At 39.5% G+C, this 144,179-nt stretch overlaps 2 protein-coding genes across 3 annotated transcripts; one reads left to right on the top strand and one right to left on the bottom strand.

Moving 5' to 3' along the window:
- Positions 1–35,026: 35,026 nt before the first annotated feature.
- klf5l (Kruppel like factor 5 like) lies at positions 35,027–52,748 on the top strand. 2 transcript variants are annotated; one of them, XR_013817882.1, is made up of 5 exons: positions 35,051–35,356; positions 40,672–41,458; positions 41,579–41,638; positions 41,742–41,880; positions 51,497–52,748. XR_013817882.1 is itself a non-coding variant. In XM_079834684.1 (4 exons), exons 1-4 carry the CDS (start codon positions 35,186–35,188, stop codon positions 51,673–51,675), a joined length of 1,197 nt encoding a protein of 398 aa, XP_079690810.1. In that variant the 5' UTR covers positions 35,027–35,185; the 3' UTR covers positions 51,676–52,748. The 2 variants fall into 2 exon arrangements, 1 of the variants encoding a protein (XP_079690810.1); XM_079834684.1 differs by lacking the exon at positions 41,742–41,880 and having other exon boundaries at positions 35,027–35,356.
- Positions 52,749–61,603: 8,855 nt separating this feature from the next.
- klf8 (Kruppel like factor 8) lies at positions 61,604–131,134 on the bottom strand. Its single transcript, XM_079835012.1, has 6 exons — positions 129,394–131,134; positions 103,546–103,650; positions 82,197–82,659; positions 70,272–70,383; positions 65,823–65,965; positions 61,604–65,028 (listed from the first exon to the last, which is right to left on the bottom strand). Exons 1-6 carry the CDS (start codon positions 129,418–129,420, stop codon positions 64,847–64,849), a joined length of 1,032 nt encoding a protein of 343 aa, XP_079691138.1. The 5' UTR covers positions 129,421–131,134; the 3' UTR covers positions 61,604–64,846.
- Between the last annotated feature and the right edge of the window lie 13,045 nt (positions 131,135–144,179).

Genomic DNA, 144,179 nt, shown 5'->3' with positions numbered 1-144,179 from the left:
TCACTAACAAAATTAGTGTGTTTCTGTGAGAAGACCCTCATTCAAATTCAAATTTTATTTATGAAGTACAGTTAAAATCAACTTTGGTTGGCCAAAGTGCTGTACATGAAAGCAAAAACAGAAAGCACAAAAAAAACCTAAAACATTAAATAAACACAGGAAACACAACAGAATTACAAAGAGTTAAAAGCACAAGAGAAAAGATGAGTTTTAAGCATGGATTTAAATTCAGCTAATGTAGAAATAGTTCTAACATGTAGTGGTAAGTTATTCCACAACTTAGAGTCAGCCACTGCAAAAGCTCGATCACCTCTGCGTTGTAAGCAAGATCGAGGGACAGACAGGAGATGTTGATCTCTTGATCTAAGTGATCTGGATGGATTGTGCTTGACACTTAAGTCAGAGAGATATTTAGGGGCTTGATTACGACGAGCTTTGTAGACGAAAATTTTAATTTTAAAATCGATTCGATATCGAACTGGCAGCCAGTGTAGAGAGCGCAGAATTGGTCCAGCAAGGCAGCCAAGTTATATTTGAAGCAAAATCTTCCTGTATACCACATGATCAATGAGCATGAAAAAGCAAATAACAAGGGAAATGCAGTGAGAACTCTACTCAAACATAATGCTTCATAGATGTAAATGACCGTTTAAATTATTTTTGAGGACTTGCAATTGCAGAATTGTGATATGACACATGACAGCCACTAAATTCAATTGAGTATTTTGGATTTTACTGAAGTTTTGGGCCTTGATAAAAGACAAAGAGATGTTCCTGTGAGCTTTTTTGTTTCTCCAAGGTTTATTTTTGTTTTGTTTTTTGGAGTAGGTTTTGCCATTTATTTTTTTTTTTTGTCAGAATAATTAAGGTGAGGTAAATAATTGATTTACCTTAATCAAGTTTGATTTGTTCTTCCCTTACATTCTTGTTCTTTCCTCACATTATTTTAACAATTCAGATGCTTCTGTAAAATAACTCGATCATCAACATTAAACAGCATATAAATCAAAACTTTCTAATCTTATTGAATGAAATGTCGATCCAGGACTGTGACGCTTTGAGGGTGATGATGGACTCGATCTACTCCATCTATGTTTCGATCATCGTTCTGAATCCGATCCAGGCGTAGTCTTTTACAAAACTGTGATATTCTTAAAATTATGCTTTTTTTGATGAAACACATTCAATTGTTGATAAAAACGAATGCATGAAGCTATATGTTTAAAGCAGAGAGTCTGTTCTTTTTTTTTTCTTGATATATTGTATGTTCATGTATTACAGTTTTTCTCAGTCGCTTTGGTACATTTCTCGAATCATCCTCGACATTTGCAAAACAGTAAGTGCATTTCTCAAAACAATTCGTACAAATAGCAAAACACCATGGATTACCTGCAAAAGCCAGTCTCTTGCTCAAAATCCTTAGTTCATCTCTCAAAAGTAAATATCTGTGTCAATGAACATGTCAGTGCCATCAGAATGACAAGTCCTTGTATCATTGTGTACGGATAAGAATTAAGTACATGACTAAGAATCAAATTGCTTAGTCATGTTGTCAATATAACAGTGTACTCTGGAGGGATGTTCTGATGTAAACTATGGCTAAAGTTTTGATGACCAATTATTGTAAATTGTTGGTTACACCTTAGTGTATGTGGGAGTTTGAATGCAAGAGACTGGACAAGATTCACATTTACTGTTTGTACTGTAATTTGTTGACAGACCATGTCATTGCGATACAGAGAGAAAAAGACAGCACTGCATAGCACAAAGGAAAAAAATGAGAAATATGAACGTCTAACGGAAATGCATAGAAATATGCTTGACATATTACGACAACTTGTTCAACCATTTTGCATGTAAAGACTTATGCTATGAACTAATGCCTAAATGTTGTGGGGGGTAAGACTATTCAACAGAGACCCAATATAATACATTTTGATCAACATGACATAAGCAACTGATAATGTAGGAAACAGCAGAGAATTGTACATAATCATTTGCATGGATGTACACAAGCATTTGCAACTTGTTCAAAGAAATGAGAAACTGCTTTTTTGATGTGCACAAGTGACACAATGATGTGAGAATTGAACAGGTAGCTTTGAGAATTTCAATTCTGATCTGAGAAATGTACCAAAGCGACTGAGAAAAACTGTAATACAACTGGGGGAGACAAATTAATATTCTGGGGGAGATTAAACTTTTATGCAATTTTGATGAGAAAATTGCCATTATTTTCATCATATTTTTATGTTTTAATCGAAATTTTAGGGTCATTAAAAACAAATAATGCCTCCGTACATCACTTTTGGTCACTACTGTATCTTGTGTTTCGATGCTAGTTCACAGGATGAGATTATATTAATTGTATATTCGAAGTGGCTTAGCTTGACCAGAAAAAGAATGAACTTTTGGTGAGTTTTTTCCAAAATGTTTATTAGCACTCTTGACTGCTGGTTTGTGGTTAAATAAATCAGATGATAGATCGGACAGACAGACGGACGGACGGACGGACGGACGGACGGACGGACGGACGGACGGACGGACGGACGGACGGACGGACAGACAGACAGACAGACAGACAGACAGACAGACAGACAGACAGACAGAGAGATAGATAGATAGATAGATAGATAGATAGATAGATAGATAGATAGATAGATAGATAGATAGATAGATAGATAGATAGATAGATAGATAGATAGATAGATAGATAGATAGATAGATAGATAGATAGATAGATAGATAGATAGATAGATAGATAGATAGATAGATAGATAGATAGATAGATAGATAGATAGAAATTAGTATTAAACATATCCAAGATTTGGAAGGATTAGCTGACATCCCCGATCCATTCAACCCATTCATCTTGAAATCCCACCAAATCCCAAAGGTGAAAACTGACACCACAAATCAAAAGCTAATTCAGACCCTTCTCATTTTCAGTTTGCTGTTGTGTCGGATTCTGCCGTTAGAGCTTTTGTTTTACCGTGTTTTGTGTGGCACCTATGGGAAAGCTGACCCCACAGATGCAGGTGCCGAAATAATTTATCACTTCTGTCACCTTGTGGCAGCATCACAATGACCTGAGGCTTTAAGTGAGGAAACAGCATCTCGCCACTCGTGCTGTGAGACAAAAGCACAGGTGAAATTCCACACTAGTTACCGCTTAGTTTACTATGTTACCACGCATGCAGCTCCCAGAGGTCCTGCCGCTTAAGTAAACGCTGTTTGGCTGTCACACGTTGCCTGTGGCCTCGGTTTACCTCGCGTTTTGTGCGTTTCATGTTAATTCGGCTGTTCTTGGGTAGCATGATGTTACCAAGATGATGTAGCCATGTTCAAATGGAAAAGATGATTGACGTAATTGTGTTTTATTTTTATTTTATTTATTTTGTATTTTATAACCAAACAATTCATCAAATGTGCTCAGGCTTGTTTTAATAGTTCTATTGCAAAAGTATAATTATACAATTAGTTTAGGTGTGTTTTTAATAACTATTAATCATACTATTTATTTATTGTTTATTTATTTTTATTTTTGATCGGCATTTCCAGCTGAATTTGACCAGAACAAACACTTTAACAAACAGCACTCCCCTCACGTCAAATCATTTTTCCATTTGCTCAGCAAAATCGTTTGTTGACAGTGTTATTGAGCCTGTGTTTCTCACGTTGCCAGGCAACCATGAAAAAAAGACGTCCTAACATTTAAATCACACGCAAAACTAAAACCGCAAGAATGTACAACTGCTCCCGCCCACTGCTAAAAGGTCTGAATGGAGTCTCCTGACGTAAGTCTGTTCTGATGTAGAACACGAGTAGGCGGACCATCAGACCTCCAGCTGTGAGAAACTTCTGTGAAAAAAAGCTGTGATTGACACGGAAATCCTTCAGTGAAAATTAGTAATTGTATTGCAACACTGCTATGACTACCCTGTAAAATAAAATGTTAGTTAAATTGTTAAATCGATTTTATCTTACCTTTAAAATATTGGCCTACAGACATAACAGGTTTGGCCTGTTTTGTTATTGCTGATACTGCAGTCTTACTATGTGAAGGTTCAATCGTGTGCTACCGGAGTAAAACGATACTCGGTTACTTAACGTAACCTCGGTTCTCTCTAGAAGAGGGAACGAGTATTGCGTAAGTTCCTTACGCTACGGGAAAGTATTCTTTCTTCGAGATTTCTGAAAAACCCAAAATTATCCTTAATTTTGTAACATTGTCAACGCAGTGCGGCAGCCTGGAAGACCATAGCAGGCTATTCCAGCGTGCTATTGGCTGCTCTGCTGGCAACTGCAGCAGCCTATCGGTGAGCCCGCGTGACGTGGCGACCAATGAGGGCGCTTCGCGCCCACCTGGCTTCATTTGCCTACAGGTGGGGCGTGGCCACGTGTATATAAGCAGGGCTCACGGGCTGCATATTCGGTTTTCTTAGTTCTGAAGCGTAAAAGCCAGCGGGGCGCACGGCAAGGAACGCAATACTCGTTCCCTCTTCTAGAGAGAACCGAGGTTACGTTAAGTAACCGAGTATCGTTCTCTTACGAGAGGTTCTCTCGTATTGCGTAAGTTCCTTACGCTACGGGAACATATTGTCAACGCCGTGCGCGCCTCGCATACAGCATATGTATCCCAGGGAACCGGGGACCATAACACTGCTCGGGCAGGGTGGCCGGTAAAGAAAAAACGGGCCACCACATATACAGACACTTCATTCGAACTGACGGGTGGTTTACGACGGGTGGTTACAACACCCTGTCCCATGAATGAGGGAACGGCACCTGCCGGTCTCCTTCAAATTCACCACACCTTGTCTCATGAATGAGGGAGCGGCAACGCCGGTCGCCTTCAAATTCACAATATCTTGTTATATGAGTGAGGTAACGGCACCGCCGGTCACCTTCAAACTCACAACAGCTCGTCTCGTAAATGAGGGAACGGCACCGCCGGTCTCCTTCAAATTCACATGAGCCTAGTACCGAACTTACTACCAGTATGTGAGCTATGTCTGCGCAGAATCACTGGGCAGAACCAACGGCCCTATTGAACTGATAACACTTTCGCCTGTAAGGCAGGAACTTCCAGATTGTAAAATCTCACGAACGTAGACGGGGAGGCCCAGCCTGCCGCCATACAGATATCGTGGATGGAAATCCCTCTGGCCCAAGCCCACGAAGAGGCCATGCCTCTGGTGGAGTGTGCTCTGACACCTAGCGGGCACTGCAGGTGTTTGGAAGCGTATGCAGTTGCAATCGCGTCCACTATCCACCTGGACAGGGTCTGTTTCGAGGAGGCGAGACCTTTAGTGCGCCCACCAAACGAAACAAATAGCTGCTCAGAACGCCTGAAGGCGGCGGAGCGTGTGACATAAACCCTCAATGCCCTGACAGGGCAGAGGAAATTGCCACCGTCCCCCTCATCGGATGCTGGCAGAGCCGAGAGGGAGATAATCTGCGCCCTGAAGGGAGTGCCGATCGCTTTGGGGACATAACCATGCCTCGGTCTGAGAATGACCTTAGAGTCATTAGGACCGAACTCCATACACGCCGGGCTCACTGAGAGCGCGTGTAGATCCCCCACGCGTTTCACTGAAGCCAGAGCTATCAGAAACGTGGTTTTCAGCGAAAGGAACCTTGGTTCCACAGTCTCGAGCGGTTCAAAGGGATGAGCCTTCAGGGCCTCTAGGACCAAGGCCAGATCCCATATAGGAACCGACGGGGGCCGCGGGGATTCATCCGTCTGGCTCCTCTGAGGAAACGGACGATGAGCTCGTTCCTTCCTAGCGTGCTACCTAGCGTCGTCTGAGCGAACGCTGCTATAGCCGCCACATACACTTTGAGCGTGGAAGGGGACCTGCCCAATTCCAAAAGCTCTTGGAGGAAGGAGAGCACCCGCTGGACCCCACATTGCTGTGGGTCCAATCCCTTGGAAACACACCATTCAGTGAACACCGACCACTTAGAACTATATAACCGCCTCGTCGAGGGGGCTCTAGAGTGTGAAATCGTGTTCATAACCCCTTCGGGCAGGTCAACGGGTATCCGTTGGTCACCCATACATGCAGAGACCATCGCTCTGGATGGGGATGCCAAACTGAGCCTCCTGCTTGAGAGAGAAGGTCTGCTCTCAGCGGAACTGGCCAGGGGGGTGAGTGCGACAGCTTCACCAGCTCTGGGTACCAAATCTGGTTCTCCCAGCGCGGTGCTATAAGGAGCACCGGACGGCGCGTTTCCCTGATTTTCGCTATGACCTGGGGCAATAGGGAGATCGGCGGGAAAGCATACAGCGGGAGGCTGTGCCAAGTTTGGGACAGCGCATCCTCACTTTTGGACAGAAACGTCGGGCAGCGGGCGTTCTCTTTTGTTGCAAAGAGGTCGAGCTCCGCTCTGCCGAACAGGCGCCATACCAGCTGGACTGTCTGGGGGTGCAGGGACCATTCTCCTGGGAGAATGAGGCCCCTGGACAGCTTGTCCGGGCCCACATTGAGGTGGCCCGGCACGTGCGCAGCTCTCAACGAGCGCAGCGAGCTGTGTGCCCACACGAGCAGGCGTTCTGTCAGATTGCCCAGACCTCTGGACCTGACACCGCCCTGCCGGTTCACGTAGGACACCACTGTGGTGTTGTCCGACCGGACTAACACATGGTGTCCTCGTATAAGCGGGAGAAACTGCTTGAGCGCGTTCTCTACCGCTATCATCTCCAAACAGTTTATGTGTAGGAGTTTTTCCTCGCTCGACCAAAGGCCCGAGGCTGATCTGCCCTCGAAAACGGCGCCCCAACCCGTGGTGGAGGCGTCCGTCGAGATGACCTTGCGGTGTGAGATGGCTCCCTCTCTGGTACCAGTCGGCTACTAACCAGGGCTCTAGGGCTGACACGCAGCCCTGAGTCACTCTGATCCTGAAGCCACCGGACGCCCAGGCCCTGTGAGGCACTCGGGCGTTTAACCAGCATTGCAGCGGGCGCATGCGCATTAAGCCCAGCTGGAGCACAGCTGCAGCTGAGGCCATACGTCCCAGCATCCTCTGAAACAGCTTGAGAGGTGCGATTTTGCCTGGCCGAAAATACGCAGCCATGCGCCGAACTTGGCGCGCGCGATGGGGTGACAGGCAGGCTGACATTGCCACAGTGTCCAGATTCAAACCCAGAAATGAGGTTGATTGCGTGGGCACTAATGAGCTCTTGGTCCAATTGACCGTGAGCCCTAGGCTGTCCAGATGGCTGAGCAGCATTGCCCTGTGGGCGAGGAGCTCGGCCTCCGACTGCGCCAGGATGAGCCAATCGTCCAGATAGTTCAATACTCGCATCCCTCGATTTCTCAGAGGAGCGAGGGCCGCGTCCATGCACTTCGTAAATGTACGGGGTGCTAGTGACAGGCCGAACGGAAGGACGGTGTATTGATAAGCCTGGCCGTCGAAGGCGAATCGTAAGAATGGCCTGTGACGCGGCGTTATCTTGATTTGAAAATATGCATCTTTCAAATCTAGGGAGATTAGCCAGTCTCTCGGGCGAATATGCGCGAGGATCTGCTTGGTCGTGAGCATCTTGAACGATCTTTTCATAAGAGCTTTGTTCAGACGCCTCAGATCCAGAATCGGTCTGAGCGACCCATCCCTTTTTGGCACGAGAAAATACCGGCTGTAAAAGCCTGACTCGCTCATAGAGTGGGGAACCGGTTCTATAGCCCCTTTGCACAGCAGCGTGGCTATTTCTGCTCGAAGTAGATGTGCTACTTCCTCGCTCACTCTCGTCTCTGTACGCGCACAGAAGCGCGGAGGGCGGCGAGCGAACTGCAGAGTGTAGCCGTGCTTCACTGTTTTCAGCACCCATTCTGATACACCTGGAATGGCTTCCCACGCTCTCGCGTGCGCCACACGGGATAGAACGGCCTCCGGGCTCGAAACGCCGCGCTTCGCGGGTTTGACGGCCCGTATAGGAGGGGCGGGCGCAGTGCGCGCGCTCTCTGTGCTGTGGGCCAGCCGATCGCTCGCGATGGCTGGCCGCCCTACACACTGCATCTCTGCCGCTTCGAGCGGGGAGTGGCTTGTGTGCGGCCCTACACTCATCGCTCCGGCCACCCTGGGCGGAAAATAAATGGTGTGTGGCGTGGCGCGTGGCGCCTGAGGCATAATGTTCGCGAAAATGTGTGAGCGCGTTTGAGCGGGCACAACTCTTACGCGTGGAACATGACCGGTTAAGAGTGGCTGTGTGACAGCGCGTGTGGTGGTTAGTCGTGGACGCAAACAAGCGGACACGTGACCTAACTCTAGCACTCGAGCGGCCGGTGGCCGCTTTATGTGAGTGGGGGACACAGGGTTTATAGTGCTTGTGTGCAGGGGTGAACACAGAAAAGTGGGCACATTTACTGCATTTGAAACACATACGGCGCGAGCCGTGCGACCAGAAATAATGCAACTTTTGTGATTTCTCTGGTTCGCCGTAAAAACGGCGGTTGTTGACAGGCGAGAAGGCATTTTTGCCGGCTCGTTGGCTGCGTGAAATCCATCTGCAGCAGCCACAGTGGTGGGGGCTGACAGGAAAAAGAGTTTTGACGGTGGTCCGGCCGCGGCGGGACTTAACCGTCGTTTCTCGCCTCTTGCTAGGAGGACTTTGGAGGCTCGGGCTTCAGCGTGATCCTAGGCCGGGGGCCCCGAGGTGGAGGCGGCTTACCACGGCTGGAAGAGCGCGATCTGGGGCGGCCGCTCGGTCTTCTCTGAGACGAAGGGGGCCGCGCTGGGCGCTGCGCGGAGCTCGTTGCTGGCTGGTCACGAGGACGGCGAGCAGCGGAGCTATTGCTAGCGCCGGGGCGTCGAGGCAGGAAAAGGTTCATGGCCTGCGTCGTTTTCTGCACTTCGGAGAAACGGTCGACGATCCCCTTGACCGCTGGTCCGAAAAGCCCAGACGGAGAGAGCGGGGCGTTTAGGAAGGCCGCGCGCTCTGTTTCTCGCATGTCCGCGAGCGTGAGCCAGAGGTGGCGCTCAGCTACCGTGAGGGAGGCCATAGAGCGTCCGAGGGCCTGTGCTGCGGTCTTGGTGGCGCGAAGGGAGAGATCCGTCGCGCTTCGCAAATCCGTGATTAACTCAGCGTCACAGCATTTCTCGTCCATGTCGCGGAGGAGATTAGCTTGGAGGATTTGCAGCACGGCCATAGAGTGCAGAGCGGACGCAGCTTGACCGGAGGCAGCGAAAGCGCGGCCGATCAGCGATGACGTCACTCTGCAGGCCTTAGACGGGAGGGCAGCCTTTGAGCGCCAACCAGAAGGCGGGCAAAGGTGCGCTGCGACCGCCTCTTCCACCGGAGGGATAGCGTTGTAGCCTTTCTCGGCCGCGCCGTCAACTTGTGAGAGCGTCGAAGAAGCCTGAGACAAGACCCTCGCGGAGAATGGCGCATTCCAGGACTTTGCGAGCTCCTCGTGAAGCTCCGGCAAAAAGGGTGCAGTCCTGGAGGTGGGCGCACGGCGGCGACTGTTTAGGAAGCATCCGTCAAGTCGGTTCGGCGCTGCCACCTTGGGCGGGGCCCATTCGAGGCCTAGCTGCTCGACAGCCCGGGTGAGAAGGCGCAAGAGTTCGGCGTCCTCACCCGCTCGAGAGCGTCCGGAGCCCCGGACTGAAGAGGATGCGGAAGACCAGTCCTCGCTGTCGGAAGCCATGATGGAGCAGCTGTCGGCGCGTTCTGCGGCCGCATCCGCCTCATCCCCGGAGGCGGCAACAGAAATGGCGGCCTGGGGTGGGGGCGGGGAAGGCGAGAGTGAAGCGGGCGGGAAAGGTTCCGGCGAGCTTCTCTCTGCGAGCTCCGGAGTCCGCTGCGAGCGGCGCTTCTTCTTGCGCGGCGTGGCAGGGACTGGAGGGATATCATCTTCGAACAGGACGAGTCGAGCCCGCAGGGTCGACATCGTCAGTTCTTCGCACTCTTGGCATCCGCCAGCGTGGAGTGCGGCGGCGGCGTGATCACGGCCCAGGCAGAGAGCGCAGATCACATGGCGGTCCCCGGAGCTGAGCTGCGCGTGACACGAGCCGCAGGTGGAACGAGACATTTGTATCAACGCTCGGCTCTTTTTGTGAAAAGTGTGACGCAGCGGCGACAACACTTTGAGCGTAAAAGGATATGGGGCTGCCGGATAGCAGAGCAGGCACGGAAGGCTGAAGGTGGCGCGATGCTGCCGGCTTCCTCAGGCGCTGTCCTCTGCTTGCTTGTCTGCGCGGTCACGGCGGCGGGTTCCAGATCCAGCGATGCGAAGGGCTTCGCTGAAGAAAAGAAAATCGAATATGCAGCCCGTGAGCCCTGCTTATATACACGTGGCCACGCCCCACCTGTAGGCAAATGAAGCCAGGTGGGCGCGAAGCGCCCTCATTGGTCGCCACGTCACGCGGGCTCACCGATAGGCTGCTGCAGTTGCCAGCAGAGCAGCCAATAGCACGCTGGAATAGCCTGCTATGGTCTGCCAGGCTGCCGCACTGCGTTGACAATGTTACAAAATTAAGGATAATTTTGGGTTTTTCAGAAATCTCGAAGAAAGAATACTTTCCCGTAGCGTAAGGAACTTACGCAATACGAGAGAACCTCTCGTAAGAGAACCATAATTATTTTCCATATTTATATTTATGTCTCCCCACTCATGCACATTTCCTTATTGTTCGTCCATTGGCCAGAGGAGAATTGCAATTCATCTTCATTTCACAAGGTGACAATGTCTGATACACAATGATGAAGTGACGTTTCGCTCATAGTTACCGCAGGCCGAAAACAAAAGAATAGGTATTATAAGTATCATCAGAAAAACTTGAAATGGCTCAGTGATTTACTGCAGAGCAAGTACTGAACGCAATCAAATATTAGTGTCCCTGTCTTGATGGTGGATCTGGTGAACAAGCTGTTGATTTTGAAGATGTTGAAAATGGTAGTTTTGAGAATATGTTTTAGATGGTGAATATGAGCCAGATGCTGAATGTACTGGGAAATGATCTCTGATGAGGACAGTAATGATGGGATAAAACATCTGCTCAAACTGAACCCTTCCAAGCTCCAAAAGATAACATGCTTTGTTGTATTCTTCTGTAACTTTTACTCTAATATCAGAAGAGTTTTATATTATTGCGACAGGTAGAGATCCATCCGTGTTAGATATAGATCCTTGTTGCTAGAAGACCCAAATATGTAATAGTGATTGGCGAAACATTCATGCATTAAAGGGCCACTGTTGGATTACTACTGAACTGAGCTGGACGACGACATCACTGTTTTCTGCACAACTGCTTTATAGATGAAATTATCTAATTTAATAATGTATCAACTTTACATTGGAAATGAATCAACACTGAACTGACTTCAGCCGAACAATGACTGCTGTAAAGCCATTGCATCACTGAATCATTTTCCTGTTATCACTGTAAAGCTGCTTTGAAACAATCTGTATTGTATAAAGCGCTATATAAATAAAGGTGACGTGACTTGACTTGATTGTCTTCATAATAAACATTGCTTTCATTAAATCGTTATAAGACACATTCATTACGTGCCATCACTCTACTTAAAGATATAGTGCCTGATACGTGAACTAAAGTCAATATTTGGCCGGTATGGTTGCTGTGTAGTGATAGTAACAAGGTGAAAAGGAGTTTGCGTCATACCTGTTACAATTATGTGTGTTTTAGCAAGATGAGAACATACGACTGACACCAGAACTGTATGGTTTACTGTTTTATAATGCTTATTGTTCTTATATTGTAGATATCATAAAACAAAAATACTATCACCAGTTCTGGTTTGAGGTACACTGGCAAAAAAAACAAAAAAAAACAAACATATATATATATATTAGTTTGATTGATTTCTCAGGTACTGGAGATCCGGTCGACTGATACTTACTGCAATCGTTTACCCTCAGTCATGATTCATACTGAAACAACAAAACGCTCTTTGTTCAGTAGAAAGTCCACATGTCCTGTAATAGAAGAACTTTCTAGACCCTTTAATTCCAGGAACCATAAGAAAGTCTTTTCATATGATCATTTGTGTGAATTCTGCCTGCACTGCAATTCTCTTAATAAGTATTTTTGTTTTATTAAAAACTGCATATGATTTCTAGAGAAATTAAGTTTGTTTCTTACTCTACTGGAAAATAGTTTTTGTTTGTTTTTTGCATAAACATCACTAGAATTTGTGAAAAGATAATACAAGTCTTAACAAGTAACTGAATAAAACAAACTTAATAACTAATAAAAATAAATAACGTATTTGCTTTTTAATGTAATCCCTTCATCACACACACACACACACACACACACACACACACACACACACACACACACACACACACACACACACACACACACACACACACACACACACACACACACACACACACACACACACACACACACACACACACACACACACACACTGTAAAAAGTTTTATGATCAATAAGTTACGACAACATATGTTTTACATTGCTTTAACTCATCAAAATCAGTTAAGAAATGTTCAACTTTTTCTATAAGTTATACACGATTCAACAATTTTTTAAAGTCAGTTTAATGTAATTTAAGTTTAAATGGTTGAAACATCCAAGTTGATTATATTTAAAAATTTAAGGCTGCAACTTTTCTTTCTTTTTTTTACAGTGCACGAATGAAGATCTGCTGCGAGGAGACACGGTTCTGATGCCTGTACCGACATGTGATGGGCAACATCACAACTATGACGAGAAAAAACAGGTATTCTTGAGTATTCTGTCCTTTATAGGCTCGCATCTTGTGACCGTTTTTGGTTTGTTTACATGTCTTTAGTCCGTGTTGCATTCATACTTCATTCCAACCGCACCACAGTACGTTTTGAAGAGGACAGAGACCAATCTTTTCAGTGGTCTCGGTCTGCTTGTTCGGTGCACACCAGGGTTCAGATGGCAGTGTTCACACTTATTCAAATGAACCGCACCAGAGCAAGTCAAGTCAAGTCAACTTTATTTATATAGCGCTTTTAACAATGTAGATTGTTTCAAAGCAGCTTTACAGTGTTAAACAGGAAAATAATGCAGCATAATTTTATTCAGCTGTATAGCCATTCTGGAAAAAACTCTGATGTCATCAGTTCATTTCAATTATCATACAGTGACAGTGTGCGCTTTAGATCAATAATTAGATCAGTAATTTAGTTAAAATGGTTAATTTAGTTTATTAATTAGATTTATTTCGATGTTTAGTTGAAAAATTTAGTGTCCCCAACTGAGCACGCCAAGCCAGAGGCAACAGTGGCAAAGAAATCAAAACCCCATTAGGTGACCTAATGGAGAAAAATAAACCTTGGGAGAAACCAGGCTCAGGGTGCCAGTTCTCCTCTGGCCAATTACCAAACAGCGTATTATTATTATTATTATTATTATTATTATTATTATTATTATTATTATTATTATTATTATTATTATTATTCTGGCAGCTTTACAGCTCAGAGGTCATAATAGATCGGAATATTCGAGGGACCGGGGGCAACATGCTGGAGACGGGTTTATTAAGGATGATGTTGATTAAATAATTATGAAAGTGCAATATTCGAATGATCGGAGGCAACACGGAGAGCAATCGCACCAGAGTTCGTTTTAATCGAACCAAACATGCCAAGTGTGAACACACCCTAGTCACACTACTTTTAGGGTCATTCACACTTATACGTCTTCCCCTACCCCTCAGAAATGGGACACCACTACTTCACCGTTTACACGTCATCATACCCCGTTTCTTTAGTGTCATGTAACATTTAACCAGTATGAACAGCAATGAAGTGCACACAGAAATCAGACGATACGTGATGTAAATATCGACTGCCTTATGAAGGATGACCAAATAATTCTTTTAACTGTATTATTAATTTGCGTTTACATCACTCAAATAGTGCCTTTAGCAAGTTACGGAGAAACTGGCAGCCAGGCAACACACAAGTGATCCACCACCGAGTGGCAACATCACTACACGCATTCTATCAGCACGTATTGCCTATTTTGAGACGGAACTTACCGAACATCCAAAACAATGTTTTGTGCGGGGATAAATGCGCTTGTTGTATGTGCGTAGGTAGGCTACGCACATAGAACAAGCACATTTATCCCCGCACACAACATTGTTTTGGATGTTTGGTAAGTTCTGTATGTAGGATATTGACCAACTGAGAACTCGTGAAGAGCTTATAAAATGTGTAAAGGTCTGTGACGCCGGACATCAGTTTCTTTTGTGCCAGTTGGCACGTCTGCTTGCTGAAGAGATACTCAGCTACTCATCTGCGTTGGGCCATATTTCAAGACTTCCTTGAAATCCTAACATGGAGTGTGCAATAGTCTACAAACCAGGCATGAAGACAACAAACCACACACATTACAGTAGTGGTATTGTTCTTTCCTGTTGGTGCAATTCAGAATTGGTCTAGATCCAGAGAAATGGAATTTCGTCCAGTTGATGTGGCAGGTGAGAAAATTCAGGTGAAAAAGGAAATAAAAGAGCTCTGAAAACACAGAGTGTGGGAATCTCCTGGTTCAATTGTTATTAGTTTATGGAGTAACAATAGAGAGTTGATCCCAGAGCCTTCTCTCCGACTGGACTTAAGGTAACCTGACACTGTGGGACCAAAAAAGCAAATGCACACACACACACACACAGCACTTTAAAAGCACCCTACACTAACCCTACCCCTAAAGCCACCCATCACAGAAAACTTCTTGCATTTTTATATTTTCAAAAACATAATTTAGTCTGATTAATACACTGTTTTCCTCATGGTGACCAGAAAATGTCCCCATAAGAACAAAAATGTCTAATATTGCAATTTTTGTGGTGGCATTTTGTCCTCATAAAGTAGGGTTTACCTGGGCCACATGTTGGGTTTTCATGTTTTATGGGGACTACCCCTCACAGAAAACATTCTGCAGTTGTATATTTTCAAAAAACATTCTGCATGATTTATAAGATGCTTTCCTCATGGGGACCAAAACATGTCCTAATGTTTTTTGGATATTGTCATATTTGTGGGGACATTTTACCCAGACCATGTTTTTTCAAGAAAGTAAATAAGAATCATAAGGTACCTACACAGACAGCAATACAGAACGGCCCACATCTGGTGCGTGTTGAATCCACAACGCACCCTATGTGCAACAGATGGTTACTAGCTGTGCAGGGACAGAATACTGTTTTAAAAACCTCAGCAAACAAGGCAGTCACTATAACAGGTGACATGCAGTGGACTGAGATCACATCGAAAGTATGCGATTGGGGTATATCAGGTAGTTTGAAGATTAAAAAAAAAAAAAAAGTGAAAGAAAAAATGTCAAGTGAAATATTGAAATCAAGTCAAGTCACCTTTATTTATATATACTCTCAGAAAAAAAAGGTACAGTGGAGGTACAATTTTGATGTGGCTAAGGAACGTACGTCTCCGTTCCCTCCTCAGGGAACGAGGGTTACATACGTAACCGAGACGTTCCCTTTCGTTCAGTCACTCCGACGTACGTCAGTGACTGACGAATGGGGGTTCCAATATAACCGCGCCACTCAGCTGTCGTCCAGTGCCCTGCGTAAGTGTGAGATCCCGCCACTTAAGGCCGTAGGACTCCCACTTATCACAGGATTACCAAGGTACACTGGGAAGCATATCCCAGTGAGGGAATGCCAAGATGCCTACCCGTGGGGAGGACTTAGAGAGTACACATATGACCCGCTGTGGGCTGCATATAGGAAACTCTAGGGTACCAGCCGAAGGTGGATTTTTAACCCTAGGGGTGGCAGGGGCTTGCCAAGGGAAAGACACCTGCTCACTGAGGAGGCTTACGGTGGAAATACTCGTGTGGGGGTCGCCGGAGAGAACCATGCACACGGGGCACCTGGCCGGACATGAGGGTCTGGGCTCGAAGGGGCAGACTGAACTGATGTCGGCGTCGACAGTGCTGGAGGAGCTCAGGGCTCTCGGGGAGCTCACCTGAGGAGAATATCGCACGTTTCCAGTCCGTGGAGTGGAGTGGCGAGCAAGCGAAGACACCTAGAGCCTGGTCCATTACCGGCCCCTCGGGGGGGCGAGTACATAGTCGGACACTGGCTCCACTCGGAGATTGTAGAATCTGGCGAATGTGTTGGGTGTCGCCCAGCCTGCAGCTCTGCAGATGTCTGTTAGCGAGGCGCCATGCGCTAGAGCCCAAGAGGAGGCCACACTCCGGGTGGAGTGTGCCCTCACACCAAGGGGACATGGTCGACCTTGCTGCTGGTAAGCCAAAACAATGGTGTCCACTATCCAGTGAGACAACCTCTGCTTTGAGAGAGCACTTCCCTTCCGCTCTCCACCATAACAGACAAAGAGCTGGTCTGAGGTCCTGAAACACTGCATCATGTCTACGTAAGCGCGGAGAGCGCGTACTGGACAGAGCAATGCCAAGGCTGGGTCTGCCTCCTCCAAAGGCAGCGCTTGCAGGTTCACTACCTGATCTCTGAAGGGAGTGGTAGGAACCTTGGGCACATATCCAGGCCGGGGTCTCAAGGTCACGTGAGAGTTAGCCGGCCCGAATTCTAGGCACGCTTCGTCAACTGAAAAAGCCTGCAGGTCCCCGACCCTCTTAAGAGAGGCCAATGCGGTCAGCAGAGCCGTCTTCATCGACAGGAACTTAATATCAACCGACCGCAAAGGCTCAAAGGGAGGCCTCTGCAGAGCACTTAGGACTACTGAGAGGTCCCAAGAGGGAACGAGAGGAGAGCGAGGAGGATTCAGTCTCCTCGCCCCCCTCAGGAACCTGATGATCAGGTCATGCTGACTTACCTTTTTGTCTCCCAAGAGGTCATGATGGGCAGATATTGCAGCCACAATGGGGCCAGCTGTGCGCCAGTGCATCCGTGCCGAGCATGCCCTCGGACAGGTAATAGTACAGGCTGCAGTGGGAAGAGTCGTGGGAGGCAAACAGATCTACCTGTGCGTCGCCAAACTGTTCCCAAATCAGCTGGACCGTCTGGGGATGGAGTCTCCATTCTCAAGGAAGTGGCTGAATCCGTGAGAGCTCGTCGGCTGCATGGTTCAGTTCTCCCGGGATGTGGATAGCACGAAGGGACCTCAGGTGCTTCTGACTCCATAAAACGAGATGGCGGGCGAGTTGAGACATACGGCGGGAGCGTAGACCGCCCTGGTGGTTGATGTACGCTACTGTGGCCGTGTTGTCTGTCCGGACAAGTACGTGTTGACCCCAGCAACGCTCGGAAGCGGTGCAGGGCGAACCGTACTGCCAGCAACTCGAGGCAATTGACATGCAGAAGGCGCTGGGGTCCTGTCCAGGAGCCCGCGGCTGCTTGTCCATTGCACATGGCACCCCAGCCCGTGGAGGAGGCATCTGTCGATACAACAACATGCCTGGAAACTCGTTCTAAGTACACGCCGGTCCGTAGAAAACTGAGGATCGACCACGTAGTGAGTGTCTGTAAGCAGGCCCGGGTTATTTGGACCCGCAGCGTGCCAGACCGCCATGCCCATCTCGGGACTCGATCGCGAAGCCAGTGCTGAAGCGGTCTCATATGTAGCAATCCGAGCGGCGTCACCGCGGCTGCAGATGCCATATGCCCCAGGAGCCTCTGAAAGTGTTTCAGTGGAACCGCACTCTTGCTCTCGATTTGACGGAGGCAAGTCAGCAGAGACTGCGCGCGCTCGCTCGTAAGCTGTGCGCACATGGCGACCGAGTCGATCTCCATACCGAGAAAAGAGATCCTCTGCACGGGGCAGAGTTTGCTCTTCTCCCAGTTGACCCGAAGGCCCAGACAGGCTAAGTGGTGGAGAACCAGATCTCTGTGTTCGCAAACCAGCTCTCGAGAGTGACTCATTATGAGCCAGTCGTCGAGGTAGTTCAGGATGCGAACCCCGTGCTGCCGTAGGGGCGCAAGGGCTGCCTCGGCAATCTTCGTAAAGACGCGAGGGGACAGAGATAGCCCGAATGGGAGGACCGCATACTGGTATGCCCGCCCCTCGAAAGCAAACCGTAGGAACGGTCTGTGTCGAGGTAGGATGGAGACATGAAAGTAGGCGTCCTTCAGGTCGATCGCTGCAAACCAATCGCCGGGACGAATGCATTCGAAAAGGCGTTTCGCTGTCAACATCTTGAACGGAAGCCTGTGTAGGCAATGGTTCAAGATGCGCAGGTCCAGGATTGGTCTTAACCCACCGGTCTTTTTGGGTACAATGAAGTACGGGCTGCAAAACCCGGACTTCATCTCGGCTGGAGGGACAGGCTCGATCGCACCCTTCGCCAGTAGGGTGGCAACCTCCGCTCGCATGACAGGGGCATTGGCCCCGACCATAGCAAGCGGACTCCCCGGAAGCAGGGAGGAGCCTGCGCGAACTGAATCGCATAGCCGCGCCTGATTGTCTTCGCGACCCAGCGGGACAGCCCTGGAATCTGAAGCCAGGCTCCCAGGAACTGCACCAGCGGGATCATTCGGACTACAGACGTACCCGGTGTGGGGCAGCGATGCAGCGTTACCGACCCGGACTAGGGAGGCTGTTGGGCGTCCCAGTGTGGGGGTGCGGTTAACGGCTGCGTCCTGACAGAGGAGACCAGGGAAGGACGCGCGGTCCACTGGGGTCTGCTCTGCCAGGAGGCTGAAGACATAGAGGGATGCGAGTGGCGGGACCCGTGGGTGGCGCACACCGTCATCACCGGTCTCTGGGTCTTCAGAGACAGGAACATGAGTTCTTCCCAAGCGCTGCTAGCCCGGGAGCCAGCAGCGGAAGGATTTTCCCCCAGCCCTCCACCGGGGGAAGGAGAGGCCCTGCTACCATCCCCTGGGAAGAACTGGAACCCATCTCTGAGTTGTCCACCTCCAGCCTGGCGTTTAACCAGGCTGTAGAGCGGACTGGGCGTCATCCTGCAACCACCTCCATGGCACGGCCCAGGTGAAGGCTGCTGCCAGGCCGGGCGGGAGGGGGGAGGGCGCCCTCGGTGGTAAGCGGGCTGAGGCGACTGAGCCGGCGGCTGGTGCAGCAGCTGGCCGCCAGGGCAGTACGTGTTACAGCCTCAGTCTGCTTTCGGGCGGCCGAGAACCGTTGGGCGCGGTTCCCAGCCGTCCCGCCGAAGAAGCCAGCCTGGGATATGGGCGAGTTGAGGAGGCGGGCCCGCTCAACATCCTCCACATCACCAGGTAAGGCCAGGTGTTCTCCCGGACCACAGCTGTGGATATCGCCCGACCCAGGGAGCGTGTGGCCACCTTCACCGCCCGGGGGCGGGATCAGTTGCGGCACGCAGCTCATTGAAGAGCCCTGGGTCGGCTCCACCCTTGTGCATGTGCAAAGGGGCGGCGGCCTGCCCGTAGCTCTGCAGGACCACGCCACCGAAGTAGACGAGCCCACAGGCTTTGGGAGGGTGCTTAGGACAGCCACTCCACGCCACGTCAAAGCCCTCTGTGGATACCGTAGTGCGCAACAGAGAGTTCAACAGTGGGGGAGAGGGGGCCCCAGTGTACCCTTAGGCCGCGGCCCCATCAAGGGCAGAGAAGGCGGAGGAGGCCACCAAACGATCGCGGGAAGCACGGGGACTTCCGGGACCGGGTGATCTCCTCATGCACCTCGGGAGCGAAAGGTATTGAGGGCGGGGCCCAACAGCTGTCGGGTGCCGCCCCCAAAAACCAATCGCGCAACCACGAGCACTCGCGACTGGGCGGAGTTCCACACCAGCGCGAGACTCGCAGCTGCCCGAGATAACATGGCTGTCAACTTTAGGTCGGATCAGGCAGCGCTGACACACCCGGAGGCGGAGCACAACCTAATCGTCATCCCCAAAGGACTCCAGCCCACCTTGGGATGCGGCGATCGACATCTCACTGCTATCTGGAGCGTGAACGAAACGAACGAGGCGTCAGAGACGGGCCGCTGTTTCAGTCCAGCACTCGCGGGAAACGATGTGCGAGAGGGGGGCGTGACCCGAGGAATGATCGTCGGGGTTCTTAATACCACGGCACCGCCCTCAGGTCACCCTGGCCACCAGCCAAAGTACCACCTCTCTCAGAGACGGTAGATTGGGGTGTGGCAGAGGGGACTCTCTCTCCTCACGGAGATCACTGAGTCTCGACCGCGACATCGCGATGGTCACGTTCCCGCAGTGGGAACATGACGCATCCACAAACACTGCCCGAACGTGCTGAAGCCCAAACACATCGAGCAGTGAATGTGCCCATAGCAACGGAGATCGATCGCACCCGGAAGTGCACGGGCGAACCGTCTTGAAAAAGATGTACCACGCGCAAGCTCTTTTTGTGAGAGGAAAGCTCTGCAGAGTGCCGAAGCGCCCAGGGAAACACACACACAGCTGTTGCAGATCACTGCACAGATCAGCAGGCAGGCAGCATGAGATCGCTGGAACGCGCCGTCACACCAACACCCTGGAGAACCGCTGGTCTCGAAGACTGAAGAGAAGACTTCAGAATTCAGGCTTGTAGGAGTGAAGAGATGCTCTTGGCTCCAAAGTAGAAACATAATGCGATGTTGCCAGCGTACTTCCTTATATACCCACACGGTGGGGCGGAGTTACGCATGCAAATTCCGCATGCCCATGGCATTGGCACGCCATTGGGCGCTGTTAAATTCTCGAAGATGATTGGCTTCTAAGCGAAACTCCCATTCGTCAGTCACTGACGTACGTCGGAGTGACTGAACGAAAGGGAACTCTTGGCTTTTTTACTTGAGTTTGTGGTTTTTGTTACAGTGTTAACAAAACACATAATCTGTTCAAATCGAAAGAAGCTATAAACAAAAATGTTTGACTGAACTCATCACTGACTAAAACTATTAATAAATTATATTCACCAACAATGCTTTCTTCCCACAGATCAGGCATTCTGAATTTTTAAATACATTTTAGGGGGGAAAAAGTTTAGATGCACACAGATATCAAGAATCAGTATATGAATCTCAACAATGGGGACATACTTAATGCTGCAATGCATGCTGGGAGCCATGCGTTTTAGACTGTGGTGGCTTAGTAGGGTTGGAGCTAAACAGGACATCAGCTCTCTAGGACCGAACTTGCCTACCCCTGACCTAGAGGTACAAAAATTTACCCTTTCTTTCATTTTTAAAGCTACACTGTGTAACTTTTTTAGTCTATTCTTGGCTAAAAACACTTAGTTCTGCAGGAAAGACTCGGGAGAATTATATCAACAATAGTGCATTTAATAATAGCTCAGCAAGCTAATAATATACAGAGTCAATTTGGCGTAGGCCCCGTCCGTAGGCATAATCCGAGGGTATTGGATCTGCAATTCCTGCCTGAAGACAAGGGGCGCAGCCGACCCCCCGGGAGGTATGGACAGGACCATCCTGGTGGTGGTGGGGAGGATGGGGGTAATCGTCGCTTCAGATCTGCATAATCGTCGCTTCAGATCTGCGTAATCGTCACTTCAGTATCTGCGAACTCAAACATGTGTAAGTACCGGGCTTTTATACGGTGAGCATGAGAATATAATTGGGTTAGAATGAAGGCAATAAGTGACGTAGTAATTGAGTCTTCCCAGCAGAACTTATGCTAGAGCTTTCATTTCTTTCAAAAATATATGTGCTCATTAATGTATATTTACTTCTTTCAAGTAATAAAGTATTCTCGTAAGTTTATAATATGCCATTGAAAATACATAAGGTAATGGGATCTAACGGTGGTCGCCATGTTGCCCCTCCATCTTGAAAGTACATTAGCCAAAGAGGGACATACCCGTAAATTCAAGCTTCGCCTTTCGCGTTTTAACCGGTTTTAATACTCGATGGCACTGTACAAAATTCTCTGCCTCGCGCATGTGCGCGTCAACTTGTTCAGACTTGTCTGGTGCATGTGCAGAGAGTTTTCATCTCAGCAGCGTCCAGTAACAGAGTTATACAGAGTTTTCCTGGCTTGTTTATTTCTCAAAAGTCTGTTTTTCCTTGTGTGGTATTTCTGTGTGTTAACAACTCCGTAAGTAATAATAGTTATTGTCATTGTAGATGTGTTTCAGAGTGTGTCATCGCGTAATTCAGTTGATGTCACCTCAGAAGTATTTTTGTGTCAACATACAATAGCGTAATGCTCACCTATTTGAATAATCATTCAGTTATTTTGTTATCAACAATGTTTATTCGTTTATAGAAAATATTTGCTTGTAATGTATGTTGATGGAAATATGTATCAGGTCTGATCGGCATATTAACAATTGTTATACAGAGCGCACTGCAGTGCTAACGTTAAAGCGGTGCACACACTTTTGTAACCGGACACCGCTTGTTAGCAGCAGCAGCGGCAGCTCCGCTCCTTTTAATGCAGCTGCATTTAGCGCCTATATATGGTACAATAAGCTCTGGTTTACGGTTACATTATACAAATGTAACTTATAAGTATAGTTATACAGTTCTTAACTGTGTATGTATATTTACCATCCTTATTTGTTCTCTCACAGAAACCACATTTATGTACATATCCACGCAAACCTGTTTATGCCTTGCAATTGGATGACTGAATAAACATTACTATCATCAAAGTTCACTCTGGATTAGCTGCAGTTCTTTCTAGCCGAATAATTAGGCCAGTTGAGTTCCAACCATCCCACAGCGCACAGAATATCCCACAGGCACCGTGTCGAATGTGAATGAGGTCGAACTGGAAGCCATGTTAATCTAATTGGCCACCGTAGGAATTGAAACGAAAATCGGAATTGAGAGGAACAGAAACTAAAATTCACTGGATGGTCATATACCTTTTCACCACTAGATAGGGGAAAATATCACACAGAGTAGCTTTAAATATTTTTGGGGAAAAAAGTATCTTATGCTCCCCAAGGCTGCATTTATTTGATCAAAAACACAGTAAAAAAAAAAAAGTAATTTATTCCTGTGATGCAAAGCTGAATTTGTAGCATTATTACTCCAGTCTTCAGTCACATGATCCATCAGAAATCATTTCAATATGCTGATTTGCTGCTCAGGAAACGTTTATTATTATAATCATTGTTAAAAACAGTAGGGCTGCCTAATATTTTTGTGGAAAATGTGATACTTTTTCATGGTTCTTTGATTAATAGAAAGTTTGCTGAATAAAATAAATAATTTCGAAAGTAGTGTTCTTTTAATTGGTAATGAAAAAAAAATAGTAAATTTGAATAACGCAAAATAGAAGCAATAGTTTTCTCACACTTTTACACCCCACTGTATAAACTGGCTGACAATAAGTTGCTTAGACTTTTTTTTTTTTTTAAAGGTCCTTTGCAAACATAAAAGCACAAAAACACATTGCATCATCCATTATCACAAGTCTACGCTGCTCAAAAAAATATTCGGTTTTGAAACATGTCGACAGTAACGCTTCCTTTTTCTCACGCAAGGTCATTGTGACTTTGCTGGGTGTATCAATAGTGAATGACTTTAAATTGCATGTTTTATTGATAGTGTGCCGAAATCGTTTAACTCCTTGTTCTCTGACCTCATTACACTGAGACGTCATTCCTTATCTCACCTGAAGGAATTCCAGCATTTCCTGAGCCCATATATGGTCACTTCCCACTGAATTCCTGTACTCAGAATTGTGCAACTACCGTCTTAAAGTTGCATGCAACATCCTGCTTGATCTCAAAGAATTTAAATGGACACGGACGTACGTAATTTTGTTATAAAGCAAACACAACTGATGGCTCCTTTAACCCGTTGGTTTCCTTAGTGATTCATATAATAGTTAATAATATAAGGTCTGTGGGAAGTCGATTCATTTCTGTGTATTGTTATTCTCTTTGTCTTTCAATCAATAGGATCTTTGAAGGTTTTTTTAACAAAAGATCTTGGGTAAACAGTCTGGTGAAAAATCAGTGGTAAGAAACAGATTATCTGAAAGTCTGACAATAAATCTGTTCTCTAAAGACAAAGTTCAAAATGTGTACTCAACATATACAACAAAATTTATTGACTGTTGTCACAACAAATGCTTTCATTTCATACGTTAGAACAGCTCACATTGTTCGCAGTGTATTTGTGAAGTTTCAAATGACCCATATGAAGTTTTGCCTTCTGCACTATTGTGATTTTGCCCATTTTGTTTATCCAGGTGTCTCTTTTCAGAATTGCAAAGTATGTGAAAACTTGTCCATGTTCCTAATGAAGTATACAAGCAACAATGCTTAACCCTTATAAGCTTGTGCACAAGTATAAGGACCTGATTTATAGTGTAGCAACTGCACACACACACACACACACACACACAAATACAGGTATTCCAGGATGGCATAATAGTGCCTATTGTTTTCATTACTTATAACTGTATATTTCCTTAAGTGATATAATGTTAATTTTGTCAGCATTTTACAGTAAAATTACAATGCACACTAATGTTAAACCATTTACAGTTTTTCACCGTATTTGATAAGGTAGGCAACCGTATTTGATTAACTACCTGTCCAGTATCACTAAGGCTTAGATTAGCTTTTGTTGTTTTTAGCTAATTCAACTGAAATTATTAAGTGAAAACAACAGCATTTTAAAGGTGCTGTATGTAAGAATGACAACTACTGGTTGAAATGGATACTGCAGTCCAAATTCAAAATATTGTTTGCCCCTTCTCATCCTCCTCAGGCTTGATGCTCATGTGGGTTGCCAGTTTGAGCACATGCAACAAGAGTGAGCGCAATTGATAATGGAAGGTGGGGAGACTCACAAACTGTAAGTTTATAAGTTGATTTATCCGCGTTTTAAAGTGATTCCGTTCATAGAGATTTTTAGATGGATGCCGGGGCTTTTTAGGTCAGGTAGAATCTGTGATCTCTGACCCAACTTATTTGCTGGCTTCCATGGCAGCAATAAGCTGTCTTCCGCCAACTGGCAACCTGTGATGTCGAAATACTATTGGGTAAACTGGCAACGTGCAGTATCGCACAGACCAAAACAAAAACAGACATTCCGACACAGAACGCACATTTCAAAGTAGAATAACTGGCTGTAGCATTGGTTTTCAGAGAGACGAGTATGTGAACTACATATCTGCAAACATATTATGGTATTTTTATGCTTTAGTACAGTCAAAAACTTACATACAGCACCTTTAATTACAAACCTCAATCATCTACTTGCAACTAGTTGGTTGATGAAATGGTTAGGTTCACTACGGTGGCCGAGAAGTGCAAAACAAAATCATAATTACAAAAAACAAAATAACAAATTATAAACGCAATGGCAAGTGCAAAAACAAAATAACAAATCAGAAAACACAATGACAAATCTGAAAACAACACAGCAAGTCAGAAAACACAACGACAAGTCGGACAAAACGGAAAGACGATTGGCGAATGGAATACTGACCGCTGATTGGATGAGACATCTGTCAATCAAGACATGCAGAACGTACAGCCGGCTGCGGCAGAAGAAAGTTGATTCGCGTCTGCATGTGTAAATAGAGCTGCATAATAACTGCTTTCTAATAGTGTTTTTGTTTGTTTTTTGCAAAGTGAGTGACATCATAATTTTAGCTTGCAGCTTTGCAGATCATAAAAAAACTATTATTATCGTAGACTATTTATCTCTAATATTTACACATGCACACGTGAATCAACTTTCTCCAGCCGCAGCCTACTGTACGTTCTGCATGTCTTGATTGACAGATGTCTCGTCCAATCAGCGGTCAGTATTCCAGTCGCCACATATACCTACCTTTTATGTTTTGTCCGACTTGTCATTGTGTTTTCTGACTTGTTGTTTTGTTTCTGAAATTGTTATTGTGTTTTCGAACTTGTTAATTTGCTTTTACACTTTCCATTGCGTTTATAATTTGTTGTTTTGTTTTTGAATTTGTTATCTTGTTTTCGTAATTGTGATTTTGCTTTGCACTTCTCGGCCACCGTATTACGCACATTGTGAAGACCACATTTAGTGAACTTGAGATATTACTTAATAAATTTACAAAAACCTCAGCCCCAGCTATAATAGGGAACATTCTCTGGACATTAACTAATGTTCAAAGTTATTAACAAAAGTTCTTCCAGTAACATTAATAGAATGTTCGTTCAAAGTTATCTGGTCTTTAACCCGTTCCGTTTTTTTTTTTAAGTTGCCAGCAACCACCAGCATTTTTGATCATTTTCAAATAATAATTTGTTGCATGAATATCTAAACATGCAAAGAAAGAACAACCTTCTGCTTTTAAACAAACAAACAAAAATGTATATATCATACATTCTTTTTTCATTATCATTTGAATGTGGGTATGTTTTGAACCAAAAGCTGAGAAAATCTTTTTTTTTTCCAAAGACTTAATTTGCATAAGCAATGCTTCTATCTCTGCGTCCCAATGTGCATACTGTCCACCCTATATGCCCTAAATAGTATTGAAAATTTGGGTGAATTCAAGTTTATTGGAACACTTTTTCCAAGTCATCTCAATATCAAATGTGTTCCAATCTCCCTGAATTCCCCCTACAAATGTCACATACTATTTAGGATGGATAGTATACACATTGGGACGCAGGCTATCACTTGTTTCTGCTTCTTCTTCGCCTGTGTTTTGTTTGGGAAATTCTGTACTGTACAGAAAATGTGTATAACAGTGAAAACATGTAGAGTTAATATAATGTTCTCAAAACTTGAGCTCAAAAACATTATTTATAGATTGTTTGAGAAACTTTTTGTTCGTTGTTTTGTTTTTTAAATGTTACTTGTTTCAGAACGTTCAGAGAACATTCAAAAGTAACATTCCTATAATTAAAGCAGCACTAGGTAGGTTTTGTTCTCGGGGTCCCCCTACAGTTGGGAAACAGTATTGTCCTCTACTTCTGTCGTAAACTGTCATTCTACATCAGGGGATGCATCGCACGTGCATTTATTGACATGACAACCATGAAAGCCCTGAACACTGCAGGAGTTCACATGCAGGTGTTCTGCTTGCGTCGCGTGTGAAATGTCTTCATCCCAGGTACAGTGGCATATGTTTCAGCATGTCATATGAATATAATTTCATGGGTTTTTTTTTTTTTTCAAACGCCAAATGATTGCGATGCTCACGTTTACAAGCCAGCGTCATTATAGTAGCCTAGTCTATTGGTCACCGTTTTACAGAATCTATATGATACTTCAATTCAAAGTTTGAGTGGTAGGTAATAACCATATATCGTCAATATTATAATATCAAGCTACCATAGATGAATCTGCAAATTTGAAAAATCGATTCGCATTATAGCTTGAGGCAAGACAAATAAACAAATATCACAGACATGTTAGGTATCCTAAAATATGATTTTGTACGTCTTACGTATTTACTTGCAAGAATGTAGCCCCTCCTCCTTCAGCTCACACCAACGAGCAAACGCTGGCCCAATGTTGATCCTCGTCCTGCCTTCAATCCGATCACTTTCTCGTTTCCTCTTTTTGCTTTCCTCCGACAAAACCTTTGCTTTCTTATTTTTCTGTGCTGCTTCGGCCATGACTATAACATTCGGCAAACAAATGATAGTTGGGGTCGCACGTCCGAATTTCAGGAAGTGGGGGTGGTGGGGGTGGTGGTGGAAGTGACGTATATGACGTAAAGCAGTCGAATTTTGTAATTCTTTTTTTTCTCGGGTTACTACCTGAAACCCGAAGTTTAAAAGTACGATTAAAAACGATACAGACCCCGTCAGGCTATGGCAGACGTGTCATTCAACCTATGGTAAGTCGATTTATCATCACAAGAGGTTTGAAAATATATTATAAAGGTTGAAAAGTTACCTAGTGCTGCTTTAAAGAATGATGAAATGGAATGTTCTCTTAACGTGCGCATAACAATATATATATTTTTTTAAAGTTCAGAGAACATTCAGTAATAATGTTTTCCAAACTGGGAATGGTTTTTGTTTGCTGGGGCCATATTAGGTTTTATGGTGTAGAATAGATTAATTCTTAACCCCTAACCCTTTTAAAACCCCTTAAAATTAAAAGTTCACAGATATGTTGTTAACCTTCATTTGATCTGTTTTGGATTTAGTCACTCAGGACTTTTAAAGCCAGAAGCAATAGGAAGCCATATTTAACATTTGTATGGGTATGTATTTATAGAGACAGCATGAAAGAGAGAGAGTGAGAGAGAGAGAGAGAGAGAGAGAGAGAAAGAGAGAGAGAGAGAGAGAGAGAGAGAGAGAGAGAGAGAGAGAGAGAGAGAGAGAGAGAGAGAGAGAGAGAGAGAGAGAGAGAGAGAGAGAAAAGAGCCATACAGCTTATGTGCTGATAATTTCTCTAAATGCTCTTATACTGTAGTAGACAGCATAAAAACCCAACAGTGATTTATAGAGCACTGTAATGCAATTCTACATATGAGCATTGTGTTTTAGAAAGTGGCCATAGTTTGTCTTCACTGGAGGAACAAAGAAAATCAATTTTTCACCTTTTGTCATACTACTCATTCTGTCATTTCACAATTGGAGTCTAGGCGTGTACACGGTTGGTTAGCGCTGCATGGTTTGCTTAGATCAATGCTGATTCTTACCTTATTGAAAAGTACACATTTTAGCTGCAGTGCTGTAATAGCGGAGAACAATCAGGGCCTATTCAGGGCTGAAGGACACCCTCCCTCAGTCAACATTTGGCTCTCAAATCCATAGCCGGCACTGACTCTCTGGCCCCCGGAATGCATCAGTTACTTTCAATGCTCAGATATTCATTTACAGAGTTGTTGTGTGGCCACTTGAAGCTGTTCACTGTGAAAGTATACTGAGAAAAGTTTTCCAGCAGTGAAAAGCAAGATGCTAAATGCATGGGAAATGTATATGTTAGATCTGTCGGTACCTCTACTGTCTGACACGGCAATTGAACAATGAAGCAAAATGGCATCGAAACACAGCGTGAAAGGATACGTGTGTATTGCCCCATAGCACACGTGTTCAGGAGTGTGTGAGAGAGCTGCTGCTGTAATTTGACCTCAGGAAGGTGAGCAATTGCAGGCAGAGCGCTAGTAACCACACACTGAAACTCACCGCAATCCATCAACCAATTGCCCATGCAAATCGGATATGAACCAGGCAAAGACTGGTCTGTTGATTACACAAGCGCACATGCCGCTCTCAAGGTGCTCAGGTGAGATTCTTTAATAGTTAGTGTACTTAATTCTGCATAAGTACACATAAGTAAACATCCAGTATCCCAGTGATTAATTTTCCTAATGTTGTCAGGGCAAGAATCGAAGAATCGAAGCATTCTTAGAAGAAAAAGGTTCTATGTAGAACCTTAAAGGATACATAAGACAAACAGTTTCTGCCAATCTCATGTTAATCTTGAGTACCTATAGCGTAGTATTGCATCCTTCATATCCCCGAAGAGTCTTTAATTTGATCATATTTATAATAGACATACACTGTAGCAATTCTTTTGAAAAACAGCTGAGCACGTGGAGGCGTGCAGCGGTAGGAGCTAAAGAATCACGAGCACACACACACATCATGGCATTATCCCTGGATAACTTTCGACTCACTATACGTTAGTGTTGTTTACATTATATGTGCCGATTGCCAACAAAACACAGACATTTGATGCCGTTTCACTCACCGCCTGTGGTTTCGACTCATGACCGGGAACCAGTGTTGGGGAGTAGTTAACTACAAGTAGCGACGCTACTAACTTAACTACATTTTTCAGTAGCTTGTCAGTAGCTCAGTTGCTTTTATAACAATGTAGCTTTTCCAGTAGTTAACTACTTTTTCCAGCAAGTAGCGGTGTAGCGTGACCAAAAGCTACATTCCGTTTTGTGATTTGACGAGCCTGCAATGCATTGAAGCAGCACAGCGTTTCCTTCTTATTTGATCACATACTAAAATCGTGTGTTACCGCCATCTATTGTTTCATCGCGCATCTTGCGGCTTTACGATTCACAGAGAAGAGATCGTCTGATGATTATGTAAAGGACCTACAGGAGTAGGTTGATAACTTCACACGAATCAACTAGTTACACTTGATTTATACAAACAAAAGATTAAAACGCTGTCTGCGTCGAAGACTTCAAGCACACACAGGTGAATAATAGCCTTTTTAAATTGATTATCCTGATATATATCGACCATAGTTTAATCTGCCCCACCAGTTTTATAAAAAAACTTGAAAGATCACTAATGTGGTGTTTGCGTCATTGCACTGGCAACATCTGTCAATTGAACATAAAACAATATTGCGATATACGTAGTTTAGTGCACTTACCCCATGGCAAAGGTTCTGATCAAATTTGCGCGGGTTTCAGAATGAAGTGCACTATGTTCACGCAAGCAGCGCATGATTCGGCTCTGATCACACATCGTATGATGCATCACTGCACGTGCTGTGAGTTTACCTGCATTTTTGTCTATACTCCTGTGTATCCAACTAGCAAAATTGCTACAAATGTCATGTCACATCAATGCAAGAACAAAATATAAGCAACTTGGATAATCCAATTTGACAGTCAGTTTGAGATAATAGACTACATTTGAGTATCGTATATTTGGATAGTTTACAAAATAAAACTTTACTCTTATCATAATTGTGTTGCATTGTGTTGTTTTAAACCCTGAACATTTAACTTAAAACATTCTTCATTAAAGATTATTCAGTAATTTGTAAATATGCAATTTAATTGTAAAAAACAAAAAAAAACAAATTCAAATTCAAATTAGTTTCGATGTAGCTAGCTACATTTTGGTAGTAACTTGTAGTGTATCTAAATACTTTTTCAGAATGGTAGCTTGACTGTAGTTTAACTACTTTAATTTATAAGTAGCTTGTAGCTTGTCAAACTACTGTTTCAGAGGAGTTTCCACAACACTGCCGGGAACAAACAAACACACTTGCAGAACTCCACTGTTTCCTTAACACTGGGATATTTGGGAAGCTGAAAAAGGTTATCTTTCCCTCACAACCATAAACACACTTCTTTAGTGACTTTAGTTATTTTGTGCTCTAAAAACAAAATGACAACGACGCCAATGGCTTCTGTAACCTGAACGAAGTTCGATGATGGACGTGCTCTTGCTCTGGCTCTGGTTGATGTGCGTAAGCGAAGTTCCCATACAAGGAATTCCGCCCTATATGACCTCATACAGGACCCTGAAGGAGTGTTTTTGGCACAGAAATACTTCATAATTTTTTTAAAAATTTTGGCCATGTTTATATAGAAACTTTTTGGCATAAAGGAATGCCAAAATGAGAGCGCCAGCACCAGTTCTATCGGGAGGACTCTAATGCCACATTCATTCATACTAATAGGTCTGGCCAATCACTGCTATCTATCTATCTATCTATCTATCTATCTATCTATCTATCTATCTATCTATCTATCTATCTATCTATCTATCTATCTATCTATCTATCTATCTATCTTTCTATCTTTCTATCTATCTATCTATCTATCTATCTATCTATCTATCTATCTATCTATCTATCTATCTATCTATCTATCTATCTATCTATCTATCTGTCTATCTATCTATCTATCTATCTGTCTGTCTGTCTGTCTGTCTATCTATCTATCTATCTATCTATCTGTCTGTCTATCTATATATCTGTCTGTCTATCATCATCTGTCTGTCTGTCTGTCTGTCTGTCTGTCTGTCTGTCTGTCTGTCTGTCTGTCTGTCTGTCTTTCTATCTGTCTATCTATCTATCATCATCCGTCTGTCTGTCTGTCTGTCTGTATGTCTGTCTGTCTATCTATCTATCTATCTATCTATCTATCTATCTATCTATCTATCTATCTATCTATCTATCTGTCTGTCATAATTGACCTATCGGTAAGCCCCGCCCGCCTTAGTTACTGTTGCTAACTCGGACAAACAAACGGAGTTGCTATATCTTACAATGTACAGCTGTCAGTGTGAAAACCTTATCCCAAGATGTTTTTGGACACAGAATGCTATAGTGCATACCCCGTCCGAATGATGGCCAAACTTTACTGATGGTTTATGAAGTTACATCGTTTTTCACTCAAAAAAAATCATTGTAAGAGCTGAACAAACAAACAAAGCATAAGTGCGCATTAACGTCTCATTCACAAACTCTCTCTCTCTAGCCCTCTCTCCGTGGCATTACCATTAACATACACAGCAAATTACACAAAAACACTCACAGTAAACAAACATATACACAGACCTTATGCTTTTCGGGGGTGCAGTTAATAACTGGTGAACTTTGTATCTGCAAAACAACTCCGATATACTGCGTGCGAGCTCTCCCTTTCACTACCCGTAGACTATAACACCCATCAAAATAGGAGTCCGCCTTAGAAGACCGATAATGCAGACCTTTAAACATATCTAAACTCACAGAAATAAAATAAATATGGTGAGAGATTAATTTGGAAGCGATGGTTTACAGATCTCAATGCAAACGGGAGAAACCTTGCAGATGATAACATCCAGGATCAACACTGTTCATGTACCGCAGGGTAAGATTACATAAATTCACATTTAATCAGTTTAATAATATGGAGAGATGCACTGAAATGTAGACCTTCATGTTTCTGACCTAACGTTACACCGTTGCATGAGAACAGTTAGTTATAGTTAGTCGGTTTGTACATTAGCAGGGAATTACTAACTTCAATAGTAACTTAATGTGAGTATGACAACCAGAAAATCCTCTCAGGATCCCTGGAATCCGTGTTGCAGTACCTCAGGTACGACGTTTACCATTTTTGTTGCATAAACACCATCAAACCGATGACAGCTTCGGATTTTCCAATGTTTCTCTATGGCGCTGAAACCTAAAGATGTCCGAGTTCCGGTCCCAGCGCAACTGATACTCAACTACCATTGGCTCATCTGCGTTCGATGGGAGGGGCTTACCGATAGGTCAATTTGTCTTGATTAACTTCTCAGTGAAATTATAATCATAAATTACAATACTTTTTGAAGTTATATCTTTTCTCTGTTACGTGTAAGCTTAAAATTCACTGTTGACTCTATGTCTTTCTCTAACACACACATATCTTCTTACACATCTTCCTATTGCTCGTCCATGACAAGAATTTTCAGTTTACATGTAACACATTTCTACAAAAATAAATGTACTGTATAAATACAAATGTGTAAGTACAAATATGTTCAAATAAGGACTGATGTATCTGCTGCTGTTCAGGGTTGTGATGTTCCTCCATATTCAAAACTGGTGGTGATTTTGCCATCTCAACACACACACACACACACACACACACACACACACACACATATATATATATATATATATATATATATATATATATATATATATATATATATATATATATATATATATATATATATATATATATATATATATATATATATATATATATATATATATATATATATATATATATATATACTATATATATATATATATATATATATAGTATGCCTGTTGCAGTTTAACAAACATTTCATGTCATAAATAAGCTATTCATAGAATATAACATGTCTGACAGATTTTGATCACTGAATGGATAATTTTGCATGTGAACGCTCACGCGATGAAAGAATGTTTTTTAAGTTGTGAAGAGTTTGACAGTTTCACTGAGAATCAACTAATCAGTTTTGATCAACAAGCCATGTACATTTAGTCATTGTGCAAATTGCAGACAATTGTACTAACTCTTTTGCACACGTGCCAAAACAAATGCAATTTGTTTAAATCAATAAGAAATTCTAATCTGATGTGAACAAGGAGCTAATTGTTCACAGATCTGAACTTATTGTTATGAGAATTCTCATTCGAGAATTGAGCCAAAGTGATTGAGGAAAAACTGTAAGCTCTATATCCCTTCTTCTCCACATACAAGTTCTCATCATACAAAGTGCTCCATAGAATCCTCCGGAATGTTTGAAGTGATGTAAGATTGATGGACACGGAATACTCTGTTCTGATCTGGGAGGTGTTGAGTCATAACAACCATAATTTTGCTGAAAATTATTATAATTAGAGTCTTTCACAGCCTGTTCTGTCACCAAAGTCCTTCCCTTCTTTACTTTGTATGCCCATAACATCAATGAACAATGAACATTCAATAAAACAAAGAGTCTTTTATTTTTAAGAAAAGAGGTTTGTTAGCATATGTGTGTTGTCAATATAAAATTAAGCATTATTATGCCTTTTGCTTTATATAATGTACACATTACACAAAGCATTCAGCATTCTGCACTGAGCTCAGTGAATCTTTACATGAAATAACATTTGTAAGGTAGCAATCCCTTTTAAACCGAAGAACAGGTGTTTTCACCTTGTCTGACCTCTCTCACAACAGCAGTTCCCTCCGAATTGGCCCTAAACAGTGACACCTGAAGTGGGCACATCTGTTTTTAACTGGCCCCATCTGTCCTCAGGCTCTTTGATAAAACAGGAGGAATGCAGATGATCCAGTTTCCACCCCATCACTTTTTCTCATCTGTCTTCCACATTGCTGTGGTAAGTCTAGAAAAGCCATGGAGCAATGGAATGGCTGCTCTAAATCTGTACATCAAGAAGATAAATAAAACTGGTTGGTTTGGTGCTTCCTGTGTGGTATCTGGCGGAAAAAGATTCATGCTCAGATGTGTTTGAATCTGTATACGCTTCAGACAAAACAATAACAGCTTAGGTGAAATAGGATTTACAGAGTTTTACTTGTAATTGCATGCTTTAATATTGTCACTATAAATGGGCATGTTACAATATGCACTAATGCCTTATGTAATGTCTGTGTGGGTTCCACACAAGCTCTGTGGAATTATGTTATAATGACTGAGAGAGCCAGACGGTGACTGAGGCATTTAAAAGCACAATAGTTTGGTTTATAAACTAAACAGGGTTCCACACCAAAAAAAAACAATTGTTTTCATAGATAGATGTAATGATTAAAAAAACTGTTTACAATACGATAACATCAGTGTAATATATAGCCTATATATATATTTTTTTTTTTTTTTTTTTTTTTTTGATGGATATTCAAAAGGGAAAGCCTCCATGTTATACACCTCTCAGGTGAGCCACACCCACTTGCGCTGTGATTGGAAAAAGCGCTCTTTCCTTCGCTCTGAATGGCTGAGGCAGCTGTCACTCATGTACTACGTGTCCTGTGTGATACTTTACAACAGGTAAGGCTACCTGAGTGACACAGGGAGGGCTTTTGGATACACCGCGCGTCTGGATGTACCGACAAGGACGTTTACAATAATCCCGTATATGTGTATTCGTAATTAAGAATAAGGTTTTAATACTATATTCGTTATTTGCATATAGAAATGGCAAGTGTAGGACTGGCCGTTAGCGCTCCGAGTACAGAAGAGAGAGCCGTTTTCACGCAGCTTAAACCCGTGCGGATGTGTAGCGCGGATGGGCCGGAGGACTCGGCTGTTTTTGAGGACGTCAAACCCGCAGTTAGACTCGCAACAAACGCTGTTGAAATGGCTCAGGTATGACAGGCGCTCTGTGGTGTCATACTTTGTATATTTCAATGTCTAAACATCCTAAAAAAGATAGAACAGATGCAGTGTAAGAGAGAGCACCTGGCCAGTAACAGAAATGATTATTTATGAAAGGCTTCCTGCGATGCAAGCATTAGGTTCACTTTTTTGTAATGAAACATTGTTGAAAATTATTGAAATATTGAATATTTTACATTCATCTCTTTCAGGCTGTGTAAACTGTGTGCATGTTGAAATTCTCATATAAGAGGCCACTAAATTGCTGTTTATTTGTCTCATATTGCATTTACATGTATTCCTTTTGAGCAGGATTTGTATGAAAAGTTGCTTATACAAATTATAAAAAAGGTTACACTTTATTTTTAAGGTGTCTTTGTTAAACTGTAATTATACATTTAAGTACTGAGTAATATTAAGTAATGTACTTTCAATGGGGTTATGATTAGGGTTTGGTTTAGTTGCATGTAATTATGCATAATTTATAGTTATTACTATAGTAACTGGATGTAGAATATATAACAATGACACTGTAAAATAAAGTGATAACTAAAATTATTATTATTTTTATCACAGATAACAATTAATCTCATATAAGAGATTTAAATCATGCTTGATATTTTTACAACAGTGCAGTAGTAGATGTAATTAATGTTTTTACTTTAAATTTGCATAGGGTTTGCAATAAACACTGATGCCATATTATTCGCATAAATGGTGTAGCTTATACTTGACTTGAATATATTTACTTGATTAGGAATATATTATTCCAGATAAATGGGAGCTCAACCTGCTTTACAAGGGCACATTAATGACATTAATACTTAACTTGCTAGAAATGCACAAGTTTGGCCCTTAACATAACCTTCATTATAAGCGTGAAATCTAAGTAGTATAGAGTGTATTGGAAAGCAAAACAATTAAAAATAGAAACATTATTTTAATGTTTTACTGGGGTACAAGAATACACAAATGCTAAGCATCTTCAATGCACAGTTTGAAGTTTAGAAATCATGGTGTCAATTTAACACTGGATGTGTAACACTCAGTGTTACAGAGAAAATTCTAAGTTTAGAGTTCATTTCAGATTTCTGTTTCTCTATAGTTTGCTCTTTGGCTTTGGTCATGGCCATCAGTATCTACTATACATTGCTGTGATGTTGTACATCCTTCTGTTTTAGCCCACAATGACACCTGAAAATGGATGGGTCTGAATGGCAAATCGAATGTGCTCTGTTGGATCGTATGGGATCCTAACTAGAACACCATTGTTTATGACTGGCTTAGCCAATGATGGATGACCTCGTTGCACTCCTTCAAAAGCTCATATGGCCACAGGGATCATGTAGATTGTCAGCTTCACTGAAGGAAACCGCCTGGGCCTTTGCATTGGCCTTGTTACCTTGTTGATGCCTGTATTGTGTTGGTGGCGAGAAGCACATGGTTGACCTCGTGTCCTTTCAAGAATTCAAGTAATTGTTGGAAAAAGTACCTGCTATTAAAGTCAAGTCAAGTCAAGTCACCTTTATTTATATAGCGCTTTTTACAATGCCAATTGTTTCAAAGCAGCTTCACAGAAATGCAACAGAATTTGATTCGGCTGTACAGCCGCTCTGGAGAAAACAGTGATGTCATCCAGCTCTTTTCAATGATCATATAGTGACAATGCGGGCAGATCGGTCATCAGATAAAGGAGTCATAATCACCCATAATCATAAAATGACATTAGATTTATCATTAAATTAGATTGCTAAATTAATCCTAAACCAACAATATCATGATTTTAAGTTAAGATTATCTTAATTACTGATTGATTTGTCATATCAAATCAAAAGATATGCCCGTCTCTGAGTGATATTGCTGTAAAGCATTAATTGCAGTAATTTATTTTAATTTTCTGTCTGCTTTCTACCCGGCATTTAACGAATCCAATAGTCACTAGTCTTGTCCACTGCTGTGAACAGTCAAGATGGTTCCTTCACTAGACATGGGCCTGAAAAGCCAAAACAACTGTTATCTATTTCCCCCAAAGCCATAAAACATAATTTTCGTCTCAAAGGTTTTGTTTTCTCTTGCTTCTGCCCTCGGATGATTTGTGCTGTTATGGCTCCAGTAAACAGACAAGAAGCCTATCTAGTCTGGTTTTATTGGGATCTGTGGAAATCTCCATCTTTTTGAATTCCTTTTGGGCCATAAAAGGCAATTATTGCAAAAGCTAAAGACCATTTTGTGTTGTAATTCGGAAAAAGGTCTTTGAGCTTACCGACTACTTGGACTCTGAAATAGGCTGCGAATCAAGAATGGCACGCACTGTCTGGCTTCTTGGTAACAAGTAAGACCATTTTAGCGATTTTTTACGATTTAATAATCCTCAAGAACACATCCTTAAAGGCATATTTCAGGCAAGAATTTAAATTTTGTCATCATTTACTCACCCTTACTTTCTGTGATCATTGAAAATGTCTTTTTGTGTGTGTGTTTTTGAAAAAGTCAGTGAAATTATGTTTTGGGCCCCATTGACTTTCATTGTATGGACAAAACTTTCTTCAGAGTGTCAGAGTGTGTTTTGTGTGTTTTCTACTAAAGAAAAGTCATACAACTTTGTAACAGAGAAAACCGAAAATAGATTTTATTTTCAGAGTGAATGAGATTTTTCAGAAAGTGAGTCGTATGTTTTAAGAACGTTGATACTGAGCAGCACAGAAACCTCCAGCTTATTTATCTCAAAGATTATTTGTATGCCTAACTCGGCTCCCAGACGTTATCGTCCCTAAAATACATAACTGAGCAGTTGTAAATGTTCTCCAATCATTAACTCAGTTCTTGGGCCAGGGTTCAGCTGCTGTTCATTTTCCTCACACATACCCAGTGAACAGAACCGGGTCTCTGAGGCCAACGGAGGCCATGGCAAAGTGCACTTGCCTCTCTGCCAGTGCCACCACAACACAAGGCCTGTTTGTGCCCAGGACTAAGAGCAGGGGCAGTACGCTTGCCAGGTCTGGAGATAAATCGAAAGCTATTTTCCATTAATTACCTGGTTTTAACTTTCCAAAGCTGGCCTGGTGGGGATGAAGGTGGAATTGTTGAGGTTAACACTGAGAGTACAATTGTCTGCAATAAATGGCTCATCCACAGCTATATGAGAAGCTGCAGAAGCGTCAGCATTCATTGTACATTCCCCGAGAGTACATGACCTCACATGTTAGGGTATGAGTTACCTGAAAAGATGAAGATATTTGCACATGAAACCACATCAGTGGGTTGCCAAGGAAATGCATTTTGACAATACATGCCTCATTGTTGACATAGCTGCCACTTCAGACAGCTGGACATTGCAGTGCTTTTGAAATGTTTATTGTCAAATATAATGACGGCAGTGAGGACAACAATAAAGGCAGTTGCGTATTTAATGTGGGGTCCAAATGTCTGTTCAAATGTGTGTGTGTGTGCGTGTGTGTGTGTATATATATATCCTTTATTTTTATGTGTGTGTGCGCGTGTGTGTGTGCCAAAGTAAGGTTAGTATAATGCACAAATTTTAAATTATATCCTATTCTTAATCAAAATGATATTAATGAGTTTAAAAGTAATAATATATCGAGAAAAACATATATTAAAAAACTTAACATAAAGATTATTTATACATTCATAGTGTATGTATTCAAGTTGTAAAGGAAAAATCTGTGTTATTACTTTTTACTTGATGGTTAGACCATATAGCATTTTAGAGTCACTGATTAAAACTGGATTGATGCTATCGATGGTGTTTTTGAAAACCATATCAAACCAACATATTTTCCCACGAATACAAAAAGTGTGTTTCAAAGAACTTGAGTGCAACGAAGCATGAGTGCTGCTGTCCTTAAAGCAAAAAGACGACTTAAAATCATCATTCTGAAAATTATTATTTTTGTACATAAAATAATATAAACATAATTTTATTGGTTATTATCGGGGTTTATTTTGGTTAATGCGCTGCAGACACTGTATATACACCTGGAACGTTTTGTTCAAGACAGGTATTTAGGTTGCTCAAGTTTTTGCATGTGCTAACCATTTCATCAACACACATTTGACTTGCCAATTGACTGGTTTGGTAAATCTGGTTCTTTATTATCGCAAAAATGCCCTCATTTATCAGTCTCGGGGGTTTACAGCACCGTTGCACCTGAATGGCTCTCCAGGGTGCACTCGTTTTTAGAGTTCTATTTTTGTACATTGTTTGTGCCCATATCTCCTCTTGCTATCACATGTCACTGTTTTGGTTTTGCTTTGTGTTCTATAGTCCTCCATGGCTGCCACACCTATGAGGTTTCTGTTTACTCATTGGAGCACTATGCAGAGCTTAGCTCTTGGCTTTGTGTGCACGGGTAAAGCAGGGAATGATCTCCCGCAGCTTGTACCAGGCACTGCGATCACAAATCAACTTCATCTAATGTGAAAGACAATAAAGTAGTATATTCTTGCCAAATCTCCTCTCTCAAATATAATCTTTTGAACAGCTGTGGTGAAGTGGTTTGATGCCAGCTTATCCAATTACCAACACACACAAAGCCTAACTATCCGGACTGCATGCACTCAAAAAAATAAATAAAAATAAAAACATTCAATAAATTTTATTAAATTGAGGATAACATTTCCATGCAATTAAATGTATCCTTTACAAATAATAATAATAATTTTGATTTCAATTTCAGTTCTGGTCTTGTTATACAACTTAAAATAATTCAGTTATACCTACTGTATATAAATAAAATGTTGGCTTATTTTTACAAAATAGAGAAAGTCGTTGGCTTTTTTTCTGGCGTAAATAAATTACTGTATTTTAATTTATTAGAGTGCTAAATTATATAAACTACATTTAAATTAAATCTATTTCCTGTCAATTGTCAGTCTGGATTTATGTACATCTGGTTATGGCCAATGATTTATATTAAAAGTTATTTTTATTAAAACAGACTTAAAATGATTGCACACAACAAAATAACATTTCAATCAAAAATTCAATATTACATAAAAATTGTATTACTATTATAAAAAATATTATTACTGTATAAAATTATCACTATCATATGTGCAAATCTTTTGACATAACAGATTTTTAAAGTTTTTTTTTCTTTCATTTTTTTAATAAAAGTAGGTGATGCCATAGAAAAACATTTTGGGTTTCCAAAAGAACCTTCAATGAGCAGTTCTTACATTTTAATAATCTGAAGAACTTTTTTCCAATGTAAAGAAACTTTTGTGCAATGGAAAGTTTATTTCTAATAGTGTACTGTATCATAATCATCTTCTGTTCATTTCAGACACGGATGGAGATGGATAAATATTTGCCCCAGAGCGTCCCGCTGCTTTCTCCAACCCTGATGGATAAGAAGTACCGTCGGGAAAGTGCCTCTGTGGTGGATGAGTATTTTGCAGATGAGAAGCCTGCCCCGTACAGTCTCAACATCAACGTTATCCTACCTAATACCACACATCTTCGCACTGGCCTTTACCGTCCAAACAAACCTCCAGTGCATCTCATCAAAACTGAGCCGGGTGTGGACGAACCTTGCGGCATTCAGGCGCTCCCCGAATTCACCTCGGTCTTCAGTGTGCCCCAGACGGTCAACAGCCTCTTCATCAAACCTGAAATGTCTATCACAGATGAGCTCCACATCGGCCCTCAGCAGCCGTCAGTCTACCAGATGCCTGTCAGCAGCAGCGACCTCACCACTATGACCTTCTCCCAGAGTCAATCAATGAACGGAATCGGCTCGTCCGGCAGGACCATGCTCAACCTGAACACTGTGGCCTTGACAGCGCAATCTGGTGAATTTGTCATGCCGGAGCCGTTCTTCACTTCACCTCAGCCGCACAGTTTGCCTCCATCGCCCCCCAACTCCCAGCCCGGCAGTCCAGAGAACCAGGCAGAGCTCATTACCTCCGCTCCCCCACCGTACCAGGCAAGAATCGGAATGAAGGTTGGACAGATGACCCCTCACTCCATGCTAATGGCCCACGGTCAGGGTATCCTCACGGGGCCCAGATACAACCGACGGAACAACCCTGAGCTGGAGAAGAGAAGAATTCATCATTGTGACTTCCCAGGTTAGTGTGCCATTCCAGTAAATTATTTGGATTACTTGATGTGCCATGCCTTCCTGAAGATGAGCAGAGATTATCAGGGATTTTTGTGAACTAACATTTGGGCAATTTTCTCTGTACCAGGATGCACTAAAGTTTACACAAAGAGCTCTCACTTGAAAGCACACCAAAGGACTCATACAGGTAAGAAACCAAATCACACTCTTTCACAGACCCCCCAGTATATATTTATTCACCCTCATGTCGTTTCAACGGCATATGATTTTCTTTCCTCCGTGGAACACAGAGAAAGGAGAAATTGAAGAACTTTTCCATGCTATTACAATGAATGGAGACTGAGGATTTTGAGGTGCAAAAGCAATTTAAAAGTATCCCACAAGTCTTCTGAAGTCATACAATTGCTTTGTGTGAGGAACAAACAAAACGTAAGTCGTAATCTTGACATCCGCCCTTGTCATTTTTCCTCAATCGGAATAAATCCAATCTAATTTCAGATTCTGAAAGCTCTGTTTATATGAACCTTAAACATTTCAATCCGATTCACATATTTGTTTGCATGTGCATTACTTGTATTCTGAACAAACCGTCAGTCGAAAAGTGTCCAGTCAGTGTGCTCAAAACCTGAGCTATCGCAAGCATAATTGTCATTTTTGCATTGATGACAAATGTAAAACGAAAGCTGACATATACGTCAGAAGAACGTTTTAGCAAATATTCAGTAAATATATATTCAGTCTCCTTCACTGACCAGTTCATAAACATACAGAAATAAACATGCAAGCATACACATCATGTGCACAAAATATTATTGAATCCATTTGAGGAAATAGTCGGATTTAAAGGTGCAGTAAGCGATTTCTGAAAAACACAGTTTAAGGTGGATCAGACCGAGCAACACAACAAACCTGTAGCCAATCAGCAGTAGGGGGCATGTCCACTGATGATGGGGAGGAGAGAGAGAGAGTAAGAGGGAGATTAGTAGAAAGACTGTAGAAAGAGAGATAGCTGAGAGACATTACAAAAGAGAAAAGGTCAGAGGAATATCACTGGAAAAAAAGAGTTGTGATCCGGCAAGAGCTTTAGGACCTGCGTTAATATTAAAACAGCTTTCCAGCGCTGGAGAGACCTAAGCGGGAAGGCCTAAAAATAGACGCCAAGGTTGCTTTGTTTCTGCTCCACATGTGAGTAAGATTGATTTTGAGTGTGTGCTGCTCGCAACTAACAGTGAACTCTTGTTAGTACAGTCAAACAAAAAATTATCCAGATATTATTTTTACTAGTGGGTGCAGGACATTATAGTTCATTTATGTAAGTGAGGATAGCAAAATAAAGTAAGCTGTGACATATTATACCCAAATATTCTTCATACAGTGCTCTAAGTGCGAGTGAAATTGATTAAAAAAAATTTGGCCTGACCATGTTTTGCTTACCTAAATTGGTATTATCTAATAGTGTACTTAAATTTAACAGCTGACAGTTGATTGGTTGATTGTAATCCATTACATACTTTCTATCAAAGTTATCTGACATCATCCAGATGAATTTGTTCTAAAACACTAGTTTAACTCTGAGCTCTTGTCATATTTTATTACCGTTTTCTAAACTATAGCGAATAAACTGTGATAGTAAGGTGTCTGAATAAATTTTGGTTTGACTGTATATACTTGTGTACTGTATGATGTACATTTTTTGTTCGGTCGTCATCTTTGCTTTATTTTTCATTAAGCTTTATTTTGCTTCGCTTCTGCTGATAAAGAGACATCCACTCTTGCGTTGCGTGTTCATGCATTTTCGGGGGCGGAGCAATAAAGGGAGGGGTGTGTTTGTCTGGGTTGATTTCAGATATCATCAGTGTTCAACGATGACTCTCAGAAATTGCTTACTGCACCTTTAAGCATTTACATGCTTCTATTTTTCTTATTGATCAGTTTATTTCAGGTCCACACCATCCTTTTCAATTGAATCAGAATTTAATTCGGATCAAACTCAGTCAGATCAATTGAGGCGCTTACATGAAGTATTTTCAGTCCAGTTGAGCCATCAATCCGATTATAAAACAGATTATTTGGATGCATATAAACCTTGCATTGGTTAACAGCTCACTGGAAGGGAATATTACCAGTAAATAATGGTCTGTTTCTCACACAAAGCAGTCATGTGCCTTCAGAAGACTTGGAATATAGTAATTCATAGGTCTTGTGAATCACCTTTTTTAAACTTTTATTAATTGTAACTGCATGTAGAAGAACGACAGGTACATTATTAAAAACGTATTTTGTGTTCCACTGAAGAACGTCATACAGGTTTGGAATAACATGAGGGTGGTTAACTATTTTTCTAAAGTTAGAAGCAGTTGTTACTGCTTGACCAGATGCAATGTACCATCAACACAAAAGCTACAAATGCAGCAACAGCTTGCAGAGAAGATGACAGCCTAAGGACAAGCGATGTAGAAAGACAGAGAACAGGGCGGAGGGAGAGATTAATTGTCTCTCTTTTCATGCTTTTATACACATTGTGTCTGCATGCCTGTACAAGCCCTACATGCTTTCCCGAGGGGGAAATCGGCAAGTGGCGGAGGAAAAACCTGTTCCTCCTGCTTTTTCTGTCTGCGCTCAGGGGGGGGAGGAGTGAACCGCCGGGAGAAAAGAACTTGGCAGTTTCAGTGTGTTCAGCTCTGTGTAAGATGAAACCCACTGCAATCCCAGTACACTTTAGAATGAAACCGAAATCTTCCCTCCCAACACCAATGGGTGCAATTCTTTTTGACATGATGTTAAGCTGATAAAAGTACCTTTTCTGCCAGGTTACCTCTTTTTTCTTTTTCGTTTCTTTTTTTTTCATTTTGGGGTGGTCACTGTGAATGCAGAGGGATTCCCTGTAGCCTGAGGTATCATTATTGTTGTACTCTCACTCACTGGTGCCCTAGAGGTATCTTCATAACTCTGTTTAAGCTTATACGAAACATGTTCCCAGGTGGTACATTAGGAAATCGAGTGGGTGTTGCAGCAGTGCAACAAGTATTAGCATGGATGAAACTAAATGGATGAGATTGTGCCTTAAAGTGATTTTACTACAGTTAAGGGTCAATCCTAGGCATGGCACAGTTCAGAGTGCCTAAAACTACCTTAATTGTGGTAAAAAACATGGCCTTGTGTAGTTTACAAAATCATTGAATATGTCACATCTTGGACCATGAACCTTGACATTTCTAAAAATGTGTCTTGAGATTCTTAAGAGGTTCTCCACTAAAATTACCACGAAATTGTAAAACATGGCCTTGAATGACTTTTTGAACTATAATAAAAGACACCAATATTTAACTCTTATAATTGTCACTGTTATTTGCCAGGGGCGCTATTACGCATCTTCTGAAACAGTTCTGAATTTCTTGATCAAAAGACATGTGAAAAAAAAGCAGAAACAAGCGATTGCATATGTAAGTGTTTGCTAATGTAAAGTAACCAACATCGATCACCAACATTAAACAGCAATTAAATCAAAACGGCAGCAGCTATTTGCTCTAAGTGCAAACAGCAATATATTCTACACCATGTAAAAGTAGCAGTTCTTTGCAATATGTGTAAATAGTAATTAGATGCTATTTATACTTTATTCTGGCAGATACATACTATTTGCACCTCAGAATTGTTGCAGGATGTAATAGTAACATAGTGTAAATTATAATATTTATTAAAATTATTAAATGGATGCCTCCTTAATGGGACAATAAAAGACCTCCCTACCCCTAACCCTACCCAATAAATACTTTTATTATTATTAAACATTTCGTTAGGCACTTTATTTCCACTTTTAGAACATTTTCTTATTTTTTATTGAAATTAAATGCCTTTCCGATGTGATATGTGATGGGAAAAGGGAGAAGAGCGAGCTCGGCAAACGGTGGATTCGAACCAGTCGATTGCGTCAAAACTAAGTTCCTCTACTGACTACGCCACTGAAGACATTAAACCATGCACATCTTTTTTAATATTATGTGGCCAAACCAGGCATTTTTGGGCGGAGCTAGTGTAAAAAGCGCTTGCCAACAAGGCAACCTAATTGCAACCACTTGGTGTAGACACTCCGAATCAAAACTGCCTAATGAAATGTCGACCCAGGACGAGCTATAAGACTGTGCAAGCATTAGGAGGTGTTGATGAACTCCATCTACTCCAGCTATGTTTTGATCATAGTTCTGAATCCAATCCAGGTGTAGTCTTTGACAAAAACGCGATTTTCTCAGCTTTCTCAAAATGTTGCTTTTTTATGAAACTTACCCACATTCAAGTGTTGATAAAAAGGGAATGCATTAAGCTAGAATTAAAAAAAAAATGCTGTTGCAGTTTAAAAGCAGAGTTATTTCTTTTTTTTATTTTTATTTTTATTTATTTTTAATTATTGCATGTCCAGATATTCATACAACAAAACATTCTGGGGGGCATGAAAATATTGTAAACATTTTTTTTTTTTTATGCTAGCAGTGGCTGGCAACTTTTTTCTTTTTTTTAAGTTGGCGGGAAAAGAATGAATAAATAGTTAAATGTATTATAATAATTTGGCATGTAAAAAAAACATGATTTAAAAATATCAAATAATTACATGATTAATAATCAGAGTGAATTAATTTCAGTTATTCGTATATGTAAATTATGTGTGAATGCACATTCGTGGTGATAATATGCGGTCACGACACAAAGCGTGTGGAATGTGTCTGTACTGTATGTGTGTGTTTGAGTGGGAGAAACCTAATGAAACATAATTTTGTGGCAAAATTATTATTTTTTTTGTTTGGGAGTGTGTTTTTTTTTTTTTTTTGTGCTGTTGTAGGCTGTAAGGACCTTTGAAATAACTGAAATCATCAAGTGATATGGAACTGTAATGCTGTCAAGACCTGCATGGAACTACTTTATCCGTGCTTTACTACTTTATCACATTTTCGAACTGCCGTGATACAACAACCAATGTAATAAAATATTGCTAGATTCAATATTCCTCTGTTTTGGATAAAACTGAACGTTATGCAGAAAGAGACACAGTATCACTTTGAAGAAATGTCGCCAAAGGCACGTTTTTTTTCCAGTGAGCCTGGGTTGTTTCACCCTCTGTCCATCAGCATGGTATGTTTATGTTGTCACAGGTCAGGTCGTCATTCCTCAGGTGGACATGCTGTGGAGTTGTATTTCAAAAGATGCTGGGGGTTGGGAAAGTTCCCGCCGCACTGAAAGCTGTCAAACAACAGTTAAGAGCTCTAGAACATTCTGTGCTGACAGATGAAAGTCAGAACAAGTCAATAACACAAGTAATTTTGATGTCTTCAGGAATTATGTGTTCTTTTCATAAGATCAAAAAAAAACTATGTCAGGATGTACTATATGGCTCTGACAAAGCAATTAAATACAAGCCTGCAAAACTTGTTGTTAGCTTTGTAACCTAAGTAGTAATCTAAGCAGTTAGCTTAAAAAAACAAAACAAAAAAAACCTTTGCCAGTGCGGTGTAGCATTTCTCTGTATATTCTAGCAGCCTCATCTTGTATATAAAATGCTAGCTAAACAGCTTTCACAATGCTTTTGATGGGGCCGTTTACACCACACCATTTTCAACTAAAAACTGAAAATTTTGTATGTGTTTTGGTCGTTCATTTACACAACAACAGCGTTTTAGGGCCTGAAAATGCAAACTTTTTAAAATGTGTAAACTACAAAAGCGCGAACTTGTTAAATCTAATGTCGTGCTCAAGCATATTATGTGTTCAGTCTATATGCGCGTAGTTTTTCTTTACAAAGTGACATCGCCAACTACTGGCCTGGCAGCGTAATTCAGCGTTTTTACTTGTTTTCGCGGATCCATGTACATTGGGATTGCGTTGTAAGTGAAAAGCTGAAAGGAAAAATTTCCATTTTTTGTACATCGCTCTGGTGTTATAGGGATAGTTCACCTAACAATGAAAATTTCCCCATTTCAACCTCAAGCCATCCTAGGTGTATATGACATTCTTCTTTCAGACGAATACAATCGGAGTTATATTTAAAAATGTCATGGCTATTCCAAGCTTTATTTTGGGGGTTAATAAAGACCTTATGAAACGAAGAGATGCATTTTTGTAAGAACAATATCCATATTTAAAACTTCATAAAGTAAAATATCTAACTTCTGGCAGACCGCCTTCCGTATTCAACTTACGCAGAGAGTGTAACGCCCCTCTCAGTTCAAAACACTTACGCAACATCTGACGTCATTTCCGTAAGTTAAATAAGGAAGGCAGTCTGGCGGCAGCTAGATATATTTACTTTTTTAAGGTGTGATATTTTTCTTACAAAAACGCATCACTTCGCTTCAGAAGGCCGTTATTAACCCCCGAAGCCGTGTGGAACACTTTTATGATGGATGGATGGACTTTTATGGACTTCAAAACAGAAACAGCCATTCACTGCCATTATAAAGCTTGGATTAGCCAGGACAATTTTTAATATAACTCTGATTGTATTCGTCTGAAAGAAGAATGTCAAATTCACCTAGGATGACTTGAGGGTGAGTAAATTATGGGATCATTTTTGGGTGAACTATCCCTTTAACACACCCTAATTACTTTGAGGGCAAATGGTGAAAATGGTGCATTTGTGAAAGCCCTGTATTATCTTAGTAATGGAACTAGTTGCCCACCTTCCTCAAACAGAAGCCACTGATAAACACCTTACAATGGTGATTTTATGGCTATCCCTGTGAGTTGTGGTGATTATTAACAATAATAAGTGTGGTATTGGCGTTCTCTTTAAGTGAATCCGATTAATGCTAAAAAAAATTGTTGTTGTTCTTAATATTGTTTTGTTGTCGATTTAAGTGGTTAGCCATAATCAACTTCCACATTTTATGTCTTTATAATGGTTGTGTGCGCTGTAAAATGCTTTAGCGGTAACAAATTAGCCGTTGCACAACCTACAGCTAACCAAATAATATCTCTCTATATTGTTTGAGCTTGTTGGCCCTTAAACATAGATTCCACAAGCTGAAGTGTTTGATAGGGGGCATTACCTTGTTCAAGACCCTGAGCGATTGCGCTCTTTTGTCAGGAGGGCATTTGTTCATCTCCTTTTGAATTTTGGTTTCATGTATAGAAAAAGGGGAGGGATGAGCGCTAAGCTTAAAAAGCTTTCAGCACCATTCAAAGAGCCGGTCAAAGAGCTGAATTTGGGCTCTCTTCAGTTATTTCCCATATCTGAGAGCTGCGTAGTTTCACTGTGGTAAAGTTAGCAGCTGAACTGAAACATGATATTTCAGAACAACAATTATTGTTTGATGTTATGTGGTTAAACAACTCTTATAGAAAGCCAGTGTTTATTGGACTATAATCAGGTTCCAAAAGTGGCGATTAAATAAAAAATCACTGGCTGGTAACTAAGAAACTGCAATACTTTAAAATTGTATTTATGTAGGTTTTTTTTAAAGGAAATTAATACTTTTATTCAGCAAGGATGGTTTAAATTGATTAAAAGTAACAGTAAAGGCATTTATAATGTTACAAAACAAATTTAATTTAAAATAAAGCCCTTAACAAAAAATTGTTTCCTCAAAATTAATCGTTAATAACAATAAATTCTAAAAAAAAAAAAAAAAAAAAGCATATTAAAATGATTTGTGAAGGATCATATAACACTGGAGTATTGATGCTGAAAATTCAGCTTTGTCATCATAGGAATAAATTACATTGTAAAATATATTCAATAAAACATATTTTTAATTGTTATAATATTTCACAATATTAATGTTTTACTGTATTTTTGATCATATAAATGTTTCAAAAACTTTCAAAAACATAAAAAAATACAAACCTTGCCAACCCCAAACATTTAAATTGTAGTGTATGTATGTATGCATGTTTTATTATAATTTTTTTAATTAGAAGTAAGAAAAGTTACAAGGCTAGTTAGATGTATTTGTGGATAACAAAAAGTTACACACTTTTGTAAGGTGTGGTTAAAAAAAGTTTTTACATGAAAAGCGACCAAACAAAAGCATCTGCTTACATCTGTCAGTCAAACTCCAGTTGTCATGAAATAACACGTTAACCAAAAGAAAGGGTGGAACTTTCATTTGACAGCTGCTAATGAAACACATAGGATTTGAATGATAACATAAAATATATAATAAACAAATGCTCTCTCACTTTCCTTCACTTTCCTCTTTTTCTCTCCATCATGCGCAAACATACAGACACACGTTATTAGTCTACGTGTAACATAAAGTGATTTGGTGTGAATTTTTTAGTGGTTGTATCAAACATGTAGGGCCACATGTGTTGAATGGCCATTATCTTTTCACACTGAACGTGGCTTTTCAGGATTCAGTGCTGTGGCAAACCTCACAACGTCAGATGTTATCAGTGTGTGTTAAGCGCCATGGAAATTACTTCCGTGTTTACACATGGGAGTTGTATTACTCTCCAAACCTCAAGCACATGCATGTCTAATTCCTCTATAACTGCCATTTATAAATGTCATAGTACACATCGTAACATGTTCAAGCTGGACTTGAGCCTTGACTTTGAAACTTTGCCTTGAAAAAAATATAAATGACAGTCGTTTGTTTTAAGTTTTTTGTTTGCTAATTGTGAAGTTTTCGTCTTTTAAAGCTAAATCAACACTGATAAAAAAAAGATTCTGTGTTGAAGTACATAAATGTACACTGTTTTATCATTGCTTTCGTTGTTAGGTTTAGTAACTTGCCATTTTGTAACATGGACACCTAAAGTTGACATTCGTACTCAAAAACGATCCATCGAATGTTACAGTCATTGTGTATTGTGTACCAAGTATTGAGGTCTCTGTGTTCAGATAGGTACCGGGTTACTTCTATTATGTAGATATGGTGTCTACACAATATATTATTATTTACTTAGATGTTTTTAAGTAAAGCATACACTTTAATCCTTAAATGCATGAAAGTTTTGCTATTACATATTTGGGTATTTAGCGACCCGGTTCTGTAATTGTTACTCTAATATCAGGAGAGTTTTATATTATCGCGATATCCATCCGTGTTAGATATAGATCTAACACGGATGGATCTACCTGTCGCGATAATATAAAACTCTCCTGAAATTAGAGTAACAATTACAGAAGAAAAAAATAAAGCATATTTTGTTATCTTTTGGAGCTTGGAAAGGTTCGGTTTGAGCGGATGTTTTAAACCATCATCACTGTCCTCGTCAGAGCTCATTTCCCAGGACATTCAGCATCTGGCTCATATACGCCATCTCAAATCTCAAAACTATCCTTTTCAACATCTTCAAAATCAATATTTTGATCCCTGACAGTTTCTTCACCAGATCCACCATCAAGTGACAGTGACACTAATATTTGATTGCATTCAGTACTTGCTCTGCAGTAAATCACTGAGCCATTTCAAGTTTTGCTGATGATACTTCCTGTTCTTTTGTTTTCTGCCTGCGGTAACTATGAGTGAAACGTCACTTCATCATTGTGTATCAGACATTGTCACCTTGTGAAATGAAGGTGAATTGTACTTTTTCAGTCATCAAAGATTCAATTATTGTTGTGCTGAAAATGTTTTACTTGCACTTTTACACATATCGGGTCGTTTGCGACCCTATACAATTTTGACAAAAAAATTATGTGAAAACAGGCATTCTTTTATAAAACAAATTCTTTATTGTATATAATGAATTGATTGAAGAATAGTAAGAAAGTTGATGTTTAATATATAAAAATGAATGAGGAGGAGGGTAGTGAATGACGACCCATAAAAGGTCTTTAGTGACATTGCATTTAAGGGTTAAAAGCGTGGGTTAAATTCAATTTAAGAGTGGTTTAAACTTCAACTAAGTAGAAATTACTTTTACTGGCCAAGTTACAGTTACTTATTTTACTTAGTTAAGTAGAGTTTACTTAATTCCGTATGTAAAAGTTATTTAAAAAAATATGTGTGCAAAAACTTGTGAAAGAAAAATGAAGTAAATTTGACTTTAATGCTTTTTTCAGTGAATGTGATTCAACTCTTTGTTTTCTTTTTTCTTTTTGTAGGTGAGAAGCCATACCGGTGCAGTTGGGAAGGATGTGACTGGCGTTTCGCCCGCTCGGATGAACTGACGCGGCATTACCGCAAACACACCGGCGCAAAACCCTTCAAATGTGTCGCCTGCAGTCGCTGCTTCTCTCGTTCAGACCACTTGGCACTGCACATGAAGCGCCACCAAAACTAACAGACTTTACATCCTTACTTTTTCAACTTTTATAAAGGTTTTATTGTTCTAAATATTTCACAGTCATTCACGTACAAAGATCAAACTAATGAAAGCTCTCCACACATTTTGTCATGAAGAGGACTGGACATCACAGCAAGGAGCTCCGATAGGATGTATACTACTGTACATATGTTTTGTATGTGTTTATGTCTGTAGATTAATGTGAAAAGATGTTATGAATTTTATACTTGACCTCCATCTACTTTGTCTGACTAAATTGGGAAAAGTTCCTTTGGGACTGCAAGTGTCTTCCTAATAACTTGAAATGTAAAGTCTGACTTAAATTAAATCCAAGGTAATAGTTAATTGTTAATTTTAGACGACACTCTATATTATTTATATATGGAATTTCCCACTCACAAAAAGTTGTTTGCTTTTGGGTAAGATGCTACGATAAAAAAGTTATGTTTGCTGTTCTCAGTTGTGTATCCATGGATACAAATCTTTATGAGACTGTAAAAAAGTAGCGCTCAGATCACTCGACTGTTTGACATTTCGGCTCTTTGTGTGACTGTGATGAATGTGAAAATGAGCTCACAAGAGCCCCATTTGACCATGTGTGCCAAATGTGTATTTCACACACAACAGTTGATTGTTTTATAAATAACAAAAAGAACGTAAAAAACAAAAAGAAAATAAATGAAGACAATCCCTTTCTTTTCCCAAGAACAAATTTGTATTTGTTGTGGACATTGTAGCATTTGCTTTTGTAATGCCGTCGAGTCCCGTCTTTAGCTCAAAGATGGGTCTTAAAAGTTCTCAAGTTCCCTTTGTACACATCCTTCACTTATGAATGGAACTCCGATGGATCAAAATGTACTGTACATACTGTTGTTAAAGTTTAACTACATGTAAATACTTTTCTCTTTGAAGCTGATTGTTTTTATTATGAACAAATGGGATTTTGCTACGTTTGTCCTGAATGTGGGTGAATTGAGTGTGTAGATCTTGCATACTAAGTGATCAGTTTAACATTTTGTATGTACTAGTTTGAATACAGAATTTTTGAAAATAAAAGAATAATCACATTTCATAGTGTCTTTTCAAAGTCTTCTTACATGCTTCCTTGACTCTGGATGAGATCCTTAGTGGAAAGACATTTGAATAGTATGGTTAATACTTGGGCTATGTAGACAGACATTTCAATATTATATTTATGGTTCTTACCTGTAAAAATGATATGATCATTAAGTTATGGCAACATGTGTTTTTACATTTCTTTAACTCATCAAAATAAGCAATTTTCAACTTTATTTGTAAGTTATACAAGATTCAACTCAGATTCAAGTCAGTTTAATGCAATTTAAGTTGAAATTACTTAAACATCCAAGTTGATTGTACTTAAAAAATGAAGGCTGCAACTTCTTTTTACAGTGTTGGAAGAAGGTGGACTTTTGCTTACTCTAAAAAATACTTGGGTTAAAAACGACTATTGCTAGATAATTTGAGAGAGTCAATCAATGGGATATTGTAAACCCTAACGCTCAAAATAATTCATTGGTTTGAATAGAGCCAAATCAAATTAAACAAATTAGTTCAATTAAATTAACTTTCAAACTAAAGTATTTAGAACTTTCTTTTTCTTGTGAGTTCACAAAACTGACACATTTTAAGTAATCTGAATTGTTTGATTGCTTTATGAACTAGTTTCTTTTAATTTAGACAAACTTAAATTTAACTGGAACTGGGCTGAAATTTATATTTCACAGCATGACACTCAAAAGGGAGAGTAAATGCTAAAAGTAAATGTTATATATAATGTATTTTTGTGCATGATGAATGTTAAGGTGGAGATTAAGTAGTGTTTAATGTATTGCTATGTTAGTTTAGAAGAGTTTCTATTATGTTGTGTGTTTTTTTTGGGGGGGGGGGGTGACAAGTGATATACAGTATGTTAAAGGGGTCATGAATTGAGAAATCAACATTTCCTTGAGCTTTTGATATATAAAATGTCATGGTAATATAAGAATATCCGGAGCTGAAAACTTCCTTGTTAGTCAAAGAAAAGCTTTTATTGACAGCTGGCTCAACGAATGATCGATCAGCGAACGTTCTTCCCTGTGACATTAGAGAGCAGTGAAAAGCTACCTTAAAGGGATAGTTCACCCAAAAATGAAAATTCTGTCATCATTTACTCACCCTCAAGCTGTTCCAAACCTGTATGAGTTTCTTTGTTCTGCTGAACACAAAATAAGATATTTTGAAGACTGTTTGTAAATAAGCAAATAGAGCAACCACTGACTACTATAGTATTTTTTTCCCTATTTCTGCAGCACCGCCCACCGATTCGCGCATGACATGTAATAGTGGCGCTAAACCGGATCGAGCTACCAAGCAATAAACATGCCGTTGAAAATTACAAAATATTGTGCCTGGTTGTGGAAGAACATAGTCGCTGCATAAGCTTTCTTTGGATTCCAATATTAGGAATACGGTTGAACTCTATTTTTAATCACGTTGCTAAGACATTGTTTGTTAATTTCATTTCACCGCGGATTCTTTTTTAAACAAAAGGCAGGATTTTCAGAGAGAATGAAATAAAAAAAAACGATGCTGTGCCTTATATTTTGGATCGATGCAATCAGGATCAGGAATGATGCAACACTTATGTGAGTAAAAAATGTTTTTAATATGTGATAGTTTTGCGTTGTTACAGATCGTTTGATATCTACTGATTATGTGTACGGGTCTAACTAAACATAAATAGAAAGGATACTCCAGCCTGTGACACCATGGTAAGTTATTGTTGATTGAGGTGTTGTGGGTTCATTGTCCTGCGATTTGGGATCGGTCCGAACATGTATGGGCGAATCATTCCGGTTGCCATTTTTCCACATTGCAAGTTTTCTAAACAATTCCCCACGTGTACTGACGGGGGAGTCGAAACTCATTATAATGTGCAAAACTGTTATCCAATCATAGCAGTGGGAGTTTGCTTCCAAGTCTTCAAAGCGGCACGCCCATAAAAACAGAGCGTTCCAGGAGCTAGGCTCAAAACGACCTAACGAAAATAGCCTATTACTTATTCATTACAATGTTTTTTTAATGTAAAAACCACATGAACCACGCATAAGTTCACCTCAGACAACAGTATTTTTTTTTTTTAAATGTTCTATATTGCTGTACTCATTCAGCAAGTGCTATGTAATTATATCAAAGCTTTGTGTTACCAATTAGCAAGGTAGCATTTATTAAATCTTAACTTAAACATTTTTGATGTAATCGATTACCTCAATTTTTTTTAGTTTTGCCAACATATTCGGGAGACAAGTGGAATCTACTTTTAAAACGAAAATGTTTTCTTTCTTTTTTAGAAAGATTACACTCTAAAAAAAATGCAGACTTGTTTCAAACCAAATTTAAATAAATGTAAAAAGTTAAATTTTTAAATTCAAGTTTTCAACCCAACTGCTGGTTGTGTCCACGTTTGACCCAAAATTGGGTTAAAACAACCCAGCATTTTTAGAGTGTAACTTTAGTTTTCAAACCGTTGAAGTTAATTATTGTTCTAATCTTTAAATGGTTTATATACCGTGCAAATTAGCATGAAGTCAAAACACGACTTCTCTATTAAACAGACACGCCTGTTTTGTTAAGGTTAATTGTGATGTAGTATTAACTTTAAATGTATATTGTTAAACGCTGTATTGTTAAAACAGTGAGTCAGCTTGTAAAAAAATAAGTGTACCAACAGTTGCAGTTGACGAAAGGACTAAAATTGGGTGGGGAAGGGATTTTAGCTGAAATAGAAAACGAATAGGCTAATTATAGTCTGACAGGATAATTTACAGAATGAAATCAAGCCTACAATGAGAGACATTGACTTATGAGGGGAACACCCATTTTACAGCAGTATTATGTGGCAGTGAAAAAAAATGAAAATATGTAAACAATTTAAAAACAGTGAGCGCTACTGCTCTGGGTTAAAGTAAAACATGTCTTTTTTGTTGAGAATATGTGTAAGCCTCGCTCATTCCTGAGGTGTTAACTGTGCTTAGCGCGGCAGCGAGAATCCAGTTAAAACTTGCCCCACTTCTTAGAGAGACATAGCAGAGAGATAGTCTTTCACATGTCAGAAAAAATATAAATAAAACAAAATAAGGATATTTCAGATGATTTAAATGTCATGTTTTACTTTTGTTTGCTGAAATCGCTGAAGGATCCATGAATGTGCATCGCTCAAAAATCAAACACTAAAAAAATAGTACTAAATACTAAAGTGTTTTTGAACCATACTATAGTAAATACAGTTGTGGTCAGAATTATTGGCACCCCTGGTAAATATGATCAAAGATGGCTGTGAAAATAAATCTGCAATGTTAATTTGATCTTTTATTTAAAAATGCGCAAAAATATAACCTTTCATCGAAGTAGCCTAAAAGCATTGAAAGTAGGGGGTAAATCACATTACGAAATAAATGCTTTTTTCCAAAACACGTTGGCCATAATTATTGGCACCCTTTTCCCAAGATAACCGCTCTGAGTCTTGTTCTATAATGCCTGATGAGTTTGGAGAACACCTGACAAGAGATCAGAGACCATTCCTTCATACAGAATCTCTCCAGATCCTTCAGATTCACAGCTCCATGTTGGTGCTTCTTCTCTTCAGTTCAGTAACTCATTTTCTATAGGGTTCAGGTCAGGGGACTAGGACGGCCATGGCAGAAGCTTCATTTTGTGCTAAGTGACACATTTTTGTGTTGATTTTGATGTTTGTTTTGGATGATTGTCCTGATGGAAGATCCGATCACGGCCCATTATAAGATTTCAAGCAGAGGCCGCCAGGTTTTTTTTATTTTTTATGTTGGTATTTGCTAGAATCTACAACAATAAAGATCCAGCGGTATATTTAACCATACATGGGGTACTTTTTATCCCTGTGTGCACCAAACACATCTGGTGGGTTTTCTGCCAAAAAGCTCTTTTTATAGTTTCATCTGACCACAGAAACCAGTCCAGTTTGAAGTTCCAGTCGTGTCTGACAACTGAATATGCTGGAGTTTGTTTTTGGATGAGCAAGGAAGATTTTTCTTTAAAACCTCCCAAACAACTTGATTTATAGGGGTTGTTAGATTTTGACCCCAAGACTCAACAAATCTCTGTAATTCTCCTTCCTTGGATAGTCTTTGTCCACTCAAACTGTCCTCCTTGCCGTGCTTTAGGACGTTATAGACACACGTCCTCTTCCAGGCAGATCCGTAACATCTTTAGTTGATTGGAACTTCTTAATTATTGCCCTGATGGTGGAAATTGGGGATTTTTAATGCTTTAGCTATTTTCTTACAGCCTTTCTATTTTGTGGAAAGTCTTCTTGAAATTCAATCTTTTGCTGCACATCAGAACTGTATTCTTTGGTTTTACTCATTGTGATGAATGATTAAGGGAATGTGGCCTTTTTGTGTTTCCTTATAGCCTACTAGATTATCCAACTTGTTATTGCCTTCCGTGTGTGCCTCCACGACGCATGCGCGAGAATATGACGCAGATCCGGCTTTCGGACATATGACCCAGAAGCGATTTGTTTACGAGCAGAGGAAGACGCGCGTGTCTAAGCTGTTGGATTCTACATTGATCGTACTTTAGGTCTCGGCGTAGTTCTCAAAATGGGACTAAAGTGTGCATTTCATGGATTCCCGAACCCCGGCGCTACGTCATTTTCTCGCGCATGCGTCGTGGAGGCACACACGGAAGGCAATAACAAGTTGGATAAAGGTGTTATTTTGATTTTTTTTTTCGCACAAAAACTATTGTCGTCGCATCGTAAAATGATTGTAGAGTCACTGTGGTGAGATGGACTTTGTAACGACGTTTTAAGTGCCTTTTCTGGGTCTTGGGAGTATTAATGTACTGAATGCCAATGGAGGCCTATCTGAAGCCTTTCTCAGCCATCAGCTTTCAACAAGAATATCTTCATTTGTGTTCCGAATATGAACGGAGGTCTTACGGGTGTCGAACGACATGAGGGTGAGTAATTAATGACAGAATTTTCATTTTTGGGTGAACTAACCCTTTCAAAATACCCAACTTTACAGCAGAATAAAACATGTTTACAGCCTGGTACAAATTGTGGTTTTGGTCTATACGGCTAATTTTGCCGTATAGACAACTTGACAACTGTGAGGGGGGTGAATTTTTTTATAACTCATTCATTTACATTATATAAAGCATTAAAGTTCTGCATAATTAAGGGCGTGGCCAACTCGAGTGACAGGTGGATAGCCATTTATCTGCTGTCTGTTAGTCATCGCATCACTTCAGCTCCGCCCACGTCCCGCCTTTTTGCCCATTTTCTGTTATCCGGGAGTGACGCGCTGCCAAGATGGCAACGGCCATCTCGTCCATACTTTGCACTTCAAAACTGCTCATCAGAATCCTATGCGTCACTACGTCCATATTGGTCTGGACTTGATTCGCTGTGGAGCAACTATGCTCGAAACAGAGCAGTTTGGACCAATCAAATTGTCAGGGCGGGCTTTATACGATGATGGACAGATGATCAACAGTAATGTAATCATCCACGTCACCAAAGAGCAAATTAGTTTACTAAACGGAGAACTTGTTCGTATATGCATAAACCTTTACTCTTTCTCTCAAAAATTATGATCGTGTTGGTAAGTACTCCGTGTATCCTTAAATTAGTTTTACAACACCAGCAAAGATTGTTTACACTCATCTTCTTCTCCTACTTCTTCCAGCGTGCGTGCAGTTGAGTTCTGTTGACAACTATGCATTGCTCAACATAAGTCACTTACTCCGTTGCTCTGATTGGTTATAGGTCTATCCAATTGAGTGCAGAGGCATTTTCTTTCCTGGCTCGGTTGAAACACGGCACGCCCCACAATCACAGCCCAATGGAGCAGTATCAGACCAGTATCATATTCTGACTAGAATCTGAGTATGACGACGTCAGGCTAATATAAATTAACAAAGTAGTAAATAATACACTATAATATGCTACAATTTACTGTAGTATCTTTACTATAGTATGGTTTAAAAACACTATAGTATTTACTAGAGTAACTTTACTATAATATACTATAGTATTTTTTAATTTAGTTAGCTTTACACTGTAAAAAAAATCCCCGTAAAATTTACGGTAAAAAACCGGCAGCTGTGGTTGCCAGAACTTTACCGTAAAAAATACGGCAGTAATGTTTTACACTGTAAAAAAAATCCCCGTAAAATTTACGGTAAAAAAACGGCAGCTGTGGTTGCCAGAACTTTACAGTAAAAAATACGTCAGTAACGTTTTACACTGTTAAAAAAATCCCTGTAAAATTTACAGTAAAAAAACGGCAGCTGTGGTTGCCAGAACTTTACCGTAAAAAATACGGCAGTAACGTTTTAATGTCCAAAAATGTGTTGAATTTAATTTTAAAAATGTATTCATCTGTTCACATATTCACTATTTACATAGCCTACTATGCCTTTGTTACTCAGAAAACCCAGGTTTAAGTACCATTTTGTCAAGCAAAAGAGTTGAGATCTGCAAGGCCCAGATCTGGTACATTTGGATTCCACGTGTAGCTACCAGATGTGGGCCGGATCTGGGCAGACACTATGTTTTAATAGAGTTTTCACACATTTCCTCCACTTCTGCAGTGATCTTTCTCCGTAGTTGCCTTCGCACACTTTCCAAAGTCAACTTGGATGGTGAATTGTCATATATATAGATATATTGATAAACGTTATTTTCTGAGGCAATACGTTTTCAAGATTTTTTCAAGTAAAGTTAACACATTGAAATAGCCTGTGCATTGTGTAGCCTAATCTCAGGGTTGGTGTTAATCATTATTGCACCAGTTGAGAAGTGAGTGTCATAAAGATTGTGTTTTGACCATAATTTATCCTCCCAGACACTAGGGTAATATAATCTCAGGAACAAACAAAGGGATAGCACCACTTCTTATGAACTAAAGTCCTGACCGAGTTATAGTGTTGGACTTTGACTTTAATGGTTAGACCATGCCGGACAGTTTTATTGACAAAATGATAAAATATTTCATCACAATACATATTTACCTATTGATATAAGTGGAATGATAAGACTTAAAAAAAGGACACTTGACATTTTCCAGTAATCTACCACACAGTGCTTTGACATGAGCTGTTACACATCTGCACCACTAGAGGGCGCCACACGCTGCAGTCGCTGAAGCTGAAACAACAGATTATCTCACCACCTCATGGTTACACAGCAAAGTTCTTGAGCACTGGATTGTTTTATAAATATCGTTCACATATTAGCAAATGAGTATACAACCCTCAGGTATAGTATTTTGAGTGAGATTGATACCAAAACAAGGGACGTGAAATAAAGTTGGCAATATGTTACATCAAGTTCATTTTATTAAGTAAAGTTCAAGTGTATTTTTAAGTATACTTTATGTATTCTTTAAGTATACTTTATGTATATGTATATTTATGTATTCTATCAAAACTAGAAGTATAGCCTACTTGTAAGTGTACTGTTTCAATATACTTGGGACTAAATTGACCCACTTTTAGTTGGCCATACAGGCCATAACAATGTAATATTTCTGTAAAAAGTGTCTTATATAGGCTACCTTTATCTATCTAAAAATGTGTGTCCATAAATCTTGCGTCAATTCTGCCACCGTACTATACTTTGCCTTTTAATTGGTGGATAATTTTCACCCACAACTATGTAAGATACAGGAAATTATGTCACTTTCATTGAGGAATGATAAGGTCAGAAGCATTGAAAGGTACACTATATTGGCAAAAGTTTTGCATGCACATGAACTTTAATGACGTCCCATTCTTAATCCATAGGGTTTAATATGGAGTTGGCCCACCCTTTGCAGCTATAACAGCTTCAACTCTCCTGGGAAGGCTTTCCACAAGGTTTAGGAGTGTGTTTATGGAAATTTTTGACCATTCTTTTAGGAGCACATTTGTGAGGTCAGGCACTGATATTGGACGAGAAATCCTGGCATGCAGTCTCCGCTCTAATTCATCCCAAAAGTGTTCTATTGGGTTGAGGTCAGGACTCTGTGCAGGCCAGTCAAGTTCCTCCACACCAAACTCGCTCATCCATGTTTTTATGGACCTTGCTTTGTGCACTGGTGCGCAGTCATGTTGGAAACTCATTCCATGAAGCTCTCTACGCACTGTTCTTGAGCTAATCTGAAGGCCACACAAAGTTTGGAGGTCTGTAGCTGTTGACTCTGCAGAAAGTTGGCGACTTCTGCGCCTCACCATGCGCTGATCCTGCTCTGTGTTTCGACGTGGCCTACCACTTTGTGGCCGAGTTGCTGTTGTTCCCAATTGCTTCCACTTTGTTATAATACCACTAACAGTTGACCGTGGAATTTTTAGTAGTGAGGAAATTACACAAATGGTTTTATTGCACAGGTGGCAACCTATCATGGTACCACGCTTGAATTCACTGAGCTCCTGAGAGCGACCCGTTCTTTCACAAATGTTTGTAGAAGCATCTGTATGCCAAGGTGCTTGATTTTATACACCTGTGGCAATGGAAGTGATTGGAACACCTGAACTCAATGATTCGGAGGGGTATCCCGATAGCCTACTTTTGGCAATATAGTGTATGTGAGCTCTATTTAATCTTTTTATAACGTTTGTAAAACGTCAAAATTAATACCACAATATCAAAAGGAAAACATAATTTATAACTGATCACACAGTGGGTTTAAACATATTTTAATCATGATTATATTAGTGCCATGTGCGGGAGTTTTTGGCTAAAAAGTTTAAAATTGTCAATTACCATCAAACTCTTGTTACCAGTGTTATTTCTACACATTGCCTAATTTGTCTGTAACAAAGTTGACAAATAATACTATAAAGAAATTGCTTTTTCGTTAAAAGTACAAAAAGGAAGTAAGTTGTGTTTGTTGTTGTGCACTGATTTATTAAAATTTAACATGTTTTCAATTAGAATACTGGAAAGAATTTCTGTCAGTGAAAAGTTTTTTTCTTAACTTTTTGAAATACAAAATCTATCTCCAGTTATAGAATCACTCAACTACGTTTTGGTGACCTGAAAACGCAAACCCTTGCAAACGTGTTTCAAAGTCTCTGTGTAAACTACAAAACCTTGAATCTGTGAAAACTGTGATGGCAAGCACATGCGTATTTTGTGTTTAGTCTATATAGGCATGCACGTTCATTGTGCTCTGTAGTAAAAGCAGATCTTGACCCCCCATTGACTACCATAGTAGGAAAAAGAACTTAAGTTAAGTTAAGGTTAAGTATATTTTAAGTACACAAGTATATTTCCAAGAAGTACATAACAAGTAGACTGAAATTATACTTTCCTATTTTTAGATTAATAGAAGTATACTAATAGCACAATTGAATAAACGTAAGGGCAGTTCTAATCCTAAATCAAGGTTGTTGATGTTGATCCAGGAACACGTCCTACTTTCGGTCTTAATAAATTCCACCTTCAAGGGACACAGATCCTGATTGAATGTGCATGGGGTCCGTTTTTGTTGGAAATATTGTTATAAAACTACTACGGAAAAAATAGACAGGACCTGAATTATAATACACAACGCACCGTGTTGCACCAAAACATTTTATTCTATAAAAGGAGTGGGTAATCACAACTGTACACGGGAAACTGACTTTCAACACCATTTCTCACAGTATCAAAAAGCTTGCGTTTTCCTCGCTGATCTTTACACACTTGTTCTGTACAAATACAAAAGAAATAACATTAATTACTTGTCTTGTTATAATGATAACTGCATTGCACTGAGTAATATAGTACTGGCCCATAAGTTACTGCATTCAATATAAAATACCTATGATTCTGAAAGTTTAAAAGAGAATTTAATGATAACCACACTTGCACACATACACTCACACGAAACCCAAACCCTTTCAAGATTTGAGCACAAGGTCGCACACTATTTTAAACAAATTAGATACAAGTGATGAAAGCAAACATGCTCAGAGAGACAAGGATGACACAAAGTTCAGTCGTGGGCACTTCAACATTGATAAGGGGCTGACTCCTAACATTACGCCATCTTGGAATACAATAATTTCAATTTAGGATGATATGAAGGTACATGTTTTACCAGCATGTAGTAATTAGAAATAGGCCATGCATATGTGCTATGAATGGCCATGGTTTCACACATTTCATGGATTTCATGTGGATTATCAGTGCTTATAGGCCACATCTGTCAGGGCACCAACGCTTTGACATGCTCACCGACTTCACAAAGAAAACACTACTCTCCATGCAACACTTTAGGGGTGTACAACACATTAGGGACTCAATTCAAGGGATTAAACAAACAAAAAAGAAAAGAAATAAAACAATAAATTTCAAAGAAACAACAACAAAAAAAGAGAAAGAAAACGAGTATTTCACATTATCTAGTCAGTGTTAAAAATAGAAATCCACCCGTTACATTTATTCAAGAACTTTGTAGATTATATACAGTATGTACATTAACTCTTTAATTATTAATTGTCTGTAAGTCTATGAACAGTTTTAAAAAAAGAAAGGGATCGCAATCAAATGCATATACTCTTCTAGAAAGATGTGCTTAGTAACGTTTGACTTGAAGCGAGAGAACAATACAAAATCTTACGACTACATTGCTCTCTGGACCAAATATCGTGCAGCTGCTGCAGACATGCACTTAACTCTCAAAGGCTTGAATCCAACGAGTGTTTCTTCTGAAAAAAGGCATAATGTGCACTTAATCAGCTGCTAGCGATTGAAATGATGACCAGGGCAATGAGTGCTAGCTAGAGGGAAGAAGTGTCCAGGATACCCTCTCCTCACAGATTTATATGATTTTCATAATATCACCGTCCAATAACTTCAACATATTGTTGGGGGTTGAGGGGGGTATTTTTTGCATATCATGCATATCAGGCCAGGAGCTGTTAAGACTTGTTTTGTCACTGTGAACTAGGTGCAAATAGGGATTTTCAGGGTGCCTCACAAAAATAGGGGTCCCAGTATCGAACCCTGAGGAACTCCGAAAACCTGCGCAAATCAGATTTGCATGTTTACTTCAATTAAGGCTCTGATGGGCTAGAAGTAACATTGCATCTAGACATCTGTACTATTATATCTCTGATTATGTCTTCTTTACAAATATGCAAACAAGTGTGCTTAAACACAGACATACACACACATACACACCAATTTAGTAAGCTCCCCCTTTCCCTGCGAGTTATGTTGCTTTTTTTAAAAGTTTTTCACAGCCTTATGAAATAATATCTGAAGGTTAGATAAACACCCATCATAAGGTGTTATGTTAGATGCCATTATTGGCAATAAAAATGTGTTTTTCTAAAAAAAACAACTAAAAGAAATACTGTTTTTTTGCGCCAAACTATTTTTGGGAAGATGCTTAGACAACAAAAAATATTTTACAAAAATTCACAGTCTTGTCAGCCCCCTGCCTCTACTTCTCATTGGGTTAGGGTAAATATAAAAACTGATTTGTTTAAACAAACAAAAAAAATCTAAAACAGGGTACATCTTCAGCTGTCTTTACAATGCGCTCTACGTTCATTTCCATCCACACAGAAACGTACAGGTCGAGGTTGTGTTTACAAATTTAGGACAACAAAAAGTTTGGATAAAATGCAAGAATTCAACAAGGCAGCTGTAGATGTATCTCAAACCATCCTAACTCATTAAAATGACCAAATTTATTACACAACTCTACTTTTTCTTAACCATCTTGCATAAAATCCTTTACTTTCTCACTTTACTTTCTATACTTGTTTCAAACGAATCATGTCAATAAGGGGTACCTTCCCCAATCTTCACTCTCTGCTTATAGCAGTGCTGCGTGCGGTTTGCCTTTCTTGTAGTCCCTTCAATTAATGGCTAATGATCAGGCATTGAGATGGAGGTGGAGGTTGCCAGTGGACGGGTGGTTTGTGGCTTTTAGAAGCTTGGCAGAAAACTGCAGCCATGTTCTGACCAGCAGGGGTCACCAATATGATTGCACCACCCCTTCTCCATATTCAACACATATGTTCGTATCCGGAGACTGGGGAGGTGGCGTCAACAGCGGTTGGAATCCCCGGATGGGCGCGCATGTCTCCTGAGGAGCAGGCAGGGAGGTGAGGGCTGGGGATGGTGGCGCAAAAAAGTGTTTCACATCATGACGTGGCGCCGTCGATGAAGTGCCAGGTGGTCAGAGCGAGAGAAGCTGCGGTCGCAGTCGGTGCAGCGAAAGGGTTTGATGCCGGTGTGCTTGCGAAAGTGTCGCGTCAGCTCGTCCGAGCGGGCAAAGCGCCAGGTACAGCCCTCCCATGTGCACTGGTACGGCTTTTCACCTGTAAATGCATCACCACGTCAATTAATATGCCTGATATGATAATAATATGAAATATATATACACATATACATATACACACACACACACACACACACACACACACACACACACACACACACACACACACACAATTCCGTTCAAAAGTGTGGGGTCGTTGCTCACCAAGACTGCTTTAATTTAATCAAAAAGGCAGTAAAACTGTAATATTGTGAAATATTATAATTTAAAAGAGTATTTTAATTAGTGCTGGGCAATAGAATAATCGCGATTAATTGCATCCAAAATAAAAAAAAATGGGGTTTTACATGATATATGCATAATGTAGAAAAATATGTTATATCTATATATAAAATATTTATATCTATATACAAGATAAATTATATATATATATATATATATATATACACACATATACACACAGTATATACATGATCATATTTATTAAATATATACATTAAGTAGTGTGTATTTTTATATATATATATATATATATATAATAATTATAAACAGTACACATACATATATTATGTAATCACAAACTTTTATTTTGGATGCGATTAATCGCGATTAATCTATTGCCCAGCACTAAATTTAATATGATTTAAAATGTAATTTTACACTGCTTTTATTTAAACAAAAAGACAGTAATATTGTGAAATACTACAATTTAAAATTCTACTTTTAATATAATGTTAAATTTAAGCTGAATTTTCAGCATCGTTACTCCAGTCTTCAGTGTCAGTGTAAATAAATTACATTTGCACCAAAAATAATGGCAGAAAAAAGGCATACCTGTGTGTATTCTCCGGTGGGCTTTCAGATGCGAGCTCTTGGTGTAGACTTTGTTGCAGCCGTCATAATCGCACATGTGCACACGTCTTCTCTTCATGTCCGGCGAGTCGGGGTCAACTTGGATGTCCACATCTGTATTCATACTAGGAACAATGTGAAACATTTTAGCTATTAGGGTGTGGTGATCACTTCAAGTCATACTAAACCTATCCTTAGATTATCTAAAGATTAAGAGCGCATTTGAGCATGTGAAGACAGGCACAAAAATTCAGTATTATCTTTATAAACAGTAAAACAGATTAATCCATCAAAGTCCTTTGGATTACAGTGATCAAATTAGATCAGTTATACAATAAACTTGTATTGCAACACTCTTAACCCTATAAAGCCTACTGTATGATATTTCATACACAAGGCCTCTAAATTACCAACACAATCAAAAACCTGTAGTACACAATCTACTACATGCCTTTGTCATCATATTGTATATACTTTTTTAGCTAGTTAAAAGGCCTTTTAGTATAATTACTGATTTTATAAAGTAAACATAAGAATAACTTTGATATTGTTAGTCATTTTCCAAGATAAACATTTACTGGACAGATTATAAATGCATAATTTGTAGAAAAATCATGTTAAAATGTGAATCTAATCAAGGGAATGGTCAACAGTATAATTATAGTTGTAATTACAGAAATGAATGAAAAATGTAATTACATAGTAATATACGTTATAGTAATATAAGTACAATGTAAGACACATAAGTGAATTGTATCAAATTATTAACTTAAATGTTAGCACATAGAAGCTAAAGACACCTAATATAAAGTGGGTCCTAGAATTTCATCCTACTTTATAGTAATGGTCAACTGATTTATCGCCAAGGCAAATATATTGGCCGATATTTGGCATTTTTATACATATTGGCATTGGCCAGTTTTTCTGATTGGTCGATGTGTTAGAAGTGGGACTTTTATTTTGACGGGTAGCGCTGAAAACGCCAGTGCCTGAGAACAGCAGCGCCTGATCACACAGCACTCACATTCTTCTCTGTCAAGAAGTTGCCATCTTAAGTATTAGAAGTATTTTATTTTAAAGATTTCTTTTTTTTATTTATATAAATATTAATTCAAATAAATATAAATTATGTATATTATATATCGGCCATCTTCACCCTGCTCTCTAAGATATCGGCAATCAAAAAACCAATATCGGTCGACCGTATAGCCATATAGCCATCAGCAATTGAGCCAAATCTGAATAAAACTAGGATGTTTTTTCCTCATCCAGAATGAGCTCCATATTGTCTTATACCATACTATATGAAAGCCAGATGTATAAAATATAATACTTAACCTATTGGAAGCAGGACTTTTATTTTGACTGGGCACCAGACTTTAATTATGTGAATGCCAGCGTCTGAGCACACAGGCCTCCTATTCTCTGTCTTCATTAGTTTAGTTTGCCATCTATGTTTAATATATATATATATATATCATCACACACAAAAACAATTCTATTTAACAATTTTACAATTGATGTAAAAATGTATGTTCTTTTTATTAAAACCTTCTACAATAAATCTCATCAAGTTAGTGATAAGCATTTTTACATTTATTCCAAAATAATAACTAAAGGCTGTAACAATTTAAACAACATATTTTATTTGTGAACATATGTTCAGCTGTTCTTTTTAAGTCAGGTTATTTTCGGATCATTAGCCATGCTCTGTAAACACTGTTCACAGACACGAAGACTTTCATTTCACTTTCATTTTCCAAGCTCACTAAAAACCCGCACAGTCATCATGTTTTCAGGCCATTTCAAGTTTGATTGTGAAGTGACAAAGTGTTGATATCTAAGTGGCTGAGCTGTTTACTTACTTTTTGATTAGCCTTCCCATTAACACCATAATTTTGTTCATCTGACTGTTTCGCGAATGCGGAACGCGCACGAAAACAAGAGACAGAATTTATTGTGTGAACCAATCATAGCGCGTTTTCTCAATTTTCAATTGCCACTAAACCCACTGCATGCTTTAAAGGCTCTGTTAACAGTCAATGGGCCAGGGGAGGCTTGTGTTGTTTTATTTCTGAAATATGGATTATTTTTTCATCCAATTTTTTGAGGAGGCAATTGCTATGTTTCCATCCAAAGTTGCGAATGTAACTTATTCGCAAAATTGCAATAACGTATAAAACATTTGCGAATAAAGCTTTCCATCCAGTGAGTCGAAGAGAAGATAATCGTCACTTCCTGATAAACTACTGCTAAAAAATCAATAAGAAACATAGGAGAAGCCACCATATATAATCATTTTCGTATATAATAAATTATTTGCGTCTCAGAGAAACCTGTGCATCTCAATAAACTTGTTGCCTTGCTTTCAGAGGCAGATTGTCACAATTCAACAGTGTGAGTGCCCATGAGAACCACCTGAGGGCACTCCACCCCGGACTGTCACTCCATCACAAACTACATTACCCATAATCCTTTGCCCGGACTCATCATCACTCATTGTTTGCACCTGTGTCACATTACCTCATTACCCCATTACCCCAGCCTATATAACCATGTTCACTCTTTCATCAACTGCGAAGTCTTGTTTAGTGTTTCTACTGCAATTCTGATCGTTTCCCTGGTTTCATGTATCTTGGTCTTTGATTACTTGCCTGTTCCGTGGATTACCCTTTTGCCTGTCTCTCCTGCCTTGTTTACCTGTTTGGACTGCTTGCCTGTGTATGACCTTTTGCTTGTTTTTGACTACGATTGTGGATTAACCTCTCAATAAAGCTGCGTTTGGATCTTCAACCTTCTGACTCAGAGCAGTACGTTACACAGATGCTGCTGTTTGGGAACGCAGTCATGCAAGACATTTCTAGGAGGGAAATATACGGAGCATCTTTGACAACAGACTTCTGAAGGACCAAAACAGCATTTCAGATGCTTATAAACAAGATTTTTCCACTGGTTAGTACAGTTATGGCTGTTACATCGCTAAAGTCACATGAATTTTTTTTTTATGCGCATCGAGGAATTTATTCGGTAAATGCATTTCCATCGTAGTTTATGCGCATGTTTTCGTATTGGATAGAAAATGTATCCGACTCAAACAATCGTATCCATTTTTTATGCGCATTTTTAGAATTTATGCGCATCTTGGCGTTTCCATTCAGCATTTTTTTGATGCGATATCCCAAAATGTGCATAAAAATAGGTGGATGGAAACATAGCTACTGTCTCCCTTGCTTCCTCTATAGAGTGTAATTTCTGCACCAGTAATTTTGAAAAAGAAAAAGTTTCCTGCATATTCATCACAAGAAACTGGAGGGTAAGTGTCACAGAACGTAATAGCAATTCGTCTCCAGAAGATTCACCCCATCTTTTAGGTTACATGGCAAAAATTTTATCAACTTGACATTTTACTAGTTTTATGTAACATTTCAAGGTTCAGTTTTTTTGACCCGTGGTACTTTCCCCTTCAACTTCTGCTGTATAAATATAAAAAAAGATTATAAAATTAAGGTTGAAAAAAAGTGCACTGCGTGTTTTATTTCCTACACAGCTGCATGTTTGTCTTGGGACTTCCTGTTTATCTGATAACTAAAGATGGGGTGTCATCAAATCAATAGTGATATAATCAAATATGTGCGTCCAATTCTTATGCATACATTAAATAAACTGGCAGTATAAAAACACACTACCTAAAATGATTCTTGCGCATCACAGAATTATATATATACATAGCACCATGACGACCCCTAGTGCAACAACCCTAACTGGCCGCCAGGGAGGGCTGAAGAGCAAGCGTGTATGTGTATCTAAATTCCATACAGCTGGAGAGCTTCCAGTTCAATGCCGATCTCTCTCCCTTTCCCTTCCTGCTCCAATCCCCCTCCCCCTGCCATGTTTTTTTCAGCCCATGTCTTTCTCCCCTCCTTTCCTTCCTCTCTCTTTCTCTTTCTCAGCCTCTTCCTTTCCCCTCCCTGGCTGCAAACCAGTTCACTCCCTTTTCCCCGCTTTCTCCCAACTAATTTCCATCGAATTTCTCTGCCAGCAATCACCTGACCTTATGTCCGACCAATTAGACACACACCGGCAAAAGACCCTCTTGTTCTCCATCCTGCCCTGCCACTTCTGTTTGTCCTTCTTTGCATTTTACTCCCTCTTTCAAAGGTGTGACGACATTGCAAGTTATGTAACATTGTTTACACCCAGTTTGGAGAGAACCCTGCCCAGCAACACACACACACACTCACACCCGACAGAAGAGGATGCATCCAGCTTGTAATCAACGCAAAGAAGAGCCATGGGCCTCCAGTGTTTTGAAGGTTACATAATGGTCCAGAGGAGTGGTGCAGTGATGCCATTAGACCATGATGTCAGATGCTCTACCCAACATTGAGATATACAGATGTGTATGGGATATGCAGATAAACTCTCTCTCACCTGGGGTCCATCCCTTGCGTGCTGAAAGAGGCCGATCCAGACTCTGTGCCGCTTTCAACATCACTGTCAGACTGATACTCCACAGGAGAGGTTGAGCCTGGCTTTATACGCACTAAAAACAACACAGATAAATAAAAGAAATTAGAGTGAATTACTGAATTGAACAATCAACATTTAAGTATTTAACCCTTTTGCTTTAATGACAATTATATTATTAAATATATAAGCCCCTATTACGCTATTGTAAAGGTTCCTAATTTTGTTTTGGACGTCTCCTACAATACATTTACATGCATCCAAGGTCAAAAAACACTTGAATTTTCTCATAATATACACTGCAGCATCACCTCTTTTCTCACAGTGTCTGAAACGGTTCGATAAAGGATTCAGTCAGTCTAAACCCCTTCCTTTCCAAGAGCCTACTCTGCCTTTTTTGGTCATATGGCCCAGTCTGTTGTGATTGGTCGACCGTTTACAACGCGTGTCGGAAACGAAACGCCTATTACCGTATCTGAATTTCAGCTGTGGAGGCTTCCTCAACACTTGTTTACACAGTGATACGAACAATAACAATGATGTCAGCTTTACACTATCAATTCATTCTTTGGAAGTGGATTTGCTATCACGGCGCAGAAAAGAACATCTTCTTGAGTGACATGTCAACAACACAAACCAAACTCTTTTCAGGCCTTAGCTACAACTAGGGTGACCACCATCCAACAAAACAAATGTGGAACGATTACTAAGTTTGTGTGGGACAGTGTGGGACATGTTACCGACACTAAAACATAACCTGATAGTGTTGTATAATCTTTATTTTACATGTCATTTAAATTCAACATCACTGAGCACAAAGGCAGCAGGCATCATGCAGATAACTTTTTTAAACAGTTCTGACCAAGTCCAACTAAAATCCAACAAAAATAAATAATGAACAAATAAAACATAAAACAACATGAAATTAGTTAATTGACAGTCTTATATATTAATGTATACACAGAATTATCCATTCGTTTTCTGACAGGGAACACATGGAACGAATCACCGCTCCACATTTTGATTGACAGCCGTCACAACCTACTAGTGACCATGTTTACTCCTTTCTTTTCACCCATTGGATAGGATTTTTTTTTAAACGGCTGTTGTGTTTGTGTAAGACGCGATGTTACTACTGACAAAGCATTGTTAAATATAGGTGAAAAAGGATGCCGCAAAAATAATAAATAAAATGCTTTCTTAAAAAGGCAAAAGAGCAAATGCATGTTTTCTTAATATGATCATTTAAAACCAAAAGATGAAAATGCGGGACATTTTCTCAATATGCGACATGCGGGACAAGGGGTGAAAATGCTGTGCGGTACAACACAAAACAGGGACGGATGGTCACCCTAGCTACAACTGCAGTGTTCGAGGGCGGGTCAAAGTAGACGTGTTTTACGGGCAGCCAATGAAGAACATAGGAGGACATTGTGCAAACTTACATAGGTTTGTAACAGCAAGTGAGACTGGAATTGCTGGCGATTCGTTACGAATTGTAATAGGGGCACTTCAAAATGTAATTATTTTAAATGACATTTATAAACAATTCTTGCAAAAGATGTCTACCTATCCATCTACCTATCTGTGGCATGCAGTGGTGTTCTGAAATGAGGCAACGTCCTCAGTTTTTTTATTTTTTTATTTTGTGTAACACTTTAAGCTCGTCACATTTTCCTGGTTAAATAAACATTACTTCACATAAAAAAGAAACCAAATACAATTCTATTTTGTATTTCACATTAACAATGTCATTAATTTTCCATTTATTACAACCAAGTACCAATCTCATCAAGTTAGTATTTTTAAGCGTTTTTACATTTATTCCAAAACAATAACTAAAGGCTGTAACAACTTAAACAATTTATTTTATTTGTGAACTAATGTTCAGCTATTCTTATTAAACTTATTTTCGGATCATCAGTCATCAAGCTTTGTAACAAAGATGTACCTTTAATTTCACCAAGCTGATTGCTCACTAAAAACCCCTGACAGTCATCATTTCAAGTTTGACTTTGGTGTGACAAAGAGGTGAAAAGTTGTTTACTTAAAGGGGGCTGGGGGTTTAATGCTATCTCGTGCATTCTGACTTATTTACACTGTTAAAGAGGTGTATTCTCAGGCTAAACATGGCCAACATTTCATGATGGAGTATTTCTGTGCCAAATACACTCCTTCAGGGTTCCAATACATTTCAAAGTTTTTTTTCGAGTATGGTCCTGTATGACTTCATAAAGGGCGGAATTCCTTGTATAGGTTTTTCTCCCGGATGAGCGTGTGCGCACATCAGCGAGCTTCGTTCAGGTTACGGCACGTTGGCAGCACTGCCATTTTATTTTTAGACAACGAAAATCAACAATGATTGGAACAATGGTTGTGAGGGAAAGATAACCTTGTTCAGCTTCCCAAATATCCCAGCGTTAAGGAAACAGTGGATGCCGTTTGTTTTTCTGGAGCAGCAACGGAGTTCTGCAAGTGTGTTTGTTTGTTCCCAGTCACGAGTCAAAACTGCAGGCGGTGAATGTAACTGCATCAAATGTCTGTTTTGTTGGCAATCGGTACGTAAGCGAATATAAATGTAAACAACACGAACGTATAGTGAATCAAAAGTTATCCAGGGATAATGCCATGATGTATTTAGCTCCGCCCACTGCAGGCCTCTACGAGTTCGGCTGTTTTCGGAAATAATCAGTACAGCGTATCTGTCTTTAATAAATAAGATCAAACTCTTTTGAGATATAATGGATGCAATACTACTCTATAGGTACTCAAGATTAACATGAGATTGGCAGAAACCGTGTGTGTTATGTATCCTTTAATTTTTAATTAGTTCTCCCATTAACAGCATAATTTTGTTCATTCAGACTGATTCACGAATGCGCACGAAAACAAGAGGAGGGAATTATTGCACAAACCAGCGCAATGGAGACATTGCCTCCTCTCACGTGACTTTCCCCCATTCATTCTCACCTACCCTGCATCCTTTAGGGGGTCTATTAAAATTAAAATGGCCTCGATGCGGACTCCCGCTATAACTTTAACTTTATATATCTGTTCTGTTCACATGATTGTTGTTTAAAAATCCTCCCACTGAAATGAGGTGTGAGCGAAGCACTGGGCCCATTTCTCAAACAAGCAATTAAATCAAATACAGAAAAGCCTTCCTGCCTAAAATTTAATTCCAACAACATCACTTCCAGAACCTAATATAATGATTCAGACCATTATTTTAAATGTGTGAGAAGTCTTCTTTGTGTTTTTTGGCAACCAAATTGTTCTGGAGTCCACAGGACAAAGAAAAAGAGAAGAAAAAAGAAATAATACAAGTTAAACTCATGTTCCATATTGACACAGGGTGTGGCTAGTTGAGTACTGGGCTGATATCTCTTGACGCGACCTTTAACCAACCATAGAAGAGATTATTTGGAAGATGCCCCAGAGTTGGCAAAGATTATCTTCTAAATGTCCTTATGCATTCATTATTGTCTACTCTTCCCAAACCCAATTGCCCCATTTTACTCAAAAGAAAAAAAGAAAGACAAACCCCACAGGGATACTTAATCTACAGCCTCTCATTGGAGACAACATGGGGTGCTATGGGCCTGTTCAATAAAGCATGCTGAGTCCTCAACCTAGGTAGTTTTCCCATAAATTGAGTCCAAAAGAAACTGATCTACATTACGGTTTCTTTGAAGATGGTCCCCACCCAAATAACACAATTTACTGACCTTCATAATCTCTCCATTACAGTCAACTGGGTTTCAAAGAGCTACATACAAAATTAATAACCCGAAAACAAAAGGAGCCAAGCACAACTCCTCCCTGAGTTTAGACTTTGGGTTGAATCAGTGTGTTAAATAAGCATTAGCATTTTTTCCATAGTGTTATTTGGGTGGGGTTCTCCCATTAAAAAACATTCAGCACATTTTATTCAGAATTCTTTTTTGTTTTTATGTTCTTATTACAGTCCAAGACCTGCATGGTGTCTTTCAGGGGTAACTGAAAGCCGTGAGATTAAAAGGGCAATAGGAAGGGAAAGACATACTGTAGGTGAACCAAACCATTTCACTCTTAAGAAAATAGGGCAGTTGTGGCCTAAGATAAGAGAGTGGCCTAAGTTTAGAGAGTCAGACTTGTAACCTGAAGGTTGCAGGTTCTATTCTCAATACCGGCAGGAAAGGACTGGCACTGCAGTTGAGCAAGTAAAATGGCTGCCCACTGCTCCGGGTGTGTGTGTCCATGGTTTGCAGTGTGTGTGTTCACTACTCACTGCTCCTAATGTTTGTGCACTAACTTGGATGGGTTAAATGCAGAGGACAAATTCCGAGTATTGGTTCCCATACTTGGCCTTCACATTATGTCAAAAAGAGGGGTAAAGCATCACTCTGTAACCTAAATACCAATGGTTCTTCCAAATCAATTTGCAATTTTTGCACCAAATTTTAATAGTTAGGGTAGAGCTGCACGATTAATCGTTAAAAGATCGCAATCTCGATTTAAACACCCACGCGATCTCATTTCTAAATGATTATTTTGAATAAGCAATTCCGCTGTCTATTACCATGGCTGTTTCGTGTCAAAAGCACCAGAGGAGCGTGAGCAGCGCGTATTTTGTTGCGGCCAATGTTAATGAATGAGAGAGTCGGCCGTCACACTCCCGATGTGAATGCTCTCATTCATTGATATGGGTAGTGAAAACACGCGCTGCTCACGCTTCGCCGACGCTTGTGACGTGAAACAGGCTTTAAACCAAAGACTTTAGTTACCCTTAAAGCATGATCATCACACTGCAACATTCAAATCTGTGTTTGCGCTGCCGCTGATCCGGAGAGAGAGCAGCTGCCATGAAAATGTACAGATAAGGAGCTTCACGGTCTTCTCAACCACACAAACATTACAAACATTTAAATAGCAGGGGGACAAATGTGTACTGGGATAAAAGTTCATAGTTTGGGCATGAACATTGATATCTTGCAATCAAAATCACCTTTTTGAAAGCGCTTATTATGCCAAGAGGTGGCGGCAAGAGACTGTTTAACAAAGTGTTTGTCATTGAATCATTCGTTCAAGAGATTAATTCACAAATGCAGATTCATCCAATAATGAGACAATGACTTAATTAAATTATTTTCTTTCATTATTTTGTTCAAATTTATGTATTTTTTAAATGGACTGGAGCAATTAAAATTCTCAGAACCTCTTGTAAATTATGTGTTATTTTGTTTAGTCGTCTAATGTGTTTTTCTTCAGAATCGCGGGAGATTCGCAATCTCAATTTTAAACAAAAAAAAATGTGATTCTCAATTTATTTAGAATCGTGCAGCTCTAACTTAGGGATTTGTTTGAAATCTCCAAAGACTTTATTGATACAAAGACTCATATTACTATGAATGGAGAATAATGGTGGACAATATGGTGGAAAAATCCTGCCTTCTAAATTAAAGACAGTCTGCAATTGGTAAAGTCACTGCCTTTAGAAACTTTGGTTGCTATAGAAACAGTCAGTGTTCTGGAACGCGCATGCACATTGGCTGGTCCAGCCTGATAAATCCAGTTTTTGGTCATGATTTGAGCATTTAGAGAATACATTTATGAGACAGTTGCTGTCAGATTTCAAATATGAAATTTAAAGGTCCCATGGTTTTTTAACATTAATATGAGTTCCCCTAGCCTGTATATGGTCCCCAAGTGGCTAGAAATTTCGATAGGTGTAAACCGAGTTCTGGCTGTCCTGCTCTGCCTTTAAGAAAATGAAAGCTCAGACGAGCCGATCTGAAATCTTCCCTGTTATGTTGTCATACGAGAAAAGGTTATCTCCCCTTCCTCTGCTTTGCCCGCCCAGAGAATTTGGAGAAAATGGATTCAGTTTATCAGTTGCGATGTCAGCACAGGCTTTACAAACAGACTTTTACCATATGGATTCGACAGCACCGCCACAAACAGTGAGTAACAGTGTTCATTAATGCCTGACCTGTGATCAGTGATTTCTGATGTGTAGCTAATCATTCAAGTTCACACAGACTTTCTTTCTAAATCGTTTAATACTGTCAGTCCCGCCGCTGGCCGTCTTTATGCCATAATCGTTATGCATCAGTGAATCAAGCCAGTGACTAAAACGATCAACTTCACATCGTTTCTGTAAGTAGCATGAAACAAATCCGTTATTTAAATGATTAAAGAGAGCGATCAGAGAACACACTCATTATAATGTTCGGATCTGTCAATCACACGTCGCGAGTGTATCTGCACACTTGCCCAAAGTGCCATAATGACGAATGACACTGTTATCAGTGATGCGCGGGTCAATGTATAAACAACCCGCACCCGACCGACGTTTTCAACTAACCCGCCCGCAACTCGGACCGCAAAAAAAAAGAAGAAAATATTGTACCCGACCCGCTTCCTGACCCGCATTTTTTAAAAGTAGTAAATGCTCATCGTAGCTCATTGGGCCATTGAGAAAATGTTTCAGGCCCTGGCGTGGTGCGCTCAGAGGTGCAGCAGCGAGAGCAGGCAGTTCTTGAGGCGGCCCATCATTTTCCATTTCAGCTCCAGATGCATATTATTGATGAACGCGATGTTTATGTTTCGACCCGGCTTGAAGAATTCATCAGCCCACATTTGGAAAACATTTGGAAAAGTGTGAAAGCCCTTAGGAGCGCAAACTGTTATTTTTCTGAATGCTGTATGATATAGCCTAGTGTTATGTAATACAGGCTTGATTTATTCATTTATTTCGTTTAATTTTCTTAACAATTAAGATGCTGCATGTGTTTATCCAGTCTAATCGAAGTGTGCGTCTCTCCCCCGACTTTCCCAACAAAAATCCCGCCCCCTCTCAGAAAATACATAAAACTGACTTTAAATGCGTTTAGCCTATTAAAATGGTACAATGGCATTGCTCAGTTCAACGTTTTGGGAAATCGGGCATTTTGTCCCGCGTCAGCATTTATTCAAAAGTTAATAACGCTCAACATTCAAAAGGTAAATAAGGATTTATTGACGATCCGACCGACCGTGACCCGAATATCATTAAAAATATTTTTGGATGACTCGTAACCGCGGGTAACCGCGGGTGGCCGCGGGCACCCGCTCATTTTGGATCAACCCGCGCATCACTGACTGTTATGCTGCACAACAAAGCTCTTACTGTATTCATGTCGATGTTGTGTTTGCTGTTAGTTGTGGTGAAAGCATTTTGTGAGAGAAATAATGTTGTAATGACGAGATCACTGCATTCACGCGATCAACAAGACTGCTCATCACTGCAGCCGTTCATGTGATGGAAAAAGATCTAAAAATAATGCTATAATCAACACTGACGATTCGTTCATCTCGATGGCTGTGATGGTAAAAAAAAAAACGTAGTTTAGTGGGTTTAGAGGGGTTCCACATGTTACAAAGTTTGTAGAATAAGAAGGGAGAAGACAGGGTCGCGTGGCTGGGACTCATGGTTATTCAGAGCTCTCAGATACAAATGAAATATACACGCGCTCTCAACAACTCGGTACAATAAAATTTCTCAGCTATCTTTCCCCAGCTCTCCGTCTCTATGCTCCACGAGTGCTGGACTGGCAGTGCTTGCAGAGTCTGACGGTGTCTCGCTAAACCACGCCCCCTCGGCCACGTTATCTAATACTCATTTCAAATGCAAAGATGTCAGCCAATCACAACAGTGGCCGTTTTCACTGAAGTCTCACAGCAGACACGCCCCTTGAAACAAGAGCATTCAAGCCAGAGGGCTGATATCAGCGTAGAAAAAAATGCCTAAATTAAGAAATTTTTTAATGTAAAAACCATACTAACAATATAAGTACACCTCAGGAAACATTATAAAATAATAAAAGCAATCCATGCCATGGGACCTTTAAATCATAGAGAATTTGATGTTTCCCCATTCAAAGAGATGGGAGCTGTTTCAAAGATGGCCACCAAGTGAATTGACTTGCCTTAAAGGGACTTTGAAATCCCTAACCCCAAGTATGAGCAATAATAGTAATAATGCAAGACCACTATAACCATTGTACTTATGGAATTTGGGGGAAACTGTGGTAAAGTTTTATAATTTGCCCTGCTTACTAGTTAAATCCTATGTCAAAAGATGATGAAACAAGTCAATGTTTCAATGTTTCTTTTAAACAAAAAGGCTTTTTTCAATCATAAACCTCAGAACACCCTTTGTTTTTTGAGTGAGTGAAACTGTAAAACGCTGTGTACTTGTTAGTTAGCAATTTCTATTCCTTTTAAATGAAGGCCAATAAGATTTGCTTCATTATCTTCTCTAATTAAAAGTTTAAACTTGTTTCTGCCTCGCCCTGAAATCATCTTTTGTGTCTTTTATACGCACATCCATATGTGTGGGAAGAAGCAGCGTCTGTACACTGATAACTAAACGGCAATGGCACGAAACTGTAAGAGGGCAAGCCCAAGGGTGTGACCACCTAAAGGAAACGGGTAGAACTAAAGGTCACCAGTACCACATGAACAGTTTTAAATAGAGGAGACAAGATTCATCCCAGGCTCATATTCGCATTCTTACTTTTAACCAACTGCACAATGCCACTTCATGCAAGACTACAAAAATATTCGTACTTGCGAGAGCATGTCACACAACTGAATAGGGATACATTTGATTTGGAATCCTTAACTAGTCCTTTAGTTGTTTTTAGGAATAAAAAAAGATAATGATTGGAAAATAAGACTTACAGGAGCCTGTCAAAAATGACAAATAATTAGATTGATAATTTCAGATTTCAACAAAACAGCAGTAACAAGAGCTGTTAAAGTTAATGATGCAGTTAAAAGGGTAATTAAAGGGATAGTTCACCCAAAAATGATAATTCTGTCATCAAGTTGTTTCAAACCTGTATGAGTTTCTTTATGTTGAACACAAAAGAAGATATTTTGAATATTGGTAACCAGACAATTGATGGTAGCCATTGTCTATAGTAGGAAAAAATACTATGGAAGTCAATGGCTACCATCAACTGTCTGGTTACCAATATTCTTTAAAATATCTTCTTATGTGTTCAACAGAAGAAAGAAACTCGTACAGGTTGCTGCCGGATAATAGGTATTCCGACTTCAACACTCCCATCACTGAGTGAGAGACGTGACGAAGCCACATTATGTACTTTTACTAAATTAAATAAGGACAGTTCATCACCACTGCATTGCTTCCTGTCTGTTATCTACTACGGCAGCGCAGGAAATTTGCCATGCCCAGGAGTAAAACAAAAAGACATGAACTTCCTTTTATCCCACATGCTCTTAAATTGCTTTACAAATAACTTTTAGGTGTTTGATTGTATGAAGTCTATTTCTGCTTTTTTTTCTGTATATTTGGGCTGTATTACCTCACAGAATTTAATGATAATATTATTATGTCAGAATTATTTGATTTTACTTGCTTTTTAGCTTGTTTTAAACCAGGTATATAATGGTTGTTTCTGAGTATGTTATTTTTTGACACATTTCAGGGTTTTGTGCTGCAATATCCTGCCTTGTCAAACCTTGAATAAACCTAAAATTATATATATTTTTTAAATATAACTGCTGAATTCGGTAAGCTATAGTTACTAAAAACTGATCTGAACCTTCAGATCTGATTGAAACATGTAAGATTACATCTGTAAAGCGTAGGGAAAGTTTTATTATTGAATTAATGCAGATTTAATTATAGTATATACACTACAGTTCAAAAGTTTGGGGTCTTTTTTATTTTATTTCTTAACAGTAATATTGTGAAATATTTAAATAACTGTTTTATTTTAATATGTAGTGTGCATATTGTTTTGTCCTTAAATATAAACTCAAATATTTAAACTAAGAAAAGATTATGAGTTTAATAAATTAAATGTAAAAAAAAAATTAATAATTAGGGGTGCACCGAAATTTCGGCCGCCGAAAATGTTCGGCCGAAAATGGCATTATCGGTTTCGGGCCGAAATAAAAAGAACAGCCGAAAACGTAAACCGAAAATGAATGTCACCCACCCCTCCCATCCGTGCGCAAGCGCTTAGGTTTTACTCACGGTCGAGCGGTTTTCACGCGTCTGCCTATCAAAGATTAAGCATGTCAGCGGTATGAGAACAAATAGAGATACTGAAATATCTGAAACGATACGATACTCCTTTTCTATAGTACTGATACCAGCTGCGCTCTCCTCTCCAACCGACAGCGAGTTGACACGCACCGCCTCCTCTCATTCAGTCCGGTTAACCCTTTGAACACGGCGAACGCGTTCTGCTGGATTTAACCTCATGACTGTGTGTTAGTGTTCGTGTGACAACACTAACTGTTAGTGTTGGCTGAATTACGCGCGGGATTTCACATAACGTTAATTCTACTCATTCCCGCAGATTTCGCGCTCGCATCTGAAGCGCACACACACACACACACACACACACACACCGCAATAAAGACACCTCTGACATACAAGTGCAAAAATGCAAGAGCTCCTTTTTCCAGCTTATTAATGGTTAAATACACTAAAAAATGTCTCAATGTCCATCTTGGTGAGTATTAACGTAAACAGTCGTCCAGTTCAGGAAGAATGTGTAACAGGAACAGTGTGTTTGAGGTCCATGCATACATCGGGTCTTAAAGGGACAGCAGTTATTTATTATTCAAACTACAAAAAAGACAAACGATCACCTACTGCTCTTGACTGATTAACTTGTGTAACTTTAATGGATTAATCTGTATTTCATTTTTTACAATGAAAAAATCAGTGTGTGTGTGTATATATATATATATTTATTATTATTATTATTATTATTTTTTTTTTTTTTTTTTTATATATATATATAAAAATCGTCGCTGTCCGATGAAAACCACGTATGTCCATTTTGTCGATTTTTCGATTTTTCGACGGATTGAATGTCCAGGTTCATTTCCGTATACAGTATGCTTCACATATCTAAATGGCCAATGAAAAGTTGTGAAATCATGTCATCTGATTTTCACGTATATCCATTTGGTGTCAAAGCTGTCAATCACGCCGCGTATCTCCCCGCCCTGTGGAAGCATCTCGCCGGTCTCGCCGGGCTCGTGAAGTTTCATCGAAGCTCAGCACTGGATAGCCGAAAGTACGACATTGAAGCTCTCCACAGTTTAGTTCTAATCTAGTTCTTCACAGATTAGTTTGCTTGCTAGTATGTAAATAAACTCGGGAAACTTTTTTTTTCTTAGTCAAACTGATCGAATTATAGCCTGTAATGCTACTGTCATGATTGTCACTAGAACATGCCTCACTCATACTGCTATCACCACTTGCCAGAGGCTGAGAATGTCCAGCACGTATTCCTCTGTCAATATGAAACGCGACTTGGCCATTCTAATTAATGATCGGAAGAACGCGTATCGACCACCGTTACTGTAAAATATGCACGTATGTCCATTTAAACTCAATTTTGGTCAAATGTGGATTATATCATTACACTGGCAAGAATATGGTTACATGTAAAGATGCCGTACCAAGTATGACAACGCTACATTCAACTGCTTTTGAAATACGGTGTTTTTTTCACTTCCTGAAAAGTAACCGTTTTGGACATACGTGAGTTTCATCGGGCAGCGACGATATATATATATATATATATATATACACACACAGATTTTTTCATTATAAAAAATGCAATATATATATATATATTACTACAAAAGGATATTACTAACTCATTTCAAAGATTTCAAAGCAGCACATACACCATGGAAAGGTTTTTACGCTGACTTTTAACATGAATGATTCTTGCTTAAAAGCTACTACTGTACTACTACTGTAGCTATTATATAGATTTATAGGGCTGTTTAAGCACATTTTATATGTCTTCATGGTTAAAAGGTCAGAGCGCAATTGGCTGCCACCTGACAACACGGCCATCTCACCTGATCCCTCCGACCGGCCGTCACTTCCGATGAGAGGTACAGTGATGGCGGCGGTGGCCATTCCATCTGTGGGTACGGTTGTATAGACCACCGGTAAGGATTGCACCACCACGGGGATGGTTTGCAGCTGCCCCATTTTACTGGGCATGTTCACGGAGGGTATGGTGTGGATGACATGGAGGATCTGCTGACCTCCGACCCCTTGCGTGGACGCCAGTATGGAGCCCGGCGACAGCACTGCCGGGATGGTGTGGCTTGTCGTGATGTTTTGGAGAGGCAGGTTTGCAGGGGTGGAGATCGCCGTGGCTACTGGAAGGGAGGGGCGGGGTTTGTTGAGAGACAGGTCCACGGGTTCCGTCTGGTCGTCATCGTTGTGTTGTCTGCTGATGTCACAGAGCGGAGGGGGTGAGGATTTGATTTTGAGGTCTGTGGGCTCAGGACAATCGTCTAATGGCTCTTCTTTCTGTAGAGGCACAAAAATAGAAGAAAACTGAGAAGAAAGCAAGGGTATAAGGCAGATAAGGAAGTAATATGGGAGAGCAAACGAGGTGAGGAAGGAGATTAGGAGGGACGGAAAGGAAAGGGAGGGTTCAGAGCAGCAGCTCCACAAAACACAGGAACAATGGCTGGCCAGATTGGGCCTCTGCACTGCAGAGGAGAAGGCCTGAACCTGGCATGAGTCCAGCTCAACACAACCAAACGTAGACGCACTCATTTTATACACACATACACAAAGCAAAGATCTGTGCACAAGCTACACCCACTGAACTCCCTCTGCAGTAAGACTTATAACTAACCTTAAGGCCTGAATATTAATGCTTTTGATAAAGGTAATACAAAAAATGAAACATTTGAAAGCAATTCCTGAATGATGTATTGTGCAAACAGAGAAGTTAGTGTGTTTTAACTTGTGGTGCTTGTCCATGCAAAACTCATTTGCTATTATGCTAGAAATTCATAGGTGGTTGTCAGGGCTTTGCTATGTGGTTGCTAAGGTGTTCTGAGTGGCTTTGCATATTGCTTTGCAGTTTCTGGGTCTATACGATATTCTGGTTTCTAGATATGGCTCAGTTCCCTTCTTCAGATGTACGTCTCTGGGAAATCCTTGGGATGTAAACAGGTAAAAACACTATTCGAAATGTATTTTTTTCTCAGGCACTAATTAAATCTTTTTCAGCCTAATATTTTCCACAATGGCAGCAGTCTACTTTTTAAATTGGCTTCCATGTTGCTTCAGTCTTGAATGCTTGTTGTTTGTTTGCAACAAGATGCATGCTTATTGTTTGTTAAAAAAAACATTATTGGTGATGTAATGTCAATCTCTTTTTCCAGCCAAACCTATAGAGTTTGGGGTGTGGCTACTCTAGCAGGCTGAGCCATAGAGTGTTTAGCCGGTGTGGGATCAAGGCTGACATGTAACATGGGAAAAAAAATTCAACTTTGGTTAGAGAAGTGCAAGCTAAAATGAAACGCGTCCAAGTGAATGGGGCATTGCAATCCACATACTACAATGGACGCTTCAGTACCATACAGCATCACGTACCCATTCAGAAAGACCACTGTACCAGTTAATAATGCATGTCCAGTGTAGGCAACCTCAAACAGTTGTGGCACATCATGTAAAAAAGAAATGTACCTGGTGCAGATACGTTGGATGGGTTGATTATAAGCAAGACGATCGCGTTCACTCTAGTCTAGAGAGAGTGTTAACATTAGCCTTCTCAATTGTTTACTCATAACACATAGCAACACAGATAAAAGTATTCTGAATATGTTGGACCTTTTATTGAAATTAGCCTACTTTTACCAGTAGAGTAATGCCTTCAAGCACCTGTAAAAACTGTTTGTGATGTTTGAGTTGGGGTAGGCATAGTCTTGCGTAGCTAGACTTTTAGACTGACGGCAGAAGGTCTGGGCCTGGTTGCATGAAACCTCTTATGTGGTTGTATCCCTAAGGGGGAAAAATCCCTGAGGCAAGGGATTTCTTTAAGAGCGTTGCAACAAACATCTTAACTGTCACCCTTACCTAAGTGCTTAAACTAAGCTTTTTTGCGATAGTTTCTGGCAAAACACGGCAATAGAGAAGCGGTTGCTATAGTTACGAAATCTCACACAATAAACAGAACATAACGGACCACTGACTTTTAAACAAGTTTGACATTTACTAAGCTATACAGCTGTACTACAATATTTGAGTTATGGAGAATATTAAAGGCGGTCTGACGGACGACACAGAGCGTCCTCGAGCACATTGTTTTGAGTCCAGCTACGACACCTGACCGGAGGATGTTCAAAATCCTGCCGCGCCACTCGCATCGTTTTCCATTAAAAAGACATTATATATGTCCAACTCGTTGTTATTGTATTGTACTCACGCATAAACGCCACTTTGTTCAAAACTTCAGTTTGGTGATTATTCACTGAATGACGCATTCGGTGTCCTAGTCGCAACGTGTGCTAACCAGCTTTAAAGTAAAGGAAACAAAAAAATCTAAAGCAAACTGGACCAAGGACAAACAGCATTTTTTTTAAAAGACGGGAAAAACACCCAAGCCTGCCACTATAATCATTCACTCTTGTGCACAAGATGAAAGCCTGCCATGAAAAAAATTAATTCAAGTGCACAGTGGAAGTAATGAAAAAAATATGAAAACTTTGGTGTTGAATGTTTATTTAATCAATATACACCATGTCACGTCATACTTTCAACAGGCTTATTTTAATTGATTGGTAAAAATGCCCATCGGTACATTCTTTCTCAATTAACATGAAATCATCCATCGCGTTTGAGTTGACCTATTTTAATCCCTTAATTTTAAGGGCTAAATGGTTACTAAGGACTTTGTTGCAACGCATAACAGAACTCAAGGGAAAACTTAAGCATTTAAGGGATATACTTAGTAACAGCCTTAAGATTCCTTAAGTGGACCTTTAGGGTTTTTTTCTTGCAACCCATGTTTCACTAAGGGTACCCTTAACCTTGTAACTAAGGGTTTTCTTAATTTACGGGCTTTCATGCAACCGGCCCTGGACTCTATCGCAGCTTTCATTGGTGAAGGACTGCCCAGGGGACGTTTGACTGACATGTAACGCAACCAATCACAGTTTGTTTCGTTCCGCGTCATGTTTATGGGGGTGAAAATGTAAAGTCGATGTCCCGGCAATAACAGACCGGCGTGCATCTATAAATTATTCATTCAAGAATGTTGTGCAAGTTTACTGAAAATCCAGTGTTTAGTTGTCACAATTGTAAACACGACAGTGTTATTCTTCCACCAGGGGGTTTGGCGACACAGCATTTGTTTCTAGGCGGACCGTTAAGGAACCCAACACACTTGTCTCGCGGACATCCTGTAGAATTCAAACAATCAGATAAAGACTTCGAAACTCCTGAAGTGTTTCCAGAAGAGTGTACCATATGCATCAGACTTTCAGCCAACGGTCAATGGGCGTGACGTCAGAGGCTGAGACTAGGGGAGGCGTGAAGTGCGAAAGGAGCGCTAGCAAGGTTGTTTGAAAATATGCTTTATTTGTGTAATTCCGCTAGGTGCCACTTGTGTCACAGAAACTACGTACTTCACTTTTAATGAGGTCTTTCAATCTGTGGCATCCACACAATGTGATAAAGATGTCTAACTTTTCAAATAACATGCTAATGGAAAACTGTCATGACGTTCAACAAATAAAAGACAGGTACAGACAGAGGTTGTACAGCTGAGTTGTGTAACCGGAGGTGTTGGGAGGAAACGAGTGAGAGAAAACGAGAGCAAGTGGGCCGGGTTGGGAGCGAGACAGAGAATAAGGGGAGAGTGGGTGGGAAAGGCCTCCGGTTGTCATGGAAACTGGGAGGTATATCAGCTGACTCATTTTCCCTTTCCCTCTCTCGATCCCGCCCACCTCTCTCTCAGTCTCTCTATGGTTCTCCACCCAGCCACCTCGCTGCATCCCCACCCTTCATCCACTCCACCTTTCTTGTCTTCTTGAGTTGTTTTCCATTGCTCAATCCTAAAGAAATCATGTAAAGATGTGGCGCTGGAGTCAGGTGAACAACTTCCATAAGTGACCCAATTATCACTAGCGTACTGTGTGGGACGATAATTGAGTGTGTTCAATATCTATTAGCAGATGTAGGAAACGGTCTCGGCCTGAGGCGGTGAGTGAGTGTTGTGATAAAGACAAGCCTTGTGGCTGTCATTATCAAAACCAATTGAGTTTGATCCGTATGATGTTTTACGACTACTATTTCATATTAGCTATACGTCTGGATTGCATAACTAAAATCAGACAAAAACGTAAACAAATTATGAGAAGCAAACAAGACATCATAAGGGTTCTTCACAAATCAACATTACTAACAAACTGCTTAAAAAATTTATTTTTTTAAAATTTAACTTCACAGACATTGATTAAGGTCCCAAGTGTAATGATACTTACAGTACGTATATGATTAAAAATGTATTAAAATTATTTTTACCAGGATTTTTTATTATTATGGTAACCGTTTATAATCCGTTGCAGTTATTTTTGCTGGAAATGCAACTTTGAAATGTTTCATATATAACATAACCACAGATAATTTTACAAAAATATTTTTTTCAATAATATAGCGACTTAAAAACAATACATTATGAATATGAGTGGATATGCCATGTTTGAGGCCATTATAAAACAGCTGATAGAAGCACAGTTGGCATGTTGTGTCAAAAGAATTTTACCAACAAAGCTGACTACAATGGAAGTGTCCATAAGTTACACACGTTCAACTGTCTGCTATAATTTTCTGCTGGGTGTCAGATTTTTAAAATCTAGATATACTGCAGTATAAACAAATCAACAAACACAGGTAAAACACATTAGCCTGGCTCCGCCCTCCTACGTACCTCCGCTCAATTTTCATTTTCCTTCAGTACTCCGTCTGGTACTGCAGTGTATTCTTAGGTTTTCTCAGATCAAATTTTAACCGGTCCAATCAGCGAACCGAGGGAGTGGCTGAGAACGATGATGTTGATGTCGTGCGCTGGTTTGAGTTGTAGTTCAGTAATGGTGGTGGAGAAAGATGCGAGCGAAGCCATTCAATCTGTTGTGGCACCGCTGCCGAATATCCAGAAGTTAAAGCCGGAGCAAGAACAATCTTTGCTGAGTTTTGTTGGTGGCCATGATGTTGTGGCCCTCTTCCCCACGGGGTTCGGGAAAAGTTAGATTTTTCAGCTCGCTCCGTTAGTGGTGAAGGAGTTGGCTGAAGCCCTATTCGGACGGTAATTGTTTCTCGTGGGGTCGTAAGGTATTGTCATCATTTACAGTGGTGATTTTATTGCAGTCCGTCTCCCACCACCCACGTAAAAATCCCCGGCCGAATTACCTACTGCTTTTGACAAACACCAAGGTCGTGTGGTCATTTAATTGCTGTCCGAATCCACATCTCTGAGTTTTCAAGAATATATCACTTCAAAATTCACTGTTTATATCCTTTTTGACCACTGCAGAGCACCGTACGGCTGCACTTCGCTGTAATTTGGATGCATTTCAAGACTTGTATTTCTTTAAATGCTGCCAGTATTTACAAGAGCAATACATTTCATCACCGCTCAAAAAATTAAAAGAAGAAAAGCACGTAAACATTTTAATTGGGTCGTTATTTACGGCAGCATTTATTCTTATCATACCAAGCATATGACCTTTTATTTACAGCATTCAATCATGTTACGGACCATGTGAGCAGTGCGTTCCCGATCACAAAACTCTCCCCTCCACCGTGAATAAATCACAATCCGAATGCACAAGTTTTAGGTTTATCACTGAGATGGCGTGCACATTTATTTTTTACGGACTTCCATGTGAGGAACAAAAGGCGAACGGCGCATGACATACGTCACGACCAAACGTTAGCGACTGGTTATGTCAAATCCACAGTGGCTCTTGGCAGATCCAATAGTTTTAAACTTCAACAGAGTACCCGCCTTCAAGGAAGTAAACGCTTGTCAATGGAGAGTGGCCAGACTCTCGGTACAAATGAAATGTACAAGACTCTGGTAAGACCAGGCTAAAAACACATAACAATAAAAAAACAATAACAGCCAACTTTTAACATATCAAGGACCCACAAAGATCCAAAGTGAACCGAGTAGTCAAGAGAGAAAGTATTGACCTAAGCATATGAATGAGGACAGAAGAGGAACTACTAATGGTAGGTTGGCAGCGCAGAGAACACTGATGCATGTTTCTTACGGTGAAGAAATGCAGAACAAACTGACAGAGCAAGAGAGAGAGACTGAAACTGTTACGTGAGGTTCCGGGGAAAAATCCTTCCGTTTAACATAGTTAGTAATGATGGACTGATGGCAGAATGACTCTCTGCTGACCTTACTGATGACCATTAACAGGGAAATTGGCCATTAATAATATTCCCAAGGGAGTGCATCAAATTCACATTCCCCCACAGAAATGAGGAGAAAGCGGTTTCGGTTATTAATCAATTACAAAAGACTGTTGTCTAGACTGTTAAAGCAACTATTTGCATTCCTGTCTATGAAAATTAAGTTGTATGTATTAATAACATTTGTTTTTTACAAAAACAGAAAAACTTACAAGAACAGCAGAAGGGAGGCAGCCAGCCTCTACTACTAAGTTCAAAGATAGGATGATAGTGCCCCAATTAGACGGTGCAGACGGTGGGAGGAGCCAGGGAATCCACTTTCCAAGGCAGAGCTGGAGATCGGAAGACCCAAGGCAGATCCAACAGAGTAGAGCCAATAGAGGAGGAGCTGAGCTACTGAAGGGAGCCAACAGAGTCTGGGCCAAAAGACTGAGTGGCTTATGGTGCGTTCACATCGGACACGAATGACGCGAATGACATTCGCTTCACAACAGACGCGAATTCGCGTCATGGGAGGGACCTCTGCCAGGCATTTCGTCTCGTTGAGAAATGGCTGACCTGGGCTGTGTTTACACGTCTTTTTTGTAAAAATACTACTGCTAATGTGTGACAACTTAGTTTTAAGACTTTTTCAGGCGATAATGTAGTTGTTTAAAGCTCAAATCTGTGGTTTATTTATAAAAAGAGTGCCTATTTGAACATAATTTTTTTACTTCATATATTTTCGGAGTTGTGAGATCCAGGCGATCGGCCGCGCTCCGCGCTCGTTAACCCCGGCCAGAGCAGCCTTTCCTCGGCTAGTCTTTCAGACATTTGCTGCTGGCTCTGATGTCTCTGTGGTGTCTCGAGCTATAATTCGTCTTGTGTATATGTAACGGCGATCTTTGGTCTCATGGATCTATAATTTGTTCCCTGGCAAATCGTTTAGGCAAAGGGCAAAGTGAAGTTTCATTACTTTTTTATTTTTAGGCTATTTAACTTTACGTTACCGTTGTAGCCTACTAGCACTGACTTTGAATGTTTGACTGAATTCAGTGTTTCCCACACATAGACTAATTCGTGGTGGTGCGCCACAGTATCAACAGCGGCCGCCACATATTACGTGTTGTTATTCTTCTTTTTTTTACACTATTTAAAACACGCAGCATATTTGTTCAGATGCACTTCCTTTCCCTGCTCTCCCTCCATCTCTCTGTCACTCACGCACGTCTCTCGCTCTCAAATGCCCAAACCTGCTCTTGATATGAAAAAGTCTAAGCTTTGAAACATTTTTAAAGTTTTAATACGAAATTCAAACAATAAATAGCGTTTTGGCGCTAATGTGGCATAACAGTTTAAAGCTAGAGGCGTTGAAAAACAGAGTTGCAACATGCTCTGATCTCCCGGCGACGCACGCGGTCACGTGGTTCAAACCCGCGCTGTCAATGCATTTGAATGGATAGACAGTTTCACTATACAGGTATTTGCAGCAATTTTTGGTAAACAGTACAGTATAGTGTGCATTGATTGTTACGTCAACCATATTTCCTACAGTATCATTTCATTATGGAGAGCGATGGAGATCAACATTGTTAACATTAATGTTAATGTGTTTCTTGTATTTAGCCCTCAGGTATTCCTTACTAATTGGTCACACTCACTCATTGATGGTCAAATGTGACCATACACCTTAACTATTTTTCAATTAAATAAATGTTCTATATTTTAGTTTAATAATATTTATTGAATATTTTGAGGAGATCTTTTGGTAATAAATAAGCCTACTATTTGTGCAATAATTATGGTCCATTAATGACCATTTAATGAATTTTTCTTATTTATATTACAATTAGTGTAGTAATTAAGGTTAAAATAGAGAATTCCAAAGCAAAGAGGCAAATCAGAGTCATTTTGTGGCTGGAAAAATTATAATTTTCATTTGTAATGCTTTTACCCACTATAGGTGCCTATATGGCTCTTTACTAAATATACATGTATCTAATCTAGTTGCTCAAAAAAGTATTGCAGATCATAACTGCTAACTTATTTTTAGGTGTTGCATTTGAATACATATTTAGATATGATCAAACACTAGATTTCTTTAAATGTGAAATTTTAAAATGTTAATAACTTACATCCTAATATTTTTAATGATACTTGTATAAGCACACACAAGTGAATATTAATGAATGCAAGCTGATATAATTTAACCCAAGAAAAGTTTAAAATAGTGTTAAAATAGTGCTAAGGCAAATTATTTTTCCTTATCTATACAGTAGGCTATATACATATTAATTAAAAAAGATCGAAATCCATATTTGTGCCAATCACCAACCCCAAATACCCAAAAAACCCCGCCCGCCACTCAGTGTCTCTTCAGAAGACTTGGATTAAACCGTTCTTTACTTTAATTAATTTAATTACTGTTATGATGTGTCATACTTTTTGAAGCTTGAAAATATTGATTGCCAAGACTTTCAATGGATGGACAAAAAAATATAGATACGAATGATAAAATATAGGAGTGGAAGAAACAGTGGCAGCTGAGACACAACAGGAAAAATGAAGTGATCGCGCTGTAGTTACATATTCTAAATGTCTTCAAGGCAAGCCATGCAATGGATTGGTAGGCTAGCCGTTTATTTCAAAACATAATTAAACAAAAAAGTGATTTTACTGAACATATGAACTAACTTGTGTAAACGCCACAATGAAAGTACATACAATAAACAAGTAATAAGATCCTGGTTGATGAGTGACGAAGACCAACGCTGTTTAAGCTGTACACACCTATTCTATGTCGCATGGTAAATCAAGACCTGTCAATCTGAGTGATCAAACTAATCCAAGTGTGCTCCAGCTGTAAAACAGTATCCGATTGGTCTCTACACATCGTCCCTACCCACTATATGCGAGACCCAGTTTCCATTGTTTTAACTTGTCTTATGTTTTGTCTGGGCTCGTTCAAGACAACCTGCGATCTACTATGGTTTACTAATGTTTCGCGAAATTACAAACCAAAATGTGGCACAAAAGCATCATGTGCATATTTTTTACACCAAGCTTGCCGCACACATCCTGAAAAGTGTCTTGATTGCCCCCAGGTGGTTGATCCCAGTATAGCTCATAAACCCCGCCCCCTTCATGTATTCTAATAAGATGCAAGACAAACTAAACAATCAAATTACACTTAAAATAAATTTTTTCCAAAGATGGTTTCTGTCATTTTAGGTATTTTTTATCACTTTGATATAAGTTTGTTTTAATTAGTTATTTGATACTATAAAAACGGGGTGTGATGTCATGATTGACAGCTGTGATTGACAGCTTCTCTGAGCGAAGTTGTCACTGAAGCACCAATGGACTATTTTCGGGAGGAGATTGGTGCTTTAGCTTTAATTTCTACATTTCCATAACTGTTTATTTCACACCGACATAATGAGTTGTTCTGCAATAAACTGTACTAACAGATACTGCTGGAGTATGGGCAGGGTTTTGATATCACGGCTCCACTTCCTGCTCTCTACTACGCAGACGTGGTCCCAATCAGCGCAAGATGTGAGCACCATATTCGGAAGGGGCGTCGTCCATCTTTTTATACAGTCTATGGTTTACACGTCTGTTGGTGGCGCTTTTTCATACAAATACTTGGCATAGTTTGGTCTCTAACTGAAACAAAAATGTCTGTTGTATTCTGCTAGTTGAGACCTTTTCAACAATATATGACAAGTCTATCGGTTATGTACTAGGATTTTACAGATCACATTTTCATATAAAGCAGTTATTTTTAAAGCACTTCTAATATGTCAGCAAATTTAAAAGTATTTGTTAAGTGATAGTCATATTCCCTATATTCACTGTAAAGCCAAGCTTCTAAGCTTTAAAACAATACCTATTTTGTGTTGGTTTAGCAAGTGGTTGTTAAGTAATGTGATAACTTAGTAGCATCCCCGCTTCGGATTTAAGAGGTTATGGTAAACGTTTATTAGAATTTATACAAATTGACATACCTATTTCCCACGAACAATACTACCCGCCATGGGCCTCACCAGCCTACTCGGTTACAATATTATGCTGTTTACGAATACTTATTTAATAGACAAACGGTTATGTGTTTGAGCACACGGCTACCTGAAATACCTGGCAACCGACTGCAAGCCCCTAACTTCCTTTTCACAAACGCCTGGTGTATCAGATTGCGCATGTGAAATGGATAACAGATCTTAACAGACAAGGTACTTTTTCCCCAAACTGAAAAACTTAATGAAGATCAGCAGCTGCCTTTGACTTTTCCTCAGTGGATTATTTTACAGATATTTCACCAGTGTTAAAACTGCTCTATAATAAACACTGGTTGTGAGTCGAGTCTTTATGTGTTGGCTGGCTGGGTAAAACCGCATTAGACACAGAGAAGGCTGTGTGTGTGTGTGTGTGTGTGTGTGTGTGTGTGTGTGTGTGTGTGTGTGTGTGTGTGTGTGTGTGTGTGTGTGTGTGTGTGTGTGTGTGTGTGTGTGTGTGTGTGTGTGTGTGTGTGTGTGTGTGTGTGTGTGTGTGTGTGTGTGTGTGTGTGTGTGTAGAGGATGAGGATAAAAGGGTGTGGAGCTCATCTTTGTGCATGAGTGCTCCTGTTAGTTCCAGAGTGAGCGAGTGCAGGTCGGGCATGTATGGTGTATGTGGATACGAGCATGTCTGTACCCCTGCAGGTATGTGGCGTTCCATGTGTGTCTTAGGGCTTAAGGAGTGTATTGTGAGGGAGTGGGAGTGGGAGTGTTGTGAGGGGGTGGGGTAGTGTGTCAGTGTGTGTGTGTTCAGGCGAAGGGGTTTGGGGAGGCTACATCACAGTCGTTCCAACTCCCGCCAGAGCCTCGTTGCCATGACTACAGTAGAACGGAAGCCTCCCTCGATATATCCTATTAGGGCCTTGGCGAGACTTGGAAGAAAAGATAGAAATGGAAAGGTACAAAAAGAACCCACCAAAAAGTGGAGGGTAAGAGGATTGGCGTGTAAAAATATTATGTTATGTCTCCTTGTGGGGAACTTTGGTCTGATAGATTCCACCCGGCAGAGGGAATGCCAGTTAATGATCGCTCTTTCATTTCCTCATGCTCGCTCGCATATTTAGTAATGGAAGATTTTCCAAGTTCCAAAACATTGATCTATAGAATGCTGATAGGTGGAGTTGTCTTTCAAAGAATTGAATTAGCTCTTTCCTGGGGCCTATACCATGAAGCCTGTAACTTCCAATTGGAAGCTATTAATTGGAATTGTAACCAATTGATGGCTAGCTAGGTATGTTTCAGTTTAGTTTGCACCAACCCTGGGTTTTAGGGACCATAAAAGTGGTTTGGATTTTAGCAGTGTTCATCGCCATAGTAACTTGCGCTCCACGACTAACCTGCTGCGGGGCAGGTTATGTTCTGGATAAGAGATCTCAAACGGAATTGGACCAATCAGCTGTGAGCAAAGTGACACATCTATGACTAAATAAAGTCACTCCCCGAGTTTCTCCAAATTAAAGGTCACTACATTTTAAAATTATTTTTAAAGACAATATCGTCTGGCTTTTAGCAAAGCCTATTTATAATAATAATTTTGTATGATTTAGATATTATTTATGTAATATCATACCCATAATCCATTACACATGTACAGTTTTAGTTGATCAATTATTATTAAGCACTAAGGTTAAATTAATATAAATATAGCCTATAAAAGGTAATATAATTAAGCTTTAGAATCAGTAGATAAAGCTATAAAAATTACTACATGTAGCTTTATTGTTCAAATCTCTCTACTATATCAACTACATAAAATATAAAAAAAAACACTTTTACTTGCACTGATATAGCAAGAGTTTTTCTTTTAGTTGTCCTTTTCCATAGACAGCTCTTTTCTTCTTGCGGTGTAAATTTGTTTAAATTCTTAAAGGGGTCATGAACTGGCTTTTATATACAAATATACTGTTGTCAACTTATGATTGGTGATTACACATGGTTTTTACATTCAAAAACATCATAATGAATGAACCAATAACCAATAACATCATAATGAACCGATCCGATACCATTTTCTTAAACAAGACCTAGTTATTATGACCGCTAGCTTTGCCTAACCACTGCGTGGTTCTTCTTCACTACTTAAAATGCATTGCAAACACAGGAAGTTGTGCTGTGTTGCCACAAGCAACCACTGTTTAGAGTAGCGAAGAAGAAATGAGAAAGCGTTAGCAGTATGTCCGCTATTAGCAGTTTTTCTTCTCTGTGTGGATGGCGGGCGCCCGCGCACACACACGCGTACATGACACTCGCTTGCCATCTTTGTCCTCCCCCAGTTTCTCTACCTCTACATGCGTTTTTTGAGGACAACGCATAAACCGTCACTTAATGAGAATTTACTGTGTCATATAATGAACACAAAAACTCAAAAGGTATTCACGGCAACCCGTCAAAATAAAAGTTTGGTTTAACGTGAAGAAATTTTCAGAATATATTAGGCTACTGTTGTAGCCTCAGGTAGATTTAGCTACTTCTCTATGTAATAATAATACATCTCTACTACTACTAATAATAATAATAATAATAATGCCTAGAAGGTTGTAAAGAGATTAATTTCTGATTAATATATAATTTTTTATATTCCTACATTTATTGTTTTTTATACAGTTATATTGTAAAACTAAAATACCTTTTTCAGTTTGCAGTGTTAGATTTGAGGCTGCATTTGAAGTTCTTTTTCACTTAAGAAAAATAAATAATATTACTGTCAAATGCATGTCAGATAATAAAAATACTGTAATAAATACAGTAGTTCACTGTATGTATTTGTTCATGTTTTATTAAGGGATAAGTCTGAAGCACACCATAAAATAATTCTAGCAATTCATACAGGGCTAGTAGTATATATAGCTGTATATACAGATACACACCTAAGTATCAGATCAGTACTCGGTATCGGCCGATACCCTGCGCCCAGGTATCAGAATCGGTACAGGGAAGGGAAAAAGGGTATCGGAACATCTCTAATCAAAACTTCCGCGATTTTATTTTTCCTTCAAATATCAGGTCAAGAGAGTGAACAACGCACATCAAGAACCACAAATAAAGGATTCTTCAGCCTTTGACAGCGTGCTAAGGTATGTTAGACACGTACACAATCAATAGATCTATATCAAACGATCTGTAACAATGCAATACTATCACATATAAAAAACATTTTTTACTCACATTAGTGTGTTGCTTCATTCATTCATGTAATCTCATCCTGTCTGCAAATCCAGTCGCTTGTTTACAAACTAATCCGTGATCAGAAATGAAGGAACAAACGCAAAGTCTTCCCACGTGAGCTGGATATTCATTCAAAATAAAGTTCATCCATGCATTCATAATATTGGAATCCGAATGAAGCTTATGTGGTATGTTTAGAAATCCGATGCGGTTTAGCTCTCTCTGTAGGCCAATGTCATGTTAGTGGTACGAGTTTGTGGCGGGGCTACAGAATCAGGCGTTGTTCTTCTTCTGTTGAGGCGGTGCTTCACTACACTCTAAGGTCATAGCCTGGCACATTCTGAGATCGATCGTTTGCTGGGCCTGGTGTCAATAAAAGCTTTTCTTTGAATCTCTGAAACTTACAGGATATTCTTATATTACCATGACCTTTTATATATCAAAAAAGTTGATCTCTCAATTATTCACCCCTTTAATATTTTTCAATCTCGTAATATTCTGCAGAAGAGAAGTGAATCGCGCTGCTTCGCTACATCACCTCGTGAGAAGTGAATCTCAGTTTCACAGCAGGTGATTGGCTGTTCACTACTGATGTCACACCTAAACTCAGGATCAAAGCCTGAGTTGACAAAGAAGGTTAATGATACCGTCATGGTACCAACAAAGCCTGATTGGATTGGTTTGGTTTTGTCAACTCGAAACTAATCCTGTAACCCGGAGTTTGTTCAACTACCATCATCAATCATCAACCATCATTAACTACCATCACTGGCCCCTAGTCCATGGGATGCATATCTGCTGCATTTTGAACACAAAACAGGAAGTGCTTTACAAAAAACAATTTGATTGGTTGACTTTTCACAATTACCGGGAGTCAATGTGCACGGGTTTGCACTGGTCTACCGGGAAAACAGTTGTGCTTATAAGTTACAAGGCAGCAACAATGAGCTTTTCCGAGAAAGTCAAGATAGAAAGTAAACTATGGCTGGTCATCTTTCATCTCACTCAGACAGCACCTTGCTTTTATTTTAGAAAGCATTTGATTGGATAAAACATTTTCTGTCTGTGTTCTCAGAAGAAGAAAAACTGTAATTTTCAATGCATATATGCAAAAGATGCCTCAAAAGCTAAATTTTTTATAAAAACCTTTTATAAAAACAGCATTTACTAACTATAGGGTTAGGGTAGGATTAGGATTTGGTTGAGGGTTAGTTGCATGTAATCATGCATAATTAACTGTTGGTATGTACATTATGTACATAATTACTATGGCAAGTCCATGTAATGTGTAACAAGTACACTGTATAATAAGCTGTTACCAAAAATCTATTGTCTAAATGCATATCATTGATCTTATTTTGAATGATTAATTTATGCATTAGGGCTGTGCTCAGAATATCGATACATCGCCATGAACTCCTGACGATGCGCGTATCGATACTGTGTGCTTTTGAATGTAATCAACGCGATGCGATCAGCATTGCAGAAGAAGTGCGCAGCTCAGCTCTAGAGAAGCGGCCGCGCGCAGCGCACGTGAACGGATCTTTTCTTCCGCCTTAATACTTAATACCAGTTACATATAGAAAGCCAAATGGGTCAGAATTTGCGTGCTTTTCACCGCCGTATTAATATTAAAACGTCGATTTCATAACGCCGCCAAGCGTTAAATTAGCGGCGTTAAGTTAACGTCTCACGCCGCCACGCGTTAAAATAACGCCACTCGCCGAAAGACGCTTAGTTGACGCCAAAATGCAGATTTATGGGCTCATCTACATGGGCACACCTCTACTGGGTTTGAGGCAAGTCGGAGCATGCAGTTTGCAAAAGCACGAAGATGGCAATGGTTTGCAACGTTAACACACTGTATATATACTGTATATGTGAAGTGTAAATGCTCATACATATCAACACCAAACTACACGTTTTCCTGTTTTCTCATATTATACTGGATAGTGTGTGAAATTATAATTAAAGTAATAAGTGAATGCACATTTACTTGTATCTGTACATATAACAAAGCAAGATCAAAATCTTTCCACATAGCCTACACCAATTTGGGAAACACTAGTTAGGCTACTTCAAGAATATTCTTTTTAAAATTGGGATAGGAAAGAATTATACGCATGTCATCATCACCAATGTCATAATAGCTTCATTCTGCTTTTGTGATGCATACATTCATCATCATGTAAAGTTACTGTCTGCTTCAGACTGGATTTGAGTGCTGAAAGTCACTGGTAGCTCTGACAGTGCCAGTGTGTGATCCAGAACATGTGAGCGGAGCGCCAGAATGCCCTTTTGTGACATGCTGGTTCGAAAATATGTGAAAGTATTAAGTAAGAATAACTTTTTTTTTTCATTTAAAGGGTTAGTTCACCCAAAAATGAAAATTCTGTCATTAATTACTTACCCTCATGTCGTTCGACACCCGTAAGACCTCCGCTCATCTTCAGAACACAAATGAAGATATTTTAGTTGAAATCTGATGGCTCTGAAAGGCCTCCATTGGCACAATACACGGTACACTCTCAAGACCCTTAAAAGGTACTAAAGACGTCGTTACAAAGTCCATCTCACTACAGTGGTTCTGCAATAACTTTATGGAGTGACGAGAATAGTTTTTGTGTGCAAAAAAACCCTAAATAACGACTTATATAGTGATGACGATTTCAAAACACGGCATCATGAAGCTTCGAAGCGTTATGAATCGGTGAGTCGAATCATGATTCGGATTGCGTGTCAAACCGCCAAACTGCTGAAATCGCGTGACTTTGGCGATCCAAACTGCTGAATCGAATACCTTTTAAGGGTCTTGAGAGTGAACCGTGCATCGTGCCAATGGAGGCCTTTCAGAGCCATCAGATTTCAACTAAAATATCTTCATTTGTGTTCAGAAGATGAACGGAAGTCTTACGGGTGTCGAACGACATGAGGGTAAGTAATTAATGACAGAATTTTCATTTTTGGGTGAACTAACCCTTTAATTCATTTTAATTAATTTAATTTAAGACATTAGTCGACTAAGCACACATTTATTTTCATTTAATTACTTCAATATATACTGGAGAGTAGAGATGCTCCGATCAGCATTTTTGGGGCCGATCACAGATTACCGATCACCAAGATCATGATCTGCCGATTGCCGATCACAGAATGGCAGGGGAATGGGAATATTTTATCTATAATCTTGCAGAGTTTGTACCATTTGTAGAAATGAAACTAACTCTAAATTAACTGTATTGAGAAAAAAAAACTGTAGAAATAGGCTAGAGTCAAGATCTTGAAGAACCACCAAGTGTTTATTTTAGAAAATGAGATAACTTAAGGCTACTGTAGGCCATCTTTCCCAAATAAATGTATATAATAAATGTATATAATTATCTCACCTAAATATTTGATCATGCAGTGCATTTTTGTTTTTAAAGACAAATTTTCAGGTAGGTCTAACATTAGTATTGAGATAAGAAATACTAAAGACATTTAATAAGAAATCAAATGTAAATTTATATTGGTCTTCCCTGAATAAATTAAATTAGATTAATCCTTACACTTAAGGTTGCAAAAGTTAGTCATTCAAGAGCAGTGAGTGTCATAAAGGTTCATCAAACAGCACAAGACAGAGAAACTCAGAGACAACAGCAGTTTATTCGACAGCTGTCACTTTAAGAGCGAACACGGATACGGTTACAGTTGCACAAACGTTCACTGGCGGGCCACGACGGGGTTTACGTGCACACTCGTCAAGACGGTCATTTAGTACATACATGTGTGTGTATCTGACCATTTCATCGCAATTTGTTCTCGCAAGCTTTTTGTGAGATGGCCTGTGTGTGTGTGTGTGTGTGGGCGCGCGCTCACGGTCTGGAGAGCGCGCGAGTGCTGAGCGGTTTGAACACTGGCAAGACTTAAAAATAAATGCAAATGATAAACTTTAGTGACGATGCGACACTGCCTCGATTGTGCAAGTGGCAAATCCTGTCAACTGTGCAGCTTGATTTTAGTGCAGATGCGATGATATGAAGCCATTTGAGCATTTTGAAAGGGAGAGAGAGCGCGCGCACGCGGTGATTCACTCGCGCTGTTTGTGAACTTACGCAGTCATTTGAAAACTTTCTGTGAGACGTAAGTCATTTAATAGAAATATGAATTGTACCTCACCTTCAGCATTATAATTATTTTACCCGCGCTGGAAAGAGAATGAGACGGTGTCGCTGCATATCATGCCCTAGCTCTCACGGCAGGTGCGGGTTTTATGTGTCGTCAGCATGCGATCGGATCATGAGATCGGCCTTTTTAGAGACCGCCGATCAATCATCCCAAAGCGATTATCGACCGATCGAGATCGGATGCCGATCAATCGGAGCACCCCTACTGGAGAGTATTCTAAACCATCGCCTCTGCTATTGTCTGCTTGATTCTTATTTATTAAATTCAGGTAAAAAAAAAAAAACATTGATTAAATTTAAGATACAATTTAACGAAATTCACTTTGAAGGCTTTCTACAAAACAAAACTTGAAGGGGTCAAAACCACTTCTGACCCATATTGCGCTTATGATGTGTCCTATCTCATGCTGTTCACTCAATCAACATGGCATTAAAAAATAACATTATAATATTTAAACTTAAATATGAAACTAATTCCTTTTTTTAAATGGCTATATAGTACAATACAGAGAAATTTCATGTCGGAGCGGAATTTGAGAGAACGTCGTTTACCGGTGAACGGTTCATGAGCGTGTAGCAGAGAGCGTGTGTGTGTGAGAGGGAAAATTTTATTAATGTTATATTTATTATTAGTAGTTTTTATCTTAGATTCTCTAAACTGTTGACTGTTAACTAAATACAATAAATAAAAAAACAGGATGTAGCCTATACTCTTTTGAAGTCAATGACACTTAATATTGGTTCTACTGGTTCCCAAGTCTTCAGTACTGGTTTCGAATGGGTGAGTAGCCTAAATGATGACAGAATTTTTATTTTTGGATGGACTACACATTTTATCTATTATAATCTATTAGTAGGCTACTTGGAGAATAGTGATTCCCAAATTGGTTTATGTGGAAAGATTTTGATGTTGCTTTGTTATATGTACAGATACAAGTAAATGTGCATTCACTTGTTACTTTAATTATAATTTCACACACTATCCAGTAAAATATGAGACAACAGGAAAACGTGTAGTTTGGTGTTGATATGTATGAGCATTTACACTTCACATACAGTATATATCATATACAGTGTGTTAAAGTTGCAAACCATTGCCATCTTCGTGCTTGTGCAAACTGGATGCTCTGACTTTCCGTAGAGTCCTCAAACCCAGTAGAGGTGTACCCATGTAGATGAGCCCATAAATCTGCATTTTGAGTGGCGTATGGCGTCAACTTAGCGTCTTTCGGCGAGTGGTGTTAATTTAACGTGTGGCGGCGTGAGACGTTAACTTAACGCCTGACGCCGCTTATTTAACGCTTGGCGGCGTTATGAAAACGGCGTTCTAATATTAATACGGCGGTGAAAAGCACGCAAATTCTGACCCATTTGGCTTTCGATAGTTAGAGCACGAAATAAACATGAATGAACACCTGAACGTGTGTTAAAAGAAACTTACCGAAATCCGTATCATGTCACATGGCGTTTGAAACACACGATCAGTGTTTCAAACGCGGAAAGGCGTCAGTTAAACAGCTTGTAAACAATGTCATGTAACATCACATTTAAGTTACCTCAGAAAAAAAACATATCCATTGTCCATAAACTCGTTAGTCAACTAGAAAAATTTACTCTAGAGAGGGGCATTTTGCTAAATATATGCACCATATTCCATATTCATTATAATTTGTAATGTTCTTCAACATTTAATGCATGTTTGAATTAACCTGGTTAATTCTAAGTTTTTATGACAGCCATATGATTATATGATTATGTAATTTATAAAGTTAATATTATAACTTTATTATTATAAAAAAACATGTAATTTAGTGTAATTTAAGGGTTTGTACAAATCAGTTCATTTTTACCTTTAATATTATTGTGCAACTGACTCCCACAGTTTACAGCATTAGTTAAGAGATTTGTTTTACCAAATTTGTTTTAGATTTTATATTTATCGCAAGATTTGTTTTACATTCCAAAATTTGCCATGTATTGTACCTATAATTAAGAACCAAGCATTTTTGTGACAATTTCTTTATTTAATTTAACTCACTGGGGTTTTTTTTTATGAAAAAAACTAAATAGTTTTTAAAAATATAGTTTTAAAAACTATATATAGTAAATAACCAGAATAACACTGGTTATTCAATAAACAGATATTACTGTTACTAAACTCTGCTCAAAAGAAATTTAATTCCAAATTGATCCATTTCGTGATATGCATCGTATCGTGACTTCAGTATCGTGACATTGTTGGTGATACACAGCCCTATATACAACATACAGGTATAAAAAGTTTGGAGGCCGGTCATTTAGTGTTCAAGGACCAAAGTTGTGGAATGCACTCCCTGTGCACCTCCGAAACATCACGGTGCTGAGTGTTTTCAAAACTCAGCTGAAAACACACTTTTTTAATCAAGCTTTTGACTCTTAGTGCTGGACTTGCTTGGTTGGACTTGTTTTTATGTTGTCGTTTGATGCATGTTTTGGAAAGCGCTTTGTGCACCTTTTGGCTGCTGTAAGGCGCTATATAAATAAAAATTGATTGATTGATTGATTGATATGCATGTTTCATTTTTAAAACTTTTTTTTTACCTTATAATTTTTTTAATAAAATGTAATAACTATCATAACTATCATTTAGTCTGCATAAACCTTTTATCCTACAAACCTCCTTTCCTACAATGGTCTCCATGCTTGCATTCAGATCTGCCTCCATTAGGATGTTTATTTCGTTTTTCTTGCCCTACCGACAACCAACGCTCGTTGTAAATTATAGTTTACATAATATATAATAGTTTAGCATCCAAATACATTGCGAATTGGAAACATTGGAAACATTTGGATTTGTGCCAAATGAGAGAGGTCAGAGGTCACCCTTCCGCCAGAATTCGACTCTCTCGTGATCGCTCGTACAGCCGTTGCCAGAAGCCAGTGATTATAGTTTTAAATATGGATATGTTTCTTACAAAAATGTATTACTTTTATGATGGATGAATGCGCTTTTTTTAGATTCGAAAACTCTTTTATTTAATGCCATTACGAATCTGGGAAGAGCCAGGATATTATTTAATATAACTCTCTGTTCGGCTGAAAGAAGAAAGTCATAAACACCTAGGATGGTTTGAGGTCGAGTAAATTATGGGATCATTTTCATTTTGGGGTTAACTATTTCTTTAACTGATACTGTCGGTTAACAGTTAACCAGTTAACTATGAGCATCCCTAGCCTCCATCCAATCAACAACTGGTAGATAATACCCCACCCTACATTTGTTTTCCTTTTATGCTCCGTTTCACTCGTATAAACATCAGAAAACTTCCATTTCATTGAGACTTCAACTACTCAATGTACAAATCATGTAATCCAGAAAATTATATTGTAAAACTAATATTAAATGTAAAATTTGTAGAATAAAATAAACATTGGTCTAACATTTAGATATGTCCTGGCCTTATCTTGAGAGAGGAGATCCAAGAACCCTGAAGACCACTGACTTCATTCTCACGACACTACAACCACACCCCTTTCCAATAACTCAAGGCTTCATACTCTCCCAGGACTCTCCCACTACGAAGTTCAACCCCCGCACACACACACACACATTACAAAAGCTCACTCACCACCATACACTCCACCTCCTCTGGCTCCGACTTGATTTGTATGGATGGCATCTCCTCAACAGGCTCAGAGGTGGCTGCAGTGGATTTCTTCGGACTCGTCTGACACTGCAAAGGAAAAACGGAGAACACTTAAGGGCTAATCAGAGCATCGAGATGTACTTTTACCAACAGTCTGAGAAGTTAGCAGAACGAATGAATGGATTTGTAAAATCTACAATTAGCTTGAACATAATGACATGAGTTATCCAAAAAGAAAGAAAAGTTAGCAGGAGATCACAGAGAGAGAGAGAGAATTAATGAGCCTCAACAGACTGATGTGAGAAGAGTTAGAAGATGGTTAGTCTCTTTTAAGCTAAAGCAAGTTGGGGGAGGAGGAGACAGAGATATCAAGGAACAAAAGAGATGAGTGGAAATCAAGTACAGGTCAATCAGATGTGGGGGGATGTTTGAAGATGGAGGGAGAAACACAGAAATGGGAAGACATCAGGGAAGAGAAAGGAAAAAAAGTCTAGTCTAGACTATAATAAAGAAACTTTAGATTCCAAGTGTAGATTATTTTTAGAAATTAAAAGGACAAAGATGTAGAAAGCATAAATAAGAAAAATTGGGGTGGAGAGAGATGGTTCTAAAGACTGACCAGCTGGAGAAAGACAAGAGGAGAGAAGGAAAAAGCAGGGAGGAGTAGTCAGCAATCCTGTGTCGCCTCCCTCTTTGAGCAGAGCAGAGTCACACCCAGTTCTTTAAGACCGAATAGCAAGAGAAAGAGGCCTGAGTAGAGCAGCAGTATTAGTGGAGAGAGAGGGAGAAATGTGGTAATGCTTAGGCATGGGGGTGGGAGTGGTGGTGGTGGGGGTCATGTGACCCAGCTGCAGTAGATTCCACAAAGAGGTGTGGCCCCCCATAAGCTGGGGTGTGGCCGTTCTCAATGTGCCCCTCCTCTCAACCTGGCACAGACACATAGCAAACACATGCGCTATAAACAAAATTCCTACTGATGGCTAATGTTGTCTGAGATAGCTTTGAAAACAAAAGTGGAACCAAATGCTTCATTCACACCGAATGAGGGCAGAATGTCTGCAAACATTGTCCAAAAAGCACTCACTAAGTGGCTTTGGTGAGTAAATAAAATTATGGTACTCGCAGATGGCCAGTAACTTTAATTGGAACTGCCACATTTAAGACAAAATGTTATGAATGATAGGCTGTCCCTTGCTGAAGTAAACTAGAACCACAATGAAATAAAGAAATAAAAAACCTACACAGTAAATCAATTTTTGATTATTTCTAATTAGGCACTCAATAATGTACCCATAGAAAGTTGTCTCAGCCAATGAAATCGGTTTGGTGTCTAAGGGGGATGGGTCTCTGCAGGGGATAGGATCTTGCACAACACATCTTTCCATCCATCGAGGAGTCCTTGGTCTGAATCTTGGAGATTTATCATCAGTTTACCTATGATAACTAAACATGTTTTTTTTTTTTTTTATCAAACTCCATTTGGCCACACACAAGGAATATTCCTCACATAGAGCCACCAAAATGAAAATATGATGTGTCTTCATGTTTTTGTTTCAGTTGCAGCTAGACTGGATGACGGAGAATGGCTCATCTCAAGAGTCACAATGAGCTGCATTGTCACAAATATGCAAGGATGAATAAATAATACCAATGTCAACAATCCCAAAGGATAAAAATATATTCAAAAAAATATATATTTATAAAAAAATAATAAAGCAAATTCAGTTTCATGGCCAGTTTCAGTTTTTTTTCTTAATGCTATTCTATTGGCAAAAGTAGCTTCTGGACACGGTCTGCAAGTTGTACACACGAGACTGGCTCCGGCAATATGAAAGTATGTGAGCACTTCAATGATTGAGAGTAGTACTCGCCCACTGGCAAATCTTTTGGAGAGATGATGATGTATATCGGTGAGGAAGCATTACCAGAGTATGTGTGTATACATGTGTGTAAATGCTCCCCTGGGAGCTTGTGCTGTGGGTAGTTCCAGGAATAAAAGAGGGTGGGGTGGGTGTGACCCCAGTCCTTCTATGCCCCAGCAGGAAGTTATGGAGAGAGGAGGGGGCTCTCATTACCAAGAGAGAGAACATCAAGGATTAGAGAGAGGAAAGCACAAACTAGAGAGGATATAGCAAAAGGCAGAGAATCGAGAAAAGAAAAAAAAAGAACGGGAAAGATGTGAAGAAGAGAGAGAATGAATGGGGGTGGAGGAAGAAAGGAAGAGAGAACCATCACAATCTGGGTCATGGCGTTCTCTCTCACTCAGTTGCTCCCAAGCCCCTGTGGCAACCAGTCCCCGCCTCAGTGCAGCGTGGGTAGAATGGCCGTCTGGGACTTTATTGCTCACCACACACACCCTTCTGTCCATCCCTCCTTCCCCAAAGAAAGTCATACTTTGGTACTCATATTTAGGATGTATATTCTAACAATCCTCATTCTCAATCCTCATTTTAAAAGGAGGAGCTGAAACTTGGTTGGGTGAAGAGGTAACCTATAATCCACATTAGGGTTGTGAAAAAAATTGATATTTCAATATCAATCGATACTGAAATATCTGAAACAGTTCCATACTCCTTTTCTGCAGTATCGTCACAGATGCCAGCTACTCGTTCTCTCTTCTCTCCAACAGCGAATTGATACACAACCGCCTCCTCTCACTCATTCATCTCATTCGCTCCAGTTGAATACTGGAGTCACATGGACGATTTTAACAATGGCTTTCCTACCTTTCTGGGCCTTGAAAGTGTTAATTACATTGCTGTCTATGGAGGGGTCAGAAAGCTCTTGGATTTCATCAAAAGTATCTTAATTTGTGTTCCGACAAAGACGAAGGTCTTACGGGTTTGGAACGACACAAAGGTGAGTAATTAATGACATCATTTTCAGTTTTGGGTGAACTATCCCTTTAAATGGTTAAATACATACAAAATTATAAGTCAAAATGTCTGCCTTGCCATGTAGTCAGTTCAGGTTTAGAAAAAACGGATGTTGTGTAACAGTATATTGGATCCGTGCATAAGCTCTTAAAGTGACAGCAGCTTAATAAACCTGCTTCTGTCAGTCATGTTAATCAAACAATAGACACAAAAAACACTCTTCATACTTCTATTGACGGAATAACTTGTAAATTTAATTGTAAGCATTAATACGCATTTAATTTTTACGATGAAAACTATCCAGTGTTTTTACTATCCAGTTATTTTACATTTGATTACTTTCATTTATGAAGTATTTCTTAACTGGGTATACTCTTAGATCCACATAAAAAAAAACTTAAAAACTATATTGTATTGTATTATTGTTTGTAATTTGTTTATTTGTTCTTATTTTATCACTGACTGTTCAACGATTTAAATAAAGTCTGTGTGTAAAGTGTAAAGTTTGTAAGCTATTACAACAAAATTACCAAAATTATATATATAAAAAAGGAGGTAACATTATCTGTATGGTGGTATATATATTGTGCGCAACGACTAATTTCATAAATTCACATTTCTTGATGTGTACTGACAACTATACATTATTTAACTGTATTTTCTTATTGTAACTTAGGATGTTGATAAAGCAACTGTTCAAGAGTAAAGTAGTCTAAGGGTGCGTTCATACTTGTCATGTTTGGTTCGATTAAAACTAACCCTGGTGCGATTGCTCGGTTAGTGCGGTTCATTTGAACATATGTGAACGCTGCAATCCGAACCCTGGTGTAGAGCCCTGCGCGGGACTGTTTTCTTCATCCCGCTCCCGCCCGCACCCGCCGAATTTCTGACCATTACCGCCCGCTCCCGCAACGTATGTGTTACACTCCCGCCCGCTCCCGCAATATGCATGTCCACTCCCGCCCGCACCCGCAAAACTCTGAGAATTTATTCCCGCACAATAATAGAGATGCATTGATTTTGTGTCTTCTCCCGTCCCGCAGGGAAAAAAAACACGTATTTGTATTGATATTATTAAAGAGATTCATGGGGTTGTTTGTTTCGTTTCCCTGGCCTGCATGTAAAAAAAAAAAAAAAAAGACAAATACATTCAAATATAATTTCGTTTTTATCAAAAACTTTGCACATAAAAATAGACTGCTTTGCAAAACAGAAAACAGAAAAACAGATTGAGAAACAAAAAACAGATCCCAATTCGTCGGTCAGTTCCGATGTACGTCGAACGTGACCGACTGAAAGGAAACCTGACAAAACATGCTTCAACAGAACGTAATGTGAACACAAAATAGCAAACGGACATTTAGAAACAATCCATTTCCACTGCACTCACTAAACTTCTATGTTATTGTTTGTCAAAAACACCAAACAGTCAACTTGACCTGCAGGGAGTGCTGAGCGTTTTTGGTGAGGTATGATCAAGTAACGTTAGCTATGTATTTGCCAGCTGCGCAATATGTGGATACATATAACGTTATACCGCATGATTTTGCCAACCAAAACAATTGAGAAACTTCTCCAAATGTCAGGCTTTCCTTGCTTAGCTTTTGTGCTGTAAATACCTCGTTTGAGGTTCTTTTCTACATCATCTATTGACATCTTCTCCATCATGTCGTTAGGCAACCTCCCTATCCCGCCGATTCCCGCTGTTTTTTTTTAGCCGCCCATTCCAAAATTCAAACCGCCCGCTCCCGCGAGATTTACGTTGGGTCCCGCGGGACCCGGCGGGACTCAATCCCAATGCAGCCCTCTACCCTGGTGCGCACCAAACAAGCGGACGAGACTAAAAAGATGGGTCTTGGTCCGCTTCCAAACAAACTCTGGTGCGGTTCGATTGATACAAGAATGCAACACGGACCAGAGACATGTAAACTAACCAAAAACAGGACGTGATGTCACAAGATGCGGCGCTACAAGTCAGCTGATTTGACGACGCGGAAAGATCGGTGTATCCAAAATGAGTAGAGGGCATACGTGGAGCAACGAGGAGGTAAAGTGCCTCATTAATATATGCAGATCTTCGTTTCTGCATACAACGGAGGAAATCCTGGTGCTGTTTTGAATGTTTTGAATATTTTATGAGCTCTTTGTGAGTTCTCAGCTGGTAAAAATAAAACCATATGTACACGCATAAAACGATAGCTTTTAATCCAGCACACAGCATTGTTTTGAATGTTCGGTAAGCAAGCTCCGTCGCGAAATATACGTCATAAAAGCCGACCAATCAGGTTGTGACCGTATCCCTATACCTTTGGTTCGGTAACTTTAAGTTCGCTGTTAAAAATGCCAGTGTGAACGCTAAGCGGACCAGGACTATACGTTTTGTTTTTGTTTTTTGGTCCGGACCAAACGAACCGAACTACAAGTTGGCACCCTAAGTTTCATTCATAACATTTCTCTTTTAATCTTAAAATGTCATACCTTAGGCCTATTGTCTCTCATAACCAGTAGTATAACAAGCCTAAGCAAGCTTAATTGTTATACTGGTTTGACATGACATAGAAGAAAAATTGTGCGTAAGCTTGCAACGCCGGCGCTACGTCATATTCTCGCGCATGCGTCGTGGTGCTTCGTGAGTTCACGTCCGAGGCCTACACGGAAGACAAGGACATGTTGAATTAAGTCGTTATTTATTTTATTTTTTTTCGCACAAAAACTATTGTCGTCGCTTCGTAAAATTATTGTAGAGCCACTGTAGTGAGATGGACTTTGTAACAACGTTTAGTGCCTTTTATGGGTCTTGTGAGTGTCAATGTACTGAATGCCAATGGAGGCCTATCTGGGGCCTTTCTCAGCCATCAGCTTTCAACAAAAATATCTTCATTTGTGTTCCGAAGATGAACGGAGGTCTTACGGATGTCGAACGACATGAGGGTGAGTAATTAATGACATAATTTTCATTTTTGGGTGAACTAACCCTTTAAATGTGCAAAAATAATAAATAATTGTAAACGACTAGTATTTTCCAAGTCAAATAGCAGCAGTATCGTTTAATCGACTAGTTTCGCACATCCCTAATATATATGGCAGTTTTCCTCGTGGTATCAGGAATTGAATTGAATATCGATATTTTTCAAGGTATCTTTCTGAAGTTGGAAATTACTGTAACGTGACAAGTGACAAGACTGCTCCACATGCTATAAACCAGTTGTTGTTGAAGAAACAGTTAGCAGTACAAACCCAGCCCTAGTGCCATGAAACATTATATCTCTTGGGCAATTCCAGAAAAATATCAGGAGCTTCCCAGCCATGAATCCCAGTTCTCCAAACTTGACCATCAACTGAGGATCTAAGGTCAGCAGAACGTCATTATAAACCCTATTTATTGTTTAGAATGAAGAGTTTGATATCAGAAAACCATGAGACTCACTAGGACCAAAAGGGGCTGGTCCTAGCATGAGGCCCTGAGAAGAAAGTTAAAGGACTTCAGCTCTGAAGGGCCGAAAGGGTGTTCAAAGCCGCATGTTGCACAATCATGTAACCCGAGATTGGACGCCGTCTCATGCTCCATACCACGACTAGGCCCAACTGGACCCCCCTAGGAGGAGTGGTTGAGAGGGTGCAGGAGAAGTACAGGCAGAGGGGGTAGGGAGGTGTGGGTTGTTCTCTGAGCGGTGTGGGACAGTTTTCCTAACAGCAGGGAGGGAAGGCAGGGCCTCTCCATCTGCACTGCTGTTGCGTTAAGTTTCTCTGACTACTGTATACAAGCAAAACCTTTGCCCAAATTCCAAAGTGCAAGAGCTGCCCCACTCTTAAGCCCTGGGTATACACTTCAATTTCCGCATACAGACGGTGTGTGCGGACGCCCGCATCCTGATGACGAAAATTACGTCACGCAGACGGTGCATGAACGCGGACGGCCGAAGTATACTTTGGGCTTAAGACCTTGTCCTTTCTCTGTATGGAGGCAAGTGGAGGTGGGAGGGAATTTAAGTGAAGTTTATGAAGTTTAAGTTTATGAATTCATGTACAAAATCGAATTTAATCCAAGACTCCTTTTTCCATTATGATAATTGGGTATCAAAATAAAACAGTAAATGGCATAACCACCATCGTCCAACATTGTACCAAGGAGATATAACTGCTCTAACTAGTGTTATTGTAGAGATTCACTCACCAATGCACACTGCAAATTCAAGAAACTAAAATCTCTGATTTGACCTTCTCTAATTACATTAACTCTTGTTAATTAAGTACTTGTTAAATGAAACTTTTCACATTAAGTATCATATATGTAAGCTCACAGAATAAATAAAAGGGGGGGGGGGGGGGGGGTACTTGGTTGTGTCAGTCTAGAGAGCATTAGGCGCATTAACATTGACATTCACACACATTGGTCTACATTCTAGCACAATGACCCATAAGCCCAGAGAGGGGAAAATAGATCAGCTTTCTTCTACAGAGTAAACAGAAAACAAAACAGTGGAAATTGATTTGAGATCAAGGTTGACATTGTGCATAGCAAAGTTTGAAGTTTGAGATTCTGTCTTCAATGATTCTACTCATGGATTATTATACACACCACTCTAACCTGTATAACTAGTGATACAATCCATCTGTTACATCATTGTGAAGAAAGTTTGCCTAACCTTTTACCTAATCAGAATTAGTAGGGAAAAAATCTTGTTTGCTTGTTCAAGCTCTTTTGTTTTTGTATATTATACATTTTGGTGTACATTTGCACTAGCTTGCAGGTTTCTTTCCAATCATTAGGTTGCACAGTTCCACTGACAGTGCTTTTTTGCGCTTAGCTCTTCTAAAGGAAGTCTTGATGTGACACACTTTTGCGTTTAGGGAGCAAGCTGGTGGTGTATGACTGGTTTGAATATGTTCTCACATATTCATAATTGAAAAATATGAAAATCAAGATACAATTTTAAATCTACTTCTAATTATTATTATTTTTTGCAAAAACATAACTTTTTTTATAGCTTTGACGCATCTATATGCTAGTTTATAGGGCTGAGTAAAAAAGATTGATTTCTCGATTTTGACCGATTCTCATTTTTACGAACCGATATCGATTCTTAAATCCCAAGAATTGACTAACCTTTTTTCAGTTGATGAATGAACGGGACATTGTAGCGCACCTACCATCCAATATATCGCAATCTTTGTGCTTTGTTACTATTGATATGAAACAAAGTTTCAGATTTCAAATTGCGTCCATTTTATTACGAAATTCAAAAACATTAATACCGTTTTGGCGCTGTGGCGTGAGATCGCTCTGGTGCAGTTCAGCTCAAGAGAAGCGGCAGTGCGGAGTGACATGAACTGATCTTCTGTTCCACGTTAATACCAGCTACAGCGCGAAATAAACAGACATGAATGAGCATCTGAAAGTGTGTTAAAAGACTCCCATAGTCTACAGCATTAGTTAAGAGATTTGTTTTCCTTGAGAACATTTGCCATGTATTGTACCTGATATATACAAAATAATCTATATAGAATCGAATCGGTATCGAATTGCAAGCTTGTGAATCAAAATCGAATCGAATTGTGAAATTTGTGTCAATACGCAGCCCAACTAGTTTACATCAAAATTTTACAGATATATATATATACAACATATATATATTTTTTTACTTTTATCAGATATGCACATTTAAAATGCATGTCTTTCTCTTCCAGACCAAAAAATAATGATGACTCATCCTGCACTCAGTGGAGTATACAAATTTCTGTCCAGTAAAATTAGCAATAGCAAGTAGCAAACCGTGGTTCACAGCTGTTACATAGGCTAAAGGCTATTTTCTTATAAAAATCATCAGGTCTTTAAAATGTCAACCATCTAAATTCCTCTCTTGTTTCTATAAAATGTTTCTGTGAACTGTTTTATATGCTCACCCTCAGTCTTGCACCCTTATACCTTTCTCCACTGTCATCTTCATGTAAAGTAATGGTATCTAAGCCTCCATACTTGCTTTGTTTGCTAGAATAAAACTTCTTACACGTAAGAACTTTGAGCAGTTGTCATTTTTGACATTTGATGTAAAGCAAATTTCAAGTTACCCTTCCTATTTGCTGTAATTCTTGAATCCTCTAAAATAAGTTGTGGCATGAGTGTGAACTTGAAGTGAACCAACCTCTAAGAGAGTAACTGACTGACAAGCAAACTTAATTTGTCATTGCTTTTCTCAGAGTCGCTCCACTAACTCCATGCACTGCCAAATAAGGTGCTCGAGGATCCACTACGAAAACAAATGAGATGTTCCTTTAGTGTTCATGGGAGAAGACAGACTGTACAACACTTGGGGGGGATACTCTCTTTTGTCAAGAAAATAAGGTCTATGGTTGTCTATGTATGTGCAGATCTGTGTTTACGTGTACATGTTTGCCGCTGCTGTTTAAATATGTCAGAACAGTGTAATTTTAATGCAGTCTGTTGGGGCCTGGGGCACATTTTGTTCTGTGTACCAGCCAGTGCTGTCACTGTGTCCCTCCATGTAATCAACTCATCGGTCCAAGAGCGAAAGAAGAGAAAGAAAAAGAGTGAGAGAGACGGGGAAAGAGAAAAGAGGCAGAAGGGGAGGATACACTTGTAAGGTCACAGCTGCATGGGGTGTGTTAGGGGGATAGGCAGGCAGAGGGTTGTGTGACACACACAGAGCAGTCTGTGGTGCAAGGACTCTGTCCTACCCTCTGGTTCTTTCCTTTAGACTCTTAAAGGTACATCGTCTCCCTATGGCCAAAGACCACCCTGTGTGTGTCGGGCTTCTCTCCTTTACAACACTATGCCCTTACAAAGTACTGTTGTGATACCAGTGATAGTTTCAGACGGTAATATCACAGTATTCTGATATAAGTCTCATATAGCCAGACTTTAAAAAATTGGCATAAAGTCTGGTCCACTTTCAGGCTTCTTTTTTTTAAAATAACACCGCCCACTAAAGGAGCAATTACATTCGTGAAAATTTTGGCGAAAATAGTCCAGTGTCTACTGTCAAACGTGTAGCAATGTATGAAGTACAGCTTGTGCAGAAGTCACTTTCAAACCAAGCAGCTTTCTTCTGGTCATCGTGGCGAATACAAAATAATTTGTATTGACATAACTGGATCTCGCACATGGAAATTCACCAAACGGTAAAATATGTTTGGGAAATTCTGAAAGATATGTGTGGGGAAATTCTTGGCCCTGACACGATCAGGACTCTTTATTGTGTGGATTTTTATTGAAATGACTGGATCTCACATGCGAAAATTCACTAAACAACGGTAACTGTGGCTGCACCTTAGGACAGGACAAGGTTGTTTGACCGAAATGTCAAGTGACCAATGGTTCATGTTAAATCGATTCTGCAGAACTTTGCAGAGCAAAGTCAGCTAATTCCTTTTGGGCTAGCACATGGGTTATGATTACAAAAACAGGAAGTTCAATCAGTACGAGGTCTCTTTAGGCCTGTGTTGCCCATAAACAGAGACAGAGGCTGGCCTTGAGTGAAGTCTCTTCTCTTGGCTGCCTACAACTCCACCCTTCCTCTTCTGCAAGATGTGTGAGACAGAGTCATGTCACCCTCATGCACAGAAGTCGTGCTGGAACAAAAGGGCTGTGTGCAACTGAAGCCCTGCCTCAGAGGAGTCTGCTGGGGGATGAAATGAGAGGAAGCAAGCACCGAAAAGAGAAACGTTTTGAGGAGCTTTGAGGTGAAAGTTGAGACCAATAGAGAATCACCTGATTAGGTCCAGGCCAACTGGATGACTGAAGCAGGAGGACTGGGCGACAAAAGCTCCCAAAAAAATGGGTCAACCATTTCCATTTCAACACAAATTACCCTAAAACAATGCATAAAAAAAATCAAATTGCAAAATGCATTTCAAGCATTGTATTCTTGAAATATATGTATATTTAAATTTGTATTCCATCATTATTTACTACTGAAAGTTCAAATGACTAACGTGCTTTGAAGCCATATGATTTGTGTGATGAACAGACCACAATTTAAGCCATTATTTGCTGTCTTTTAAGCCATTAATTTTGCAGTCCATTTGGCAGAGGGAAAAGATTCGGTCTGTTTATCATAAAAAAACGTTAAATGTCTTAAGAAGACTTGAAGTGCTACTTTTAGGCCCTGTTTACACCTGATATTAAGATGCGTTTTGGTCAATCAGATCACAGGTAGATGAGTGAGACACATTCTCTTTTGTCCACTTTCAAACACTTCTGTCCTGATTTCTTAGAGGGGAGTGTCTTTGAGCAAGTAAATGTATGGGTGACGGAAAAACATACGGAGAACAGCAGCTTTTGTTTCTGTGCTGATTAGAGTTGGGTATCATTTTAATTTTAGCGATTTCGATTCCAATTCTAAATTCTGCTTATCGATTCCATGAGCGTTTCAATTCCAATATGGTAAAAAAAAAAGTCAAACATAGATATCGAACATGTTTATTCTGTCTTTTTGCAAAACATTCTGTTGCAGCCGACTACCATAAACAAAAGTCAGCAGCCTAAAGAACAGATCAGATAAAGAACTAATAAACCAGACTAACCAATTTCAAAAATTATTAATGACAATTATACAGACAGTTGCTATTTAGCAATTGCAGCACAAATACAACTGATAGTTCAGAAATTGTGAAATAAAATGTAAAATAACACTGCATAGTTTTTTTATATAAATAAAATAAAGATGAATCCTTATTAAAGTTACAAAAGTTATTCAGTCAAGATCAGTGAATGATTTTCTTTTGTTCTTTAAATAGCATAAATGGCACAGGTGGCAGCAGGTTTATTATTTATAAACCTGGTGTCACTTTAAGACTGAATGCACAGATCCAATATACTGTTACACATACGTTTTCTTTCTCAACTGGTTACGTTCACTTAAGACATAACAGACTGTGTTTACGAGGATATTTTGACATGTATTTTGTAGGGCTGGACCAGAATATTTGAATATTCGTTCGATGGGTTGGTATTCAATTTTCAAATTTGGGATTCAAATATTCGTGTGGTTTTTTTGTGGGGGGTTTTCACGCACACCTGGCATCCCCCTCGAAACGGTTCTCATTCGTGCTTGCATATTTATACACTATAAAATCTGACGAAATACAATACTCTTTTTTTTTTACAATTATTTTATAGCCTAGCAGTTTTTAATAGGATGGATAGTTGAATAGGAACCTCCTTATACTTAATAAATATATTTGCTTCTTAGTGTTCCCTGCAACAGAGTATTCTCAGAGCGCACAACTGCATGAGCTTATATGGAAGAAGCGCATGCCTGAGCTTGCATTTTGGGTTAAGCTGCGTTGGTTTGACATTGTGGAAAATAGAATAATAGAATCAAAATGTATTAGCCTTTTTACCCGTTATGTGACGTGAGAACATTTTCCCTCACTGTCAGTGCTTGTGCACTGTGGCTGTGAAACGAATGAAAGTGTATCCGTGCGCAGGATACACAGTTTTGAATGAAATCTGACTCCTGCTGCGGTTTGTGCTGCGGCACGTTCAGTTTTTAATTGTAGTTCATCTGTTCTCTAACTGAACAAAATGATTTTTACTACTATAATATATCAAAACTGGGACGTAACAGATCTGTGTGTTTTGTATCACTAGTGCAGTGCACGTTCTCGGAGCATATAAGCCCTGCCTGTGTTTAGGCGCGCCACTTCTCGAGATTCCTGCTTTTATTAGAGATAAGAATATTATCAGCCCCTTCCCTCCGAAGCTTTGAATATTTTTTGTTGATTACTACCGAAGCTTCGAAGCTCAAAAAAATGGTATTCGGACCAGCCCTAGTATTTTGTTTGTATTTGTCCCTTCAAGTGCAAGAAGTTGAAAAAAGGAATCAATTTAGTATTCGTGCACTTTATGAGAAGCGGCTTTCTGGATGTTCTCAGCACAGAAAACAGTGTGCATGTGCCGAATGTTTTCTTTCGCGCCTTGCACTTGAATGGTATAAAACCAAATTAAAAAGCGCACAAAGAGTTTAACAAGCAAACTCTAAATAAAAATATTATAACAAGCATCCGATTCCTGACCTCAAGTATCCGATTCCACAATTGGAATTGATTTTCGATTCCCAACCCTAGCTCTGTGCGCTTGATACATTTTCTGTCTTTAACCAAACTTCAAAGTTTAAATCCCGTCTGGCTAGCATGCTTTCCATAATGTTAACGCATTAGGTAAGTAGGCAGAGAGAAAGAAGTTATTTGTGGCTGTTCGAACGCATTTGACCACACATTGTACTTTTTTCTTCTTTTTTTTTACAGGAAAATACTGTAAAAATGCTACAGTAAAAACATGTTAATTGGTTAACTGTAAGTTACCTTACCATATACAGTAAAAAAAAAACTGTAAAGGCCTGTACACACCGGGACGAATATCGCGTGCGCTTATCGCCAGCGTTTTTCGTGCCGTTTTTCGGCGCGTCTTGAGTGTTCACACCCAAGCGATTTTCACTGGCGCTGCGCCGAGTGAACGTGCACATTCAGTCGATGCGCTCCCGGTACACAAGATGGTGCTGCGGCACTTTAAGCCTCTGACACTCGCTTGTCACACAGAAGGAGAAGAGAGACAGTATTTACGTGCTTGCCAAAACCACAGATATATTATGTATATGGACAAAACCATTCACACACTTTTTGCTAACTGGCAAGCAGCATTAGCAGTTCATCTTCTTCTTTGTCTACTTACTACTTCTTCGTCGTATCAATGTGTGCTCGGCAAGACCGTTTAGTGCTTGAGCGCCACCAAGTCGTGTTTTACTGTCACTTCAGCAGCTCCAGGCACGTGAACAAAAGCGCCGATCTCATTGGTCGGACAGTTTTTTACGCACCGCGTCAAAATAAAAAAACGAACCCGAGGCGGTTTTTTAAAAATGACGCTTTTATGCCTGGCGTTTTGCGCGTCGGTGTGAACACTCACATTGGCGCCCATTGTTTAGTCCCGAGGCGTTAAACGTCGGCATTAAACGCGTGCGAAAATCGCCCCGGAGTGAACAGGCCTTAAAAAGTAACATTTAAAATTACCATAAAATATTGTCAAATGTATGGTTTTTGCAAGTAAAAACTATGGATTACCATATAATTTACAGTAAAAAAACACAGTAAAAGGACACTGTACGGTTCAGTACGGTACACAATTTTTACCTTCCATTGTCAGAAGTTGTGAATGGCATTCTAATTCCGTTCCGTACCGTACCACTTTTTTGGCACCCCACTGTTGGGGTACCTAGCACAGTAGTCCGGTACTAAAGGGTGGAGCTAGACTCACTGCAGAAAGTTGATTGGTTGACAGAGAATGCGCATGCTTTTTTTTTTTGCTCAAACAAAGCGTCTTCTTCAAATGACAAACAGCCACATGCTGAGAAGCAAGAACAAGATCTGCTGTGTGTCGTCCATTGTTGTTTACCGTGTTACTTTCTTTTTCACGCGAGAATGAAGTTTAACTCTACACCACGCCTATCATAATGGTACTGTTCGTGGTGGAAACGCAAGCCGGATCTGGGTTTATGTCCCGAATCACACTGTACTGAACTGAACCTTACCGCACCACTCGATGGAAAAGAGCCATTATGTTACTTAATTATTTTGTGCAATATTTTAACATCATGTGTGTTACACTGATGGTGTTTTGTCTTTGTATGTATGACCCTCTGTATATACAAGTATTAACCATGTAATGAACAGGCCACTTAGGATGAACTCTGATTCATCATGTAGCTTGTGCCACCTGTATTATTGTGGTGATTATCAGTACCTTTAAAGGTTAAAAAGGCAGATGTTGTAATGAAATATAAGGTAATAATCTGTAAAATATACAAGCATCCTTCAAAACTGAAAACATTGTCATAGTATTTTTTACAGTGAATTTCTGGCAACCATGGCTGCCAGTTTTTTTTTTACCGTAAATTTAATGGGATATTTTTACAGTACTTGAGAGTCCACACTACAAAAGCAGTCCAGTCTAATGCGTTTTCGACTACTTCTGGAAGTCGTTGAAAGTGGACAAGCTGAAAACATTTCAGACCCCGTTTACACCTGTATTTAATGTCATCCACTTCCACATCCGATCAACTAAAACGCATCTTAATACCAGGTATAAACAGGTCCTTAGGGTGTTTTTGGTCCTATATGGAGCTTGACAGAGTGGTTAAACTGAATGTTTTTTCAGAATTCTTCTTTTGTGTTCCTCTGAAAAAACAACATCATATGGGTTTGGATTCGGAACGACATGATGAAAAGTAAATAATGGCAGAATTGTCATTTTTAGGTCTACTGTTTATTTAAGAATACCAGTAATAGCTAGGAGTGTATATTGGCTACAAATAAATTCAAACAAACGCACAAGTAGGACTTTCTCTTCATAGCTGGTACAGTCACCATAGCAGTGAACTTGCCCTTATCTCACCACACCCTTCTGACGCAAACTCTGCTGCTACTTCTCCGAGCCCTCCCCACCCTAAAACACACACACACAATAGTCCAAATCTGCTCATTCCTCTACCTCCATTTCCTCAAAAAAAGAAAGGTCTGTCCTTGTCATGCATACAAGCAGAAATAAAGTTTCTTCACATGATGCTTCGCTCAAATGTGCCAATGTGCAAACCTCAATGTTTCACCTCGTCTCAAGCCATTTAATGTCTGTGAAGCAGATGAGCGCCGAAGACAGGAAGGAAGAAGTTCTATCTTTCTGTAAGGCAGCTCATCACTGCTGCAGAGCTGCACCGAGATAGAAAAACAAAGCAAGAGAGCTGGTGATGTCAACTTTAAAGGTACAGGGGCGAGCTGCAATTCCCAAAGCATGTACCTGAGCAGATAGTTTTTATATCCCTGGAAGAATGTGGTCGAGACAGACACATTTTCGCCTCGCTCCTTATAATTACGCTACAGTAAAAGGCTAATGCAAATGTCCAGCATTTACATGTGTTTAGAGGGGGCGACACAAACAAAGGTTTGCATCTAGTTTTCCACATCACGTAATTTTCACATTCTGAGCAATGGCTTGCATGCTGTTTCCAACATCAATAGTCACACACACACACATTGAGACACACCCTCCCCACCCTGAACACCCCACCCCCGCTCCCTCTTTTTCACTGCAGACAGTTTGGCAGAACTGCAGGGGTTGCTATGGGGACGGGATTCTTTCCCTGGTTAATGATTGTGCTGCAATGGTAGGGGGTCATTCTGTCACATCGGCTCTAATCTGGGGAGACATGGACAATATCCTTACAGTCCCGTACCATACACACAAACACACCCCAGAGCCCCCACTCATCCAAAACCTCACCTCTAACTTGGTTTACTACTTCTTTTTCTGGAAGCTTAACTACATAATGCTGCAAGTCCCCTTTCACCTCTCTCTTTTTCCTTCCAGTCAGTACGCTGGTGCCTCACTTCCTCTGCTTTCTCAGACAACCGAATCCTCTTCGGGCAGAAGCAGAATCCTCTTTTTAAAAGCAACACAAAATTAAAATGTATCTTATTCACTTTTAGGGGCGCATCGAATGAGTACCACCATTCATTTTTGGTACTTGCCGAAACCTGTATTTTCATTGCATTTGCAATTTTGTTAAATATTGTATTGAGAGTATTACAACTATCTGTGATACTAGTATCAGTACCAGTTCATCCTTACATACTTTCTTAATTCATGTTTATGGTACTATCGTGTTACTTTAAAAAGTATATTTCCTTTGACGTCACCAAAATGTAATTTTTCATATTCATTATATATGTAATTTTTCATCACTTGGAAACATCACATTATGGATGTAAAATGGGTTGTGAACTCTGCTTTATTGCAATGTTAAAAGTGGAGGACCAAAAGCAAAAGCTCAAATATGTCTACTTTGTTCAGTAAGTCAATATTGAGGCCTTTCAGTAGAATAATGTACCATGTGCATAGTCAGTGAGCTGAAAATGGTGGATATTAGTGTAAAATATAGACTTATTAGAAACCAAAATGACAAGAAACAGAAGGGAATGAAGGGGCAGATGGTAATATAAAAGTCAATGGTCCTAAAATTCATTTTTGGAGCTCAAACTAGGCCTGATTATCGACTGATAGTGGATTTTACTGATAATGATAACTAGGTTGGCCCACACTGGCCTATAACTGATGAATCAACCGATAATTTTTTAATTCTGGATACCAAATGAAAAACACTTAAAGTAAAATAGTGCTGAACTTTACTACAAAAATCTAAAAATAAATAAATAATAATAGTACTGAACCATACATATATTGATCTCTATATGAAGCATAAAGACCACACTGTGTGCAGAATTATTAGGCATGTTGATTTTCTGATCATAATTTTTTTCCAGGCACATTTGACCAATTCCAAACCACAGAAATCCTAATAACTACTATAAATTTACTATTTAATAATGTATAAGTGATATATAATTGTCCATGAAGGCTGGAAATGAAAAACACCTTATATTCAGGTGTGCAGAATTATTAGGCATGTTTTTTTTTTACAGATAAATTGAGCCAAAAGAGATTTTACTCAGACTGAAAAGTCAAAAATTATTAAATGCCTATCAGAAGGATGCAATACACCCCGTCCGCGCGCAGCCCAAATTTCGAGACAGTCTGCGTGCAACAGCGCATGCGCCAGCAGTACAGAAGAGTCCACTAGGTGGCAATACGCACAGTATTGAGCACAATGTTCAGCCGTCGAAGAAGAGTGTTAAAAGACGGGTTTAAAAACAACACGCTTGAAAAAAAAGAGAATTTTTTTTATTCTTCAGTGTTTCTTCCAAACTATGTTGCAATGGTGGATGCACTACAGTTCTTCTCCGATCATGCCCAGCGAATGTCCCGTTGATGACAGGACTCAGTGCTGCCCTCCGTTGTCTGGTAGAGCATAGAAAAAAATTGACTGCGCATGTGTCGAACGTGATCATCCGCGCGCATCCCTGGTGTAGTATACTTTGAAAGACGCGCGGACATGGCTGCGCGCGTGACGCGTCCGGGCGCGAATAGTGAAGTATACCCCGGGCTTAAGACATGGTTACGGCCTTGGTGTGAGAGGGTTACAATTATCTATGGTTACAATACACAGGAAACTCTAGTTTAAACAAGTACGAAGACATTTTTTTATCAGAAAAAGACACTGGACAAGGATGAAACTTTCTAGTGTGTGTTGTTGACCTATCAAATCGGATACAAAAAAAGAATACTTTGAAAGGCTGTGCATTCAACTGTGCGTACTTTGGGCTTAAATGGTACTACATTCTTTCAACAATGTTTGTGTTCAACCTTTCTTGAAAATAGTGACAATGAGATAGAACTGTGGTCCTTAACCAAAAGTAGAAATGCAGCACAAGTCTAAATCCCAAGACTGTTTACTGAAATACAAGCTTTACAATAAGTTTTTCACTTTTAAAAGGTCCCATGGCATGAATTTTTTTATTTATTTTATAATGTGTCCTGAGGTGTACTTATATTGTTAGTATTATTTTTACATCAAAAAATGTCACAATTTAGAAATAGAAGGCATTTTTTATATACTGATTTTAGTCTCTGGCTACAATGACCTGTTTCAAGGGGCATGTCGGCTGTGATACTTCAGTAAAAACGCCCACTGTTGTGATTGGCTGACATCTTTGCATTTGAAATGAGTAAGATTATGTGGCGGAGGGGGCGTGGTTTAGCGAGGTCTGTAAGCACTGCAGGAGAAACGGAGAGAGCTGGAAGACTGGAAAAATGCTGAAAGATTGCTGATAAAGTTATATTGTACCGAGTTGTCGAGAGCACAAGTTTATTTTGTTTGTATCTGAGAGTTCTGAAAAAACACGCCGACCCTGTCTTCTTATTCTACGAACTTTGTAACACATGTAATGTACCATTACAGCTGTCAAGATGAACGAATCCTGAAGATTATAACATTATTTTTCGATCTTTTCCCATCGCAATTAGGGGATCGCATGAACTGCTGCAGTGATGAGCGAGTACACAGACAGTCTGTTGATCGCATGAATGCAGTGATCTCGTCATTGCAGCGCTATTTCTCTCACAAAATGCTTTCACCACAACTAACAGCAAACACGACATTGACAAGAATACAGTAAGAGCTTTGTGCGGCATAACAGCGTCATTCATTATTACGGCAGTTTGGACAAGTGTGCAGATACACTCACGACGTGTGATTGACCGATCCGAACATTATTAAACATTATAAAGAAAGGGTCTAGTCTAATCACACTTTAAAGGGGTGGTAAAACACATTCTTTCGAAGGCTTGATTGTGTTTGTGGGGTGCACTGTAACCTGTTCATGCTTCGTTTTTAAAAAATGTCATTATTTTTATTTCTATGAAGCCGGTCCCTTAAAAATACGCAATGGGCTCAGATTGGTTAGCTGGCCCAGTGTGTTGTGATTCGCTAACCGCCTAGTGCACGTTTGTTGGAAACGTCACGCCCCTTACCTTTACCGGTAGTCTGTGCTTTGGTAGTATTCAAAAACAATGGTGTCAATAAAACCATACCAATTTGAGCCTGAATCGGACCCAGACAATTTTAGTGAAGATGATCGAGCAGAACCTGTTCAGTCCTCAAAGGGATTTTTTGATTTAAGACTGTGGATCTATAGTGATTGCTACTGAATGGCACGGTTACTTTTGTATTTTTAGAACGATTATAGCCAAATATCTGTCGCAAGAACTATTAACCCAAAACGAACACGTTAACGTTAGGTGTTTGTCGGATTACGTTAAGTATGAATGAGCATTTAACAAACTGGTTTGCAGAGCCAAACAGCGTTGTCCTTTGTTTACTTCCTTGCTACAAACGATACGAACTGTTACAGGAAAACACAACGACGAAAAATAAATAATACTTACAGGTTGTGGCCCGTAAACAGCTTTTGTTTATAAATCCATCTTTCAGGACAAGCCGTTGTGAGAATCCTGCATTGAACTTGCGAAGATTGTGGAAGCTTTCCTCCGTGAAATGTGCAGCACAGAGAGCGAGATTTGGTCAATAATAATTATGAGGGACCGAGTTAAAAATAAATTTTAACCATTGATCCCTAACTTCCCCGTCCCTAGGAAGTTGATCGTTTAGTCACTGGCTTGATTCACGGATGCATCAACAGTATTAGACGATTTAGACAGAAAGTCTGAGTGAACTTCAATGATTAGCTACACATCAGAAATCACTGATCAGGCATTAATGAACACTGTTACTCACTGTTTGTCACAGCCGTGCAGTCGAATCCATACCGTAAAGTCTGTTTGTAAAGCCTGTGCTGACATTGCAAGTGAAATAAACAATCCATTTTCTCCGACTTCTCTGGGCGGGCTAAACAGAGGAAGGGGAGGTAACGTTTCCTTGTATGACGACATAACAGGCAAGATTCAAGATCGGCCCGTCTGAGCTCTCATGTTCTCAAAGGCAGAGAAAGACAGCCAGAACTCGGTTTACACCCATCAAAATGTCTAGCCACTTGGGGACAATATACAGGCTAGGGGAACTCATATTAATGTAAAAAAAATCTCATTTTCATGCCATGGGACCTTTAAAATTGCAAAAAGACTATTTATATTACACCAATGATTAACTGCTCATCCTTCACGTATCCAAAACAGCAAACCAATGAACAACAGGAAGAACTTCAGCTCTGCAGGTGTAACGTTGACCCTAGTCTGCAGGGTGTAAGAATATAAAGGGATTTTACACCTGACTGAGTGTGAGTCTTTTATGACCTTGCATTAGTGGATCATATAAGACATGCTGGACTGTCCCACCTGTCACACACTGTATTCAAGGCCTAAACTAAAGGTGTCAGAAGCGTGGACTTCATATGGCTAACATTCTTGAGAATAGAGCAAAGACAATGGGCTTTTAAATGGGGGCAATGGTCAACAAAGCATGTGATGTTGAGGCATTACACCACATTGTTGACTTACCTGAAATATCTAAGGAGGAAGTGTACTACGTTACACCATACTGAATCAAGTTTATACAAAACAGAACACTGACTAATTTGTGTTGCACTTTTAGAGCTCAGCTTTAGGACAGGTTAAGGGTGTGACACTGAATTGCAGTCGATAACACGAGAGGCGATTTAAGACAGGGAGTGAGAAGAACTGCTAGGCGTGCACCACAGCCGCCCTGCAAAAACACAACCCCAGTCACACCCAGGGCGGACTGCACCCTTCTCCTAAAAATAACTGTGCTCTAGGACAGTGACAGTCCCAAACTGTATCAACTCCTAAAAACAGATACACTTTACATCACCCCCTGGCAAGCTGGCTTGATCAGGCTGCCAATGGATGCCTCAACCTAGAACACCCTCCTGAAGCGATGTCACCCTGACAAAACCCAAAGGCTGAGACCTACAGAGGGTAGATGAGTGTTAAACCACTTTGAACAAAGTTTGTCCACAGATGTTAATGATTACCAGCTGTCTGGCACGCCCAGAGCACTCTCTGTTCCTCCAATGATAACGCCTCAGTCCACTCACCTCCCTGACTCCTTCAATAACGGCTCCTGCAGGAGACACTGCTCCAAAGAATGAGCTCAATTGCAGAACATACCAACGTAAGATATTAAAGGCAAAATGTGTACAATTACATTAATTTAGTCTTTTACACTTATGGGTTGCTCTACAGAGTAGGGCTGTGTATCACCAACAATGTCACGATACGATACGCATCACGATACTGAAGTCACAATACGATACGTATCACGATATGGATCAATTTGGAATCAAATTTCTTTTGAGCAGAGTTTAGTAACAGTGATATCTGTTTATTGAATAACCAGTGTTAGAACAGTTGTGATAACTGAAAAACTATTTTGTTTTAGTCACTAAGTTAAATTAATATAAATTGTCACATAAAAACTTTGGAAAGGCTTGGTTCAATATTGATTATTTTGGATATACTGTATATCAGGTACAATAGGTACATGGCAAAATTTGGAATGTAAAACAAATCTCGCGATAAATCTAAAATAGAAAACAAATTTGGGAAAACAAATCTCTTAACTAATGCTGTAAACTATGAGAGTCAGTTGTACTATAATATTAAAGGTAAAAATGAACGGATTTGTACAAACACTTAAATTACACTAAATTACATGTTTTTTTTATAATAATAAAGTTATAATATTAACTTTACAAATGACAATCATATACATATTTTTTTAATGTAACATTTAAATGGTGGCTATCATAAACTTGTCAGATTAATTCAAACATGCATTAAATATTGAAGAACATTACAAATTATAATGAATATGGAATATGGTGCATATATTTAGCAAAATGCTCCTCTCTAGAGTCAATTTTTCTAGCTGACTAACGAGTTTATGGACACTGGATGTTTTTTTTCTGAGGTGAATGTGACGTTACATGTCATTGTTTACAAGCTGTTTTACTGACTCCTTTCCGCGTTTGAAACACTGATTGAGTGATTTCATGTGACATGATACGGGTTTCGGTAAGTTGTCCTGTATCTATTAATACACGTTCAGATGTTCATTCATGTTTATTTTGCACTGTAACTGGTATTAAGGCGGAATAGAAGATCCGTTCACGTGCGCGGCCGCTTCTCTAGAGCTGAGCTGCGCCAAAGCGATCTCACGCCACAGCACCAAAACGGTATTTATGTTTTTGAATTTCGTAATAAAATGGATGTAATTTGAAATCCGAGACTTTGTTTTATATCAATAACAACAATGCACAAAGAGTATTGCTATTTAATGGATGTGAGGTGCGCTGCAATGTTCCGTTCATTCATTAACTGAAAACCTCTTCTCCATTTTGAATGTCTTGCACTGCTGCTCGCGTCGCATTGATTACATTCAAAAGCACACAGTATCGATACGGCAGGAGTTCAAGACGATATCGTTGCATCGATATTCTGAGCACAGCCCTACTACAGAGTAAATTCAAATGTGCAATACTTTAACCAAAGCTCGACATTAATGCTTGTCCGCTTGTCCGGGACAAGTGGATTTTTTTTGAAGGGGCAATTGAAAGAGTTTTACTTGCCCAACTGGACAAGTATCCTGATTAAAACGTCAATAACAAAAATAACTAGGGAATCACCAAAACGTGATAATGATTCTGCATTTATTTAGTGTACACCCTTAAAAATAAAGGTGCCAGGAAGAACCAAAAAGGGGTTTTCACGGCGATGCCATAGAAGAACCATTTTTGGTTCACTGAAGAACCATTTTGTGAAAGGTTCTTTAAAGAACCATTTTTTTCTAATCATTTTATAGTCTAAAGAACCTTTTGCCACTACAAAGAACCTTTTGTGCAATGGAAAGGTTCTTTGGATATTAAAGGTTCTTCATGGAACCATACACCCTGGGCAAAGAACCTTCATTTTTAAAAATGTAAGTGGCAATTTATAGTGAATAATAATGTAGGCTATAATGTACTGACGATATACAATTATACTGACTCCTAAAATTCAAAATGCTGAGTTTTTATATTATAACATATGATGGTAAAGCAACATCACATGACCAAGAGTGCTGAATACCATCACGATTAAAAATGTGACACTGATTTCATATGACAGTTCAATAAACAAGTAATTCATATTAAGTCACTTACATTTTAGATGCAATATTGACTGTTTTTGTTCTATTTCAGAAGTGAAAAAAAAAAATCCCAGAAGAACCACATTTTTTGTATATTCAAAAAATATTTTAAACAATCTCATGACATTATTTAATTCAGTTGTACTTTTCAGTGTAAATTATTTAATTTGAATGGTAAAAGCCCTATAGTATCTTATTCTAATTGAATTTATTGATTCAATTTAAGAATTTAAAATGAAAGATGAATCATACTTTAATAAGATTGGGGGTAAAATGCCCTTTATAAAGGTTAAAATATTATAAATATGCAGATTTAAATATTTCAAAGCTGATTGAACACTGATGATGAGAATATTGCTTTAGAATAAAATATATTTTTAACACACATTTTTTTCTTTCAAATTTTACTCGGACAGTGAATAACCGATTTACTTGTCCGAAGGATATGCACATGAAATGGTTTAATGTAGAGCCCTGCCTTAACAATGTATCTTTGTAGAGATGGATAAATATATCGGCCGATTATCGGCAAGATATGTGGGCATGTTGAGATGATCATATCCAATAAGCTGTTTATTTTCTTTCTCTACTTGATTCGGATTGGCCAATCACTGCATTCTGCTGTCATATCTTTTGGAATAATGACTGTTGTCCAGGGCATTACCAGGGCTCTAGACTACGATCAAAATGGACCAAAAAATATAGTATTTTGGTAAAGTTTTCTTTTAAATTCATGCTTGTTGGAAACCATGTTCAGAATTTAAAATATTTTGTAAATATCAAGCTTTTAGTCACTGTCAATCCTTACATCAATGCAAAACCAGCATATACAAATTAAGAGAAAGATTCATCAACATGCAAGATCATTATGATTAACATAAAAAAAAAAAGATAAAAAAAAAGAGTGTGACAAAGTCGGGGCAACCAACGGAGAAAGTTTGGAAGAATGAGTCTGGAGCCCTGATTGCTATATAACTGACCATTAATTCGGGAAATCATTATTACCATTAATTAACCTGACAATACATCTTTGTAGTCATGGATCAATATATTGGCCAGGCTGATTATTGCAAGAAATTTGGACTCTTTGAGATGATCGTATATATTATATAGTATAATATATACATATATATAATAGTGCTGTCAAATCGATTAATCACGATTAATCGCATCCAAAATAAAAGTTTGTTACATAATATTTGTGTGTGTACTGTGTATAATTATTATGTATAAATAAATACACTCACATGCATGTATAATTTAAGAAAATGTTATATTTATGAATACAAAAATACTGTGTTTTTATATTTATGAATACAAAAATACTGTGTGTGTATATATATATATACACACACAGTATATACACATGCAAATATTTCTAAAATATATACATGTATGTAATTATACACAGTACAAACACATATTGTAAACACAATCTTTTATTTTGGATACAATTAATTGCAATTTTAGGGCTGATCGTTTGACAGCCCTATATTTATTTATTTTTCCACAGCTCTCCAGAATACTTGCATTGCATTCTGCTGTGAAATAGTTGATATTTCTAAATAATAACCGTTGCCCAGGCCGTCACATATAAATGACCGTTCCTTTGATAAACCATTTCCCAAAAATGTTGGGGTGCTGATCATCCTGTTAGGCTGTTATTTTGTGATAGTGACAGGCAGCTCTAGATATTACCCTTATAGTTCCAGTACATACTCTGGTGCAACAAAAACAAATAAAAAAACACATTTAGAAATGCAAACTACAAATGTGACCCCGTCCTTGTCATGGGATGTTCATGACAGTTTTCGGTAGCCTACAGACAGTCCTAGTCAAGTACAACAACAGTCTCTTACTAGGCAATGCATTAGTATTGAGCCATTTAATAACTGAGAGGGATAGAAGACAATAGAATTAGAAGGCAGCAACAACATAATTACTTCATCCCATGCAAATTCAAGGCTGCTGTCCCTTTAAGAAATCAGCTAAGATGGTGTCTCTCCAGCAAGCAGCACTCGGCGCGCTTCCTTCCTGCCTTCACAGCTTTAAAACAGCACTGCAGATAAAGCGACGACGCTGACGGATGTGCCACACTGACTAAGACACAAGTTGCACAAGTATTTCAAATGCGCCAGCATCGTTAGGAGGCTTTCGGATAACGGGCTCGCTCAGAGGCGCATGCACAGGAGTGAAGTAATCACCCAGCAGCTCAGATATTAAAGGCTCATTATGGTTAACGGTGAGCAAACCGAAACCGGGTAACTACTCATAGATGAGGAACTCAGGCGGAGTCCTGCAGAATGGAAATAGGACAGCAACTGCCGTTAAAAGCTACCGGCTACGTTACAAATGAGTCGATAGCGAACGATAAACGGACTTACTTTTTTGTTCCGAGTCTCCGTGTGCATCTCGGTATCTAAGCGGCGGCGAAGGGGTGGAGTGGAGGGGGGGTCGGTCGGATCGGGCGGGGTGATATTTGAATTACAGTGAGATCGATGTCGGTTTTTCCACCTCAGTATTATTGGAGATGGGTGCTCTCGTTGCGTCGGTGGATCACAGAAATCATATCCCCGGCGTCGAGAAATAAACCCTCTTTCCGTCGCCCCGCTCGTCTTTTAGTGTGTGTTTGTTGCCGTGTTTCAGGGTTGGGCTCGAGCTATGAGTCTCTCCTCCGCCTCTCCCTGCTGCTGACCCCACCCTGCGTCCCCACCCCTTCACTGTGTCAATCACAGCCGTGTGTGTGTGTGCAGCCCGAACCAGCAGCGGCGCTCGACGCGCCACCGCGATAATAGGACTTCAGAATCATCATCGCACAGAACCCGTCACCTCACCTAATGACGTCAAGTTGCACCGGATGTTCGGAGCTGCTCAACAATTGTGGTCTTTTTGCATGAGCTAGAGAAGATGCATTGCCTCATGTGCATCCATTTCTGTGTGGAAAGGTACTCAGCTATTGACCAAATTGACATTTATGACCCAAAAAGTAAGATTTGTTTTGTCTTATTTTGCTTGAGGTAGAATTTTGTCCTCATTAAAATGATTCCGTCTTTTTTTCTTTTTAAATATGAATGTTTAGTGGTAGGATTAGGACTCTAAATATAATTAGCTGTAGCCTATGTAAAATGATCAAAGTCTATAAAAAAATCAATATGCACTGTAAACCCGAATGTTCATGTTAATTAAATAGATTAAGTAGTGTATACTCAGTTTTAGAAAGTTTTAGAAAAAGTTCTACTAACTTAATTATTTCAAGTTGGTGTAACATGGTCTTCCTTTTGAGTAATTTCAACTAATATTTTTTGATTAAATTGAACTTTTTCGTGAATAAGTAAACATAACTTAAAAACATAAATTAAGTACAACTTAATAGAATTAAGTAATTACATGCTAAGAATGATGAAGTCCTGTTATTTCTGTTGTTTCAAATAGAGATGATTTAAAAATAAACTTAATTTATATAGCACATGCTAAAACAATAAAATCTCAAAGTGCTTAACCAAATAAGTAAAATCCATCATAACAAATAAATTACAACCATAGCCTATGAAAACAATTTAATTGGGGCAAACTGAAATGCGTTAGTGGAAGACAACATTTATTTATTTTATTTATTTATAGTATTTTTATTGTCATCAGTTTAATGTAGCCTATAAACTAAACAATTTTTAAAACGTGTACGTAAGTTTTGTTCTCCGGTTCAACACATCACACAATAAGCACTTTTAACTCCTTCGAGACTTACTCACACACATACATCAAGAATCAGCCTATGAATCTCAACAATGGTGACATGCTTCATGCCACAATGCATTCTGGGTGCATCATGCGAAACTCATCCATGGCTCCCATAATGCATTGCGGCATGAAGCGTGTCACCATGGTTGAGATTCATAGGCTGATTCTTGATGTCTGTGTGTGAGTAAGTCTCACAGGAGGTCAAAGTACTTAACATACAATCTATTTTATAACTTATTCAGCTTTTCTGATTAAAACCGTGCTGGATATCAATTGCCTCAAAATTTTAAGTTTGAGTCACATGTTTTTAAGTAAACAAACCCAACATATTTGACTACCGTGTACTTAAAGCAATGACAACACAAAGCAATAAAAATTGAGTTTTGTTAACATAAAATGGTGTGGTTGTGTACTTATTTTTTAAAGTTCTGTGAAAACTCAAAACTTTGTTATAATAACTGAAAATAATTGGGTTGCCTTAACAGAAAACTGTAAGTCATATTAACTGCAGATATTTGAGTTGAGCTAAATGAGCACTTTAATTTAACTGTTATCAAAAGGTACAAGTAGCAGGTAATCCAACCTTTTAAGTTCTGGAAAATTGTGACTTTTAAGTTATCCAACTTAAAAAATTTGAGGCAATCGATTGCCTCAATTTTTTTGAGTTCTGGGAACTTATTCGGGTTTACAGTGTGGAGCAGGTATGATGACGTCACTTTTTCCACCCGGTAGTTCGCATCAAAATGGTACCCTCAACAAATAGGCAATTTTCATAGGCTTTTGGATTATCGCAATTTACCTGTTCGGCGTGATGATGTTTAATGTCCCCGACAGCCTCTGTAGTCCCATTTAGCCACTTTTTAGCAACCGCCTTTTTAAGACACGTAACAGCATACAAAAACCATCACGAGTGGGGTAATACAGATGCATTTTGTGTCGTAGAATAAAATGTGAAGCTTGAGCTTGTGAGCCTTTCTTGAGCTTGTGTTCACCACAGACCTTATTTCAGCAATTTATCCAATATCCCATTCAAAAAAAACCATTGATTTCAGGACAATGGAACCGGAAGTGCTCAAATGCTAACTATTTTCTGCATTTTGGCCAACAAATTTGCATCATACTTGCACCACTCTATATAACTGGGGTCAAGAGGGCTACTAGGAGTCTTAAAAAAAACACATATACATATGTGTATATATATATATATATATATATATATATATATATATATATATATATATATATATATATATATATATATATATATATATATATATATATATATATATATATACACACTCACCTAAAGGATTATTAGGAACACCATACTAATACTGTGTTTGACCCCCTTTCGCCTTCAGAACTGCCTTAATTCTACATGGCATTGATTCAACAAGGTGCTGAAAGCATTAGAAATGTTGGCCCATATTGATAGGATAGCATCTTGCAGTTGATGGAGATTTGTGGGATGCACATCCAGGGCACGAAGCTCCCGTTCCACCACATCCCAAAGATGCTCTATTGGGTTGAGATCTGGGGTCTCATTTAAAAGTGTACGTACGCACAAAAGATAGATTTTGCGTACGCACAAAAAAATTCTGATTTATAAAACCATGTGTACGTCAGAACCTGCGCAAAAATCCCTTTATAAATCACAGCCAGCAGAAGAATGTGCGTACGTGCATCTCCGCCCCGTTTCCTCCCTGAAATCACCATATATGGAGCTTACAACGCCTAGTTTTACTATGCATAACCTCATTTGCATATCATTTGCATGCACATTACCATCCACGTGATACCATGTTTAACACTGTCAAAGGTACAAGACAGAAAAATATTAGATACAGACTATGACCATTTGTGCCTTACACAGTACATTGCTGACAATCATCCAATATCTTTATGTTTTAGAATAAATATATCAAAATATCCATAAAAACTAAATTGTATAAAATTCTTCTCAGATATTTTTTTTAAAAATAAAGTTTATTCATTAATTTCCACGGGCCAAATGTTATTTTAATTTAAAATATTTTGTTAATTTTAAACCCTTCAACTCAAAGTCATGCAGTTTTGCTGAAAATGTGAACATATAGGATGTTTAGGCTATTTTAATTTAAACAGATGGGGCAACTTATTTATTGCAGCGTAAATACAATCGTCTGACTGAGAGCGTCACTGACAATGTATTTAAAAAAAGGAAACGTGCAAATCTTAATTTTTTCTTCAAGTTGTATCCTTCAAATACAGTGGTATTTTTCATAATTTTGTGAAGATGCCTGTACACTCCGTGTCCGTGCAGCTGTGGTTGTAGATTAAAGTAAGCTGTTATCATTGGACCTATTCAAACTGAGTAATGGACCGTTCAACCACCGAATCCTGCAGTGTCTGTGATATCGAAGTAAGTGTGTGCATCACTGATCATCGTTCTCACTAAAACATATTTTGTCATACCGTGAGATCTGCAGTTTAGTTTAAAGAGGAATTATTGGAATTAACCTATCCTTGCTGTCATTAAAACTGATTTCCTGCGTGTCACAGGAAAACTGATCAAAGTAGCACCTCCACATATCTATCTAAATTCATATAATTTTTGTTTAAATTCTGAGTAATGACTTGTAATTTCAGTGCATATCGCCTTCAATGAAACTGGAACATTAATTTAAATGTGTATATCAATATGAAAACAGTTTTAAATTGTTCTTACTTCATTACATTTCTCACTCTATTAAAAGAGTTTGTACGCATTTTTTTAAAACGCATACATTTTGAATTAAGTTTGGATTTTACTATATAGCCTAAACCAATAGGCACAAATAACACTATTGGATTTAATCTTCATGAAATGGAGTGAAAATTAAATGTCATTAATTCTTATAATCGTTCTTCTCACATTTATTTTCTACAATCTAACATCAGTTCACGACCTCACCATCTGTGTCGCCAATTCCCTTTGTCTCCAGAATGTGCGTACGCACGTCTCAAAGTTTGCTTAAAGGTGCGCACATTCTCCCGTCAAGTTTGTTTTTTATAGATCACAACCTTTGCTTGGGAACTGGCGTACGTACGTTTCCAGCCCCGTTTTGTGCGTATGCACGCGTTATAAATGAGACCCCTGGTGACTGTGGGGGCCATTTTAGTACAGTGAACTCATTGTCATGTTCAAGAAACCAATTTGAAATGATTCGAGCTTTGTGACATGGTGCATTATCCTGCTGGAAGTAGCCATCAGAGGATGGGTACATGGTGGTCATAAAGGGATGGACATGGTCAGAAACAATGCTCAGGTAGGCCGTGGCATTTAAACGATGCCCAATTGGCACTAAGGGGCCTAAAGTGTGCCAAGAAAACATCCCCCACACCATTACACCACCACCACCAGCCTGCACAGTGGTAACAAGGCATGATGGATCCATGTTCTCATTCTGTTTACACCAAATTCTGACTCTACCATCTGAATGTCTCAACAGAAATCGAGACTCATCAGACCAGGCAACATTTTTCCAGTCTTCAACTGTCCAATTTTGGTGAGCTCGTGCAAATTGTAGCCTCTTTTTCCTATTTGTAGTGGAGATGAGTGGTACCCGGTGGAGTCTTCTGCTGTTGTAGCCCATCCACCTCAAGGTTGTGCGTGTTGTGGCTTCACAAATGCTTTGCTGCATACCTCGGTTGTAACGAGTGGTTATTTCAGTTAAAGTTGCTCTTCTATCAGCTTGAATCAGTCGCCCATTCTCCTCTGACCTCTAGCATCAACAAGGCATTTTCGCCCACAGGACTGCTGCATACTGGATGTTTTTCCCTTTTCACACCATTCTTTGTAAACCCTAGAAATGGTTTTGCGTGAAAATCCCAGTAACTGAGCAGATTGTGAAATACTCCGACCTGCCCTTCTGACACCAACAACAGTGCCACGCTCAAAATTGCTTAAATCACCTTTCTTTCCCATTCTGACATTCAGGGTGTACTCACACTAGGCACGATTGCCTTGTACCGTGCCCGAGCGCGATTGTCCCCCCTCCCCACTCCCCCGCTGGCCTGCACTCACATTGCACTTAACGTACCGGGCCGGAGCACGCTTAAGTCATTCACGATGCAACTTTTTGTTTTGAAGAAGACAGGAAGAAATGCGCTTTCGCAAATAGACTGCCTAATACATTTATAATTTATGCCGCGCAGCGATTTTCACTTGATTGCACTGCACATATCAGAAGATTATTACGGAGGCAGCTGACTTTGACGGAGGAATTTGCAGCTTTACCCGCAAACTTCAATTCATGTTCATCAATAAGGTGAGAACCAGAACCATTATAAACCTAAATATAATTGAATTAATTGAAAAGTGTATCCAAGTAGTAATAGTTTGGTGTTTGCTGTTGTAATGTTGATAGTAGCGCGCAGCTGTTCCGTGCTCCAGCACGGTTAGCGCTCACACTGCATGCGAACCGCGCCCGAGTCCAACTGAACCGTGCTCTGGCCCACCTCTTCCAAGCGGGCCAGGGCCGGCTAATCGAGCCGCGCCCGAGCACGGTTCGGATCACTCACACTAGTCAAACGAACCGCGCTTTGGTGGTCAAACGCACTCGGGCACGGTTCAAACTGGCTAGTGTGAGTACACCCTCAGTTTGGAGTTCAGGAGATTGTCTTGACCAGGACCACACCCCTAAATGCATTGTAGCAACTGCCATGTGATTGGTTGATATTATATATATATATATATATAAATAACTGATACCTGTTACACACTCACTGAACTTGGTATGGTTACCATTTCATTGTGCTTCTGCCTAATTATTAAATTAGGCAGCTTAATTATTAAATAATTCAAAACCAAATAAATATTTTTCATATAGGCCTAAGATCTATTTCTTTTGGTTTTAAATGAAAATATTTATTTACTATTTATTAAAAGTATTTATATTTATTTTTTGGAAATGTCATTTTTTAAACTTTATTCTCACAGGATTTAAATGGTTTTCTTGCAAAAGGATCACCGTGGAGTCCTAAGCATAATGCTGCGTTCACACCAAAGGCGAATTGAGCGTCTGGCGCGAGTGATTTCAATGTTAAGTCAATGGAAAGGCGCGTTGACGCGCGTCTGGAGGTCCCGCGGCGCGGAAGGCACGTTACGCGCGACGCGAATCCGCCTCATTCGCGCGTCCAGTTGAATTGAGCGTCTTGCGCGATACGAGCGTTACACGCGAATGGTGCTTTTGTGCATTCACGCGATTGAAGCGAATTCGCGTCTGACGCCCGAGTTGAAAAATGTGAACTTTGGCGTCAATTCGCGCCGCGTTAACCAATCAGGAGCCTGCTCGCTGCTGTCACGTGGTAAAGTGACGTGTATGAGACACCCTGCATAAATTAAAAACAGTACTATTGTGTCACAAAATGTAGTTTTAAGACGTTTTCAGGTGGGAATGTAGTTGTTTGTAGCGTGAATGCACAAAAGCACCATTCGCGTGTAACGCGCGTATCGCGCAAGACGCTCAATTCGCGTCCAATTCGCGGCATTCACTGGACGCGCGAATGAGGCGGATTTGCGTCCTTCGCGCCACGCGAAACGCACCTTCCGCGCCGCGAGACCTCCAGACGCGCGTCAACGCGCCTTTCCATTGACTTAACATTGAAATCACTCGCGCCAGACGCTCTATTCGGGTTTGGTGTGAACGCAGCATAAGACCTCCTCGTAATTGACTCTTAATGGATATAATTAGTATTAATAAGCGGGGCTTCGATGCCAACCGTATTTCTTTGAAAATGATTGGGGCGTCTAGTTTTTCAACTACATTTCCCATTATTGGTTCTCAACTACATTTCCCATAATCCTTTCAACCTACATAACCTGAAGTCTCATCACAACATGAAACATGAAGCGGTAAGGGACAAATCTGTTCTAGACCGTTCAAATTGTTTTTAAATAAATTACTTGCAAGTTGCCGGGCTGGCGTTGGGTCAAATATTGTCGGCATCAGCTTTTTGGCGAAGCCTGCATCGAATTGTAAGCGGTTCTCAAAACATCATGGGGCGCCGCGCTATTTTAATGACAGATGTCGAGAGGTAATTATTGTAAAGAGCACATCCATGTAACATCGTACGCGGATTTCGTCCGCTCTCGCACATAACTGGACGCACGCTCTCAGATATACAGTGCTCTCTTATGAACTTCCTCTCTCAGATGACGCGTGTGTGTCCTGTGCACTGTGCGCAGTGCTCTCGCACTAGAAAACTAAACACAAAAGTTTCAACCAATCAGAATAGACCTCCACGGCTGACCGATGAAAATGCTACACGATGTCTTATTGGCTGAGAGTGAACGGCACCTGGAATTCTTTATCAATCAAAGATGGATGTTTATTTCTCAATTTAATTATATTTAACGATGTCAATCAAATGTATCTTAGGAATTGCTTGGAATGGGGCGCTTGGATGATTTGTATATATAAATACGCTATCTGTCTAACTTGCACGGCTCTGAACGATTTATCTACACAACATATTAGCCATATTGGCTCTTAAGACACTGGCAATAATGCAATTATGTTTCCTTTCAAATCAACATCAAATGCAATAGTAGATCATGTAAATGACACATAATAGGATTATATCATAACACAATAAATGCTCTGCTAGAATCACTGTTTGGGCATTTATTGGGAGTGTTTTTTTTTTCATCCAGTGTTTGTTTTCAGGTCTGATTTTATTTAGGGTTTTTTTTCCCATGAAAACCCACTTCATGGAGATGCTTGGATCAGCTCTAACGTCATCCGAGTCTGCTGTTAAAAATAAATAATCTGCACCCATACCGTCACATTACAATTATTCTAATTCTCAGTGTTAAAGGCAGGGTATAGGTGCTCTAGAATTCTTTATTTGTTTTTGGTATGTTGGTTTAAAGTCTCTTCACATACTGATAGCAATCACTAAGATAAGTTGCCTAAATGTATTTATATATATAACCCATTCTATATATATACACATCCCATTCTATATATCTATATAACCAAATAAAAAAAACGTCATTCACCCCAATGGAATGTTTACACTTTATGAAATATTCTCTATCCCCTATATAGTGCACTATGTGCCATTCACTATATAGAGCTTAAGTTTTTAAGTTTTTAATGCTTATATCTTCTAAATGCAAATGTTATCATTATTTTGGAGCACACTAGCTTATAGATAACCTTAAGGCTAATATATTCATACTAAAAGCCAAAAAAACTTCAATTTTGATTTCATGGGGACTTTAAATTAAATAGCAAGGCTGGACAGGCTCGGATTGATCGGCCAATAATAGCTTTATATAGTTTGATCGGTGGTCTCTATTAAGGCTGATCAAAAGATCCGATCAGATGACGCAAAACAATTTCTTTATGCATAGCAAAAATTTCAATTTTCAAAAATTCACTAAATACATTTCTACAAGGTGTCAGAAAAGCACAAAAAATGTGCAACATCTTTGTGGAGAGTGGAGACATTGCAATGACAGCAATCCAACAGCAATGAATGACAGAAAGAAACTAGGGATGTGATATTTTAGTGCATTTCTTTCCTTCACATCGGTGTGCTTACTTTCCTCCCTAAACTTACACTATATTGCCAAAAGTCTTGGGACATCCCATTATAATCTGTAGTGTTTAATGTGGAGTTGGCCCGCCCATTGCAGCTATAACAGCCTCAAATCTTCTGGGAAGGCTTTCCACAAGGTTTAGGAGTGTGTTTATGGGAATTTTTGACCATTCTTCTAGAAGTGCTTTCGTGAGGTCAGGCACTGATGTTGGACGAGAAGGCCTGGCTCGCAGTCTCTGCTCTTATTCATCCCAAAGGTGTTCTATCGGGTTGAGGTCAGGACTCTGTGCAGGCCAGTCAAGTTCCTCCACAATAAACTCGCTCATCAATGTCTTTATGGACCTTGCTTTGTGCACTGGTGCACTGTCATGTTAGAACAGGAAGGGGCCATCCCCAAACTGTTCCCACAAAGTTGGGTGCATGAAATTGTCCAAAATGTCTTGGTGTGCTGAAGCATTAAGAGTTCCTTTCACTGGAACTAAGGGGCCAAGCCCAACCCGATAAACAACATCACACCATAATCCCCCCCTCCATCAAACTTTACACTTGGCACAATGCAGTCAGGCAAGTACCGTTCTCCTGGCAACCGCCAAACCCAGACTCATCTGTCGGTTTGCCAAACAGAGAATCGTGATTCTTCACTCCAGAGAACACGTCTCCACTGCTCTAGAGTCCAGTGGCGGCATGCTTTACACCTCTGTATCCAACGATTTGCATTGCACTTGGTAATGCAAGGCTTGGATGAAGCTGCTCGACCATGGAAACCCATTCCATGAAGCTCTCTACGCACTGTTCTTGAGCTAATCTGAAGGCCACACAAAGTTTGGAGGTCTGTAGCTATTGACTCTGCAGAAAGTTGTTGACTTCTGCGCACTGTGTGCCTCAGCATGCGCTGACCCCGCTCTGTGATTTTACGTGGCCTACCACTTCATGGCTGAGTTGTTGTTGTTCCCAATTGCTTCTACTTTATTATAATAACAGTTGACCGTGGAATATTTAGTAGTGAGGAAATTTCACTTGGACTCATTGCACAGCTGGCAACCTATCACGGTATACCACGCTTGAATTCATCGAGCTCCTGAGAGCGACCCATTCTTTCACAAATGTTTGTAGAAGCGTCTGTATGCCTAGGTGCTTAATTGTAAACATCTGTGGCCATGATAGTGATTGAAAAACCTGAATGCAATGATTTGGAGGGGTGTCCCAATTCTTTTGGCAAAATAGTGTATGTCCAAATCAGTTAGATCAGTGGTTGTCGTAAAATAAAAATTAAAAACACACAGAAATATGTCAAAATGTCCAGCTTGATCAGTATTCGCTTAATGTCGGTTATGTCTAACGTAAACATTTGGGAAATAGTCACATATATATCAGAAAACTGGATCCGTTCATTCGGTCTTAAAGTGACAGCAGCCTAATATTCCTGCTGCCATCTGTGTCATAAATGTTAATCAAACATGAAAAGACAAAATCATTCATTGCTCTTTAGTAGATTTAGTAGGATTAATCTATATTTAATTCATACAGTGAAGAATATGTGTTGTTTTGCATATGATTACTTTCTATTGATGTAGACTGTTCTGTTTTATTTTTTTATTTCACAAGAATGCTATATTTGTTAAGATCTAATCTGCTCCTCTAAAAGAGGGAATGGAATATGTTGCACATAATTGCCACAAATACATCCCGGCTAATTTATTTGTCGAATATTGTTTCACACAGTGGCTGAGACTGGGCGGGCCAATATGTCTAAATGTGAGAATATCTTTTTGGGAAATGTGATGATTGCATGATAGATAGTATTTCTGGGAAATATACTAATTTACTAATAAGTTTACAGGAAAACCTAGTGATGGAATAATCTTTAATTATAATAAACATTTCTAATTTCTCTTAGGTTTATGGTAACAAACATTATACATTATCTAAATTTCATCAGAATCCCCTTCTGTCAAAAAGCAGTTCATAACAATGCATGACTTTCCTGTTATTTAAGTAACAGCCCTAAAACTTAATATATTTTATTTGTATGGTGCTTTTTACAATCTATTTTTTTTTAAAGCAGCATATTCATATTTGCCTTGTTTTGAAATAAAAGACAAACTCATTCTGCCCCAATTTATGAAATCTAAGCTACAAAATATTGTTGGCATAAACTAGAAAGGAGTAACATTAAAATTATATATGAATTGATATTCTAGTATAGCCTATGTACAATTTAAAAGTAGGCTAATGTTCAACAGGGTAGGTACTTTAGTAGGTCTACTCAGTTTTTAAAGCAGCATAAAATGTTTTAAATAAAGAGTAAAATATAGCAAATGGGATACAAAAAAGGGTCATCACTGAAACATTTCTTATAGTAAGAACCTGTAAATTGCGTTTTTTTCTTCGGTTGAAATACCATATGACTTGAAAATGTTGTTTATTATTGATTAAAGGCACAATATGTAGTTTTTTGCTGCTAGCCGAAATGATGCCGAGATTGAACGCGGAATCTTGTGAGTTCACCTCACAGCCGCTGGAAAAGAATCGGGACGTGACTTGTGCAGAAATCATGTTCATGGATGAGATTATTGACGTTACTGTAGTATAAAGCAGAGCAGGGCCGAGTGCTATGGGAGCTGAATATGGTCACTGGAGCGATTGCTAATGAGAGACGAATGCAACACACGGCTCGACAGCAGTGGAGCTTTTATTATGCCACAGTCGCCGCTTCCGCTTCTTTCGCTCATGCGTATGTGGGGTAACGCAGCCCTGTTTTATTATATTAGATACATTTGAGTGTGTTGAAAATAACGTTACTCTGTGCATTCGTTCGGCAGCTGATATGAGAGACACTTGTTGCACACTACAGTAAGCTAGATAGGCTTAGAATATCATATTAATAAATGCTGGATAGCTTGTGTTGCTAAATGGCATGCAATTAATTTTAAAGAGCACCTATTATGCCCCTTTTTACAAGATGTAATATAAGTCTCAGGTGTCCCCAGAGTGTGTCTGTGAAGTGTCAGATCAAAATTCCTAACAGATAATTTAATATACCATTTTGAAAATGCCAATTTTTGGGTTTGAGAAAAATGAGCTGTTTTCTGTGTGTCTCCTTTAAATGCAAATGAGCTGCTGCTCCCCTTCCCAGAGATTCAAACAATAAGATTAGTCTGACACGTGTTTAGCTATAACAATAATTCGTTTTCTGTCTAGAAATGTATCCAAACAGTTGTTCCATTGTCTAATAAAACATATAATTTAAAGCATCTTTGGTGTTTCCATGGTTTCTACAAAATAAAACCGGAAATCGAGGTAAGGTAGGTATGACGTCACTGATAGGTGACGCACGGACACGGTCCGTCACGTGTCCTGGTTGAAATTGCTTATTTCTCTGGATTTAAACACTCTTGTAAACATCTGGTATAGTGTAAGTACACAAGTCAACAAAATATATAACATATTTTAATCCAAAAATCATACATACTCTGCCTTTAAGGGCTTCTCCGTTGGTTTTAACTACATTCCCCATAATCCTGTTCACCTACACTCACTTCAGTTCCTATTGAAACAGGAAGTTCTGGTACAATATGAAACACGAAGCGAAAAGGAGCAAAGAACTTTACATGGTGTTTTATCGTTAGTGTGTATGAAAGAGGTCTGTATGCTAATTACATCTGTTATCACCAGGCAACCTCTTCACATGTAAAAGGAGTAAGAAATCTTGCTTACGGGTTGCGGGTTTGGTGTCGGGTCAAATATAGTCGGCACTCTCCCTTCCTTCAATAAGAGTTTACTTGCATAGCCTGCGTTAAATTGGGATAGGTTCACAAAAGAGTCGGGACTGAAATGCGCTGAACAGATCGTTAATGTCGGACTGTAACGAACAGGAATGTCGGCAAAGAGAAACTTCAGCCATTCGTTTCTGGTGTTGGGATCCTTTGGGAAGCTGTGCAGAGACGCTGGCTCGATCCTACAGCCGGGAATGGCACAACGTTTGATGGATTTACCCCACATCTAAATAGGCTACAGACGCAAATAACACCGGGTTCTTTTTCTGTTGTTTAGAAACTATAATAATCTCCTGGCGATTTCACCACGGGCGGGCCATAAATGTGGGCGATCATATGTTAATCTGCTCATGGCTGTGACGTCAATACCTCGACGGTTTCTGAGGGGCCAGTTGCATAAACACAGCCATAAATGTGAAGCCATCAGTGTCTTAAAGAATTAGTTCACTTTAAAATGAAAATCACCCCATGATTTAGCCTACTCACCCTCAAGACATCCTTGGTGTATATGACTTTCTTCTTTCTGATGAACACAATTGGAGTTATATTAACCTTCAAAAGACCTTCATATTACAGCCCTTAATTGGTCCTTTGTGGACACTTTTGGGCACGGGGGTCTGAGGTGTGACCTCATTTTTTTTTTTAAATAAATGTAATATCAATATCTTCAATAATATAAAAACTATCAATTTATGCATTTTATTTTTGTTTAATTTTTAAACAAAATTGTAAATAAAAAAAAACATCTTTGTTGTTTTAGACTATAGTACAAACATGCCAAGACATGCTTAGACAAATCTGACTGTGCAATGAGAAAAAGATCATGTATCATTTTTTTTTTTTTTTTTTTTTACAAAATAATTACATTTAAATAACTCAAAAAGGTTAATGGTACCAAACAGGTAAGAATAACAATAAACCTAACAATAACAACAAACAAAGTAAGCGTTAACTTTCTGGTAAGTGTAAACAATGTAAACCTGACAAATATGCTTACATGCACTTGTGGCAGCAGGTAATTGTAACAGAGTGTTCTTTCCAAATAAATTATTTGCATTTTTTGCAGACAATGCTGTTTTTTTTCTTGTGCTCCACTAAACCTCATTGTCATTGTGCTGCTTCAGAATGAACTGAAAAAGCAACTGCCACTGAGGTTTAGGTAGCATGCAGCAGACATGTTTTGTTTGTAAGCAACAACAAAGGTCCGTGTACGTTTTGATCGTTTGATTTTCTATTTGAAATGAAATAAGCAGAAATTAGAAAATGGCTCCTTTATTCGTTTTTTCGTTTAAAAAAAAAACGAAAAAACGAGATTTCGGCTTGATTTTTCGTTTCTCGTTTCACGGGTAAAAAACGGATAAATGACTTTAAAATTCGTTTTCCACATGTGGGCGGTCATGAGACGCTCCTTTCCGCTGATTGGTCAAGCAAATCTGAGTATGTGACGTCATCAGCCCTTCCCCAGTTCTGTGTAACAAAATAATAGTCTTCTTAAACTGTACAGGGCATGGGCTTTCTTCTGTGCAACTTAACGCGTTTCACAGAAAAAGTTATATCAGAAATATTAAATATTAATCTGCACCCAGCCTGATTTATTTAGCTGTGTGGAGTTGGCTAAATATGTGTGGTGAAGCTGCGCAAGACAACGAAGAGCGGGTGACCATGCAATGTTCAGACAAGTGTTATACGCAGCAGTCATAACTTTTCTTTACAATTCGCTCGGTTTTGGACAAGGGATGGTCATTGCAAATACTGTAGGCCTAATACATATCGGCATATGGGTAGCGATGATGGTGATTTTAAATTTTACTATAAATATATTTTGTCATCCGTATTTTTTTTAAATAAAAGTTTAATAGGCTATATATAGGTTTTTTTTTTATTGTAGGCCTACATTTTTTTTGTAGTTGAGTTTTCATTAAAAATGGTAATGCCGGTAATGATGGAAATTCATGGTATGCGGGTGTATCATGTAATTTGCTTATTCGTTTTGTTAATAACGATATATATAATAATAGTATATAATGTTAATAATGTTTGTTTTGTTCAAAGAGTGGAGGAAGATCAAAATAACCACTACAGCTCCT

This window comes from Gobio gobio (genome assembly GCF_949357685.1).
Source record: "Gobio gobio genome assembly, chromosome: 14".
Classification (NCBI taxonomy): Eukaryota; Metazoa; Chordata; class Actinopteri; order Cypriniformes; family Gobionidae; genus Gobio; species Gobio gobio.
This window is presented reverse-complemented; position numbering and strand designations above follow the sequence as displayed.

Excerpts from the sequence above, each read along its gene's own strand:
- klf5l (XM_079834684.1), top strand. The coding sequence starts at position 35,186 with ATGGCAAGTGTAGGACTGGCCGTTAGCGCTCCGAGTACAGAAGAGAGA. Across the intron at positions 35,357-40,671 it reads ACGCTGTTGAAATGGCTCAG|ACACGGATGGAGATGGATAA; the intron begins GTATGACAGGCG and ends TGTTCATTTCAG. Across the intron at positions 41,639-51,496 it reads ACACCAAAGGACTCATACAG|GTGAGAAGCCATACCGGTGC; the intron begins GTAAGAAACCAA and ends TTCTTTTTGTAG.
- klf8 (XM_079835012.1), bottom strand. The coding sequence starts at position 129,420 with ATGCACACGGAGACTCGGAACAAAAAA. Across the intron at positions 103,651-129,393 it reads CGGAGACTCGGAACAAAAAA|TGTCAGACGAGTCCGAAGAA; the intron begins GTAAGTCCGTTT and ends TTTCCTTTGCAG. Across the intron at positions 65,966-70,271 it reads ACGCAAGGGATGGACCCCAG|TATGAATACAGATGTGGACA; the intron begins GTGAGAGAGAGT and ends CATTGTTCCTAG.